A 136,411-nucleotide genomic window follows, 5' to 3' on the forward strand; every position below is an offset into this window, starting at 1 on the left:
AATGATAGTTGCTAATGTTTTTGGTACAGGGCATTTCTCACACTGATGAAATCATTGGCTCAGACTGCTTTCCATCCTCACCTCACTCCACTCCCCAAAAAAGATCCCTTAGTCAAAACAATGCCTGATACACAATAGGCCCTTAAAAATGTTTGTGGAATTGATCAAAGAATGAGAACTGAACTGGGTCAGCAACTTGCCTCTACCACTCATCAGTTGTATGACCTTGAGGAGGTAACAATTTCTCCAAGTCTGTTCATTCTTTTGTAAAACAGGAATGATAAGACTTGTCCTATTTATCTTGTAGCCTACTAGGCACATAATCATATATGTGAAGGCACTTTGTACCCTGTCCAGTACTATACAAATGCAAGGTATTATCAGAAAGAAGTTAGTGATATATTCAAATAAAGCTCTTAATTAGGAAAAAGCAGTCTAGACACCTTATCTCTGGGAGCTGCCTTAATAGCAACCCTAGCTGAAGGGGCAAGTTAACCTTTTGTGAAAGCAAGGGCTTCCAAGCCCCAATAATTTTGTGACTGGAAGTCTAAAATGGGTCAGAGCTGTGTGCAGCTTGGAAGCCGGCCAGAAGATAGTGCTGTGGGACAGAGTAGAGAATGGAAAGCTATATGAAAGATGATTAGCTTCAACATTAAATGGGAATTCCATTCTCTAAATTACAATAATCTCTTTCTCTTTCCTACCTGGATGCTTAAGTATTAAAGAGCTGGACTCTATGGTTTTGTGGGTCATTTGGAAATAAGAGCAGGGTTTCCCTGGCTTAAACTTTCGTTGCAACCTAAAGTATTGCTAAATCTGGATGTATGCATTAATTTATTCCCAGGGATGTTTGCTTAATGCAATTCTAGCTAAACCAAATGTGAGGAAGAAGGATTCAAGGCTGGCCTGACAGTGCCAAAGCAAACATACACTAGTATCCGAGAACATTTAACATTCTTTAAAAAAAACATTTAACATTCTAATAAGCCAAATAACAGCCAAATGAGTTTATTTATGTCAATCAACATTTATTGAACACCATAAAAAGTCACATATCTTAAGACAAATAGTTAAGTGGCATTATGGAAAGAGCCTAGAACTGGAAATTATCAGATTATCTTCAGGATAACTTCTAGGTCTAAAATTACTTATTCTACTACTGTAAATACATTCCTTATTCCCAATAGAGCTTATGATCTAATTTGGGCAGTAAGGTTATAACACAAATAGCAACAGAAATTAACTGATAAAATGCAACTCATTTATTTCCAATACTTAGGTTGAGGGTCCTATGTTTTAGGGTTAAGTCTCTTAATATTTTCCAAGGGGACACTAAATAGGCTAATGTAAAAAAAAAAAAGAGTTGTTTTCAACTGTGTTTTTGAACCCTGTACCTCTCAGGCCATTTGCAAGTTAGCATTTTACTTTTTTCACTTTACCTCCACAAATGTACACTAGATGCCTATAAAACAACGATCAAAAGTCATTAGGGGGGCAGCTAGGTGGTGCAGTGGATAGAGCACCGGCCCTGGAATCAGGAGTACCTGAGTTCAAATCTGACCTCAGACACTTAACACTTACTAGCTGTGTGACCCTGGGCAAGTCACTTAAGCCCAATTGCCTCACCAAAAAAAAAAAAGTCATTAGGAAGGCACAGAAAATAATGCTTTCAGCAATTTTCCAGTAATGTATCAAAAGAAGTTATGCATTTGGAGTCAGAAGACCAGATTTCAATCAGTGATCTGCTATTAGTTTTGACCTTGGGTAAATCATTTAACCACCCAATCTCAAGTATCCTCTTCTGTAAAATGATACTATCATAAATCTTGAAGAGCCTTAGAAATCTAGTCCAGCACTTTGGGGGAGGGGGGCAATGAGGGTTAAGTGACTTGCCCAGGGTCACACAGCCAGTAAGTGTCAAGTGTCTGAGACCGGATTTGAACTCAGGTCCTCCTGAATCCAGAGCCAGTGCTTTATCCACTTTGCCACCTAGTTGCACCTAGTGTAGCACTTTTACAAATGTGAGGAAACTAGAGCCTGTGGGAGGTCATGGGTAGCAGAGCTAGGATAGAAACCCTAGCTGACAACAAAATCGGTTGTCTTTTCACCACATCTCTAGGATTAAATGAAATTCTAAGGTCTGTTCCAACTCTCAACCTGTATGACTTACTCATATATGGAATAATATATGTGTAATGGTGTAATGGAAAAAGCATGAATCTATTTCACCAACTGTGTGAACCCGGACAAGTCACTTCATTTTTCCTGGACAGTTTCCTAACCTGCTGGACTAAATGATCTGAGAGTTCCTCCTCTTCCAGCTCTAAATCCTATGATTTCATTCTACAGAAACCAATCATTGAAAGCAGAAATCACTATTGATCTTTCCAGAGAATCCAAGTGATGGCCAGTCACACTATTGTTACTAGGGAGGAAGCACAGATCTAGAGCAGGAAGGGACCTTAAAACCCATCCCTAATTTTACAGTTCAAGGAAAACTGAGGCCCAGCGGGGCTAAGTGAGTTGCCCAAAGTCACAAAGCTAAGTGTCATAGGCAGGATTTGAACCCAAGTCCTCTGACCCCAGGGCTAGGACTTTTTCCACAACATGGTTAAACCTGGAAGGAACCTTAAAAGCCATTTAGTTCAATAGTTTAATTTTACAGGTAGAGAAACTGAGGCCCAGAGAGACTAATTGACTTGCCTACGGTTTTCTACCCTCCCCGTGCAAGGTTCTTTCCAGTCTGTCCTCAAAGGTCGACAGCGACTTCGTTCCTGCCACTCATTTACCCTGAGGTCCCCGTCCCCTACAATTTATTTCAGGGGCTTTCACTTTTCTCAGCCATAGCTGACCCCACTCCCGCCCACCACCGGGGCCACAGGAGCAGAGTCCAGCAGTGCGCTCGCTAGCGAGCGCGCTGAGGAAGCCCCGTACTTCCCGTGCCTGAGTGACGGCTGGCGGGGCGGAAGTGCACCACCAGAGGTCGGGCGGGGCTCGGGGCGGGGCCGCGAGAGATCTTTCCGCTCTTCTCACTGTTCCCCGCTACCCCTCCACACGCTCTATCCCAGCCTGTTAGCCTCAAACTGGAGCCGTTCGAGGGGAGGGGGTGGAGGGAGAGGCTACAGCGGATCGAACTCAACCAAGGCGTGGAGGAGAAGAAGCGACTTTTTCGGCGGATGGCGACAGGGAGGGCGGAGCTCCGAGGAAGACTGCGCGGGCTCCTCTCGCTATTTAGTCCCCCCGCCTCCCCTGGCGCGTCAGACGCGTCAAGCCCCGCCTCCTTGGCCCTAATTTGCCGCGGTTGAAACAGTTACCCGTCTAGTAAACAACCGCTGCGCGCGCATCCCACATCAGCTGGGCTCCTGTGATCTCAGCACCTGATAGAAAGATCCTCCTCTTGTTCCTCTTCCTCCTCCCCCTCCTCTGCCTCCTCCTCCTCCTCCTCTTCGCCCTTTCCTCCATCCTTGCCTCTCGGAATCGGGGGACAACCTGCGTTGTCATCTCTTCCTCTGCCCGAGACCCGAAGGGACACGCAGCGACCGTGTCTGCTGGAGGAAGGCCGGCGAGGGGCTGAGCTGTGCCAGGGCCCTGGTAGGGGGAGGAAGTCTCCTGGGAGAGGAAGGGGGGCCCTGTCCTATCACCAGCGGGAGAAACCCAGTGAGTGACCAGTCGGCGGGCTCGACTGATGACTGGGGACGATCTACCTGCCACATCCTTGAGCCGCAGCCTGGGCTGGGTCTGTCCGCTAGCTTTTCTCTACCAGACCCCAGTGTGACCTCGCTGCCTGGAGAACAACGGGCAAGCTGCCCCCGCACGCCCCCCTGCAGCTGGGCACCTCTGGAATCCTCTTTGCTCCTTGGCCCCCTCTTCCTCATCCTTTCCTCCTCCTCTGCCACTCTCATCCATCTCCTTCACCTCCTCCATCAAAGTGGTGTGGGATATTTTTCCCGTTATGCATGCGCACCTTTTTCACCAGACCCAAGTGGATTATCTGCCTCAAAAACGTCGGGTGTCGGTGCACACGCCTCCTCCCTGCCAGACCTGTGGGGTATTCACCTGATACACAACAGGTGGCTGGGTGCACACCTTTTGGTAACCAGATCCATGCCTTGTTCACCTGATAACGGTGGTCCTGCACGTTTCTTCCGCAACTAGAACCCTGGGATACTCACCTGATAAACGACTACCTCAGCCAGAGCCTGGGGGAGAGCGAGGGGCGGGGGGGAGAAGGGTAGTGTCACTTACCTAACCAGAGACTATGGCTGTGAACCTTCAACATAGGGCCAAGGGAGCTCTCTAGATATTTACTCATTTTGAAGGAACGAAGTTCCACACAATTGGCGTTTTTTCCCTCTAGTGATTTTTGTATTTGGCTAGTGCTCTGGGACAGTTTTCTGATTAGCAATATTCTTATTTTGGTTGATTTGTATTTGATTCGAGGATTGAGTTTATTATTATCAACGTCAGGATTAAAAGTAATCTGCATAGGAGGAAGGATTTTTTGTTTTGTTTTGTTTTGCTATTTTCTTGTTCTTTAAAAAAAAAAATGCATCCTCCAGAAACCACCACCAAGATGGCTTCAGTTCGGTTTATGGTGACACCAACAAAGATCGATGACATTCCAGGTTTGTCAGACACCAGCCCGGACCTCAGCTCTCGTTCCAGTTCCCGTGTTCGGTTTAGCTCCCGGGAAAGTGTGCCTGAAACGAGCCGTAGTGAGCCGATGAGTGAAATGTCAGGGGCCACCACCTCACTGGCAACTATAGCTGTGGATCCAGCCAGTGACCGGACCTCCAATCCCCGAGATGTTACAGAAGGTAAGTGAAGGGACAACTGAGAAGAATACATCTGAAGCTACCCTACCTATTCAATCAGGATGCTTATCAACTGCCAAGAAATATTCCATTAAGTAGTATTTAGTTGAGATTGATATTCTTTTATTTAACAGAACCATAGGAAGTCTTCGTTGTGAAGGAAGTATTGAGACTATTGGCCTTGTGGGCCTAAGTATCTAACTAGAAAGAATAATGCCGTTCATGTAGCAAACTATTTTGAGTTCCTTATTTTTCTCAACAGTAAATGAAATGATGTTTCTGTTTTATGCTTAAGATAGCTATTAGCTAAATTTTTTTTTAATCCTAAAGAATACTTGGTTGGGAAATGCAGGAGGTTGTAGTTGGCTTTAGCACCAGTTAAGCAGTGATCATATTTTGGATTTGTAAGGTGCCTTTCCTCCAGAGGATTCAAAATTTTATTCTATAGTATAATATCGCTTATCTTCCAGTATACTTTCTAAGTAGTTCTCATTTTCTAGAAAGGCTGAAATGCAAAGTGCTTACACAAGCTCATGTAGGGTTACGGATGATAGAGGTTATTGCTCAATTCTAGACCAGTGTTTCTCAAAGCACAGAGTTCTAAAGGGATTGTAGAAACTTATTTCCAAATAAACTCTTCCCCTTTAAATACCAGATGAGCCGTATTGACTTTCCTCCCTTCTCACAGTAGTACACAAGCCATATATAGCTTGTACTTGATAGATCTTCTTTTCTTCTTCCTAACATAGTATTATGGGTCATACTGCCTTGTTTTTTCTTATTTGTTATAAGGAAAAGGAGTGAAGAAGGAAGTGAAAATGACATGAGGTTACAGTAGTGCTAAAAAAAAAAGTTATAGAGTAGAAAAGTTTGAGAACCATGATGCTGTGCAGCTCTGGGTTTCCATTGTTTGTTGTATATTAGATTGGAGCTTTCTGGTGAAGTTTTTCTAAGTTTCTTACAGTAGCTAAGTTGTTGTTTTTTAAAGATAGTTCTTATTTTTAAAATATTTTACTGTAATTTGAGTTATAAGCACCAGCCATCCAGTTGAATTGTGTAAACTTCTGAAAGGGGGCCATTTTATCTTTTTTTGTTGTTTCCAGAGGTGTTAGTCTGAAGAAAAGATGGGGGAGATCAGAATGACTTTAGTTCTTAATTTTGTTGTTTGGTTTTTTTTCCTCTTCTCTAAACAAGAGAAGGTTGGTTTATTTCAATCACACAATTTGCTTATCCTTGATTAACTCAGCTTCTATGGGGATGTTACAGTTAGGACTTGATAATGTTGAACTATAACATGTAAGATTTAGACACTAATAAAGTGTTTGAAATCAGCTAATGGAGTTCACATTATTAGCTTTTGAAAATGTATTTTGTATTATTTTTTTGTCTTTATCCATCATGCTATATTTAGGTGTGTAATTCTAAATAAGGGACCTTGTGGGCTTACAAATTAATGATGCTCAACAAAATTTGAATGTATTTTATTGTAATTGAAGTAAAGCTTATGTACTGTGTAGCTGAGTGTTGAATTACATTCCATATTTTTATCAGTTGCATTATAAAATATAATTCACCTTAACTGGATATTTTTTCAGTTTATCATTCTTGCAGAACTAGATCTTTTTCAGGCTGCTGTTGTTACCACAGCTTTGAATGTTCTTTAACAAGCTATAATACATGTGATTGGTTTCATATTATGGATGCTGAATTAGAAAAATGACACTCAAATCACACTCCAGTGTGAGTATGGAATTTATAGTATAACTCTCTTTGACTGTATTCCATTGTAATGTCAATCATCCTAGTCTACTCAGATATAAGAGGAATTACCCTTCTCTTTGTTTTTGAAATGTTTTAAAAATCTAATGATTAGATTTTTATTTTCTCCTTTTTCCTGAACACTAGCTTTCTATTTTCTCCAACAATTTTTTTTTCCATTCTTGGGCATCTTTACTGTGACAATCACCCAGTACAAATTTTTCTACTTATTTTTGAATATCCTATGTGTATTCTTCAATGTGACAGTAGAGTAAACAAGTTTTAAAAAAAATCTAACACCATCCTAGGGTCTGTAGCTAGACAAAACTTGGTATAAAAGTCACCAAACTTTTTTTTTTTTTAAACAGGGCAATGAGGGTTAAGTGACTTGCCCAGGGTCACACAGCTAGTGTCAAGCGTCTGAGGCCAGATTTGAACTCAGATACTCCTGAATCCAAGGCCAGTACTTTATCCACTGAGCCACCTAGCTGCCCCGTCACCAAACTTTTAATACTTGCCTGGTGTATGTAGAGCATTGTCCTTAGTGCACAGGGGAAATACAGAGTTTTCAGAAACCATGTTACTTTCCTCATGGAGCTTATAGTCTGGTAGGGGACTATGACATCTACAATGTCAAGGATACAAAGTAATACATGATAGACAACATGGGGTGGAGAAGAGAGCTGTCTTTACAGTCAGAAATAAGTGGTCTCAAGTCCCAATTCTGACATATACTAGCTTTGGAAATTGGGACAAGTTATTTAACCAATCAGTATCTCAGGCAATTCTTTAAAATTATAAATTGAATGACATTTGCAAGTTTTCATTAGTAAAAGAAATAGTTCCTGTACCTATAAAACCACACATTAGAACCCAAACTGCAGCATGTGAGAAATGCGTAAAAAAGGTATAAATGAAGGACTATTTGAAGTCCTTGAGGAAGGAAAAGTCATTAATAACTGGGGTGTTCAGATGTAATGGGCTTTAATCAAAGAGAGCAGAACAGAAGTAAGATATTCCAGATTCAGGGAATGGTGTAAACAAAGTCAAGGAGGCATAAACATACAAGGGATGGCAAGTAGTCTAGTTTGGCTAGAGTTTAGAATATATGTGGAGGAGCAATATGAGAAAAGGCAAGGAAGATAGGGATACCAACCATACTTTGAATGGTCTTAGGCGTCAGACAGTAGAATCATTGCCACATTTCTATCACCTATTAGCTGTATGTGACCTCAAGCAAGGCTCTTGGCACACCTAAATTTTACTTTCTTTGGCTATAAAATAGGGATAATTACACTTATGTCAACTATCTTAGGTGTTAGTTTTGAGGATCAAATGAGAGAATATATGTGTGCTGCATGGTAAACTTTTAAAATTGTTTTTTCAATTAATAACATTCTATCTTCTACCCCTCAGACCTACCCCCAACCCCAACAACAACAACAACAAAACTCCCCCATGGTCTGTGTTCAAAAAAATATCTCATTCTGTACCCCAAGTCTATCAATTTTTCTGTCAGGAGATGAGTAGCATGCTTCATGGTTCTCTAGAATCATGGTTGGTTACCACATTGATCAGAATTTTTAAGTCTTTCAAAGGTTTTTGTCTTTACAGTGTTCTTGATAAACTTTAAAGCACTATATAAATATAAGCTGCTGTTTTCATTATTAACTTCAAAAACCTCTTAACTCCCTCCATATCAACTAAAATCTATTTAAAATTTAGATTCTTTAAAAAACATTTGTGGATTTTTTTTCTACCTTTTTTACTTCCTTAATTCTTCCATTCCTCTGTCATTGGTAGGATTCTATACCTTTCCCATAAATTTCATGCTTTACCAAAAATAGATAGAACTTTCCTGTCCACAATTCCAATTACTGGGAAGAATAACTTATTTATACTTGCCTTATATACCCATTTTTTAGTTGTACGTTAAAAATTTTAACATTCATTCCTTTATCTTAATTTTTTATCTTGCTCTTACTCTTCTGAGTAGATATTTCAACATCTTTATGTTTTAATATAGGTACTTCTATAACATTCCTATTTTAATTCAGTTGTATAAATATTTATTAAGTGTACAGGGCACTGGGGACTAAATGGAAATAGTCCCTGTCCTCAAGGAGCTTATATTTTGTTGGGAATGCATCACATATGCAAATGAGAAAATACAAGGTCATTTGAGGTTAAAGAGAAGACTAACAACTGGGGAGATCAGGAGTAGAAGCTTTGAAGCAGTTCAAATATTCTGAGAGGTAGGGATGAGTCCATTCCAGACATGGGGATGACTGTTGTGAGTGCCCAAAAGCAGGATATAGAATAACAAGGTCCAGGAATGACTATTAGTTCAGTTTAGCTGCATATGTCATTTGTGGAAGGGGCCTAGTGTGAAGTATAGCTAGTAACACAGACTGGATAAAATCAGTTTCTGGAAGACTTTAAATGTCAGGCTAAGGAGTATGTATTTTACTGAGTAGAAGAGTGATATGATCACCTATATGTTAGGAAGATTGGGGGGAGGGGAGGTGGCAGTACAATACAACTGTATTGCATATGAATTGGAGAGGACACAAAATGAAAGGAGGGCAACTGGAAACATATTAAAGTAGTTCAGTCAAGACATGATGAGAACTGAAACTAAGTGGTGGCTGTGTGACAAAGGGAAGTGATACAAAAAATGTTGATAAAGTAGAATTGACAAAATGTGGTATGTGATTGGATATGAAGGAGAAGAAAGAATTGAGCTGATTCCAGGATTATGAACCTAAATGACTGGGAGGATGAGGAGAAAAAGCAATATCTGGAGGAAAGGCAGATTTAGGGCAGAAGATAATTTTATTTCCCACATGCTAAGTTTATGGTGCCCAAGGGATGACCAGGAGATTATGCAGTTGATTATGCATGAGTGAATTCCAGTAAAAGATAAGGATTGAATTTTAGAGATTTTTCAGTTTTCTGCATAGAGATGATCTTTGAACCCACAGGAGCTAATGAGATCTCCAAGGAGGAAACAGAAAAGACAGAAGACAAGAGAGTCCAGAACAAACCCCTGGGAAACACTAAAAGGAGAAAAGGAGATGGTTATGAACTAGCAAAAAAGCCTGAGGAAAAGTACCCAGAGTTAGAAGGATAGAGAGTTCTGTCACAGAAACCAAAGGAGGAAGGAGTGACTATTGTGAACATTTCTTTCTTGAAGTTTAGGAACAAAAGAATGAAGAGATAGGAGTGATAGATTATGGGGATGTTGGTGTCAATTAAGGATTTTTTCACATTTGTGTTAGAGGGGGTAGAGACTAAAGATGATCAAGAATTGTTGTTGTTTGCCCTTAATTCTTTTTTTTTTTTGTGAGGCAATGAGGGTGAAGTGACTTGCCCAGAGGCAAGTGTCAAGTGTCTGAGGCTGCATTTGAACTCAGGTCCTCCTGAATCCAGGGCTAGTGCTTTATCCACTGTGCCACCTAGATGCCCTGTTTGCCCTTCATTCTTTTTTTTTTCCTGGGCAGTGGGGGTTAAGTGACTTTCCCAGGGTCACACAGCTAGTAAGTGTCAAGTGTCTGAGACCAGATTTGAACTCAGGTCTTCCTGAATCCAAGGCCGGTGCTTTATCCACTGCGCCACCTAGCTGCCCCTTGCCCTTCATTCTTGAAGAAGACCATGACATTGGGGTGATGTCATGACTTGTACTGAAATGGATTTAAGTGAGGGAGGGCTATGCAAGGTCACCAACCTCACTCTCTCCTTCAGAGCCATCTGGTTCCAGTGGCAAGACATATATCGATAGGACTGGAGATGGCCCTGGATGTTTATAGCAACTGGGGACAAGTGACTTGCCCAGGGTCACACAGATAGTAAGTGTCTGAGGTGAGATTTTAACTCAGGTCCTCCTAACTTCAGGGCCAGTGCTCTATACATTGTACCACCTAGCTGCCTCAAGGAAGAAGAGAAAACTCAACCTTGGATCTCCTATTTTCTCAGTAAAGTAAGAAGAGAGGACATCTTTCATTTATTTCTCAGCTCCTTGCAATATGACTTCTCACCTCACCTAGTAGTAAAGTAAAGTTAATATTGATCTCTTAACATTGTAATGTTTTGTTTTCTGAGTTTTTATTCTTCTTGATCTCTCTGTAGCATGACATTGTCTACTACTCTCCTCTCCTGAATACATTCTCTCCTCTCTGGATTTTCACAACATTGTTCTCTCTTCATTCTCCTCCATCTGTCTAGGTACTACTTCGAAATGTGCATTACTTCATTATCATCCATATGCCATCCCCTAATTTTGGAGGTTCCCAGGGCTCTCACATTCATAAACTATAACTTGTTAAAACATTCCCCAACTGATGGGCACCCTCTCAGTTTTCATTTCTTTGCTACCACAAAAAAAGAGTTGCAGGTAATATTTTTGTGCATCCTTTGTTTTAATTAGGACTAATCTCTCCTTTATTCTGCCCTCTCTCATTCTAATCCCCTTCCCTCACTTTTTCCTCTCTCTCCTCTTTCCTTATTGAGCAAAATGTATTTTATACTCAATTGTATATGTATTCTTTCCTCCTTTGTCCACTTCAGATTAGTGTCACCCATTTCCCTTACTCTTTCCTCATTGTTTGTATTGACTTATACTTTTATACTCTTGATTATGTGAGATAATTTTTCATAACCTTCCTTTCTTCTCTTAGTATATCCCTTTTTCTCTCCTTTTCCATTCTTTTAAGATCATCAAAGCATAACGGAACCATTCCCACATTCTCTAATTAGATCCCTATGACCCTTTATGATGATATAGGGTGCTGAGGGGACACATATTTCCTTATTAGAGTATACACAGTTTATCTTTGCTTCATCCATTTTGATTGTTTGCTCTTGATACTTTTTTATGTTTCTCTTGAATCCTGTGTTCTTTAAAGTTTCTATGAAGCTCTGCTCTTTACATCATTAATATGTAGAGTCCTCTGTTTGATTAAAGGTTCATTTCCCCACATATAGAATTATTCTTTCTTTCTGGCTACTTGCAGTGTTTTTTCTCTGACCTGGAAGCTCCAAATTTGGCTATAATCTTTTTGGGAGTTTTCATCTTAGGGTTTCCTTCCTGAGGTGACCAGTTGGTTTTATTTCTACATTGCCCTCTGGTTCTAAAAGATCTGGGCAGTTTTCATTTATGATTTCTTTAAGTGTAATTTCTAGGTTCTTTTGGGAGGGCATGACTTTCAGATAGTCCATTTATTCTTTTTTTTCTTTAGTCCATTTATTCTTAAATTATCTCTCCTCAATCTGTTTTCCAGGTCAGTTGTTAGAAAATATCTTACATTTTCTTCACTTTCAGTCTTTTGACTTTGTTTTAATATTTCTTGTTGTCTTATGGCATCATTATCTTTTGTTTGGTCCATTCTAATTTTCATGGAGTCTCTTGGCTATGGTTTTATATCATGATAAGCATTTAATTCCCTTTCCTATTCTTCTCTGCCTCCTACTTCTTTCCAATTCTTTTTTTACCTCTAGAATTCTCATTTATAAAAACATTTTAAACTCCTTATTTCTTTTAGGAATTCGAATTTATTATTAATTAATGTATTTAGAATTCTCCCCAAGTTACATGTATAAACAAATTTTCACATCGATTTTTAAAACTTTGTGTTCCAAATTCTTCTCCTCTCTTTCTGCCCACTTCCCCTTAAGAACTCAAGCAATTCAATATAACTTATACAGGAATTTAACTTGTGCCAAAACTATATTTTTCTTTTTCTTTTTTCTTTTTTGTGGGGCAATGGGGGTTAAGTGACCCTTGCCCAGGGTCACACAGCTAGTAAGTGTCAAGTGTCTGAGGTCAGATTTGAACTCAGGTCCTCCTGAATCCAGGGCTGGTGCTTTATCCACTGTGCCACCTAGCTGCCCCCCAAACTATATTTTTCTTTGAGGCTTTACCTGTAGATGTTTTGGAATTCTCTTTTTCTGGGTTCCTGTCTTAAGTGACCCTGTCACTATAATAGCTTTTTATGGTAAAATTATTTTTGTTTGCTCATTCTTCCAGCCTACTTCTTGACTTTGGACTTTATGTTAGCTTCTAGCTCTGCATATTTCTAGGAATGTCTAGGCTGACCTTTTGTCCTCTAAGTTTTTATTGCTACTTTCTTGAGATACTGAGTATTGTGTTATTCCAGGAGCTCTAGGAAAGTACAAGCTGGGGAAATACAAGTTTTCAGGGTTTCCAAAGTGGCCTGATTCAGGATCAAGTCTGATCACTGCCCTGATGCTCTGAGCTTTACAAGTCCCTAACCTGTGTTTGGGTCTGAGCAATAGACCTGTCAACCTGTGCTAATTGGGTTTGAGGTTACAGTAAATTGCCATTGGACTCAGTTACTCTCATCCAGGTAGAAAGCTTTGCAGGTTCAGGGTTAAGGAACTCTGATCTTCTTTGGTCTAGGATTCCTGCCCTGGCCATTCCACTGTAGGCTTCAGAGTGGGCTAGAAGCTAGAACTAAGACCACTCTCTGCCCCTAGAGGTCAGAGCCACACAGCTGCTGCTAGATTTTGTACTTGTTCCTTGCTCAGTAAATAGCCTGGGGCTTACAACCACTTATTCCCAAATGCTACCTACTATGTGCAGATTTCCTTCCTTAGTCCACTCTGTATCTATGACTTAGAATTGAGTCTCAGTTTCCTTATCTGTTAAATGGAGACAATGCCAGTACCAGTTTTTGTGAGGATTAAATGAGATAATTCATTAAAAATAGTTTTATAAAACTTGAAGTGCTAGGTAAATGTCAACTGTCATTCTTATTATAAGCTATCTCATCTCTTTTACATTTAATGTTCTTCAGATTACTGTACTGGTGAATAGGGAAAAGACTCTGTTTTTATCTTTAAGTGAATAACAGTATTAAGATATAAGCTCATGGGGGGGGGGAGGTGGCTAGATAGCACAGTGGATAAAGCACCGGCCCTGGATTCAGGAGTACCTGAGTTCAAATCCGACCTCGGACACTTGACACTTAGTAGCTGTGTGACCCTGGGCAAGTCACTTAACCCCCGTTGCCCCGCCAAAAAAAAAAAAAAAGACATAAGCTCATCATCTTTAGATTCATTGAAAATATTTCAGTAGGAGCAGACAGGATGGCATCTAATATGTCCTGTTCCCATGTGTTTTGTTTTGTTTTGTTTTAAGTGAGGCAGTTGGGGTTAAGTGACTTGCCCAGGGTCACACAGCTAGTAAGTGTTAAGTGTCTGAGGCCGGATTTGAACTCAGGTACTCCTGACTCCTGGGCCGGTGCTCTGTCCACTGCTCCATCTAGCTGCCCTCCCATGTGGTTTTAATTTCTTCCAGTAGGTCTCTATATTTTAAAAACTTTTTATTCTATCTAGTTTGTTGAGTATGTATACTCTGTATGACAACTATTGAAAACATTGTTCTTAAATTTTTATGGGTCAATGTTTTGACGGTTTGAGGCAAGAATTATGTCTTTATTAATGGTCCAGTTCCAATACAGCTTATTTTCTTAAGTTCACATGAATGTTTTAGGATCCATATTCATAGCAAAGGTATTTGTTATTATTTTATTGTCATTATTTATAAATTTGTCAAAATCTGTGACTTTGGGGGGCACTAGGTAGTACAGTAGATAAAGCACCAGCCCTGGATCCAGGAGGACCTGAGTTCAAATCTGGCCTCAGACACTTGTGTGACCCTGGGTAAGTCACTTAACTCTCATTGCCCCGCAAAGGTGGGGAAAAAAAACCTATGATTTTGTTACTATGAGAAACTCCTTCTACTAACATAGGAGATCAACAGCATTCTGGAACTTATAGTTGTAGAGGTTAAATAATTTGCCCAGAGTCACAAAGATGGTATGTGGAAGAAAGAAGATTTGAACCCAGGATTTTTGTTGTTGTTGTTGTTGTTGTTTGTCCATTTGTTTTTGCAGGGCAATGAGGGTTAAGTGACTTGCCCAAGGTCACACAGCTAGTAGGTGTCAAATGATCTAAGGCTGCATTTGAACTCAGGTCCTCCTGAATCCAGGGCTGGTGCTGTGCCACCTAGCTGCCCCCGAACCCAGGTTTTTTCTAACTCTGGGGCCAATTCATTATATAATACCCAGTGCCTCTCATTAATTTATATATGGCAAAACTGATGCCTACATAGGTTAGATGATTTGCCCCAAATCTTACAACTAGTTAATCCCAGAACAAGAACTAGATATCCTATTACTTGAAATATCTTATATGCCATATATTGTTGCTAAATAACTTCTATGTTTTGCTGCAGATGCTGCTACCCTTTAATACCAAGTCACACCTCTAGAGGGGGGCAGTTATATGAGTATTTTTTAAAAACTGATCTGATACCTTCTCTTTGTGTTTATAATCTTTATAGTTAATTTTAGGTGCAAACTGACTTTGCACCAGGTTTTTTTCAGTAGGTTTTGTTTTAATGGCTGCTAGAACCCTTTGGTTTCTGACATCATATGGAATGACAACCAGATTATTGGATTTTGTGGTAGAGATTTTTCTAATTCATATATGGGGGGGAAATCTAGTACTTTCATCTTTTCTAGTAACATCTGAAACTTAGGAAACTTTAGGAAGCTAATGTCTCATATACCACTTCAGCTAAATTACTTAACAATGATGGCTCTAACCCTCTTCTTTCTCTGTTAAATATATACCCTTTCAATTTTATTACTTACATTTAACTGAGCCATTTACCATTCCTTTCCACCTCAATTTATAATTCCTCTATTCTCAGCAACAATGACTAAGAATAGGTTTATTGTCTCTTATTAAACTTATCTTTGAGGGTACCAGCACAGCAATGAAGTTAGAGAAAGAGAAGAGGCCTCACTGAAGGGCAGGTGAAAGATTTATCTTTCCAGCTAAACACTTCCTAAAAGGAGGGAGTTCCTAACACCAATAGCAAGGCAGCTTGTAGCATATCAGAATTAGGATGCTGCTGCAAAAGTTTGGATCTTGGGTTTTAAATAAGACAGAGTATATGCTTCAACAAATCTCACTCTGCGATCTAGGTCTGGATTGGAAATAGTGTAAATGCTTTAATATTCACCTAGAACTACTCCTTCCCCCATTCTGTTCATCTCACATCACTCAGATACCTTCAGCTACTGTCTCCTCCTCTTCCCCTGTTTCATATAAAAAAGTAGGCTTTCTTTCCAAGGAAAACCCCTCTACATGCACAACTAACTCCATAACATTCCATCTTCTCCAGCGGATCTGTCATTCCCACTCTCTCACTTATCTTCAAACTCTCCTCATCTACTGGCAGCTTTCCCTTGACTTACAAATATGCCCATGTCTCCCATGTCCTCAAAAACCCCTCATTTGGTAAGTCCTTTCTCTGCCCACTATACTATCTCTTTCCTCCTTTTTGTGGCTATATTTTTAAAGAAGCTATCTAAGGATTGGGTATTTCCACTTCTTTTCCTCTTTCTTCTTAACTCTCCGTAGAGTGGCATCCAGCCTCATCATTCAACTGGGAACTGTTCTATCCAAAGTTATCAAAGTTATCTTAATTGCCCAATTTAATTGCATTTTCTCAATACTCACCCTGGAACTTTCTGCAGTCTTTGAAATGTTGATCACCCTCTTCTTCTTGATACTCTTTTATCTCTAGATTTTCTTGACAGCTCTCTCTTCTGGTTCTCTTCCTATGTCTTAGTCAACCCCTTCTCAATTTCCTTTGCTGGCTCTTCAGGTCACACCCAATAACTATGAGTATCCCCCAAGGCTCTTTTCTTTTCTTTTCCCTTTATACTGTTTCACTTAACTCATCAGTTATATCAGCATCCTCATCATCCTCCTCATCAATCATTCCTATTACTTCAATTACCATCTCTAGACATATGATTCTCACATCTACTTATCCAGTCCTAATTTCTCTGCTCACTTCTAGGCTTGTGTCTCCAACTTTCTCCTGGACATCTTGAGCTAGATGTCCTATAGATATCTTATATTGAGCATATCCAAAAGTGAACTTTTTATCTTTCCCTCCAAATCTTCTCTTCCTAATTTCCCTATTACAGTTGAGGATGCCACCACTCTCTCTTTGCTGTCACTTGGGTGTCATCCTCAACTCCCCATTGAGGAAACTGAGAAATTAGGACATCAAGTGGTTAGTGTGGGAACTGAGTAAACCACAAAGACTCCATCTTGTGACTCAGTTTTGGAGCTAGCTCCATTTCCTTTCTATTCAATTATGGGTCTAGTCCAAATTCTGTCTTGTAAGAAAACTTTATTCAATTGTGGAAATTGGGAGAAAATCTTATGATATTATTTAAACCTAGTCCGGTGTGGCTGAAAAGCTGGACCACCTCTATCTACTACTTACAGACCCTTAGGTTTCTACCTAAGTTATGCTAACCAGAAATCCAGTCAGATCTGAAGACTGTTGAAAGGAGTTTTCTCACAATTGTACATATCAAGTAACCCATATTTCTTATCTGAAAACTGGCCCCATACTGACCGATCTGTTATTGCTTTCATGTTCCTTTGATTATTCGCAGATATCTGGGGAGAGTAGGGCACCTCTTTTTCTCAATTCAGGGAATTATACCTGTTTGCTCTCTCTCTCAATTTGGAAAGTCCTTAATCTTTCCTCCAATTAGAAGTCAGATTACCTAATGTTATTTTATTTAATTTTTTTTGCGGGGCAATGGGGGTTAAGTGACTTGCCCAGGGTCACACAGCTAGTAAGTGTCAAGTGTCTGAGGCTGGATTTGAACTCAGGTACTCCTGAATCCAGGGCCGGTGCTTTATCCACTGCGCCACCTAGCCGCCCCAAATGTTATATTTTTTAACTAATTGGCCTCATATGATTGTTTTGAGCGTATAAAAATCTGTCTCCCCCTGTCTGAGAAGGTCTGCCCCCAACTTGTTGGGCAATTAGCATGCATTGTTGAATACAATCCATATGCTCTGATAATTGAACTTTTGTTTCCTCAGTCATTTTCATCTTTCATCTACCACACCACTTTCACCTCCCACCTCCAATAAATTGTCAAGTCTTGTCATTTCTACTTTCATAACACCCCCAGCCCCCATTCCCTCTTCTCTGACACTGTCACCACCCTGATGCAAACCCTCATCAGTTCACACCTAGACAATTGCATTAGTCTGCCCATTGATCTCCTTTTCTCAAGTCTATCTCTACTCCAGTCTGTAGTCCATTTGGCTGTCAAATTGATCTTCCTAAAATGAATGTCTGACTATATTCCCCTCTATTAAAGAATCTCCAGTGACTCCCAGAATCAAATATAAAATCCCCCATAACTTGGCCTCTTCCTAACTTTCCAGTCTTCTTAAACTTCCCTCCCTCCAAATATTTCTGTGATCCAGCCACACTGACCTCCTCTCTGCTCCTTGTACATGACATTCTATTTCCCATCTCCACGCATTTTCACTGGCTGTCCTCCCCATGTCTGGAACTCTCCTCTTCTCCCTTTTCTTCTGGTTCCCCAGGCTTCTTTCAAGTCTCAGCTAAAATCCTACCTTCTTCAAGAAGCTTTCCCCAGTCATCCTTAATCTTAGTGCCTTTTCTCAGAGACTATCCTCAATTTAGCCTGTCTATATCTTCTTTGTAACCTAGTCATTGGCATGTTGTCTCCTGAATTAGACTGTGAGCTCCCTGAAATCAGGGACTTCATTTTGACTTTCTTTGTATCCTCAGCATTTAGCACAATGCCTGGCATATAGTAGGTGTTTAATAAATGCTTAATGACTATTTGCTGAAGAAGTAAATAGCATGATTGGCTGAGTAAGCCAGCTAGCCATACTTGTGGTTGTTTTAAGAAGCTGCAGGAATTTCAGGAGGTCTAGTGTATAAAAGTCCAGGCTGGGCAGCATGCAGGAGACTTTTTTTTTTTTAAAAATAATCATTTTGGTGGAGTTACTGGACCATTAGGCAATACTTTCTCTCTGGAAGTAGTGACACCTACCTAGGGACAGACATGGATACAAGAGAGACCGTTGCCTAAGGAAGGAAACAGCTTCAATAATCTCAAACCCTTACAGCAAAGAAAGGTTCCATTTATGAACTGAAGAAAAGAGCAGACCCTGGAAGCCCAGCTGAGCAGCCCATCGAGCAGAGAAGGGAGCTTTTTGAGGACTCTACAAAAAGAGAACTTCCAGAACATATAGTTGAGTTACCCTTTGCCACATGTGTATCTCACTACCGTTATACTCTAAATTCTATCCTATGTGTCTTATGGATGCTATATGTATGTGGGAGTCCTAAGCTTTTGTGGGGGGGAATGTTTTGTACCAACTCTTCTTATTATACCATTGGTTCCCTGTTGCCCTCCAGAAGAAGGAGATAGTAAAGTCATACTCTGTTAATTGACATTGAGAGTCTTCCACATCATGGTGCTACCTTACGTTTTCTTTATTTCATATTGTTGTTATACAGTTGGGTGCACAATTTAGGGCTTTCTTGGCAAAGATACCGGAGTGGTTTACCATTTCCTTTTACAGCTCAGTTTACAGATGAGATAACTGAGGCAAACAGGCTTAAGTGACTTGCCCAGGGTCACACAGCTAGTGTCTGAGGCCAGATTGGAACTCAGGAAGATGAGTCTTCCTGACTTGAGGCCCAGCACTCTATCCACTGTGTCCACCTCACTTCCCCCATTTTATCTTACTGCCAGTCAAATCTGACTACTGTTTGTCTCCTGAACACATCTGCACTTTCCTGTTTCTATGCCTTTTGTTCATGCTTGCTATACTTGGAATGTTCTCTTTTCCTATTTTTGGCAGTTGAACCTCTGCCCATTTTTAATGGGTACCCACATTTACACTCATCTTTCCCTGTATCCCATCTCTTACAAAACTCCTCTAGTTTACTTATATATTATTTAGAATTATGAATGTGTCATAACCCTCTACCCAAAAACGATCTCCATAAAGTCAAGGTCCTTCTTTCTTCTAAAATTTTTATCTCCCAGGCATTTCTCATTGGGAAGATAACTAAGCAACATAAACCTAAAAGGGCAAAATGAGTCCTCTCCCCTAAATGTTACATAAATAAGTTCAAAGGTTACTGGGATATGGTAACTATTTTTTTTTTTAATGTATGAGGTATTTTATTTTTTCCATTACATGTAAAGATAGTTCTCAACTTTTGTTTATACATGCTTTACAATTTCAGATTTTTCTCCCTCCCACCCCTCCCTCCCCCCTGGTAACTATTTAAAAAATAAATTTCAAAGTATTTATTGAAAAAGAATAGGGCAATCAGTCATTGGATGATATTTACTGTCCTCAACTTTCTGAGTCTGTTTCCTTATCTTTAAAATGAGGGGAGTGGACTAGATAGAAAGAAAGGTTCTTTCCTACTCTCAGTCTATTAACCTATGACCCTCTATTATTTGGGGGATTTTTTGTTTGATTTAGTTTTTTACATTTATCCTAATTTTATTCACGCTTGCTTGGGGATGAGGAATAGATTGTTCAATAAAATATGTCTTACCATATGTAACAGTAATGATATACCTTAATTGCATCCATGCACACAAGTCTAACATTACAATAAAAAAAAGCAACCACTTCTAGGAGCATTTTATACTAAAGTAATTCCCAGTGTTCCTTTTTGTATAGATCATGCACATCCTAAATACAAATTCTTATATAAAATGAGCACTTTACTTAAAATGAAAAATTTGAGTACATGAACAGAACATGCTGACATTATAATATTCAGCTAGGTAGACAACAAGCCTTAATGCCAAATGGAAAAAACTTTATCTGCAAATAATTTTCAAAAACCTAGTTAACTTTCTATAATTAAATGCAGAAAATATACTGATATACAAAAATAAGATGTGATATATTATTAACACTTCACTATAAAGAATGTATACCAGAACACCTATAAACAGCGAATGATTCTTACTAAGAAGTTATTATAACAACTCTGGCTAAATATAAGTTCATATTGTGAAGTACTTTGGATAGTACATGTTTTGCCACATACTTCTGTCACCTTGAGGTAAGATAACATATCTATACCAATTTCAGCATTCATTTTCAGTTGCTGCTGGTATAATGTGTTTTAAGAAATGTGTACAGTATGAAAAACTTAAATACTCATGAATGAAAAATGTTTTAGAAAAAATATACATTTTCATGCAATTATGTACAATCTCAGAGTGTAAATTTCAAGGCAAGATTTTCCCCCTATAAAACAGAATATTTTTACTTGGCTTTGTGCATTTCTTTTGTTTCCTCCTGCATTGAATTATTTTACTCTAGTCTTAAATGAATACAATTTCATGTGTAGAAAGTAATTCTGGATTTTAAAAGCCAAGAATTAATGAAATCCATACTAAAATGACACCATCTGATTCAAGTAAAAATGACTTATACTAGTAATAAAAAAGACAAAACACATTTCACGAATACAAAAAGAACTGGCTGCTGAGTGTTCTATTTCAGGTGTTTCAGAATGCTACTGTATGTTTTATGGGGAATCTGGGGGAATGATTTCATAGCAGAAAGGGTTAATGTGGCCTGTATTGATTTAAATGGTGAACCAATATGATGAACAGGATACTATCAGAAAAACTTGGAAAGACCTACATGAACTGAAGCAGAGTGAAATGTACTGTATACAAAATAACAGCAATAGTGTAAGATGATCTGCTGGGAAGTATGTGGTTATTTTCAGCAAGGCAATGGTCCAATATAACCCTGAAGGACTTATGAAAATGGCAACCCATCTATAGAGAAAGAAGTGATAGTATCTGAAAATAGATGGAAACAAATTTTTTTCTTTTCTTTTCTTTTCTTTTTTTTTTGGGGGGGGTGAGGCAGTTGGGGTTGGGTGGCTTGCCCAGGGTCACTCGGCTAGTGGGTGTTGGGTGTCTGGGGCCGGATTTGGGCTCGGGTGCTCCTGGTTCCAGGGCCGGTGCTCTGTCCGCTGCGCCACCTAGCTGCCCCTGGAAACACATTTTTAAAAAAATTTTTTTTCTCTTTGACAATTCCTCAGTCTGAAGTTTTGGGAGTTTTTTTGACTGTTTTCTCTCACAACCTAGCTAATGTGGGAATGTTTTCCATGACTACTCATCTATAACTTATTTTGAAATGCTTGAGTTCTAGTGGGTGGGGGGTGGGAATGGAGGAGGAAGAAGTTGGAACACAATTTTTTTTTTAAATTGATGTTAAAATTTGTTTTTACATATATTTTGGAAAATAAAATTCTATTCAATTAAAAAAAAATAAATGGTGAACCAAGTAGACTATGAGACTGTGGGATATCTATAGATCGAAGCAGCTTTGTTAAAGAGGAACTCTCCACTATTGCTAAGAAAACTCCCTTCCCTTCCTCTTTCCCCAAACTTGCCATCCTCTACTGGCTCAGTTTCTACATTTCATCATCTTTCTTCCTGCTAAAGAACTTGGCCAAGTAACTGATATTAAGTGTTTTCCTTCTCAATTTGTTCATTCTTTTTTACTTCACAACAAAACTGATCCATGAGAAAACATTCCTTCCTACCACTTACAAACTGGCTACCCAAAGATTGGTACAAAACCACTAATTGAGCCAAATCTGCCATTCCTTTTTCCAATTTTTCCCAGCTTAATGACTTTGATATCAAACTTTACAATTCTAGTTGGGACACTGGTCTATTTGTCATTTAATTTATTAACAACATCAGTAGACTCATGTTATGCACTGATTTGAATCATCCTTGCAATAAAGGAATTAAAGACAAATCCTTAATTCTTCTCCCTTTCTTTTTCAACCAGTGGCTGTGATGCTTTCTCAAGAGCTATCTGAGCTTTAACCAATCCATTCCTTTAACATTATGACCAAACTTCCTTATCAGATTTCTCTTTCCTTTGTTCTTTCTAACCAGATCCATAAGTTTGTGGGGCAGCTGGGTGGCACAGTGGATAAAAGTGCCAGGCCTGGAATCAGGAAGACCTGGATTCAAATTTGGTCCCCAGACACTTACTAGTCATGTGATCCTGAGCAAGTCACTTAATCCTGTTTACCTTAGTTTACTCATCTGTAAAATGAGCTGGAGAAGGAAATAGCAAACCACTCCAATATCTTTGCCAAGAAAACCCCAAACTGGGTCACAAAGAGTCAGACACAACTGAAACAAAAAGACAAGAACAAATAATAAGTTTGTAATAAACTGGTAACAGTTTACTTCACTCTCTCAACAAACTAAGTCATCTAGATATGATGACAACCTCATTTTGTAGTTACTGTGTTCTATTATACATTGCATAATCTCTACAGTGCCTACTACATTGTGGTTGCTGAATTAATGTTAAATCATTATTTAGCTACTTTTATTCTAAAATTAATGTTCATAAAAAATAAAAAGTAATGTTCATGTATTATATGCAAACTCACTAGCTATAAGGAGAGGTACCTTATAAAATGTTTTTGTTTTCTAGGTATAGGTTAGGCAAATAGGAGAAGAAATCGAGTTTTAGATTCTCTCTACTTTGTATTTTATTTTCAAGGAAATATGTCCGTAGTTTTGACAGTGTTGTGTAATATAGTAGCTTATTACCATAAACTACTTGCTGTGTTTGCTAGCTTCCTGTTTTTGGTGCACAAATATTTTAGAAAAGGAGTCTCAAATGTCATGCTTCAGTACACAAACTGATTGTTTGCAGCATCTGAAAGGAATTTTAGCCTCAGTGTTAGTTTTGTGCTACTCTTCAGTGTCAATAGGGGACAAGTTTAGGGATCATCCTGCTTTTACAGAAAAATCTGAATAACAATGACTTATTAGCTCAGCTCAACTGTCAGAGTTTAGCTGCTAATGCCACTTCATTGCCTTAAAGCAGTGCCCTGGTTCTCATGAACAATTATATACACAACAGTATTCCCTCCACCAATGCAGATGGAAAATTTTTCATGCTTTGGTGTATCTATACACTATATGTGCATATATACTTGTATGCATATTTATTTGTATTTATATATATATATATATACATTTATGTGTATCTATACAGAGAGAGAGTATGTATTAGTCTGATTTGCTGTTAAAAATAATTATCTGGTGGGGGGCAGCTAGGGGGCGCAGTAGATAAGGCACTGGCCTTGGATTCAGGAGGACCTGAGTTCAAATTTGGCCTCAGACACTTGACACTTACTAGCTGTGTGACCCTGGGCAAGTCATTTAACCCCCATTGCCCTGCAAAAACAAAACAAAATTATCTGGTAGCCAACTTTCTGAGGATAAGTTAGGCTGCCATTTTGCAACTAGACCTGTACTCAAGGCTTTTTCAGCTTCCCAGAGCTTATGTTCTACTGGCATGGCCTTTAAGAACCTCAGGGTCACACCCATGGCACAATGAAATGCTTACCAGAATGGCATGGAATGAAGTAGAAAATAACTATCTCACTCAGCTGTCAAATTGTTCTTCCTAAAGTACAGGTCTGACCATGTCACACCCCTATTCAACTGACTTTAGTGCCTACCCATCACTTCTGAGATCAAATGTACAGTTCTCTGTATAACCTGGCCCCTTCTTACCTTACTAGTCTTTTACACCTTACTCCCCTCCATTTATTCTGTGATCCAATGACACTGACCTCCTTGCTGTTACTGGTACAGGACATTCCATCACCTGACTCCAGGCATTTTCACTGGCTATCCCCCATATCTAAAACTCTCTCCCTCTTTATTTCTTCCACCTGGCTTCCCTGGCTTCTTCAAGTCTTGGCTAAAGTCCCATCTTCTGCAAGAAACCTTTCTCAGTTCTCCTTAATCTTAGTACCTTCCCTCTGAGATGATTTCAAATTTATCCCATATATATCTTGATTGTATTTAGTTGTTTGCATATTTTCTTCCCTATTAAGAGTGTGAGCTTCTTGAGATTTGGGACTGTTTACCCCTCCAACCTCTTTTTGTATCCTCAGTACTTGGCACAATACCTGGCACAAAGTAGGCACTTAATATATGCTTGTTGACTTAAGTTGGGGCCTTCTCCCTTCCAAGCATTTCTATCCCACCATGGTCTCTTCCTTTTCTTTATTAGAGGATTTGAAATATAGGCATTCAGCTTATGTTCTTCATAGAAAAACTAGGGGAGCACTGGGTTTTTACCATTACTAGGGTAGGAACAATTGCAAAAAGATTTCCTGTGAATTGTGTATATAAGGAAAATTCTTAGCAGAAATAAATATGTTCTTTTTTATATCATATAAATTATATCAAATTATGATTGTTGACATTCACTATGGTTTTGGGTGGTAATTGTAGTTTGTCTTGTTTCTGGATTGAGGCCAACAGCACTTTTTTTTGGTGAATAGTATTTCATTTTTCCAATTACATGTAAAGATAGTTTTCAACATTCATTTTTATAAGATTTTGACTTTTGAATTTTTTTCTCCTTCCCTCCCAACCCCCTCCCCCAAAATGGCAAGCAGTATGATATATGTTTACATGTGCAGTCATGTAAACATATTTCCACATTAGTCATGTTGTGAATGAAGAAACAGAACAAAAGCAAAAAGCCACCAACAAAAAAAAGTGAAAATAGTATGCTTTGATTTGTATTCAGACTTCATACTTCTTTCTCTGGATGTGGATAGCATTTTCCATCATGAGTCTTTTGGAATTGTCTTGGATCATTGTATTACTGTGAAGAGGTAAATTGATCATTGTTGATCATTATACAATGTTCTCCTGGCTCTGTTCACTGTATATCAATTTATGTGAGTATTCCCAGGCTTTTCTGAAATCAGCCTGCTCATCATTTCTTATGGCATTCTTATTACATTACATTCATATACCACAACTTGTTATCCATAATTTCCAACTCTTTGCCACCACAGAAAGAACTGCTATAAATATTTTTGTACATGTAGGTCCTTTTCCCTTTTTCATAATCTCTTTGGGATACAGACCTAGTAGTGGCATTGCTGGATGAAAGGGTATATGCAGTTTGATTGCCCTTTGGGCATAGTTCCAAATTGCTCTCCAGAATTCTTGGGTCAGTTCACAACTCCACCAATGGTGGATTAGCATGCCAGTTTTCCCACATCCCCTCCAATATTTATCATTTTCCTTTTTTGCCATTGTTGCCACTCTGATAGGTGTGAGGTGGTACCTCAGAGTTGTTTTAACTTGCATTTCTCTGATCAGTAGTAATTTAGAGCATTTTTTTCTTATGACTACAGATAGCTCTGATTTCTTTGCCTGAAAACTGCCTGTTCATATCGTTTGATCATTTATCACTAATTTTTCTTATCATTCAATAGTACTCTCCAGTACTAGAAACTTTGGTGTTATCTTTGACTCTTTTCTCTTCCTTAGCTTTCATATTCCAATCAGCTACCAAGACTGTTCTCACAATTTCTCATGTATTTGTCACCTCCATTCTCTTCCCACTACTATTCCAGTAGAAAGCTTTCATTTCCACCTGCCAGGGATATTCTATCAAATCATTCCTCCTTTAATCCCTGACTACCTTTGTTTTCCTGCTCTTTGACACTGTCATATAACTAACAAGATTGAAGCAATTATCACAGTGGAACACACACACACACACACACACACACTGCTACAAGACTTAGCTCCTACTACTCCTATGCTTAAAATTCTTTACTAGCTCTTTATTGTTTGCCAACTCAAATTCTGACTGCTTATCCTGGCATTCAAGGCCTTCAAGGTCTGGTTTCTCACCCTACATTTTTAGCCTTGTTTCTGGTAGTTAAACATTAATATGAGGGGCAGCTAGGTGATGCAGTAGATAAAGCACTGGCCCTGGATTCAGGAGGACCTGAGTTCAAATCCTGCCTCAGACACTTGACACTTACTAGCTGTGTGATCCTGGGCAAGTCACTTAAGCCTCATTGCCTCCCCCCCCCCTCCCCAAATAAAATTAAAGTAAATTTTTTTTTTTTGGCGGGGCAATGGGGGTTAAGTGACTTGCCCACGGTCACACAGCTAGTAAGTATCAAGTGTCTGAGGCCAAATTTGAACTCAGGTCCTCCTGAATCCAGGGCCAGTGCTTTATCCAATGCGCCACCTAGTGGCCCCCTAAAGTAAATTTTTTAAAAAAGTTAATATGATGATGGAGAGATTTTGAATGGGAATTTACATTAAAACTCTAAGAAAGAAAAGCTTGCTAAGCAAATTAAATGTAACCAAATAAAATGTACAAATTTAAATAAATAAAATTAATAAATAAAATTAAAAAGTACAAATAAAATGTACTTTAAGATTGCATACCAACAAGTGTCAAATAGTACTTTCAAGAGCTATTTTAAGTTAATGAGTGGGCTAATTACAAATCTATGTTAAAGCATTTATACCTAAGATGTATGGCTTAGCTCTCCATTCTTCTATTAGATAATTCAGTTAAATATAATGAAATTTCATCTCTTTAAAAATATTCCACGGGCAGCTAGGTGGCGCAGTGGATAGAGCACCGGCCCTGGAATCAGGAGTACCTGAGTTCAAATTCGGCCTCAGACACTTAACACTTACTAGCTGTGTGACCTTGGGCAAGTCACTTAACCCCAATTGCCTCACTAAAAAAAAAATTAAAAAATTAAAAAAAATATTCCAAAATTCTCATGTTAGCCTAATAAAGTAGTAATCTCTATAATTAAAATGAATTTAGTTTATTATAATTATGGAATTTAAGGAAAAGGACAAAACACTGTTTCACTGTTGTATCTTGAAGTCCCTTAAAGATACTTTTTGTTTAAGGCCCAAGGAAAACAAGGAATATGTTATCTAGCTATCTTTCTTCCTCTTAATTTAATCCAGTTTAGGATTCCTAAACAGGAAAGACTGTGAGCTACTTGTATCCTCAGTGCCTAACACATATTGACTTGAGGATGCTGCTTTATAAATTGTTATTGTTTAGTCATTTTTCAGCCCTGTGCAACTATTTTGTGACCCTTTTTGGGGGTTTTCTTGGCAAAGATACTGGAGTGGTTTCCTTCTTCAGCTCATTTTACAAGATGAGGAAACTGAGACAAACAGGGTTAAGTGACTTGCCTGTGGTCACACAGCTAGTAAGTGTCTGAGGTCAGAATTTAACTCAGGTCTTCCTGACTCCAGGCCTAGTGCTCAATCTACTGTGCCAACTAGCTGCCCATTATAAACTATAAAGTGTCATAAATAAATAAATGTGACTTGTTATCTACTATGATAGATCTTGAAGTATTAAGCCATTAACAACTTGGTGTGCTCTATGGGAAACTAGCCTATGTGTCTGGTGTTGTAATATCTCCTAATAAAAGGTTCACTCTCTCAAATCCATAGAATTGCCTACAGCTAATGTTCTAAATGGTGTGGTTGGCATAACCAAACAAGATTTTTCAGTCATTTAAGTAATTTCAGTTACTTCCAAGATTGCCTAATTACAAAATGTTTGTGTGTTTTAATGGAGTTAATCCTGTGTTTTATGATGTAGGTTTATAATGTGAGAACTGGGTGGGGTTGAATTGGGAGTTTCCAGACCAATTTGGTGAGCTTACCAGGAGGTAAGCTTTAGAATCTTTGATTGTCTGTACCTCTCCCTGGATAGGGTGTGAACATGCATGTGGGCAAAAGAGAACTTCTTATTGTTTCAGTGATTGGGGTTATCCTAAAATGAATCATTGATTGGCAACCACCCTTTAAACAAAAGGTACCTTTAAGGGACTTGCAACCGGTTTTGTGCTTTTCCTTCCATTCCATAAATGTTGATTTAGATTATTGGGAGCACTTGGAGCCACCCTTTTCTGCTGGCCTTTAAATGAAGTCATCAAGAATTAGGCTGTTTTTTGCCTTTTCCTTTCATCTTTCTTCTGGCTAGATTTCTGGAGACAGAGCAAAACAGTGTTATAGACTGTTGATTACAGCTAAGGGAGGGGAAGATTCCTTTACCAACCCTCAACCCCAGTTGTTAATGGTCACAGAAGCACATGTGAGCTATTTGTGGGCTGCATGTCCATGAAGCCTGAGAGTTCTTGCCTACCTTTTACCTTCTCTCTTTCTTAGTACAGGTCAGCAGAGAGATTGGATAAAGATAGGTTTTTTAAATGCTTGGGGAACTGCCCTAAGCTGTTCCATGAAAGAGAGGTGGCTTTTTCTCCCTACAGTCTATTTCTTCTGGGCTTGTGATTTCATTCACAGAAGGAACATAAATGAGTCTAGGCTTCTATATTTGGTCTGAGGTACTTTTGTAGCCTTGCAGAATATAACAAATTTTTTGTCCCTTCGAATGCGTGTGTGTGTGTGTGTGTGTGTGTGTGTGTGTGTGTGTCTGGATGTCTCTAGCCCTCATGTGAGTTCTATTGAACAAATAAATTTCTTTTGCCTTTGAAATGGGAACTCCTTTTTCTAATACTCGCACATAGTAATCAACTCAAATCAGCATTAATGACCATTAGGATTTATATGTGCATTTTAGATAACAGCCACTATAAAAATAAAACAATTAGAGAAATCACAACCCTTTCCCTGTGATGGCTTCAGCTCCTCTCACTTCTTTTGGACAAGGGAAGTACTGGTGGCAAGAGAATTGACTTCTCCCTGGAGCAGGAGTTCTTAACCTGGGGTCCAAGAACTTTTTTAAAAGATAATTTGATAACTGTTTCAATATATTTTGTTTCTTTTGGAATTCTGTGTATTTTTAGCATTTAGTCATTTAAGAACCCTGACCTGGAGGAGAGAAAGCAAAGTGAAAAGAGTCAGCACCTTGTGTTCTTCTGCCAGCTCAGGTGGGAGTCAGCTGCAGTTTATCACCTTTCTCACCTTATCACCTTTCCAACATACACTTGCCTATGTACCTCCCTATGTATTTTACCTACCTTTTCTCCCAGCTGATGGTATCCTCCATAACATCAGTGTGTTCTATGGATTAATAGTTTTAAAATTTCTAAGAATAGTAAATAATATTGACTCACATAAACAAAAGTTGTTTCAGGTCCTCAATCATTTTTAAGAGTGGAAAGGAGTGCTGAGGTCAAAAGGTTTCAGAGCCACTGCTGCACAGCAGCTATATGTCGCTCCTGGCATTCTTCTCCTTCTTCCCACAAGCATGTTCAACCTCAGGGTCTTGGGCAAAACCCTGAAACTTGAGGAATGCTACCCAGCTAGCAGACCTATTCCCGTCCTCTACAAAACTTCCAAGTGAATTGTCTCAATGGCCTGGGCAAAAAGATGGATAACACCAGTGTAGACTCTAGGTTGGAATGGAAGTAGGGTTATACTTGGAATAAATCTCTCACTACAAACCATGAATTGTCTTTTTGTTTTTCTTTCTAAAAACTCTTGAACTCATTAATATCGGTATAGCTAGCTGGTCTGAAGGATAAGACTCTGGAAATATTGTATTCAAAACTTCCTATCAAAACTTTGCCTATAAATTTTTATGCCAGTTGTCATAAATTGATCAAAACATTTGGCTTAATCTTAGTACAGCAGTTACAGAAGGTATAAATAGGAAGATTACCAAGGGTACATTTGATTCCAGACTCTAAAGTTTAGTCCAAAGGTAAAACAGTTTAGTAACAAACACAAGTTGATAATAAACTTTTCTATTTTCGATACAAGTATACCCATGAAAGGTCTAAAATTTTAAACCATATGCATTTTGAACCAATATGAAACCGTATGACTGCTGGCTACCATAAACTTGCAATTAAAGTGTAAATCAGCAATTATTCCTTTTGTAATTCATTATAGCATAGAAAGATATTGGCTTTTTGAAGCTGGAGGGCTTCTTCTTACATGTTTTTCAGATAAAATATATTCCCAAATGTAAAGAATGCCTACTAATTATATCCTCAAAATGAACGTGAACTCTAAGCTCAATTTATTGAGCATACCAGTCAAGGTGCAAAGAGCTGGTGCTGGGCGATAAAGAAATCTCATAAACTAAAGATATGAACGTATAAATCCCACATAGTTTACTGAACACATAGGTCAAGGATCAGCACCAATTATTTCTCTAGATGCTGAAGCAAATTATGTAGCTCTTTTTTTTTTTTTTAGTGAGGCAATTGGGGTTAAGTGACTTGCCCAGGGTCACACAGCTAGTAAGTGTTAAAAATTATGTAGCTCTTAATGAAGAAAATGTCCTTCTAACTGAAAGCATGAGAAATTTAAACTCTTTGACAGTACAAAACTGATCTTTGTACTTGTACTTTGAGAAAATACTTTTCATTCTGGATATACTGATCAAATTTCTTAGTTTATGGAAGGTAAGAACTGTATCTTAAATTTTTGTAAAACCTAATCCCTTCCTCCCCACCCCTCAAATTCTAACTCAACAACTTTATTCAACTCAATAAATATTTTTTGAGTGAATGAATTAATGATCTTAGTGTAGTAGAGAGAGCTGGACTAAATATCAGGACAGTTGGGTTTAGATTTTGCCTCTTGACAGTTTACTAGCTTGTGACCTCTGGCTAGTTACTTTACCTGTGAAACTTAGTTTCCTAATCTACAAAACGAGGGTGATGGTACTTTATCGATTTAAGAGTGTTGTTTTGAGAGAAACACTTTGTAAACCCTGAAATGCTTTAATGTGAGCTGTTAATCATGATGCTGACTAAATGAAAAATTCTGACAAATCCTCCCTAAAATTTCCGTTCTGGGGCAGCTAGGTGGCGCAGTGGATAGAGCACCAGCCCTGGAGTCAGGAGTACCTGAGTTCAAATCCGACCTCAGACACTTAACACTTACTAGCTGTGTGACCCTGGGCAAGTCGCTTAACCCCAATTGCCTCACTTTAAAAAAAAAACTTTTTTTTAATTAAAAAAAAATTCCGTTCTGAGGGATATTAATAGGTTTACCTTAAAAACTAGGACCTATCTGGTCAATGGACAATATATTCTCTGAAAAGTAGACAGAAGGCATAAAGTAAAATACCTCTTCATTTTCCCATCCTGGAAGTTTTGTGATCAAAATCATGACCCAAATGGTGCAAACAGCACCAAATCAGTTGTTGGAGTGACAAGAGTTTCACTAACCTGGCCCTGTCACCTGTTATAAGGTAGCCCAGGGAAAGCAGCCGGCTAGATCTTTTCAGTTCTTCTGCTTACAATAAGAGGCGGAGTGCTTAATCCTTTTAAGTGAAAGATAAACACGGCAGAAGGCGTGTCCTCTCATCTCCCCTCCGCCCCTCTGGGGTTGTAGGTCACATGAGCCGGGAGGACTTCCCCATTCCCTGTCCCAATCTCTAGCTGGGATTGTGCGAAGTCCTAAAACCGGACTAGCACAGATAAGTGGCACTGGAAGAAGCGCAACAAAAAACCCAAAGCATCCAAAAATTCGAATTCGAAAAATGCCCCAGTTTACAGTGACTAAGGTAGAGGACACAGAGGAGGGGGGAGCAGTTTGTGTCACTCCAGAAGAGCCCAGCCTGGTAGAGGCAAAACTCCGGATTCAGGATCCCTGTGAACCAGGTAAGCCAGCGAGGAGGGAGTGAGGGAGCACACCTTTTTCGGGCTGGAGATCGAGGGTGGAGAGTTCCCGGGCTGCTCATAACATTGGGTGCAGGTGTAGCTAAAATGACAGTGGGAACTAAGATCCTTCTATTGTTGCATCCTCATTAGAGGCACATAGAAGCTGTTGTCCTGTTTTTTATGCTCCTTACCTGTTGACTTCTCCAGATTTTTTTTCTTGTTTTCTTTTTCATCACAAGATGTGTCCCACCTCCTTTTAGAATTTGGAACCAGTCATTAGCACCAGATTGCGTGATTTTTGCACACACACACAAAATGAAAAGAACAGCCTGAGTGTTAATGTTGCATTTAGTGTTGAAAATTTGCCCATAGACATTATAGTTATCTAGTAACAACTTTAACCAAACTACATGAGGGCATTAAAACTTAACAGCTTATTAAAATATCACAGATCATGGTTCAGTAGTTTACTACCTTGGACTTTGAAGCTGTCTCTGACTTTAAAAGTTATTTATATCTTTCCGGGCTCAGTTTACCAATTGCTAAGTATTGGAGGGAACAGCTAGTTAGTGAGGCAGTTTAAAAATTATTTGATGAAAGGACAGAAATGTAACAAATGCCTATTGTGGTGGCTGTACTTTATATAACAAAAGAACTTAGTAAATATTTGATGAAGGTGGTTGCCTTTGTTATTAATTTTTACTACAAATAGCAACTCTTAACAATTGCTACAAAAACAATTACTTCCTGACAGCCCTGTCAGATTTTAACTGTTGCTTGACTGTACTTTGGTATTGAATATTCCCATTTAGAAGCATCCTTAAAAGCTTGTGACTTTCCTAAAATATCACAATAGTGACTTCTCTAAGGCAATGTGACAGAAGATATAAATGACTTTTCTAGGTTTCTTCCCATTCTGTGATGACAGGATTCTGATGTTTCATCTTTTAGCAAGCTCCATGGACAATAATTGGATAAAATAGACAAGCATGAATAGGTTGTGACCTGCAGAGCAGGATACACATATCAAATCAAAAATTCATTGGTATATTGGCTCAGCTGCCATAGAGTGTAATTGTTCACCTAGTTCTTACAGATTCTTGAAGATTCTGATAAAGAGTAATTGTTCTGTTGTGTCTGACTTTTAGCATGCCATTCTGTCATATCTTTTAGCATTTTAGTATGGTCCAAGAGGTTTTCTTAGCAAAGATACTGGAATGGTTTCCCATTTCTTTCTCCAATGGATCACTTTTTGTCAGGGTTCTCCTGTCTGCTATGACCTATCCACCTTGGGTAACCCTGTAAAACAGCTTATGGTTTCATTGAACTACACAAGCCCCTCCACCACAAGGAAGTGATCTCATAGACAATATGGCTTAATCTTTTTCCGTTAGGAGAAAGACTAATGATAATTCAGGTCAGTCATTGTTGGAAATATGATGGAAGACATTAGGATCATTGGTCCAAGAAGTTATTCTCATTCCGTTTAACACAGAATTCACTGAATAACCTGACAGAATGATAAGAAACTTCAGGGCAGCTTTCATCTACTTTGAAATTGAACCTGGTACTCTACTATTTCAGCTAAAAGAAGCTGTCTTTTCATGCTTATGTCTGAGCCTGCACCTGATAAATGTGTTCTACTTTTAGATATTAACCCTTTGATGCAACATTGTCCATTGTTTTACTGCTGTCTTTATTATACAAAATGGAAAGAAGTGGATCCTTTCACATTCATCTCATTTTCTCTATTAATGCTCTTTCCATGATCTTAGTTTTTCCAGAGGAAGGTTCCTAGCTTAGGAATGTTTGTAGGAAACTAAGATTAGAAAAGTTTTAGTTAGTGAAAGAGAAGATTATTACCCAGGTGTGGTGTGTTGTCTCTTTGTCTCACCCAGTTAAGATTCTACTGCTAGGAAATCTGCTAAGGGCTGCATTTCACCTCTAATATATGTAATTACCAAAGACAAAATCAGTTGAGAAGCTGAGGAAAGACAGAAAAGGAACATCTCAGCTCCCCAGAAGAATTCCATACATATACATAATTTGTTAAAGGTTTACAAAGTTTCCTTACAGTATTCTGAAGTAGATAGTAAAGGTATTATTATCTTCATTTTACATACAAGGAAACCGAGGCTTGGGATAAATAACTTCCCTAAAGTTATAGAGTTAATAAAAATTGGTAAAGACAGGACTTGAAACTAGATCGTGGTACCTAGCTCTATGATAATCTTCACTTGGTTGGTTTTATTGTTCTTCGGAAGCATGTTGTTTAAGAGAATTGCAGATAAGGGTAGCCATGATTATGTACATACATGATCAATACTAAATGTATTCTTGAGCCCCTCCTATGCACAGGGCACTGTGCTAGGCCCTAGAGAGGGATACATAGAATATGCAGGATACAAAGAGATAAGATATATGATTTTTGCCCTCATGGAGCTTAAAGTCTAGTTGGGAAGAGAGAAAGAAAAAAAATGTAACATGTTTTCTTGTATTATAATTTGATAATTGATTATAGAATAAAATGTTTAACTCAGGTTCTCCTCAATCCAGGGCCAGTGCCCTATCCACTGCGCCACCTAGCTGCCCCTTGAGGCTGGATTTGAATTTGGGTATCCCTGACTCCAGGCTTCAGCACTTCATCTACTGCACTTCCAATCTGTCTCTGATCTTTGAGAAAAGCATATATTTTCTCTGATATTCTCTTATCTCTTGTTTGGTCATGAACTCCTATCCAAGGATCCAAAAGGGAATTTCTTCTTTGTTCTTCAAATTTATTTATTTATTTTTGCGGGGCAATGAGGGTTAAGTGACTTGCCCAGGGTCACTTGGGTCACACAGCTAGTAAGTGTCAAGTGTCTGAGGCAGCATTTGAACTCAGGTCCTCCTGAATCCAGGGCTGGTGCTTTGTTCACTGCACCACCTAGCTGTCCCCTATAATTTATTTTTGATATAGGAAATAGTTGTTACAATGAATTTGTTTTTCTTTTTCTTTTCAACAGGGATAGAGAAGATGGGAGGAAAAGAAAATAAGTGCTTGTTAATTTAAAACCTTTTTTAAAAAGCATATATTGTTAAGAATACTACCCAAGAAAAAAATCTTAGTTTTTCTTGCAAAAAATATCCCAAAACAAACCAAAATAATGAAAAGGTTCTTAATTTCCCAGGGTTCCCACAAAGTTTTCTAGTAAGTAATTTACATTTCTCTTGCTTTTTAATGTTTGCAAAGGATTTTCCTCCCAGCCACACTGTTTGTAACTTGTGGCTTTCTAATTCAATAACAAAACCACTTCATTTTATGGAGTGCCTGTTTTACCTAGAGAACAGAGCTTGTCTGTGGATTATGAAGTTTACATATGACCTTTCCCTGTTCTCTTAAAGCTTACTGTTTAGTAGGGGTATAAGTTGTCATCACATTTAATAAAATATAATTCAATAAACATTTTTTTAAAACTGTCCCTTCCCTCAAGAGTTTATATTCTTTCTACTAGATGGCTATAATAATTCAATCCAAGAGTTACTCTAGTGTTCATCCTTCAATGAATACTTATTTGTTACTGTGCTAGGTTCTGATGATAAAAAAACTACACACCCCTAAGGTTTAAAGCAACCTCAGGATTCTGTGAATGAAGGTAAGAAGAGAGTGAATTCCAAGCATGGGGTGGAGGGGGGGAGGGGGGGAGGCAACCATTGAGTAGGCCCTGAGATAGGAGACAGCATGTTCAGGGAGCAGCCACCAGGTCACTTTAGCTGGAACATGGAGTGTGTAAAGGAAAATGATGTGGAATAAATATAGAAAGTTAGGCTGGAATTTGGAACTATGCCCAAAGGACTATAGAACTGTGCATACCCTGTGATCCAGCAATACCACTGCTAGGCTTATATCCCAAAGACATCCCCCAAAAGAGAAAAAAACCTATTTGTACAAAAATATTTCTAGCAGCTCTTTTTGTGGTGGCTAAGAATTGGAAATCAAAGGAATGCCCATCAATTGGGGAATGCCTAAACAAGCTGTGGTATATGATGGTGATGGAATATTATTGTGCTATGAGAAATAACAAGCAGGATGATTTCAGAGAGACCTGGAAAGACTTGTATGAACTGATGTATACCAAGAGAACATTGTGCATAGTATCAGCAATATTGTTTGATGAAGAACTGTGAATGACTTAGTTATTCTCAGCAATACAAGGATTCAATACAAGACATTCCCAAAGGACTCATGATGAAGCAGACTATCCACCTCCAAAGAAAAAATTGATAATGATTGAACACAGACTAAAGCATGCTATTTTTAAAAAAAAATTTTTTAGTGAGGCAATTGGGGTTAAGTGACTTGCCCAGGGTCACACAGCTAGTAAGTGTTAAGTGTCTAAGGCTGGATTTGAACTCAGGTACTCCTGACTCCAAGGCCAGTGCTCTGTCCACAAGCATGCTATTTTTCATTTTCATCTTTTTTCTTTTATTAAAGTTTTCTTATACAGAATGGCTAATATGGTAATGTTTTACATGACTGCACATATATAACCTATATCTTATTGCTTGCCACCTCAGAAGGAGGGAGGGGAGCCAGGGAAAGAGTGATAGATTTTGGAACTCAAAACTTTAAATAAAAATGTTTATTTTTTTTTTAAGCTAGGCTAGAGCCAGAATGTGACAGGTTTTAAAAGTTAAGCTGAGGAATTTGTATCTTTTCCTAGAGATGTGTTTTGTTTTCACATTATAAACATTTAGATTACCGTTACTCTGTGAGAGGTCTTCTTGTAACAATGTAAAAAAAAAAAATTAAGCAAGACTAAAAGTATGGTGGCCTCATCTGAAAAGTGCATGCAACATCCCACATTTGTTGTACCCTGTTAAACCTCTCAATTTTCTATTTTTTTAAATTGCCAGAAATCTCTCCTTTCTACTATCCCGCTCCAGAGAAAAGAAAAACAAATTTTCTGTAACATATGCATTGGCAAGCAAAACAAATTCCTTAATTAACTGTATGCCAAAAAAAAAAAAGTCTCTTTACCCAAAATCTGTCACCTCTCTGTCAAGAAATGGATAATATGTTTCATCATTACTCCTTTGGAATCTTGAATGATTATTGTATTGAGCACAGGTCCTACAACTTTTAAAATTGTCTTTACAGTATTATATAAATTATTCATCTGAGGTTCTTGTTCATTTAATTCTTTTTCAGTTTATAAACATCTCATTGTATGGCTCTCACTGTACATGGGTAACTTGGAGCATTTCCACGTTTGTAGCATACTTTAGAAACTCTTTTATAACAGGGTTAACTGAGTATATCCACTTTAGTTCAAATACAATGATAAAAGTGTCATGGGTAGATCTTAGAATGTTGTGGTTCTGCCTGTGATGATGGTTAAATAGTTAAAATGCTTCTGAGTACCTCTGGTGAGGAGGGGTTGACAGCTTTGGGCTGCTGGTGCAAACAAATGCTTTGACATTTGAGTTAAGTTACTTGAAAAAAATATTCTTTCAGAGATTGACCTACACCAGAGTGAAGGAACATCTATTGGAGAGTAATTAGCTCCACTAAGCACACCCTTGCAAGGATTCCATAGTATAAGAAGGATGGAATAAAAGGAATACCATAAACATTTGTGCTTTGTATTTTAAATTTTATTAAACCCCTTCCATATGCTAGCCTTTCACCCAAATACACAGAGTATCTAGTTGTGTTTGATCCTTCTAGGAGCTTATGTTCTTAAATAAATGTTAAAAGTACTTTTTTCTTTTTTTTGTTTTGTTTTGTTTTGTGAATAGTACTCTTTTTCATATGGACTATCCAAAAAGAGGCTAAAATATCTGACATTTAAAATCTAATGTGTGATCACCTTGTTTCTACCCCCAGTGTTGGGGGAGAATTAGCTAAGGTTTACTTATAAGCTAGAAACATCAACACCAGTTTTTGGCATTAAGCATTTATTAAATACATTATAGGTTAGTAAAGACAGAACACGTAGAGTTCAGAAAAAGAAGCCTATCTTCCCTAGCATTCATACTTGACTCCTTCTCTCTCAGCCACCAACCTGAGGTTCCAGAATGAAAAAGGCCAGAGCTGGGGAGCCAGCCTTACTTCCTACTTCCTGTCTCCCACCCTGGAAGGGGCCGTCCTTTAAGCTGATTGGTTGAGGGTGGTCTGGTGTTGATGTTGTAGTCCACAGCCTCTAAGAACAACACCCCACTCAGGGCCAACCAGGTGTGGTCTCGATTTAATCAACCTTAAGTAACTTCTCAGTCAGTCTCACCCAATTCAATCAATTCCAAATCAATCTTTAGGTGGGGCCCCTGGGTGTCTGCCAAATCCCATTATTTTCTTACAAATAGAAATGGGGAACTTATGAGAACCAGAGCTGTAACTAGCGCTTTGTCCCCAATGTGTTGATAAGGTAGTGAGACATTTTACCTCATGGTCCTCCCCATCGTAATGTCAAGGTTGACCACTCTCCTTAAAAGTGGCCCTGGGCTAGGTGGCGCAGTGGATAAAGCACCAGCCCTGGATTCAGGAGTACCTGAGTTCAAATCCAGCTGCAGACACTTGACATTTACTAGCTGTGTGACCCTGGGCAAGTCACTTAACCCCCATTGCCCTGCAAAAAAAAAAAAAAAAGTGGTCCTGGGCCACCACCCCCAGGATTCCTTTGTCATTATGTACCCCTCTCCTAATGTCTTCCCTTATCCAACACCTCTTCCTCTTCCCCTTTCACCTCCTGATGTTCAAGGATCATGGGTTTTGCCTTGGGGTCTACCTCCTGGTGCCAGCATGGCTATACTGCTGCTAGATCTGAGGATCTATGAGGACCATGGCTTTCACAGATGACACTTGGGATTAGCCATGATCTTGGTGTCAGCCTTCAGAGGTAGGATCCTGAGACCTTCCCATAACCCAAATGATTGCCCTATTCCTAATGAATTAACCACAGAATTCCTTGTTAGGGCTTTGATGAGAAATTTTGTATGAATAATATAAAATCCTAAATGTTCTTTACACTAGTTAATCAAATATTTTTACTTGTATAACTGGCAGTGCCATTTAAGAGTGCTAGAAGTGTTGAAATCCTTTGCCTAAAAATCCCTGACTCCATTTAGGGCCATTAAGAAAAGTATGGTTCTCTGCCCTATTCCAACCTTGGCACATAGCTATAAGAACACCTCCTTAAGAAATTTAACCAATTAGTCAATAGAAGTATAAAGTCCAAAGCTGAGAGAGAACTCAGAGTGCACCTAGTCTAACCCATACCTGAGCAAGGATGCCCTCTCTGGCATGTCTAACAAGCCATCATACCTCTGCTTTTTTTTTATAATAAACATTTTTATTTAAAGTTTTGAGTATCAAATTCGAGCCTTCCTTCCCTCCCTTCCCTCCTCCCTCCCTGAGGCAGTAAACAGATATAGGCTATACATGTGCAATTATGTAAACATTACCATATTAGTCATTTTGTACAAGAAAACTCCAATAAAAGAAAAAAGATGAAAGAAATAAAGTGAAAAATAGCATGCTTCAGTCTGTGTTCAATCAATATCAATTCTTTCTTTGGAGGTGAATAGCATGCTTCATCATTAGTCCTTTGGGATTGTCTTGGATCATTGTATTGCTGAGAATAGCTAAGTCATTCGCAGTTCTTCATCAAACAATATTGATGTCATTGTGCACAATGTTCTCTTGGTATACATCAGTTCATACAAGTCTTTTAGCCCTATCTGAAATCATCCTGCTTGTCATTTCTCATAGCACAATAATATTCCATCAACATTATATACCACAGATTGTTTAGGTATTCCCCAATTGATGGGCATTCCTTTGATTTCTAATTTTTAGCTGCCACAAAAAGAGCTACTAGAAATATTTTTGTACAAATAGGTCTCTTTTTGGGGATGTCTTTGGGATATAAACCTAGCAGTGGTATTGCTGGATCAAAGAGTATGCACAATTCTATAGTCCTTTGGGTATAGTTCCAAATTACTCTCCAGAATGGTTGGATCAGTTCACAACTCCGCCAGCAGTGGATTAGTATCCCAGTTTTCCCATATCGCCTCCAACATCTATCGTTTTCCTTTTTCGTTACATTTGCCACTCTTATAGGTGTGAGGTAGTACATCAAAGTTGTTTTAATTTGCATTTCTCTGATCAATAGTGATTTAGAGCATCTTTTCATATGACTATAGATAGTTTTAATTTCTTTATTGGAAAACTGCCTCTTCATATCCTTTGACCATTTATCATTTGAGGAATGACTTGTATTTTTATAAATTTGACTCAGTTCTCTATATATTTGATACCTCTGCTTTCGTTGTAATGGAGAGAGCACTAGATCTGGAGTCAAAGGACCTTGATTCAAATCTTGGCTATATTTACCATTCACATAACTGTTTACAAGTCACTTAGAGCCTCAGTTTCTACATGTGTAAAATGAAGAAATTGGGTTTTTTTCTTTATAAGTCAAGACACTTTATGCTCCCTAAAGTGCTTTTCAGTTCTAAATCAAATGATCTTTATTGTGAAAGGTTTTGTGTCTGATAAGATCCAAAATATATACTTTTTTTCATTTGTGGTCTTCATTTGCAGTTTAAAAACATAAAAATACATTATTAAAGTTTGGCATGTTAAATTTTAAAGTAGGGGAAGCTAGGTGGTGCAGTGGATAGAGCACTGGCCCTGAATTCAGGAGGACCTGAGTTCAAATCCAGCCTCAGACATTTGACACTTACTTGGTATGTGACCCTGGGCAAGTTACTTAACCCCAATTGCCTCACCAAAAAACAAGAAACAAAAATTTAAAGTATGATTGAACTAACCAATTACTGCAAAAAAAACAAAACCAAAAAAACCCTAACCAGTTAGTAAGCTTTAAAGGTATTTTAAGTCCAAAAAGAACCTTAGAGATCCTAACCCTCTCATTCACAGACAACACCAAGACCCAGGGAGGTTAAGTGACTTTCTTAAATATTTAACATTTTTGTACAAATGGAACTAATAGCTGCCTCCATTTTAAAGATTGTTTTATTGGTGATTTTTTATTTTTTCATCATATTTTTTCTGGATATAGTCTTCCTTCCCACGTAATACAAACAGTTCAACAAAATCAAAACATCAGCTAACATTATGCAATATTCCACACCTTTAATTTCCCTACCTTTACAATGAAGGAAGGTGAATTTTCTTCTCTCTCCCTTTTCTTTCTTTCTGTCTGTTTCTCTTTTGCTCTTTCTTACCCTCCTCTCTTTCCTCTTTTCCTTCCTTCCTTCTTTGCTTTCTTTCCTCTCCCTCCCTCCTTTCCTTCTTCTCTTTACTCTTTCCTCTCCCTCCCTCCTTTCCTTCTTCTCTTTACTCTTTCCTCTCCCTCCCTCCCTCCCTCCCTCCCTTCCTTCCTTCCTTCCTCCCTTTATCTCTCCCTCTCCCCCTCCTTCCCCCTCCTTCCCTCTCCTTAGGTAGCCTGGTGCAACACTCCTCTGCCCCCTTCAAGAGCTACAGCTCAAAAATCCTGAACTTAAATAATCCACTGGCCCCAGCTTTTTCTGCAGTAGGGATTACTGGCCCACTATTTCCACAGGAGATAGTTTCTCAACTCTTCTCCAAATCTAGCATGTTAGGTTTCTTTGTTTTAGTGGGGCACAGGGGAAGGAGTCAGTAACTTGAACAGAAAAATCAACAAGCATTTTTAAAGTAGGTACTATGTGCCAGGCATTGTGCTGAGCTCTGGGAATACCAAAAGAAAAGTGAAACAGAAAATGAACCCAAGGAAATTTACAATAAAACAGGTTTTCTGGGCTAAGTATATCCATAACTTGAGCTAATCAATCTCATTCTAAGATAATACTTACTGGTGGTTCATTTTTTTTTATCCTTTTCATGAAGTTCTGAAAATTAAAGGATTATCTAGATTAAAAAGAAGTGCCTTGTTTTGGTATTAGAATAATAGTAATAAGAGCATTTATATAGTGCTTTAAAGTTCACAAACCACTTTACATATGTTATCTCATTTAATCCTCACGACATGAGGTAAGTGCTATTATTCCATTTGAATGATGAATAAATTTAGTTGAGAGGGTAAGTGATTTGCCTAGGGTTACACAGCTAGGAAAGTTTCTGAGGCAAGATTTGAACTCAGGTCTTCCTGACTCCAAGTCTAACATCACATAGACTTAATTTCTTTTACATGTTGCTGAAGAAATTTGAAACAAAGAGACTCAGACTATGTTGTTCAAAAGCTTTGTCACTGTGCTGCAGTTAGGATTTACTTTCAGAACCCCAAATTGTATTTCCGGACCAAATAACTCAAAATATAGTCTGTAAATGAATGGGGCTTAGGATGACCAGACAACAGGACAGACACATGGAGGAATTAAGGGACTATTAAAGTTTAAATTGGTCAATTAAATATCAGGATGTACACACTTAAGAAGAAAGGTGAGTTTCCATCTACAGAGAAAGAACTGATAGTATCTGAATACAGATAGAAGTATATTTTGTTGTTAAGCATAATGCCTGTTTTATAATCTGATTTTAGTTACAGTGCTGTTATTACATTTCTGAATATAAATCCTTTGTTCTAAGAGATTTGTAACAATCTGAATCTAATGATCAAAAAACATTATCCTATTTTAATAAGACCTTTTACTTGACTTTATTTGTACTTGTAAGTAGAAATGCACTTAGTTTTTCAAATTTTGTTTGGATCATCTGGGAAGAAATATTTTACAATATGATATATGATTCATATGCAGTGATGGCTATATATATAATTTTATATTAAAATCTTCAGTGATATTTTAAAGGAATAAAGGCTGCTTAACAATATGAATGCAATTTTTAAAATGACATTTTAAAAGTCCATATTTTCCATTTGGTGAAGGATAATGTTTGGAAAAATTCAAAGGATGGGTAGAGTTTTAAAACTACATTTTTCTAGGTTGTTTTCCCCTGAGCCTTCATATTCTGCTTGACTCAGGAGTTCATTTGTTCAACTTACAATTTTGCCTTGCCACAGCCAGACTTTGCTACTTATCCTCTGTCATTAACTTCTTGGCTTCTACCCCACATCTACTATTCGCAACTTTCTCTTTTTTCAAGCCTCACTGATCTTTCTTCTCCTCCTCCTCTTTTTTTTTTTTTTTTTTTTTGGTGGGGCAGTGAGGGTTAAGTGACTTGCCCAGAGTCACCCAGCTAGTAAGTGTCAAGTGTCTGAGGCCGGATTTGAACTCAGGTCCTCCTGAATCCAGGGCCGGTGCTTTATCCACTGCTCCACCTAGCTGCTCCCATTCACTCTTTTAAAAAGCCATCTCTTCTCTAAACCTTATGTGGATAACTCTTGCATCTCCCTATCATCATCATTCCAATTGTTTACAGGATATTTCCACTTGGATCAATCAGTCAATGAGCATTCATGTGCTTTGCACTGTGCTAAGTACTGGGGATACACAGAAGAAGCAAAAGCAGTCCCTACTTTCATTGAAGATGATATTAGTCTACGTTCTAATGGAGTTGGTAACATATTCACGAATCAGTCCTTATAAGATACATACAGAGTAGATAGAAGTTATTAGCTGTGGAGGGGAAGGCACTAGTAGCTGGGTAACTGGGAGGCGGTGCTTTAGCTGAGACTTAAAGGAAACTAGGAATCCTGGGAGGCAGAGATTGAAGAATCAGGAACAGCCAATGCAGAGGCACAGAGATGGGAGATGTAAAGTCATATTTGTGGAACAGCAAGTGAGCCATTATGTGTCACTGGTCTGTAGAGTATATATAAAGGGGAGTAATGTATTAAAACAGGAAAAATAGGAAGAGGCCAGCTTGCGACGAGCTTGAAATGTCAAAGTTTGTTTGATCCTAGAGGTAGTAGGAAACCATTAAATAGAGAAGTGACATGGTCAGGCATAAAATTTAGGAAAATTACTTTAACAACTGTAGTGCATAAAGTAGTACAAATAACTTAATTTTACAGGTTAGAAAAAGAAAACTCAGCAAACTTAAGAAACTTGTCTATGGTAACATAGCCTAGTTAATAAAATGACCTAGCACTGCATGAACTTAAAATGTTGAAAACTGTATGCAGTGTCTTCCCTTGAATGGGCTTCCTTTGCATCTTCCCATTTCTTGGAAGAATAGCATCATCACCTTCTACCCTCCATCTTGCTTTCTAGGAATTATTTTGTACATATTTTTCCTTGTCTATGATTCCTAGACTGCTGCAACAGACTGGTCTTGCCATCATCCTTTCCCTCCATGTCCAGGCCTCTTTCTCCTATATTACCTTACTTCTCACAGTAAGAGAGCATCTGTATAGTTCTTTAGGACATTTTTTTGTGTGTGTGAGGCAACTGGGGTTAAGTGACTTGCCTAGGGTCACACAGCTAGTAAGTGTAAATTGTCTGAGGCCAGATTTGAGCTCAGCTCCTCCTGATTCTAGGGCCAGTGCTCTCTATCCACTGTGCCACCTAGCTGCCCCAGGACATCTTTTTAATATCTTGCCATTTAGGTCATTTTGAAATGTTCCATAACAAGCTTCTAGGTGATGATTGAAATATAAACCTAAAAGTCAAGCAACTTTTAAAAGTTTGCTGGTCATCAACATTACTATGTGAAAAAGAATATTTTGTGGTTCCGTATATGTTCATTCAGTGTGCTTCAGATTTATAATTGAAAATATTGTTCCTAAGTGGCAAATGTGTTCAGAACTTTGAAATTTTACATATCTATCAATATCTTCCAGTTTCTCAATCTCCACATTTAAAACCAAAAATACAACTGTAATCTCCCTACTTGAAAGAGCATCACCTGAAATAAATGTCCTGTAACTGAAATAATACTGCTGATTTTAAATGAGATGGAATTCAAGATAGAATCCAGCTTTGTTGTTCTTTTATTTTTTTAGGTATGCTATTTGAAGAGTAACCATGGTCATTTCAGTAATAAACAGATGTTAGTTGAAGACAAGCAGGGAACAATCACACTAAAGATAAAATGTCTTTTAGTATTACTTTTCTGTCTGAGAGTTTAAAACTCCAGTGGGTTGATACCTATCTTGATTCTGTCTAAATAGTATGCTTATTGCTCCTATGAAATTGATCTTTTTGCTGGCTGGTAGGAATTTTGAAAAGGAAAGATCAGTTACATCCTAATGCAACCCAGTAAATATGATTTAACTGTGAAAGAGCTTCTGACTTGATACTTTAGCCTCCCTTGTTTTCTTTTTGGAAAGTAGCCATCTTCTGCTCATCTGTCTATTGCTGTTAGGTTGGAAAGATTTATTAATCCATGTGGGGCTATGCTTTGGCCAGGTATTATTATCAACATTAAGCAAGGAGATAAGAAAGGGGGGAAGGGTTGGGGGAGAGAGGTGAGAATAATAAGAAATGTGAAGTTTATTAAGGAAAGCAAAATCCTCTTGAAATTTGAACTCAATTTAGGGGGGGGAGTCTTAACATTCCCTAATTATGACTTTTCAGGGTAGTTTCCCATATTTTACAGTAAGAATGCAATGTGGTATGATTTGCTGTGTTAGGGAGTCAGAGTGGCACATGGGAAAGGCTACATATACCTTCTAGCTCTAAATCTAAGATCCTAACTGATCTCCCATCAAAAACTTTTCTTGAAGCACTATCATTTTCTACAACTTCAGCTTTATGACAAAATACAGTATATTGGCTGCTGGTGATCATTTCTTTTAGGACTCTGTCTCATGTAAAATTCACATAACTTTTAAACCTCATAACTGAATTTACTCTTGTCTGAAATCTGAAATTTAAAAATTTATAGTGTAGGAACTCTGTTTTATAGAATGGAATTACAAGTATTGAATTAGTATTTTCCAGGATTTAGTAGCTAATACTATATTTTTCAAAAGAGCTTTAAGATCCATGTCTACAGCTAACTCAGGTGCAGGGTCACATCTTAAAGCACACAATCTGATTATTGGATCTTCCCTGCTTTACTGGCATTCACAAATGAAATGATCAGTCAGTTACTATTCACTTTACAAGGTGCTTCAGAAGAAAGGGTACTAGCTCGGGAGTCAGAGAACCTGGGTTCAAATCCTGCTTCTAATGCTTATTCCCTGTATGATTTTGGGCAAATCACTTAACCTCTCTTGGCCTCAGTTTCCATCTCTGTAAAACGAAGGGGTTGAACTTGACTTTTGACTTTTGAGGCTCCTTATAGCTCTAGATCTATGATCCTAAGTACAAATTAGTAGTTATTACAGATACAGAATTAGAGCACCTGCCTTTTTCCCACTTCAGCATCCTATGGCACCTTTATTTTTTAAAATAAATGTTTATTTACATCTTTCATTTTTATATCACTTATATTTCTCAGTGTATTCCTCTTTCCTTAGAGCTTGCTTTTATTTAAAAAGAAAGAAAGAAAGAAAATTTAAAAGGGAAAAAACCAGTCCAGCAAAACGAACCAATGTATTGAAAAACTCTTGACATTATAGTTATCTGCCTTCTTATTGCCCAGCTTGGTCATTATGACTTAGGAAGTCATAGAAATTAGGAGTAGAGTCATCATCAAGTATTTCTTTTCCAGTACTATTGGCAATATTGAATTGATTGCAATTTTTAGAGGAGGAAGTTGGATTGGGATATAAGTTGTTGGATAGAACAGAAAAGAAGGCCAGGGTAGAACATGAAGCATGCCTAGGGCCAACTAGATTTAGTGGGCCATCTTATCTGGTGAGTTGGCACTCATACTCTCTAGTCAGGACAGCTTGGGCCCTAGGGCAGGGGTTCCTAAGCTCAGTTCATTAAGTCCCCAACGGCATGGTCTCTGGAGGCCAGATATAGTCCAACCACTACCACAACAGGCTCTCATGACAATGGCTGATGTAGAAAGTGACACTTGACTGGGGCAGGCTAAATATAGTAGATCACATCATGTAATTGTACAACAACTAATTTGAGGAATTGCCAGATTGAATTGCATGTTTTATTATTGCCCAATGAACTGTCTTAATGGCAACTAAAAAGCATAATTGATTTTTTAAAAATTTCCAATTTTCAGTTGTCCTGAAGCTAACACAAGGAAAGCCCAAGTAATTCAATCTGAGAATCCCAATGCCGGACCTGAAACAAACTAGTAAATAAATCCCAGTCTCCAGTTAAAAAAGTGCTGAGTTGCCATCTCTAGATATTTCCCTAGCAACTTCACACTCCATTAAATGTAGAGTGGGAGGTAGCTTAAAAGCTGTATTTAAATCCTTGGTTATAAAATGTGTTCATTTAATAATGTAGTATGAAGTAGCTTAAAACACTTTCTTCTCATTATCACTTCATTAACTAGGGCTTTGATAATGAAGTAAAACTGTCTAACCGCTTTTTAGGTGTGGCTGATCCTGTGACACTGAACTCATGTGGGTGGGGTTTTTTTTTCCTTTAAAATTGATTTACCCAAGTATCAACTTGGTTCTTAGAGATTGAATTAAGCATATGAAATCTGTTCTAGATTTTTTATCCATTGCCACGTTATTTGCAGACACCGACAAAGTTTTTATATTGCCTGCATTTTTATTGTTGACCTTTTAGACCTTGAAGTGTCATGGCTAACACTGTTTATTATAAACCAATCTAGGTCCATCATCATAGACTTTCTTTTTAAAAACAAAATTCTTATTTATTTATTTATCTATCCATTCATTCATTCATTTAACAAGAATTTTTCAGTAAGGTAGAGGGAGAATGGAAGAATAACAGCTTGTGGTCAGATAGAAATTTCAGAGTTCTTGGTCATGGAAGTAGCACTATTATGAATAGTGATGAGATAAACAGTATGACCTTCATGTGTATGGCTGAAGTAGAGTAAAGGTGCCAATAACAGGAATTGAGAAGACTGAGGTACTGTAAGGCCAAAATGTCTGAGTGGATACCAACATATGTATTGAAGTTCCCAAGTATAAAGTCAGGTGATGAGGTAGAGAGTAAGATTGGGCCAGGTACTAAACTCCTTGAAGGAAGAGGAAGAATGGCTGACCTATAAACCAGTAGATAAAAGCAACCAGGATCTGGAGAGGGTAATAGAGGTTTACACAGAGAAGCTAAAAGGAAAAAAGGTAGCTGAGGTGGATCCAGGAGGTAGAGAGGGGAGGCAGGGTCTTGGATTAGTGGGGAGGTGGAGGTGGGGGTAGGGGAGAAAAAGATTTCTAGGAGTCTGAAGAAGAGGTCTAATGTCAAAGCGCAATTTGTTAACAATAGAATGGGGTTCCAGAGGGCAGAGCAGAATAAGTGCCTGGGTTCAAGTAGGTCGGGTGGTTTGCCCCAGGGTCACACAGCTAGTAAGCATCTGAGACTGGATTTGAACTCGCATTGTCCTGACTCTGGACCCAGCCCTTTATCCACTGCAATACCTAAAAAATTGAGGGGCTTTTTTTGCCGGACTACCCAGCGATGTATTGTGAGTTTTGTTTTGTTTTAACTTTGATGAAAGGAGGGTCAGATTAATTTTGGAAATACTTGTTACTTGGAAAATAAAAATTAATCTCATTTCCCATTCTTAAAAAAAATAAAAACAAAAATAAGTGCCTGAGTTGCTGGTGGTGGTGCTAGAAATAGAGATTTTAAGTAAGAGGAAGACTAATTCCATTTTGGACATTTTGAATTTGTAATCCTGATAGGAATTATATTTCCTATCTTTTAGTATAACCTAGAAAGATTTCATGCTCTCTAGTTGAAAGTAGATGTTAAGTTGAGCTTTGAAAGAGCAACAGAGAACAAGACCATCCTGTACAGTGGGCTCTCAGAAAACCTCACGACTCTTCTTTTTATTTGGTTCATATACTTGTTGAGCAGCCATTAACAGCGAGATTTCAGTTGTAGACAAACGACTCATTATAGAAGGAAAGGTTTTCAAGTGCCATTTACAACAGTTTTAACAGTACACTGTGAACATAGCTCAAAATAGTTCCAAACATAACTTATATAGAATAGCTCTTGGAGGAAGCTGATTTAAAAAAAAATCAAACAGCCTCAAGATTAAACAAAATTAAGGTGAGAGGGTCTTTATTATGCTTAGAACTACAGGATCCTATGTTTTTAGCCTTATAAAATTAATGGATATCAGAATGACATAGGATTGACCATTCATGTGATAATAGATTTAGAGCTGGGAAGGATCTCAAATCATCTAATTCAACCCCACCTCATTTATAGTTGAGGAAAAGGTACCTCCTGAGAGATGGAGTGACTTGCGTCGGGGTCATACAGGTAACAAGCTGGGATTTCAACCCAAATCCTTTGACCACACTGCGAGATCTCATTCTTGCTTATATCATTTTCTTTAGCTATTAACCTAAAATAACGGTAGATAATGAACTCATAAGTATATTTTATTCTTTTTTTTCCTTCAAGCTAAATAAAATTTTGTAAGAATGTAATGATTTTGACTTCGGTATAAAGAAACACTGCATTTGAAGGCAGAAAGCCCAGGTTCACATCCCAGCTCTGATAATTACCAATTGTATGTATGACCTTTGGCAACAATCGATCAACTTTTCATTGAATCTATTTACTTATCTTTAAAATAGATAATAAATATATTGCTTGTCTCACAGAGTTATTCAAAAATTTCATAAATTGTAAATCATATAATATCGACCATATCCTGAAACAATCAATAATGATGGAGCTATGAAAATTAGTGTCATTATCATCTTCCTCTTTTTTACTTATGAAAGGCTGTCTCACAATCTCACGCAATTTTTTTTAAAGTCTTTTTACTACATTATGTCTGACCTGAGGAAATAATTTGCAAAGTGTCCTTTTCCTCCATGTTCCTGGGGCTGTGTAAACAATCACCTTCATTCCTCCCTGACTTTTTAGAAAGTAAGAGAATTTGAAGCCACCACAACTTTTGCCAGGCTTACTCAGTTACAAGCATTGTCAGGGGGATAGAGAGGCATTCTGAAGAAACATAAGGGGAATAATGGTTTATTTCTGCAGAGTTTTAATATAATTAGATTTGTGATAAGGAATATAAAAAGCACTCTGGTTATCATGTTTCTAGAGTATACATGTGATAGGTTGGGCAAAGTATGGACAAATACTTTAAAGTGAACAGTTTTGTATGAGATAAGGTAGCCTTATGTTTCCTTAGCTACCATTTTCTTGAGTCAAGTCACAGGGCCAGAGGGAAGATTGCCCAGATAAATTCCTTTGAGTCATCTTTCTTACATGTGTGGGCAATATCCCTTGCTAATTCAGGCACTCCTCTTTTCACTCTCAATCCCCTTTTCTTCCTCACCTGGCTTATGGAAACAACTTTGTGATAGCAATGCTACACTGTGCAGTGTTCTCCTTAAATCCTTAATGTAAGTATGGTAAAAACAAATTATTTCCATTTTTCTATTAATCATATTGTGTCGGAGGCTTCCATCAGTTATCTATAAATCATCTTGATAAGTTGTTTAATTTGTTACAATTCAAAAATATTTGGTTTGGATGGTGTGACATGAATGGAGGACTCTGTGAGACGTTTGGAGGGTCTGTTGGTTTTTTTGGGTTTTTTTGTGAGGCAGTTGGGGTTAAGTGACTTGCCCAGGGTCACACAGCTAGTAAGTGTTAAGTGTCTGAGGTCAGATTTGAACTCAGGTACTCCTGACTCCAGGGCCGGTGCTCTATGCACTGCCACCTAGCTGCCCTCGAGGGTCTGTTTTTTTATAGATGTGAATACATGAAAACAATTAGCCGTCAACTAATTTTTCCAGTTCAAGAACAAGTTGCTTTCTCTCCTGTCATGTAAAAGTGAGTTTTCTTGAGATTGGGATGTTTTGATCTAGAAATGTATCCAAGACTTTGGGAAAGTAGATTAAAAGTGCAGAAAAAGGGGCAGCTAGGTGGCACAGTGGATAAGGCACCAGCCCTGGATTCAGGAGAACCTGAGTTCAAATCTGACCTCAGACACTTAACACTTACTAGCTGTGTGACCCTAAGCAAGTCACTTAACCCCAATTACCTCACCAAAAAAAAAAGTTCAGAAAAAAAAAATTATATTTTGGCAAAAGACTCTAAATTTTGGAAGTTGAGAAGGAATGGGTAACTCCCCAAAACAAAATTCTAATATTCTAGTTAGAAATTATTCCCAGAGAGATGTAGTTGCACAGGAAAAGACAGAATCTATAAAATGTAGATCATTGTGCTTGATCCTTAGCCAACTTATAGAATAAAAGGATAATTTAGCAAATGGTTTGTGAGCGCCTAGAAAAGGATATGGTGAACACAGAGACAGCTTATTGAGATCTGCCAAACTAACTTAATTTCACTTTTTGGCAATGTTACTTGCCTGGTTATGAGAGCTAGGTGGCATAGTGGATGGAGCACTGGCTCTGGAGTCAAGAGATCAGGAAAACACTGTAGATATACTATATCTTTGATTTTACCAAAGTATTTGGCCCCTCTTGTCATACTAGCTTTGTGGAAAAGGTGCAGATTGTCTGTCTAATAATGAATTTAGGTGAATTTACAGATAACTAAGTGACCTTGCCTAAACACTGTTGATTAATGGGTCAATATTAATATAGAGGAATATCTCTAGTGATTTGCCACAGAATTCAATCTTTAGCTTTCTTCGAGAAGTTAAGTATTTTATTTTATTTTTACCATTAACTTAGATGAGTATTTTAAAAGGTGTACTTGTCAAGAATATGGTTTCCCAACACAGAGTTACCCCTTCCCAACTCTGTGTTGGGAAACCATATTCTTGACAAGTTGCCAAAATCACAAGTTCAAACCCACTGCCCCACACTCACAAACACTCTTGTTTGTGTCTCTATATCTGTCTTTTTCTCTCTTAGTCTGGGGACTTCATTTAGTGTTTAATCTGTTGGAATAGCGATGCATAATAGTGGGAAATCTGTTGCAAAATGATGGTTGCTGCATTGCTAATTGTATGTGATGTTTAAATGCTGGTAGGGTTCATGCAGGTATGAACTCATAATAAGTAGACAAATGGTCGGTGTTTCCTTGAAGAAGTAAATGAAAAAGTGTTTAATATTAAAGAAATAGAGAACAAAATATGATGAATTGGGTGTGTAGTTAAGAGCTATAGTTCAGTTACTCTTAATATCTCAAAGTTAGTGATAAGTTTATATTGTTTTCCCTTCTTGAGGAGCATCACATTATTCTACTGCCAATAGTATTCACTAGGAAATCCTTGCAATTCTATTCAGGAGCTAAGAAGCATTATAGAGGTCTCCCAGTCTTTTCTTCTGCCTTGTACACTTCACCCACAGAATGGAGCAGAGGAGGAAAAAAGGAAAGAAGGAAACCAAGTGAAATAGGTAGTGAGGTGGAAGAATTAACTTAGTTTTTCTTATATTTTCTCATCGGGATTCATTCAGCTTGTGTTGATTGACTTGATTCATTTGAGTGAACTCTTCCCTCAAATACAGTATCAATTGCCAGCTGCCTACGATACATGTCTACCTTGGTATACCACCGACACCTCAAATTCAGTGTTTCTGAAACTGAGCTCATCTTGTAAAAGTGACCTTCTCAATTTCTCTTTTTGTTGATAGTACCATCATTCTCCCACTCACATAGTTCAAAAACTATAATTTTTCAGTAGCTCAGGCACAGCTTGGAAGGTGATAGAGTGTCATGTGGATATCTCTACTTGATTCTGTACTTTTGATATCTAATAGTGATAAAAGTCATCTTATATGGGGCAGCTAGGTGGCACAGTGGATAGAGCACCGGCCCTGGATTCAGGAATACCTGGGTTCAAATCCGGCCTCAGACATTTGATACTTACTAGCTGTGTGACCCTGGGCAAGTCACTTAACCCCAATTGCCTCACTAAAAAAAAAAAAAACCTCCCTCCTAAGAATTGAAGCCTCTGAGGTGGGGGGTGGGGTGAGGGATAATCTAAAAACTGGGTCCCTGGGTCCCCAAGAAATTTGCTATTAATAATTATTTTCTCATATCATCTAGAGAAGATCTGGGAGTTGATACAGTAGCCAAAAAACCCCCAAAAAACTAATTCGATTTTAGGCTGCAATAAGAATGGCATTGTGTCCAGAACTAGCAAGATGATAGTCCCACTGTGCCCTCTTCTGATTAGACTACATTTGGACTATTGTGTTTGGTTTGGGGCACCACATTTTAGGAAGGAAATTGATAGCCTGGAGTCAGTGAAGGGGAGGGTAACCAAGGAGATCAAGGATCTTGACATTATGCCTTATGAGTATTGTTTGAAGAAACTGGTGATGTTTAGCCTAGAGAAGAAAGAATTTGAGGCTTAAGAACAAGGGGCAGGTATATGGTTGCTGCCTTTGGATGCACATAATTTTCTAGATTTTTATTAGTATCTTTTATTTTTATATAACCTTTATTTCCAAATATAGCCCTACCTCACCCCCTTCTCCTAACCAGCAAGTGTTAGGTAGGGTTAGAAAAATTAACCATGTTTCAAGTATTTATAGGGTTGAAATATGGAAAATATGTCTGTTGGTCACCAGAGGACAGGACTATGAATAATGAACAGGTAAAGAGACAGATTATTCATGATATAAAGAAAAATTTCCTAATAATTATCCTTCTTCTGAAAAGGAATGAACTACTTTGGGGTAGTAGGTTCAACCCCACTGGGAGTCTTCAAGCAAAGAATAGATGGTTGCTTGTAGGGAATGCTTGTATTTATTGAAATGGCTTCATTCAACAGACACTACATGCATACTATGTATATTTCATTGGTTGGGAGGGGGGAAATGGGATGGCACAGGTGGGAAAGACAGACAATACTACAAATATATAATTAAGAAATTTCTTGACGTAAAATTGTATGCCATTATTTCACTTCTGAATACCATGTAGTCTACTCAGGATCTAGGTCTGAAAAGTAACAAGGTGCCTTTCTTCCCCCCCCCCCCCCCAAATGTAAAAAAATTTTAACAATTGCTCTTTAAAATTTTGAGTTCTAGATTCTTTCTCTTCCTCCCTGCCATCCCTTTCCCTGTCCTCCCCTCTTCCCTTATTGAGAAGGTAAGCTATTTGATATAGATTATACATGTGCAGTCATGTAAAACATATTTCCATATTATTCGTGTTACGAAAGAAAACACAGACTCCCCTCCCCCCCAAAAAAAGTTTTTAAAAGTGCTTAAATCTGCATTCAGGCTCAATCAGTTATTTCTCTGGAGGTAGATAGCATTTCTCATCATGAGTCCTTCAGAATTGTCTTAGATCATTGTATTGCTGAGAATAGCTAAGTAATTCACAGTTGATCATCATACAATATTGCTAATAACAAGGTCTTAAAAACCTTCCTTAAAAGAAGAAGACCAAAAAAGAAGGTGGAAGAAAATATCATTAGTAGCATCTTGAGTATATAGAAAGAAGGTGGCTAGAATAGTTATAGGGTAGAATGTTATGTAATATTCTTCCTGGGAACAAACTCTCCATTTTTCTAAGCTATAATATTTCATTACTGTGGGTTATTGTTTCCAATGACCACAAATTAATTTGGTAGATTTAGTGACCTAGAGTGAACGTTTGTTTAGGATTTGCTCTGTGCGAATATATTGGTAGTCATCTATAGGTTATTTTTTGAGGGATAGTAGAAGAATGCCTAAATAGCACTTTCTGGCCTACTATGTCTTTCTTTTCTTTTCTTTTCTTTCTTTTTTTTTTTTTTTGGAGAAGTATCAAAAGGTCTTTATTTACATTCTCAGGGCAGCTAGATGGCGCAATGGATAAAGCACCGGCCCTGGAGTCTGGAGGACCTGAGTTCAAATCTGGCCTCGGACACTTAACACTTACTAGCTGTGTGACCCTGGGCAAGTCACTTAACCCCAATTGTCTCACTTAAAATTAAAAAAATTAATGAAAAAATAAAAAAGAAATGGAGATAGATTCTTTTGTCTAGATCAGTGATTAAACCATACCTAGATAATGGACTTTGATTTAAACAACTTGAGTGAGGGTCTTTTGCATTCTTTTCCCTGATGTCATCTCTAGAGTTCATTTTAATGTAGACTACCTTCAAATCATGTCCAACAATGGAATTGAATGATGCTAATCAATTAGCTTTGATCAATGTACAATGACTTGCCTCTATCAAAAGAGGATAAAAACCCTTGGAAGAGGCCAGTAAGGTCTTTTAGGACAGCATGCATCTTCTTGAAGTCTTCTAGGCCTTTGGGGTCTCCCTGCTCTCTACCATGCGACCTGAGACCATGAGCAGTTAGGGAGACACGTGGTTAATCTTTTACTGATATTATATTAATAAAATAATATGCGTGCCCAAAACTTATGTCTATAACTATACCAATAGCAATTAATTAAAAAAAAACAACAACACAGAATTACTGCTATGTGTTCAGGGCATGTATGAGTCACCCCAATATGAGAATTTGTCCATTTAGAGAAAAAAGAGAAATCTGTTTAATGTGTATTTTTCTGCAGCTTATTTCACTTTATAATCCTTTTGTACCTGGTATTTGGCCAATATAGGCCCATTGGAGCTTTATGTCCTCATGTTTCTGCTTCTTTGAGTTTTGAGGAGGTGGAAATGGCTCAGTGCAAGAAGCTAGAGATCAGGTGTCTAGGATTGGTTTTTTTAAATGTACCCAAAGAGGTATGAGGATAAATAAACTTTCAGATCTATGATGATCATTGATGTTCTTAATCTCATACTTTATCTAAAGAATGCAGACTGGTTGGTAACTCCTGCTGTATGTAAATTTCAAAGACACTGAATAGTGAGATGACTATAATCACATTTCACCAAATACATTTGTACAGTTAGTAACTAGTGGATACTGCTGGTCTTGACTGGCCCTGTTTTCTCCAGCAAAGTATTTAAGTCTAGTGAAAACTAAAGGAACCGGAAAAGGCCATTCCTATATGGAAATTAAGTGTTGAGCTCTTTATGGAGGAATGCTGTCCTAGATTTGGTTGGATTTGAGTCCCAACTCCAGACAGACATACTAGCTTTGTGACTCTGGTCTAGTTATTTAATTTCTCAGTGCCCCAGGCTACTCCCAAAGCCTGAACTGAAGATCAGCTTTGAATCAAGCCCTTTGAAAAGGTTTTCTTATGTAACTCTCTTGCAAATAGTCCACAGACATCTTGCTTGACCCTCTAGGCATATAGGGAATTAGATAAAATTTATATTCCTTATTAGTCACCTTGGATGAGTTATTCTGAGCATTCAAGGGTGTTGCATGTTTATTATATATTTTAGGTTTTATGTTTCAGAATGAGCTTGCCTGGTAATAGAAAAAAAATAGAAATGATGTCCTCAGAGTTACCCATTCGGTTCTATGTTATGCTTTCCTGGTTTTCATTTGCAACCACAGTATGAGTTGTGACTAATAGTGTCTATTATAACCAAAACCAGCTTGATTTATGAAGGGTATAGAAGAACAGGAATGTTATAATCACTGAGGATTATGTGGCTTTAAATATGAGGTAATAAATGAGAAAGAATTTAGTGTCATTTTGACTAATATTATCCACTCCCAAGGTTGGGCAAACCTGGTTATATCTGGGAGTGAACCAAGCAGGAAAGATCAAGACAAGCTAATTCAGATAACACAGTAGAAAGGTACTTCTTTATATATCCAAACAGGGCTGTTATATTGCAAAATTTGGCATGTAGTATGTATACATATTAACACCCATTCCACCTAAACCCAGTGTCCAAATCAGAATTTTCCTAGTCATGTCCAGTTTCAGGGTATAGTCACACCAGAAAGAATGAACTTCCAGATTTGCCCTTGTTTTCAGCTCATAATATTAATGATAATCAAATATTGGCAGATGGATATCTATATACCAGTAATTACTGGGTAGGTGTTTGCCTGCCATTGCCTAACATGATACCTTTTTTTCCATTGAAAAGATTATTGATAACACACAGGGCAGGAATCACATGGTACCTACCACCTGGCATACCACCTGGCCATGTAGTGCTGTTCTCAGAGCTGAAGTGAGAGGGAAGCCAAGGTGTCAGCATTCCTCCAACCTTCCTCCTTTAAGAAGAAAGGAAATTTAAGTCAGATACTATAGAACCCTAAATTTTACCACCAGTATTATTATTCAGAACTTAATATGTCCACCTTTTGCTATTGTATAGAAACGAGGAATTAAAAAGAAACTTAATTATCACATGGATATAAAGAACATTTACTGCTCAATTCAATTATTTGTTATTTATCTTTGTCTTCTGTATTAAATAATAATGCCATTTTGCTTTTTTTATTCATATATCCTTTGTATAATCTGGCATAGAAATGACATTGATAGATGCTCAAGACAAGATTTGAATAATTGATAATCCAAAATGGCAAATGAACTTAGGAAGTAGCAAAGGGTCCTAGAGTCCTGTGGAGACTTTTGGTGAGCATTATTATGGTCTTACACACTTCTGGATTTAAAATTTACACCATTTAGTATAAGAGCATGTATAAAATACCTCAGATAACTCTTTCTGCTGATAGTTTATGATTAAGTATGTTGTTTCTTTTACCCACTCTCCTTTTTGAGTGTTGATTTTAATTTATGATAATCCTAGTACCAATAAAAAGGATTGTTGAGGTTTCTCAAGAAAATAATATAGGATTTAGCCCTCAGGTGTATCTGGGTAGCTAGTGCCCTGCCCCAGTTGGTACCTCAATAGTTGTTATCTTTCAGAAAGTGCAAGTCTGACTGGTTAGCTTTAATATTATAACTTTAAATTAATTAAGACCGCCAAAGAGGTGACTGGTGAATTACATTGATTGTGATTTTTAATATCTGTTGCATTAGGGCCTTGGTTTAGTGCCATCACTATATTACATTCAAAGGCAGCATGGTGTGGTATGGTTTGAAAAGTACAAGACTTGGCGTCTATAAGCCTGGGCTGGAATCTTAGCTCACACATTAACTGGCTGTGTGCCCATGGATGAATCAGTCAACCTCGTTGAGCTTCAGTTCTCTCATCTGTAAAATGGGAACAATCCTTGGATTGCCTGCCTCACAGACTTATAAGGAAAGTGCCTTGTAAGCTTTCAAGTGAAATATAAATGACAGTTATTAGATATTGTCATCACCAATTATCTAATTGTCATTTTATTTTATTTTTTAATAGTTTTTCTATCTTTTGTTTTTACGTCACATAGATTTCCCCCATATTTCTTCCCCTCTTCTCTCCCCAAAGCCTTCTCTTAAAACTAAGAATATTTTAAAAGAAAAAATTATTTAAACCTGATGAAGACCTTCAAAAAAAATTGACCATTTCAATCATTGTTCCATACTTGTAAATCTGATCTCTGCAAAGGAGCAGAAGGAGGTATCTTCTCATATGAATGTAATTGAACGCCACAAGCAAAGACAAATAAAAAGAATTCAGAAAAGCATGGAAAGACATTTGGAATGAATTATATAGAACCAAGAAAACAACCTACACTTTAACTACAGCACTGTAAATGGAAAGAACAAAAAAGGCAAAATTGAGTGCTGTGTAATTATAATCATCATCCAGGTTTGGCTCTGGAAAAGAGCTAAGAAAATTTATCCTTCTCACTTCTTTGTAGAGGTGAGGAACAAAGATGTCAAACACTTCATGTACTGGTAGATAAAAGCAAGAACTTGATCAGTTTTGCTGAAATTATTTTTGTCTCTTTTTTACCTTTTTTTTTTTTTTTTTTTGCAAAGAGTGGTTCCCTAATTAGAAGGGATATACTTGGAAATGAAAGTGATATGTCATGCAGATAAAATTGCCTTTTTAAAAAACCTTAAAAATAAGTCAGATTTTGTTTTCCTATTAGTGATCTTTTCATTTATATTGTTGTAGTTATTCTTTGTGTTCTTTGGATACTGCTTAGTTCACTATGCAATAGTTCATACAAGTCTTCCCATGTTTCTCTGAACTCCTTCCTATTTGTCACTTCTTATAGAACAGTAACTTTTCACTGGTACATTCACATGCCATAGATTTTTCTGCACTGTCTATTTGAGCTCACTTTATTTCTAATTCTTTGCCACTATAGAGAGTGCTACTATGAATATGCTGGTACATATTGAAATTTTGTTTCTACCTTTAACTCACTAGAGGTGAATGCCCAATAGTGAGATTTGGAGGGATGGGTCATAGTGTACAGACAATTTAGTCACTCCTCTTGCATGATTCCAAATAGATTAGTGTGCCCCTCCAACACTGTTCCCAATTGCTACAGATGTATAAGCAAAAGATATTCCTTAATAGATCAAAGGAGTTCTTGAGAAAAGAAATGCAAGATATCAACAGGTATATGAAAAATGTTCCAAATTACTAATGGCAATGGAAATGCAAATTAAAATGATTCTGAGGTTGTGCTTCACACTCATCAGATTGCCAAAGATGACTAAAAGAGGAATGGCAATTATTAGAGTGCCAGTGAGAGTGAAGGCACACTAATACACTATTGGTGTAACTGTAAATGTTTGGGTAAGCCATTCTGGAAAACCACTTGGAACTGTATACAAAAAGCCATTAATCTGTGTATTCCCTTTAACTCAGTAACCAACTAGTGGACATATGCTCCAAAGAGATGAAAGACAGAAGGAAAGGACCAATATGTAAAAAAATATTTATAGCAGGTTTTTGTGGTGTTAAAAAAATCAAAACAAAGTGGGTGCCCATCTATTAGTGGATGTCTGAACAAACTGTGATGCATTAATAGAGTATTATTTCACTTCAAGAATGACCAAAGGCTAGGATTTAGAGAAACCTGGGAAGAGTTATAAATAGATACAGGGTGAAGCAAACAAAATCAGGAGAACAATTTGTACAGTGTCCAGTCATGACTTCAGAAGACATGATGATGAAGCAAGCATCCCCTCTCTGGGCAGAAAGTTAATGGATTATAGGTATAGATTGAGACATAACTTTTCAACATATAACCAGTATGTAAATTTGTCTTGTTTGAATATATTTGTTACAAAGTAAGGCTTTTATTTTGGAGGGGAAGAATTGGGGGAGTAGGAGGTTAGTGATAGATTTTTGGTTTTGGGGGGCAATGAGGGATAAGTGACTTGTCCAGGGTCACACAGCTAGTAAGTGTCAAGTGTCTGAGGCTGGATTTGAACTCAGGTCCTCCTGAATCCAGGGCTGGTGCTTTATCTACTGCCCCACCTAGATTTTTAATAAACAATAGAGATTCATGTTTTCATATTCAACCCTCTTTCTGTTCTTTGTGTGTGGAAATGTTCATGTTTGTTGATGTTTGTTAATTTAATAAAAATTGGGAATAAAACATTGAAAGTTGCTGGATTTTGCCATCTTTGCCATTTTGCAAGATGTGAAATTGAAACAATGGATTTTTAAATATGCATTTTTGAAGCGTGTTTTCATATGTTCATTTGTAGCTTGAAATTCTTCTTGGGAAAGATATTTTTTCATATCCTCCGTAGTGATTTATTTTTAATTGTAACTCATTTTTTGTTTCTTTTTTAACTGAGAGACAGTAGTTACATTCAGATTTTTTCATGATTTTGCTTTACTTTTATTTTGTTAATGTATTTTGGGGGAGGTTTTTAACATTTGCTCATTTCCTTGTTTTCTTTTTGTCATTCATTTTTCCTTTTCTTTTTGATTGTTTGTTTTTCAGACCCGAGTCAGAACTCCATCACAGGAGAACACAGCCAGCTGCTAGGTACAGTATTGCTGAGGGGGACCAGCTTTTCTCTATGGTCCTCCCTGCCTGTACTAACCTGGACATTTGAGACCTTCTGAATTGAGTTCCCTCACTAAATCTTTTTTCTTTCTTTTTTTCCTTTCTCACCATTTCCATCTTTCTTCCACCTTCCATAGCCATAATTTAGGAAGGGCTTTTGGAGATCATCCTGCACCTTGGTTAAGGCTCAGTTTGTCTATATTTAGAAAACCCGTTTAGTGATCTTTTTCCAGAGTCTATAGTTAGAGAGAAAATTGTGGGAGTCAGAATTGCTTTGTTTTAATATAATCCTAAAAGGAGTCTATTGTTCGTTGTACTAAATAGAATAGGGAGAAGACAGGTACTGCATTATATCCTGAACTTTGCAACTAACTGCCTTAGCCTGTGACTATATTGGTGAGTATATTGTTGTTGTTTTGGATACTTTCATTTTAATATTTCAAAGTATTTTATAAATAACATCATCTTAAGCAACCCATAGCTATTTATGCTTCCAAGCATGATGTGGTGGTGAATTAATTTTCTCATCATCCCATTGTATTTAAAGAAAGTATCTGAAATTGGGGAATATTTGTGGGATCCCAGAACTGGTACCTTTTTGGAGATTCACAGAGAAAGGTTGGGTTAGGTACGTTAAAAAAGTGTCAAAGTAGAGGACATAGCTGATATAGTCTTTACTTCTATTTAAAAAGCTTCAGAAATTGATGTAAAAACTAAGATACTAGTGCCTTATTTTCTTTTCATTCAGGAAACACATTCCTGAGTGTAAATGCCATACAAATTGATTTAAACATATCTCTGGACTTTAAAAATTTGGCACCATCTCCCTTCCTAGCACTGAATTAAGAGTCAGAAGACTTGAGTTTCAATCCTGGTTCTACTGTTTATTAGTCATTTAACTTTAGTGTCTTCTCCCCTCAGAGCCTTAGGCTATCTGTCTTTAAGATGGGGACAATACTATTTTGCCCTGCCTACTCCACAGGATATTTCTAAGGATCCAATAAGATAATAGATTCTAAGTATTTTGAAAATTGTAAAACTCTACATATAAGTATGGTGGTATCTCTAGGGCAATATCTCTCAAATGGTATTCTTTTTCAAAATTTTAATTTTGGAAATAATTTCAATTTTTAAAAATCTTTTCTCTCCTCTCACCCCTGCCCCAATCATTTGGGAAAAAAAGAAAAGAAAAACCCAAACCCTTGTTTTATAGTCAAGCAACACAAAAATGGCATGTCCAAAAAATGTGTCTCCTTTTGCATTTTGAGTCCATCACCTTTCTTTCAGGAAATGAGTAGCTAAATACATTGTTATCCCGCCCTCCCCAAATTGTAGTGGGTCACTGTATTGCATTTATTGTATAAATTGTTCTAGTTCTGCTCACTTCTCTGTCAATTTATACAAGTCTTCCCAGATTTTCCTGAAACTATCCCTTTTCTTCATTTTTTATGATGTGATAGTATTCCATTACATTTATATATCATAATTTGTTCAGCCATTCCCCAATTGTTGAGAGCCCCCTTAGTTTGCAGTTCTTTGCCAGTAATGAAAAAGCTGCCATAAATATTTTTGTAAGCATGAGTCCTTTTCCCATTTCTTTGATCTCTTTAGGCTATTGCCTGGTAGTGGATATCTGGGTCAAAGAGTATGTACAGTTTAGTAACTTTTAAATTATAGTTCCAAATTGCTTTCCAGAATAACCAGACCAATTCAGAGGAGCACAGTGTATTAATGTGGCTTTTTCCCACAAACCCTCTAACTTTTGTCATTTTCTTTTTTTCATCAACTTTGCCAGTCTGCTATGTAGAACATCAGAGTTTGCTTTAATTTGCATTTCTCTAATTATTATTTGGAGTATTTTTTCCACATGGTTATTGATAGCTTGGATTTCTTCCTTTAAAAACTATAAGTTAGGGGCAGCTAGATGGCGCAGTGGATAGAGCACTGGCCCTGGAGTCAGGAGTACCTGAGTTCAAATCCGGCCTCAGACACTTACTAGCTATGTGACCCTGGGCAAGTCACTTAGCCCTAATTGCCCTGCCAAAACAAAACAAAACAAAACAAAAAACTATAAGTTAAATCCATTGCCCCTTTATCTACTGGGAAGTGATTTATAATACTTTCCATATATCCATTTGGAACTTAGTTAGTACATAGCATAAGCTTTCCTTCTAAACCTGGTATCTGCCAAACTGCTTTCCGGTTTTTCAAGCAGTTTTTGTCAGATAATGAGTCCTTAACCCAGTAGTATGAGTTTATTAAACACTAGCTTTGTTTTCTTCTGTATGTTGTATATTTAATACATTCCACTGGTGACCTCTCACATTTTTTTACCTGTATCAAATCATTCTGATTATTTCTGAATTATTTTAAGTATTGTAAGAGATCCAGTATTGATAAACCTCCTTTCTTCCTGATTTTTTTCATTATGTCCCTTGAGATTCTTACTCTGCAGCAATTCCCAAATGATGGTATTTAGAAATCTAATGTTCCATATGACAGGGCAGGGGTTCTATGAGAAAAGGTTAATGTTTACAATATTTTTCCTCTAAAAAACTAAGTATCAGTCAACAGGTACTTATGTGTCAAGAACCACATGTGTGTGTATATATATACACATACATGTGTGTGTATATATATACATATATATATACATATATATCACAATACTTGCAGGTTTTAATTTTTCAATATAAGAATGGTTCTTTTTTTTCTATTTTATCCTAAGGTTTCTCCATATTTACAAACTAGCCTTCATATTGCCTCTATCTCTGGAACATAAAACCATTAAAGTCTTTTCAAGGAATAGCTTAAATTAGTTTCATAGTAAATATAAAATGAAGGCACACTGAAGGGGGGAAACAGGACTTTACTACTGCTAACCCAGTAGACGGGAATAGGCACAATGGCTTATACACCACTGGTGCGTGATATTAGGAAAACTGCAGACAAACCTGTGCATGTGTGTGTGCGTGTGTGTGTGTGTGTGTGTGTGTGTGTGTGTGTGTGTGTGTTAGGAGCATTTTCTGTTTCCTTAGTGCTGGCTAAATGTGCAGGTGATACTGCCTTTCCTATGAAAGAGTAACCCCAGACATTAATTACTTTTGGTTAGTAACAATTGCATAAAACTCCTAACCATTTTGAGCATTTTAATCAGTTTTCTGGCCAGTTCCCAGGTAATTCCATCCCACCACTCTGAATAACTCACCTGTGTTTGCTGGGGTAGACTATCCTCTTCCCTGTAATGACTCTGAGAGTGGGGCTAATGTGGTGTGATTACTGTATTCTTTCCCCTTACTCTTTGCCTTGGGAAGAATTGTTTCAGCTTTAGGATCTTAATCCCTAAGAGAATAATTTTTTAAAGAACTATGAAATCAGCAGTAACAGTTGCTAGAGAAAAATTAATGGTAATTATTGTTATGCTTTTCATTTATCCTAGTGTTTTCTCCCTAAAGGGGCCCTAGTAATTGGCAATATAACTCTTAGTAGCTGTCTGTGATGTTACTATTTGGAGGTAATTTAGTCCTGTTAGATAAAGAACCAGTTCACTTGTTAAACATCACATATTGAATTATATTTATAATAGTCCCTTTCATTCCTTCTTTTTTTTTTTTTTTAAAAAAAACAAGGTACAGTCTTTTCCCTGTAACTATTGCACCATTGGTGTTTGAGGCACTGTACCTATTCCTTGTCTATTGGGTTAGCAGTAGTAAGGTCCTGTTTCCCCTCTTCGGTGACTCACCGGGCCTCTTCTACAAGTCCTAGGGATGGGCTGAGGGAAAACTCAAAAGATGAAAGAGTAAAGCTACCAGTATTATCACATACAGAAATATGTAGCAAGCAGAGTGAAGTTTCAAAAGGAAGAAGTTATAGTTTAGGCTGATTTTGGTTAAGATCATTTTAAGAAGCATTTCCTAGCCAACAAGGTCTATACCAAGACAGCTAAAAGTACAAGTTAAGTGATTCTGAGCCAAGACGATTGCTGAGGATTAGGGAGTGGGGCTTTAAGGAACGTTTCTAAAATTGTTACATTAGACAATGGACTCAATAGTTTTCCTATTTAATTTAATATATAATCATGTCTTTTTAAACAGCCCAAATACTAGCTGGGTAAGGAAGGAAGATAAAACGATAAAATGGAATTGCCATATGTTTCTAGAGGTACAGACTATTTTTGACCACTTCCTACTATCTTTCTATACCTAAGATACATATTTTTGAAAGGGGCTGCCATTCAAATTCTAGTATTCTAGAGCTAGAAGGGGCTCCAGACCCCATCCAGCCCAACTCTCTCATTTTACTGATGATGAACTGAGGCTCAGAGAAATTGCTTAAGATCATACAGTAAGCAAGCTTTTAACCTAGGTCCTTTGACGTCAAATCCAGTGCTCTTTCTACTCCACTATGCTGCTTTTGTTGAACTCTTTGTCCCTCAGTGATTGATCGGGACTTAAAAAAAAATTATAGACCTCTTTTCATTTCACAAAGGCCATTTTCTGTTTTTCTTTAGAGACATGGTAGAAAATAATGTTTGGGTTCATTTGAAATCAGCCACATGCTCATCGTTGCTCTAAAATTGCCTTAATGGGAACATGTTTTGTTGTTGTTGTTGTTGTTGTTGTTGTTGTTGTTGTTGGAGAGGGTGAAAGGAATGGTGACCTTACAACAATGTAAAATTGCTTACAATGAAACAAGAAGCCTTTGAAAAATTATATCAAAGACATAGCAATACTTCTATTTAAATTATGCATAATAAGTGACAAAATTGAAAATGGGAAGTATGATGATTGCTTAGGCAGGCAAAGGGCAGGTGCTACTTCAAGATGTAGGAGAAAAAAGACAGGACATTTTTATAGAACCCTTAGATATCTCTCTCTCTAACTCTATCTAATCTATATTATATCTATATTTATATGTCAATATAAATCTCTATATCTGTAGAGAGATATCTATATATCAATCTATCTTTATAGAGAGATCTAAACAATAGAGAGATATCTAGACATAGCTATCTATAGAAATAGCTATATAGACTGATAGACAGACAGAGATATCCACACACATAGGCATATCTTGGAAATAGTGTAGGTTTGGTTCTAGACCACTGCAGTAAAGCGAATATTGTAGTAAAGTGAACGATGTGAATTTTTTGGTGTCCCAGTGCATATAAAAGCTATGTTTATACTATGTTGTAGTCTATTAAGTGTGCAATCGTATTATGTTTAAAAATTTATATAACTTAATTTTAAAATATTTTATTGCTAAAACAAATGCTAATCATCATCTGGGCCTTCAACGAATCAATCTTTTTGCTAGTGGAGGGTCTTACCCCAGTGCTGATGACTATTGACTGATCAGGGTAGTAGTTGCTGAAGGCAATTTCTTAAAATAAGACAGTAATGAAGTTTACCTTAGTTGACTTTTCCTTTTACTTGAACACTTTGAGGAAATTGTAGGGTTATTAATTGGCCTAATTTCAATATTGTTGTGTCTAAGGAAGGCTTGAGGAGAAGGAGAGGGACAGGAGAATGACCTATCAGCAGAATAGTCAAGACACACACAATATTTGTCAATTAAGTTCACCATCTTATATGTATGCAATTGGTGGCACCCCAAAACAATTAACAAGAGTAATATCAAAGATCACTGATCACAGATCACTATAATAAATATAATAATGATGACAATGTTTGAAATATGAGAATTACGAAAATGTGACAGAGACACAATGTGAACACATGTTTTGGGAAAATAGCACTGGTAGACTTACACAATGCAGGATTGCCACAAACCTTCAATTTGTAAAAGATGCAGTATCTTTGAAGCACAATAAAACGAGGTATGACTGTATATCTACAGATAGATATAAATAGAAGAATAGATGGATGATATAATGATGCTCAGGTTCTGTTACCAGTAGATAAATAGGGTAGGGGAGAAGATAACTTTCTGTCTACAATAATTTCAGTAAAATGCTACTGCCCCCCACCTTCTTCTGTGGCTGGTCTTAGACATTAAACAAGGCTCTTAAACACTTCTTCTGCTACTTCACTTTTCTAGCTTTAAAATGGAAAGAAAATATTTCTAAAACCTTTGAAAATGACCATATGACCAACCTGACCAGATCAGCTCTGCCATATCTACCTACAGTGAGAAATATTTATATTTTTAATTTCTTTTTTTTTAAATTTTCAACATTTGTTTTGGTTTTGGGGGTTTGGGGTTTTTTTTGGGTTTTTTGCGGGGCAATGGGGGTTAAGTGACTTGCCCAGGGTCACACAGCTAGTAAGTGTCAAGTGTCTGAGGCCAAATTTGAACTCAGGTACTCCTGAATCCAGGGCCAGTGCTTTATCCACTGCGCCAACTAGCCTCCCCAAGAAATATTTATATTTTTAAAATAATATAAACTCTAACAGAATAATTACAGCATTTTTTACTGTCCTTTTTCTGTTTTTGTACTCAAGTTTTGTTGTTCATCTGATCTGTCGGTACACTGTGTCATGTTCTTTTATTCCTGCTTTCTTTGCTCTCTATCATTTCATATCTGTCTTTCCATTTTTCTTTATATTCTTCATATTTGTCATTTTTAATGGTCTAATGATATTCCATGGGAATGATATACACTTCAGAGGGGTTTTTTTCTAAAGGGATTCCTATCCTACCTCATATTGTATTCACTGTATTTGACCTTAGAGGAGTACTGTGGTCCCATAGAAAGGAACAGGATTTGGAATCAGAAGACCTTGGTTCAAATCCTGGTTCTGCTGTGTGAACTTGGGCAACTGGTTTCATCTCTCTGAACCTCTGTTTCTTCATGTGTAAAGTGCAGGGGAATGGACTTCAAAGTCCCTTCTAGTCCATAATCTAATGATATGCTTGTTTCTAGATAGAAAAAAAAAAGTGGAAAAGAAAATAGATGAGACACAAAATACCAGAAGAGTGAAAAGAGATGTAGAATGAAATAGTCTCCAGATTTCACTCATTCCAGTTTATTTTAACATATACCTTTAAATTTTTCATAAGAGTGAGATACGTCCTCCTGTGGTAGAAAAGTCAAGTCAGCAAGCGTTTATTAAAAGGCAAAAGATGGTCTCTGCTCTTAAGGAGCTCACAGTCTCATAAAGGAGACAACATGCAAACAACTATGTACAAAAAAAGATACATGCAGGATATAAATTGGGGATAATCAACAAAGGGAAGACACTAGCATTACAGGGGATCAAGAAAAGCTTCCTGTACAGGTGGGATTTTGTTTTATTGTTTGCCCTTCATTCTCAAAGAGGATCATGACATTGAGAGGTGATGTCATGACTTGCAGTGAATTGGATTTAAGTGAGTAAAGGCTGTGCAGAGTCACCAGCCTCACTGTCTCCAACAGAGCCATCTGGGTCCAGTGGCAAGATATAGATCAGGACAACTGGAGATGGCCCCAGATGTTTGAGGTAAACCGGATTCAGTGACTTGCCAAGGGTCACACAGCTAGTAAGTGTCAAGTGTCTGAGACCAAATTTGAATGCAGCTCTTCCTGACTCCAGGGCCAGTGCTCTATCCACTGTACCACCTCACTGCCCAGATGTGATTTTAGCTAGGTTTTGAAGGAAGCCAGGGAATCCAGGAGGTGAAGATGAGAAAGGAAAGAGTTCCAAGGATGGGGGCATAGTCAATGGAAATGCCCAGAGTTGGAAGATGGAAGGTTTTGTTCAAGGAACAGCGAGAGGGCCAGTGTCACTTCATCACAGAGTATTTGTAGGGGAAGAAGGTCTGGAAAGATAAGAGGGCCCAGCTTATGAAGGCCTTTGGAAGCCAAACAGAGGATTTCATATTGATCTCAGAGGTGATAGGGAGCCACTGGAGTTTACTGAATTGGCAACTGACATGGCCACACCTAGGAAAGTTGGAATCTGCTCTGCAAAACTTATTGCCTGATGCTATTCTTCATCTGTAAAATGTAAATAATATTTTCACTTCCTACCTCATAGGATAGTTGTGAGGAAATAAATTGTAAACTATAAAAAATAATTATAATTTACATTTATTATAGGATCATAGATTTAGAGCTTCAAGAGACTTCAGAATCCAATGCCTTTGCTTAACAGAGGAGGAATTCGGTCGAGATAGAACAGGAGTACAAGTGTTATGACATCCCTAGTTTACAGATGAGGAAACTGGAGGTGAGAAGTGCCTTGCCCATAGTCACAATATCAAAACTGCCATTTGCCCTCAGGTCTTCTTTAAGTCAGAACTCTTTCTATTTCATATATTTATGCAAATAGATAAATTTCTATGAATATATATTTCATTTATGCACATATGTCCATATTATTTTAGTATGCATATTGTACTACAGATATGTAGGCTGTGAGGGAGGGAGTCTGATTCTAAGAGTCACATTTTTATGAAGCTTATAATATGTGGCTATTCATTTATATTAACTCACATTCATATGTACATAGTATACACATATGTGCAAGTATATAAGTATATAAATAGCACTGGTTGTAGATACCATCTCCATACTTGCTTTTTAGAGTCAGAGGTTGGGAATATCCTCCTGATTCCACTTGGAAACATATCCCTGAATACCTCCCCTACTGCTTGCTACTCCATGCCTGCTTTACTTGCTTATCCTTTTGTCTAACCTAGGCAAATCAGAGCAGAGATGTGCTGGTAAATGTTTAACAACCAGCTCTCCAAAAAGAGGAAGGAAAAACCTGTAGACATGACACTCTTTTAACTTTAATCCCCATCATTAATATTTTTCCCACCGTCAGGCATTTTCTCTGGCTATAATCCAAGCCTGGAACGCTCTCCCTCCTCATCTCTGCCTACTATGTACCAGGCACTGTGCTCCCTGGGCATACAAAGAAAGGCAAATGGCAGTCCCTGCCCTCAGGGATTTTACATTCTAATGGAGAAGAGAACAAACAAACAATTATTTACATATGAGATTATGGGATAAATGGGGGGGGGGGGGTGAGGAATAACAGAGGGAAGGCACTAGAATTAAGAGAAATTAGGAAATGCTTCCTGTAAAACGTGGGATTTTAGTTGGGATTTGAAGGAAGCCAGAGAAGCCAGGATGGGGAGATGAGGAGGAAGAACATTCCAGGCATGGGGGACAGCCAGAGAAAATGCCCAGAGGCAAGAGATGGAGTGTCTTGTTCATGGAATAACTAGGCCAGTTTCACTGGTTCAAAGAGTATTGAGGGGAATGGCATAAAGTGTAAAAGACTAGAAAGGTAGTGGTGGGGGCTAGGTTATAAAGAGCTTTGAATGCCAAACAAAGCATTTTGTTTGTGATCCTGGAGGCAATAGGGAACCAATTGAGTTTATTGAGTAGGGACCAGACTTGTACTTTAGGAAAATCATTTTAGTGGCTAAATAGAAGATAGACTGGAATAGGGAGAGAGGCAGGCTGACCTATTGGCAGGCTATTGCACTAGTCCAGGCATGAGTTGATCCGGGCTAGCACTAGGGTGGTGGCAATGTAAGAGAAAAGAAGGGGGCATATACAAGAGATATTGCAAAGGTAAAATTGACAGGTCTTGGCAATAGCTTGGATATGGAGGGTGAGAGATAATGAAGTGTCCAGGATGACTCCTAGGTCACCTAGGAGCCTAGGGCACTGGGAGGATGGTGGTGCTCTTCAAAGTAATAGGAGGTTTGGAAGAGAGAGAGGGTTTAGGGGGAAAGATAATGAGTTCTTCTTTGGACATGTTGAGTTTAAGATGTCTCCTGGAATCCAGTTTGAGGTGTCTGAAAGGCATTTGGAGTTGTGAAACTGGAGAATAGGGCTAGATAGGTAGATTTGAGAATCATCAGCAGAGATGATAATTAAGTCCATGGGAGCTGATGAAGTAGTATAAAGGAAGAAAAGAAGAGAGCCCAGGATAGAACCCTGTGGATTATGAACTGGATGAGAAATCAACAAAGAGACTGAGAAGGAGAGCTCAGAAAGGGACTAAGAGAACCAGGAGAGTGATTTCTTTAAAACCTGGAGAGAAGAAAGTATCAAAGAAAATAGAGGGTGATTGACCTGGTCAAAGGCTTCAGAAAGTTTAAGGAGAATGAGGGCTGAGAAAAGGCCACTGGATTTGGCACTTAGTAGATCACTGGGTAACTTTGGAGAGAACAGTTTTGGTGGAATGGTGAGATCAGAAGCCAGACTTAAAGGGTTTAAGGAGAGTGAGAGGAGAGGAAGTGGATTCATCAGTTGTAGATGTCCTTTTCAAGTTTTGCTACGAAGAGAAGAGTTAGAGCATGATAGGGATGGAAGCATCAAGGGAGGGATTTTTTTGAAGATATCGGAGACATGGGTATGTTTGTAGGCAGTAGGGAAGCAGCAATAGACAGAAAGAGATTGAAGTTAAGTGAGCATGGTGATTTAAAAGGGGACAATCTGTTGGAGGAAATAGGATAGAATAGGAGAATGAGACATATACTGATGGAAGTAAAAGATTAAAGGGGAAGTTGGTTTAGGTGAGAAAATACAGTGTATAAAGATTAAAGAATGGCAAAATTGAGGTGTTTGAACTTTATCCTGCAGGCAAACATTTTAGAAAGTTGTTGAACACTAGGGACTGGTAACATGAGTAACCTTGAACAGAGCTGTTAGCCTAATACTAGGGCTGATTTTCTTCCATAGCTCAGTGGCAAAATGTACATAATATCTTATTAACTAAAGATGTAGCAGTTTGGCCAAAGTCATTGGTACAGAAGTATAAACAGACTGGCATTTAAGCTGGCTGTGTGAGAAAATCTTCCATTTCAGCATGGAATAAAAAAGAATATGGGAAGAACCTCAAAACAAGTAAAAAGAGCCTGCACTTGGTATCAGTGTTACTGTGGGCAGATCCCTTTAAGGCTCAGTAGCATCCTCTGCAAAATTAGGGGAAATACCTGATGGTACCACCCAGGGCTATTTTAAAGGATCAAAGGAGATGAGCATATAGTGGGTGCTATATAAAATACTTATTCCTTTCCTTCACCTTCCCTTCAAGAATGGGGATAATACTTGAACTAACAAACTGATAGGACTATTGTGAAGAAAGCACTTTGTAATGTGGGGTGGTGGTTGTTATTACTCGTACAGGTGACTAGATGATGTCTGAGATTTCATCATCTGAGGGTCTTCCGAACAGCAGATGCCTGAAGAATCATTGGAATTATTTATGTTCAGTACTGCTCAGATTCTTATGTACTACCAGTATTCAAGGGAAAATCTTGTTCTTTGATCTTCAGCATCCTTAAATAAAAACTTGCTCACCACTGTTTCTTACTAGGAAATACATGTTATATGTCACAGCAAGTACACTAACTGGCCAGCGTATGCCCATGGAACTTGAATCCCACTAAGAAATTCATTGTTTTCTTCACCTTTTTTTTTTTCCCCTTTAAAACAGATGATGGGCATAAGAAAGCTCGAAATGCTTATCTCAACAACTCCAATTTTGAAGAGGGGGATGAATATTTTGACAGAAACCTGGCACTTTTTGAGGTAATAGTTGAGAGAAAACTAGAGATGGAAATTGTTGTGCAGTCAGTTATGGGTCTTCTATGAGAATACTGGCAAGAATTCTCTAGTATTTTCTATCCCATTAATTGTCAATAAATAATGATAGCTGCATAATTTAGTGATATTATTTAATAAAATAGTGGTTGATTAATGTTTTAAGACATCATTATAGTTAATAATTTTATACACCATATAGTCTAACTTAAATGAGTAGTTGATTTAGCCAACTTTCTACTCGAAGAGTTAAAAAAAATCCTGAAATCTCAAGTATGAATGTTATGATAATGATCAGTTAGTACCAAAATGGTTGATCTGGGACTCTCTCAATAGTACTTTTTGTGGGGTTGGGGTCAATAACTTTCATCGGTATATAGATTTCATTAATATATGGAACTCACAGGATGAAAATTTCTTTCACCTGATTTCATAAATCAGCAGTTTATCTTTAATTGTTAGTCTTTAGGGGACTCCCTGAGTCCCCTAAAGTGACTTGCCTATGGTTATGTATGTAACCAGTACAGGACATGGACACAGGTCTTCCTCACTTAGAAGTCAGCCCTCTATACTGTGCCATCTCTCCTCCTCCTGTGTATAAAACAACACAATTTGTGTCAGTTTGAAAGCCTGTTTCAGGAACATAAGAAAAAGATCATTATAGAAAGTAGACTTATGCTTCTAATTCTAATCTAGTCATCTATCTATTTCCCAGAGAAGACAACAAAGTTAATTCTGAAAGGCTCTGTAGAGCTCTGTCCTAGATACAAGCCAACAGTGCACTTGGCTGACTGAGCAATTTGACAACTGCTGTCTCAATGCTGCTTTCTGTAAAGGACCATCTCCTCTCAACCACTGTCAGGAGACAGAGTGAGGTTTTAAGAAAAGCAAAATCAGCCAAAAACCCTTTTCACAGACCTACTCTTTCAAAGTGATGGCTAGGTCTAGTCTGCTTGCCAAGAGCATTAGCAACCAGTCATGTTTTTAATATTCTTACTAGGCCATAATCTGTCATAGATATCTAACATGATTTTTTTCCAGGCTATAGGCTAAGGAGAAAGGCCATCATAAAATAAATTTGATTTAGTCTTCCTTTAAAAATATGCTACTTACATTCATGTTATCTGATTTGAATTTGTGGTATTCTGTCTGTTGAACAAGGGAAAAGGTAAACTTTTTGGAATAATCTATGAAGTATTTTCTTAATCTATAGTTTTCTATGCCTTGTGTTACTCTGCTATTCACTTAGATGCTTATCACTATTCCTAATTACTTATTTCTTCCTTTTTCCTGACATGGTAGGAAGAAATGGACACTAGGCCAAAAGTGTCTTCACTGCTTAACCGAATGGCTAATTATACTAATTTGACACAAGGAGCAAAGGAGCACGAAGAAGCAGAGAACATTACAGAAGGGAAAAAGAAGCCCACCAAGGTGAGGCCCCAGGATGTAACAAGTGTGTAAAAGACTATAGGAAAGGGAAAAAATATCAGGACAGCACAAGAGAAGAGATCTTATAACTTCTGGTTTGTTAGATTACATCATCTGTCTCTGACTTTAAAAAAAAAAAACCACCGATCAGTTTCACTTAAGATAAAAATATGGAAAAACACATAACTTAACTTATATTGTTGTTCAACTCTCTGAAGACAGGAAGTGCCTCCAAACCTTCATGTTATTGGCTGCTTTTGAGGATTTCTTGCCAAATACTAATGGAGATTAAGTAGTGCTAAGGCAAAGAGCCCTTCTACCTGAGTCATTATTCCATTATCACATGGAGATGATCTCTGTTTGGAGAGGAACTGCATAGCTCTGAGAAGCAGGCGATGTGAAATTATAGAGGACCCATCGATAAAACTTATAGATTTTTATTTGGGACCAAGTACCTATGTGTAATAAAAGGTAGGGTACCTTTCATCTGTAAGGTATGGGTTTCACATATATATGGTTATGTATATTCTTCCCAGGGAACTCTTTATCCTATTATTTATGCTGTTGGAATTAAGATGGTGGGTAAGGACCACATATCTTGGGCGTTAAAGGAGGAAGAGCACCTTTCCCCCTGAATAGACATTTAACTTCTCTACATCTTTCTTTCTAGAGCCCCCAAATGGGTACTTTCATGGGTGTGTACCTCCCGTGTCTACAGAATATTTTTGGGGTGATCCTCTTTCTGCGCCTCACATGGGTGGTGGGCACAGCTGGAGTTCTCCAGGCCTTTGCCATTGTCCTCATCTGCTGCTGCTGTGTAAGTCTCAAATGGATTTCTAGGACTCTTTGGGAATCTTGTGCTTCTGAAAGTCTGTGTATATCAACTATTAGACTTAAGATTCAATATTTGATTAATTGAATTGAACTAAATTTTGAGCAATTTTTTATTTTATCCCCCAAATAATATTAAAGCAAAAAATAATGATTCTATCCTTAAGGAAACATTGTTACTAAAATGAAGTGCAATGTTAAATGATATTTATTCAATGCCTACTGTATGACACAGGGACAGCTAGGTGGCACAGTGGATAGAACACTGGCCCTGAAGTTGGGAGGATCTGAGTTCAAATCTCACCTCAGACATTTACTAGCTGTGTGACCCTGAGCAAATCACTTAACCCCAATTGCCCCAAACATTTGGAGCCATCTCCAGCTGTACTGATGTACATCTTGCCATCTGACCCAGATGGTTCTGGAGGAGAGAGTGAGGCTGGTGACTTTGCACAGCCCTCCCTCACTTAAAATCTAATTCAGTGCAATTCATGACATCACCCTGATGTCATGGTTCTCTTGGAGAACAAAAGACAAACAACAAGAACAACAACATATGATACACTATTCTAGGAATTTCAAAGGGAAAAATTTGCAGGAAAATAAAGAGTGTCCTTCATGAGGACAGAAATGCAGTCTTATTCATTTTCATATTCCTTGGCACCTAGCTCAAGACTTTGAATGCAATATACATTCAGTAAATATTTGTAAAATTTATTTAAGGTGAATGTGGACCCCATTCCTAAAGATCTTGAAGTCAAAAGAATTAGGGCTTTTTGTTCCTTAAAAGATCTAACGTAGCATCAGGAAATACAGGGTTTTTTTGGGTTTTTTTGTTTTTTAATTTTTTTTTTTTAGTGAGGCAATTGGGGTTAAGTGACTTGCCCAGGGTCACACAGCTAGTAAGTGTTAAGTGTCTGAGGCTGGATTTGAACTCAGGTACTCCCGACTCCAAGGTCAGTGCTCTATCCACTGCGCTACCTAGCTGCCCTGGAAATACAGGTTTTTTATATAGAAATTTGCTAAGGGACCCACTTTTATTTAAACTAGTATCAGCCCTAGATTCTAAGGATCATAAAACAGCTGAGAGTATAGTCTAAGTGAGGCACTTCAGTGGGGGAAAATGTTCTTATGTATTAGAGATCCAGGGATAGTTAGATCTTCGCTGTGCCAAGCAAATTCTAATGTAGACAGATAATTTTATTTTGCTCCTTAAGTCTGTTTTGTTTTTGTTTTGTTTTTTGGTGAGGCAATTGGGGTTAAGTGACTTGCCCAGGGTCACACAGCTAGTAAGTGTCAAGTGTCTAAGGTCGGATTTGAACTCAGGTACTCCTGACTCCAGGGCCGGTGCTCTATCCACTGTGCCACCTAGCTGCCCCTATTCTTTTAAATTAAAAGATATTTTCAAGAAAATGTGTGCCCAGGAAAGGAAGTGGACCAGTTATAGCAAGAGTGTAAGCAGCACTCTTATACTTAGAGGTCTGGAGTACATGCCTTGTCTCTACTGCTTTCTACCTGGATGACTGAATCATGTCACTTTGAACCTAATCTGCTTCTTCATCTATAAAATGAGTGATTGGACGAGTTGATCTCCAAAGTAATTTTGAACTCTAAGTCGTTTGATAGTAAATAAATGATTATTGCTCAGATATGCAATGAATCATAGAAGAAACAGAGGAAAGTTTCCCATGAGCAATCTTCTGCCACACCCTACCCCCTTCAGTCATGTCAAGCCCTGCGGATTTTATCTCTGAAATGTGTCCTGAATCAATTCTCTCCTTTTTCTTCCCATAGCCTTGACCTTACCCTGTTTAGACCCTCAATACTTCTTGGCCAGACTATTTTAATAGTCTCTAATTGGTCTACTTACCTCTAAATTTCTCTTCTAATACATCCTGCATAATACTTCCAAAATAAGGTTTCTTATAGCACAGTACCAAGTATTATTTCTATCACACACAAACACACACTCACACTCCTCAGTGGCTTCTCATTCCCTAAGAAAGTATAAACTCCTTAACTCTCCACAGGCTGGTTCCAGTTATACAGTATACTGGTATGAGCATGAGCCTAGGAACCAGGAAAACTGAGTTCTAGCCCTGGTTTTTCCACTGTATCTCTGTGGGCAGCAGATTACTTACTTTATTACTTCAAATATTTGGGCCTTAGTTTTCTCATCTTTAAATTGATGTTTCTTATCTTAAAATTGCTGTTGGATTAGGTAACAGAGAGTCTCTAGGGTCCCTTTTAGCCTTAAAATCTATAATCTTATAATTTCAAAAGTCTTTTTTTTTTTTGCAGGGCAATGAGGGTTAAATGACTTGCCCAGGGTCACACAGCTAGTAAGTGTCAAGTGTTTGAGGCCAGATATAAAGTCATTTTCACCTCTAACAGTCTGTGTGACCAACCATCACAGCTTTATTTACCATTACTATTCTGTATATAACATCTTTCAGCTAAATAAGCTCCCTACTTTCCCTCCTCTCTACTGTTCGTTAGTGTTGTTCCCTCCTCCTGGAATGCCTGTCCCCTCATTTTATCTTGTTAAATTTTTTTTCATCCTGCAGGTCCCACCCACCTCAAATTTCACCATACCATTGCCTTCCCTGAGCCAGAAGTTTGGTAGTTTTTTTCTTTGAATCCCTTCCTCTGAACACAAGGCACTTCTTACCTCCCTTACATGCATTTATCGCATTATTATCATTATTTAAATTTATTATCATAGGTATTTAAATATCTATCATCTTTCCTATTAGAGTATAAAGTCATAGAGGGCAGGTACCATGCTTTATTCTTTGTCTCCTCCACAGCACCTAGTTTAGTGCCTTGTAATCAATCAACATTTATTATGCATTACCCTTGTGCTAAGAAGCACTGTGACTGAGCTAAGTCCTTGCGCATAATAAACTTCTCATTGAGTGAATATAGACAAAAATGATGTGACCAAACACATAATGACATTGTAGGCTAATAACTACAAATGCAAAAGTTTAGTGAGGTTTTTGTCTTTTGTATCATAAGACAAAGTTTTCTCACTGGGAGCTCCCTATATCAATAAAATCACAGCTTCAGTTTTGTTTTGTCTTAATCACCTCATGTATGTGTTATAGGATAGTGATTATGCTGTGAGGAAGGAAGAATAAATCAAAGAGACAGGCTTTGGGCTAACTCCAGGGAGTAGGTTATGAGGCCATGATCACGGCTCCAGATTTTGAGACAAGACTTCTCCTTTAATGGTCCTAGTACCTAGATTATATGGGGCTCTACAATTCGGGGGGGGGGGGGGGGAGGAACTAGAATAACTTAGTTAACCTGATGTGATTTGGAGTTGAAGCATAAGAGTTATGTTTTTTATAGCATATAAGCTATAATTGAACAGAGTGGGGTGCTTCTGGAGAGCAGGTTGAGGAATCCCCAGCCCCTAGGAATGTAACATACCTAGGAATAGTATCATCCTCTTATCTTTTTTTTTCTTTCTTTTTTTTTTTTTTTGTTGAGACAATTGGGATTAAGTGACTTGCCCAGGGTCACACAGCTAGTAAGTGTCAAGTGTCTAAGGCTGGATTTGAACTCCTCCTGAATCCAGGGCTGGTGCTCTATCCATTGTACCACCTAGCTGCCCCCTCATCCTCTTATCTTTACCTTCAGGGGGAAGAAGCCAGCTTCCTACCCAATGGAATGCATAGTTAAGTACTACTAGGGAAATTATTTGCTAAAACTTATCTAAGTGCTTTGGAAATGCATTAAAAAAGGTAATAATAACAGCATTTACATAGCTCTTTGTTTGCAAAGTGTTTTACTTATGTTTATGTTATCTCATTGGATAAGGTAATACAAAAGTATCGTGTTTATTTAGTATTAATCTCTTTCTTTTGCTTAGACAATGCTCACTGCTATCTCCATGAGTGCCATTGCCACCAATGGTGTGGTGCCAGGTAAGTTTTCAGTTTGCCTTCTTGTAGTAGTGAAGTAGGGTTGTAATCTTCTGTCATTACTATGTACTTATAAATCCTGGAATTCAGCAACTAGTTATTCTGAGAAAGTAGAGAGTTTTATGTCATTTAACATATACTCTGCCTTCTTAGACATAGAATGTTGGTCTGTATTCTGTGGAAGGCATTTCATTATGTTATAGAGATCTGTCAGATAAAGATAGGCATGTAAATATTTCTCTTTCAGAATAATTTACATGTCCATTTTTTTTTTTGGTACCTGAAATGACCACCATCTGATTTTTCTGAGACAGTCTAATGAATTTGGTTGCTTCATGTGGAATAAATGAAATTTTTATTCAATGGAGGCTGAATGATGCCGACCTTCCAGTGGGAAATTTGCTCCCTGTACAATCCAAGATACTTGAGAATTTTAGTTATATTAACCTTTATTTTGTATTTTTATTTTCACTGGTAAATATTCCTTTTTAAAAATTCTCATTTTACCTTTCTAGCTGGGGGCTCATACTTCATGATTTCTCGAGCATTAGGCCCAGAGTTTGGTGGAGCTGTGGGCCTCTGCTTCTACCTTGGTACCACTTTTGCAGCAGCCATGTATATCCTTGGTGCCATCGAGATATTCCTGGTGAGTTAATGTCTTGGCTGTGTTCTGGGCTAGGTCCTATGGAGCACAAAGATGAACTTGGTGAAAAACAAAATGCCTTTTCTCAAGATTCTTCCAAATGCTGACTAGAAGAACTGACCAAGTGGTTGATTTTCAGCATGTCCTGGAACTCTTCATTGTGAATTTTATAGAATGGATATAGCTATGACAATGTAGATTTTCACCTCCCCCTTTATTATATTTCTGTGTCGTTTTGAGACTGAGAAAGGAATTTGTTTTTCCTATCAGAGAAAAATGTCGTCGAGTAAAGCAAAATTAATTTCTATTGTCATTCTTACCCCCTTGAATCATTTTTATCCTGACAATGGGAACATTTAAGAGCACACAGTAATCAATATAATCCTTTTATTCAATCTTTTGAATGCAAGTAACAATTCATTCTTGTTGTTCTGCTGGGATAGTTAGCCAGAACAGTGTGTGTTGGGGGGGGGGGGGGAGGGAGAGTGCAAGAAAACCCTTGATAGACTATTTTCCCAGGCATTTCAGGTATTTTAATTTGAAAATAGACTGGAAAAGAAAAACCTAAAAGGGTTCAATTACATTCAATTACATCAAGTCGAATCATCCAAAATTTATTAAGTGCCAGACATCGTGCTAAGCTCTGGGGATACAAAGAAGGGCAAAAAACAGTCTCTGCCCTCAAGAAGCCAACAGTTTAATGGGGGAGAGAACATGCAAACAGCTATGTATAAACGAGATCTATAGGATAAATTGGAGATAATCTTAGAGGGTTGGCACTAGCGTTAGGAGTGTTTTGGATTATTTCTATATATTTTTGCCTTGCTATGTGAACATTGTTGTAGTTCGCTGTAGCACAGATATTTGGTTCCATGAGAATGACCTCATTTTCTCTTTCTTTGCCTTCCTGCTAGATCTACATTTTTCCCCGAGCTGCCATCTTCCGAAGTGATGATGCCCTTAAGGAATCAGCAGCCATGCTAAATAACATGCGTGTCTATGGCACAGCCTTCTTGGTCCTTATGGTGCTGGTAGTGTTTGTTGGCGTACGCTACGTGAACAAGTTTGCCTCACTCTTCTTGGCCTGCGTCATTGTATCTATCTTGGCCATTTATGCTGGAGCCATCAAATCTTCCTTTGCCCCTCCGAATTTCCCGTATGTTGGCACATCTCATCTACTTGAAGGAGGAGGGGGAGGGGGAAGGGGAATAAGAGAATGAGGGCAGGAACCGTATCCTGGAAAATTACTAGAAAGGTCTTGTGGCATGCTAACTGCAGGGCTTTGATGCTAGCCATGCCTCTGAGAGCTTCCTCTAATATAGGCTTGGTCAACATCTAGGCAGAAATCTTCTGAATAAAACTCATTATTTTAGTGATATGACATTGAACCTCAGCACAAAATGGGTAGCTCACTCCATCTCCAGATGACAGATATAAGAAGCCTTTTTATCTTGTGGTGATGTAATGATTATATAGTGTTCTTGGAACAGTTTGTATTTGCAGCAGCACATTATTTATCCATTTGTCTGTTATTTTTAATAGTTCTGTGAGGTAGGTAAATTTACTATCCCATTTTTAGAAATTAGAAAACTGGGGGAAGGGAGAGTGGCAGCAGCCAAGAGGTTTGCTAGCCTGTACTAGAAGCTTCAGTTATGTAGTTTTTAGTGCAGGGCCCTGTGCTTTATGGTCCCAGAATACAGGGTAATCTGTGATGATGGGTAGGTGGTGTCTTTTGAATACACAGATGCTTTTTATCCATCAGTAAGATGGATATTTTAAGCTACTTTCAAGTAGCATAATGGGTATTTGATCCATGCTGTTTTCTAACCCTACCTCCCTGGGATAACCAGTGGTATTCATCTGACAAAAGACTGTTGAGGGTTAAAGGTGGTTATATGCTTGCAATAGAGCTTTTCTTTGAAAAACTGACTGAATCATTTATGGATTAAATCATTATTTCTCCCCCCCCTTAAATTAATTAATTCAATAAACATATATTAAAAACCTACTATGTGCCAGGCACTGTGCTAAGTTCTGGGGATACAAAAAGACAATCCCTGCTCTCAAGGAGTTTACAATCTAATGGGCAAGACAACATGTAAAACAAATATATACAAAGCAAGCTATATACAGGATAAAAAGGAAACAAGGAAAACACTGGAATGAAGAGGGATTAGGGAATGCTTCCTGTAGAAGGTAAGCTTTTTAGTAGAAATTTAAAGGAAGCCAGGGAGCCAATTGAACTACTCAGGCTATCAAGTCAAAGAATTTTAGAACTGGAACAGACCTTAGGATCCAGTTCAGTCCTCTCATTTCATAGATGAAAAGAACTAAGGTCTAAAGAGTTTTTGACTTGTCCAAGGTTATGTAGTTAATTGTTGTCAAAGTCAGGACTAGAATTCTATTTTTCTAACTTCTAGTCCAATTTCCTTTCCTCTGTTTTATCATGCTTTGTGACAATAATAATGAATTTATTCCATAATTCTAGGTTTGCTTCTTTATGTATGGACCTAAATGATCAACTCTATTCTGTCCATAGCTCAATATGGAAAATTCCATCCTGTCTTTGTTCTCCTTTTCTGCTGGTCCTCAGGTGTTGTATTGTTAGTGTAAATAGTAGTCATGTTCAATTTCAGAGGCATTTTAAGGGTGAGTTATTCTTGTGTTAGTATTGATATCTCTAGTTTAAGGGAAGAGCAAAAACCTTTTTAAAAAATAACCATTTTGGGGGCAGCTAGATGGCGCAGTGGATAGAGCACCGGCCCTGGAGTCAGGAGTACCTGAGTTCAAATCCGGCCTCAGACACTTAACACTTACTAGCTGTGTGACCTTGGGCAAGTCACTTAACCCCAATTGCCTCACTAAAAAAAAAAAAATAACCATTTGGGGCGGCTAGGTGGTGCAGTGGATAAAGCACCAGCCCTGGATCCAGGAGTACCTGAGTTCAAATCTGGCTTCAGACACTTGACACTTACCAGCTGTGTGACCCTGGGCAAGTCACTTAACCCCCATTGCCCTGCCCCCCCAAAAAAAAAAAAGAAGCTTGGCCTAAGCCTGGCCTTTTTAAAAAAAATAACCATTTGAGTTCTTTATTTCTGCTTTTAGCATTTGAAGGGCTACCAGGTGGGAAAACTAGTAGACTCCTGCTTAGAGGGTGCAAAACTTGGAAAAATAGGTGGAAGTTGTAGAGGGGAGGCAGTTTTAAGCTTGATATAAGGAAGAATTTCCCAATAAGAACTAACCATAAATGAAATGAATTACCTAGGAAGACTGTTTACCATCTCACCAGGAATCTTTTTGAAAAAGTTTAAATGTAATAATACTTTTCATAAGCAAAATGATTCAAGTTGAAAGGCAGCATAGTAGAGTGAGGAAAGTGCTAAATGTGGAGCTTTGATTCCTTGCTCTGTCACTTGGTTACCTCTGTGGTCTCAGGTGCTCATCTGTAAAATGACTGAGTTGAACTAGACGATCTTTAAGATCCCTTTCAGCTCTAAATCTTTGATCTTATACTTATAATAAAAAGGAATGTTACAAAAAAGACAAGTTCTGGAATTAACCAAGTTGGAACTTCTAAGTCAAAATCTGATGATTTAGAACAGGAGGAGACTTTAGAAATCATCTAACCCAATTCCCTTATTTTACAGTTGTGGGTGTTGAGGCCCAGAGGAGCAACATAGCATAATAAAGAGAGTGCTGGGCCTGGAGTCAGGGAGACCCGAGTTCAATCCCATCTCATATACCCACTGGCAATGTAAACACCAACAGGTCACTTAATTTCTTCTCAGATTTTTTTTTTTTGGTGAGACAATTGGGGCTAAGTGACTTGTCTAGGGTCACACAGCTAGTAAGTGTCAAGTGTCTGAATTCGGATTTGAGCGCAGGACCTCCTGAATCCAGGGCTGATGTTCTATCCACTGCGCAACCTAGCTACCCTACTTCTCAGATTATTTTTTTTTCAGTGAGGCAATTGGGGTTAAGTGACTTGCCCAGGGTCACACAGCTAGTAAGTGTTAAGTGTCTGAGGCTGAATTTGAACTCAGGTACTCCTGACTCCAGGGCTGGTGTTCTATCCACCGCGCCACCTAGCTGCCCCACTTCTCAGATTTTTAAAGTGCTATATGAATGTCTCAGAAATCTTCACACAAAAGCTGGATGGCTATTTGTTGGGAATGATATAAAGGGTATTGATGTTAAGACAAGTATTGAATTACATGGATTCTGAGATCCCTTCCAAAACTGATAGTCTATGATTCACTACATCAAGGTTTGGGTTTAAGGAATAAGTTTTTCTCCATTCATGGAGGTTGTGATTTTCATTCTAGCTAGGTAACTTTCTTTAGGAAGTATTAGCTGGGAATATTTACTCTTTGTCATAAATCTCTGACATTTCTAAGAGAAAAAATAGGGATGAATAATTTTTAATAACAATGAAAGCTTTTTTGTTAATGATTTCCTTTCAATATCCAACCAAATCTTCTCGTTTTAAAAATCTGGTTTTCACACTCCACAGTTCCTCCCCCTCTTCTCTGGATTTGGAGAGCCCCCTACCACCACGAGTCCCCTGGAACTCTCCTGCACCAGGGCACTTGTGGTGGTGGGGGGCTCTCCAAATCCAGAGAAGAGAAGAGGGGGAGGAACTGTGGGGTGTGGATGCTGATTGGACTGTGCTATTTCTTTTGTTTTTGGTGCTGTTGTTTTTCTTTTTTGAGATTTTTCCTTTTTGCTCTGGTTCTTCTCTTGTGGCATGGCTAATGCAGAAGTGTGTTTGGTGTTATTGTATATATATATGTGTGTGTGTGTGTGTGTGTGTATACACACACACACATATAAAATGAGACACCACAGCTTGTCTTCTTTTGAGCTCTTCCCCACTCATGATAATATGTTCTTATTGACTAGACAAAAAGCATTAATCCACAATTTTCTACTATAGTCCTACCATTGATATCCAAATGGACCTATGTAAAGGATACAAACAAAAGAGGTGGTCGGGATGGCAAGGAGTGTGGCAGGAGACACACATATATGTGTGTGTGTGTGTATGTGTGTGTGTGTGTGTGTGTGTGTGTGTGTGTGTGTGTGGCCTGTGTTGGATTGCCTGCTGTCTGGGGTGGGGAGAGGAGGGAGGGAGAAGGGTTTGAGATTGGAAGTCTTATGTAGGCAGATGTTGAGGGCTATCTCTATGTGTGGCTGGGGGATAGTGAAATACTTTTATTTTTTTTTTTTAATCTGCTTTTCTCTTGTGCCTTATCTTGCTAATTTCCTATTCTCATTTTTCCACCTGTTTTCCCTTTAGAGTTTGCATGTTGGGCAACCGAACTCTTTCTTCAAGACACATTGACATTTGCTCAAAGACCAAGGAAATGAACAACATGACTGTCCCTTCAAAACTGTGGGGCTTCTTCTGCAACTCTAGCCACTATTTCAATGTCACCTGTGATGATTACTTTGAGCACAACAACGTCACATCAATCCAGGGCATCCCTGGTTTGGCTAGTGGAATCATTGTTGGTGAGTAGGGCACAAAACAGGGCTTTTTAATATCCTTCATGTGGAAGTAATACTGGCAGCTTTAGTCTTTTAGATCTTTTTGTTGCCATTGGGAACCATCTGCCAGGATGTCTCCCTCTTTTTTAAACTCAGCACACAACTCTTAATTCCAGCATATTCCTGCTTTGACCACAAGAAACATAATTTCTTGGCAGATCTGATCTATTGCTAATCTACAAATCATTTGTGGGATCAAAGGAAAGAGGATCATATTTTCAGTTTTCTTTCTGAAATTGACAATGTTCTTCCTGCAGTTCCCAGGGGCAGGGCTAAATGATGAGCAAACTGGACCGGAACCACTGTAATGTCACCACATGTTTTTCCAACTCATTTAAATCTATGAAACCTCTTTCCTAAGTGACTTAGTGGTTTGGATGACAACTTTTTTTTTGGCACGTAAGCAAGTTTGATCTCACTGAGGTGTGTAGAGCAGTATTGATCACTAATAGGGGCTCAAAGGCAGTTAGCTTCAGTTTGCTTTCCTTAACTCACTTCTAACCAGCTTTTCCAGGTCTGACTTAATTGCATGTGGATATACCAGAGCAGTTAGCCAAACTACATTTGAAACTATTTTAGAAAGTACATAAGATGTTTGTTTTGGTGGGTGTGGTCTTTGTGTTTGTTTGTTTTTTTTCATTTGCTGGTTTGGTGTTTTTGCTCTCATAGAAGCAAAATGTATATTTAGAAACTGAATAAGAAAACTGAGTGTTGTTAAAGCAGATTTTCTTATAGCCTTCTGGCCATATTAACTTTCTATTCTTTCCTTTACTGCAGAGAATCTTTGGAGTAACTATCTAACAAAGGGAGAGCTCATTGAGAAGCCATCAGCCAAATCTTCTGATTTCTTAGGCAACTTGAATCATGAATATGTGCTTGTTGACATTACCACCTCTTTCACTCTCCTGGTTGGAATCTTCTTTCCTTCTGTCACAGGTAAACAGATAGGTTTCTGTTTGCTTAATTATAGAAACCGTTGGTTAGTCCCTAAAGATTATTTAGTGTTACAAAAATTGATGTTACAATTTGTTTTTACATGTAAGGTGGTGGAAATTTCTAATTAATTAATTAATTAATTTTTTAAAAGATTATTTAGTTAGATGATTAAGTTTTGTTCTTAGAATTTCTTGAATTTCTCAGCCTTTTGAATTCTTGAATTTCCCAACCTTTGGAATCATTGGCATGAAGCTAAGCAAATTTTCTGTGTAATAGCTGGAAGGGCTGACTTGCTGGATCTTTTCTCTAGGTATCATGGCTGGATCAAACCGGTCTGGAGATTTGAAGGATGCTCAGAAATCCATTCCCATTGGTACCATCCTTGCCATCCTGACCACCTCTTTTGTTTGTATCCTTTACATAGGTCCATTTGGATATCAATGGTAGGACTATGGTAGAAAGTTGTGGATTAATGCTTTTTGTCTAGCCAATAAGAATATATCATGAGTGTGGAAGAGCTCAAAAGAAGACAAGCTGTAGTGTCTCATTTTATCTCCTTTTAATCCATCTCCCCCCTACCTCCCCTTCTCCCCCTTTCCCCTTTAAAAAAAAAAAACAGAAAGAGGCATTAAAAAGGTACATTATAGGCATTAGGATACCTAGGTCCTCACCAACATTTTAGGTCATGTTTGACAATGAAGAATGACAGGGGGCAGCTAGGTGGTGCAGTGGATAGAGCACTGGCCCTGGATTCAGGAGGACCTGAGTTCAAATCTGGCCTCAGACACTTGACACTTACCAGCTGTGTGACCCTGGGCAAGTCACTTAACCCTCATTGCCCCACCAACCCCATCCCCTCCTCCCCCCAAAAAAGACAATGAAGAATGACAGCTTCCTTGACTTCTGTTGTAGATTTAAGCAGTGTTGTCCTCTTTGGGGCTTGCATTGAAGGGGTTGTTCTCCGGGATAAGTAAGTATTATGTTCTTCTGTTATGATTGTTCTACCAGCATGGAACCTGGTACATAGGAAGCTCTTAAACAATTGTTGTTGCTTCCTTATATCTGCTGTGACATCTATCACATGTATTTCTTAAGACACAGGAACCCGGGCAGCTAGATGGCGCAGTGGATAGAGCACTGGCCCTGGAGTCAGGAGTACCTGAGTTCAAATCCAGCCTCAGACACTTAATACTTACTAGCTGTGTGACCCTGGGCAAGTCACTTAACCCCAATTGCCTCACTAAAAAAAAAAAAAAGACACAGGTACCAAAAAAGGTTAACCTGAGTTGAAATAAAGGTTGACTGTCGACTTTACTCAGATTTAAAAGGTTTGTATGTTTGTGTAAATGTATGGAGGAATTAACAGTCCTCTTCAGTAAAGCAGACAATGGTTTTGAAAAACCAGGTTTCCTGCATATTCACACCTATTAGGAAGCCACAGAAAGGGAAGTCTCTGATCTCACAGGAAGGTAAGAAAGAAGAAACATTCAAGTATCTCAGGCCTTTCCCTCATGAGGGCTTATTTGTCGTAGAAGCCTTAACAGAATTACCAACTCATTCTGCTATTAGTGATTAGTTTATTGTTATTCGTGTTATTAGTTTTATTATCAGGTTAGAATTTATTCATATTTAGTTGGATATGATGTGATAGCTCAGCATATTTTAAAGTATATTTATTTTGTAAGGATGGAGGTGGAATTATTGAATGAAAATGACAGAAATTAGAGTTGAAAGAGGACCTCAGAGGTCACCTAGTTGAACCTACATCTGAGCATGAATTATTTCTACAGCATATATGACAAATGATCATCCATCCTTTGCCTCCAGTTGGGGGAGGAAGGAGTGATTTAGAGATCATTGTTGGGGCAGCTACGTGACGCAATGGATAAAGCACCAGCCCTGGATTCAGGAGAACCTGAGTTCAAATCCGGCCTCAGACACTTAACACTTACTAGCTGTGTGACCCTGGGCAAGTCACTTAAGCCCAATTGCCTCACTAAAAAAAAAAAAAGAAAGAAAGAAAAAAGAATCATTGTTAACTTTGGGAAAAGTAGTTTCAGCTGGTGAGAAGCAAGACTCAAAGGCTTTGAAAGGTAAATGAAAGGAAAGGGTAAAAGTTAAAGTTTTGTAAGAATGCAGGAGACCTGGGCACATTGGTGAGTAGTGGGAGAAATGTCAATAAAATGAGATATATGAGAGAGAGACAGAGACAGAGAGATATCAAGGGTATAAGTAGAGCGATTGGCCTTTGAGACCATCAGAGACTGTTAGAGAATGGAATGAATAAGGTGAAAATGAGTGATGATGTCAAGTGGTTTTGAGATTTATAGATAAGGGAGAAGAGAGAGCCCATGGTAAATGGCCAATAAAAGCACAGAAAATTGGTGTGAACTTATAGATTAACAGAATCATAGAGCTGGATGGAACTTTACAGATAGAGTTCAACCTCATTTTACAAGTGTAGAAACTGAAACCCAAAGAGAGGCTAAGTGACTTAGCCAGGATGAACTCACTGTTTTTAAAACGAATTTTTTATTCATATTTTTTGTTTTTATTTCACCTTCATTTCCCATTATACCTACCCTCCAAGTCATCTTTTATTACAAAAAAGAAAAAAAGAAAAGAAAAAGCAGTTCAACAAAACTAACACATTGTTCAAATCCAAAAGTATTCAATGTTATATATTCTTAGTCCTCTACCTTTCTGCAAAGAAGGGAGAGAGATACATTCTCATCTCTCTTTGGGTTCAAGCTGGGTAATTAGAATGACACAGCATTCAGTTTCAATCTTTTATTGTCCTTTCCATTCATACTGTTATCATTATTCCTTGACTACTTAATGACAAATCCAGAACACTTTCCTTTTCATCATTTAATCTTGCAATGTCCTACAAGTTAAATTGTAACCTCCCTTTAACTTTTCTCTTAGGTTTGGAGATGCAGTAAAAGGAAATTTGGTAGTAGGTACTTTATCTTGGCCATCCCCATGGGTCATTGTTATTGGTTCCTTTTTCTCAACCTGTGGGGCTGGACTGCAGAGTCTCACTGGTGCCCCAAGGTTGCTACAGGCTATTGCCAAGGACAACATCATACCATTCCTTCGGGTAAGAGACTCGTATATTCCCTTTTCTACATACTTTCCCATTCCCCATACTGTAACTATATTTCTCATAGTAGCATGGCTTTAAAAAAATGTCTCAACAATGGATTTTAGGATTTGCTAGGTAAAATAACATTGGACAATTCAATGCTCAGAACAAAAGACCTACCCCTTTTTTACTCTTCTAATTTACACCCCTTTTACAAAAGGTTGTTGTAATAATTTTCTCACACTCTGTTTGCCTCAGTTTCCTCAACTGTAAAGTAGGGATAATAATAGTACCTACCTCTCAGGGTTGTTTGAGGTCAAATGAGATCCTATTTGTGAAGCTCTTAGCACAGTGTGTGGCACATAGGTGCTATATAAATGCTTATTCCTTTCCCTTCCCTTTGTTTTCACACCATCACACTTCTTTATTGGAGATTATAAGAAACCATACCCTTCAAATTTCATCATCCTCTTTAATTTCATATTGTTACATGAATCTTCAGTATCACAATAACTAAATTAGGAGAGTACAGTGAGTGATAAAGCTGCCAAAGGTAATTTTTATAGTTTTACTCCATTCTAGTAAGACCTCATTTCTTAAGTTTGCCATCTGTTTTCTTATTGTAGGTGTTTGGACACAGCAAAGCCAATGGGGAGCCTACCTGGGCCTTACTCCTTACTGCTGTCATTGCAGAACTAGGGATCCTCATTGCTTCCCTGGATCTCGTGGCCCCAATCCTTTCCATGTAATAGTCAATATGTGCTCTATAGTTTATTTTTTAATAAATCGTCTAAGTGTTCTCAATTACTTACCTGTGGACAGACACTAATCTACTGCAAATTCTTATTGATCCACAAAAAATTTTTCTGGAAAAGGTAGAAAAATTATTTTTTAAAACTTATAAACTTAAATTGATTCTTAGCAGACAAGCCAAATTACACCTGACTCAGAGCGAAAGGTGAGGTACTAACTCAGTTTTTTGTATGAAAGATTAAAGTGACTTACACCCTTGGATGGAAGGAATTTCTCTTGTCTGTGTATACAATGTGGGCCTCATGTCTATTTCGGTTAGTCACCAGCCAACAAACTCTAGAATATGTTCTTTTTTCATGGCATTACTCATTCAGTTATTTTAGTTATTATACTCTTTAGCTTAAAGATTTGTTATTTAATGTATTCTTTTGCTCAGCATAAATCCTAGGAAAATAGAAAGTTTAAAGTGTTTGAGAGTGGGAGTGGGACACGAAGCATGTCAATTGGGTTTTGTTCATAAGAATAACAGTGAACCTCATACTTGATGTTTGCCTAAGTTTCACAATAAAAATGAAGTAGGACTCGATTGTCCACCTCAGGAAAAAGAAGGTGAGGTTCAGATTTCTCTTCCCTCAGCTCTTAGTCATCTTGTTATTAATCTGAAAATAAACACTGAAATGCATTAAGGGTGTTCTGTTACTTTTAGTAAACTTGGGTAAAAGTCATAAGTACTCTTCATTCCTCCAGGTTCTTCTTGATGTGTTACCTCTTCGTGAACCTGGCATGTGCCTTGCAGACTCTGCTTCGAACACCCAATTGGAGACCCCGGTTCCGCTACTATCACTGGTAAATTTATTTTTCTCGTTTTATAACTTGGAGAGGAAAAATTGGTCAAATTACATACCTGGAAGCTAAATACTATGACACAAGTTATTTTCAGATTTTCAGTTCTTACCTAAAGTTCTTTCACTGATAGCCCCCCGCCCCTTTTTTTGTTTGTTTGTTTGCAGGGCAATGAGGGTTAAGTGACTTGCCCATGGTCACACAGCTAATAAGTGTCAAGTGTCTGAGGCTAGATTTGAACTCAGGTCCTCCTGAATCCAGGGCAAGTGCTTTATCCACTGCGCCACCTAGCTGCCCCTCCTGATAGCTCTTTCTGAGAATTAATCACTGTCAATTTAGGTGTCATCAAACAAAAATTCTAACTACCTTTGTGGGTTACTAAAGCTCTCCTAACCATATTCTTTCCTTTCCCAAAGACTGTAGAAGAGATGTACTATAGAATGATTCCTCCCTTGTGTCATCTTCTTGGCTTTCACCATCTACTTTCTGCCACATTACATACTATCCCTTTCTTAAACCTTATCAGTTTTCCTCCTCTTTTTATATAAGTAACTCCAGGCTTCCCCAGTTTTAAAGAAGCTATTGCTTGATTTCACTGCCCTTCATACTACCATCCTCCCTCTTTTGCCTTTCATAGCTAAATTCTTGGATGCTGTAGTATTCTGCAATCAGTAATTTGGTTTATTTTATGGGGGGAAAGAAGCATTTTGTGCTGTTTGTTACAGTTAATGGCAACCTCCCCCTGGATGTTGGGGTGTTGACAGAGCATCTAGAAATCAACAGAAGAAATGTTTTTGGGGAGAGGGGATATGGATCTGTGATTTCAGTATAGGGAACTCCTGGTGTGAAAGTTACCTCTACTGAGCTGTTGATTTAAAACTCTTCTGCTGATTTTATAACTCTTATTCCTGTGTTGTCGATAAAGATTTCAGTGATCACATAGACTTTTTAACTTATTTTACTATTTACATATTTTGACAACAGTGAGATCAGTCCTCATTATCATGTTCCTGTTTTTGATCTGCTAAAGATATTTTTGGTTTTTATTCTGTAGGGCACTCTCCTTCATGGGCATGAGCATTTGTGTGGCCCTGATGTTCATTTCATCCTGGTATTATGCCATTGTGGCCATGGTGATAGCTGGTATGATCTACAAGTACATTGAGTACCAAGGGTGAGTCATTATAGCAGCAATGACAGTCTGTGAGTTTGGACTTCGACACTCATAAATGTTAAAATATATGAGTATTTAGCAAAGTCAATTAAAGCAGTATTTTAGTGAAGCCGGGCTTTTTAGGTTCAATTAACTTAACCTTGTTCAGGGACCACAAATTGCATCCCTAATTCTGTCAGAAATCTTGCAGATGCTTTTGGATCACAAGAAGAAGGAACAAACCTGAATGGGTATATCAGTGTCGATTAGCTGGGGAAAAAAGCAACTGAAAGAATATTTCTGATTGATGGTATATCAGAAGTATTCAAAAGACAAATATATACATAGATTTGTTCTACATTCCATAATACTACAGGTTATATCTTAAATGAAAGAGAGTATGTTCCTGACTCCAAGATCATCTAAAATTTTAGCAGACACTTCTTCCTCCAGTGTTTTGTGGTTTGGGGTTTTTTTTTTTTTGGCGGAGCAATGAGGGTTAAGTGACTTGCCCAGGGTCACACAGCTAGTAAGTGTCAAATGTCTGAGGTCAGATTTGAACTCAGGTCCTCCTGAATCCAGGGCTAGTGCTTTATCCACTGCACCACCTAGCTGCCCCCTAGTTTTGTTTTTTTATGTCAGAATTACTTCCTAATATGCCTTCCTCTTCTCTTCCCATTGAATCTTCCCTAATAAAAAAGTGGGAGAAAATGAGGAAAAACTCAGCCAACAAGATGACTAAATATGATAGTATATGTAATATTCCACACTTATAATCCCCTCACTTCTCTATTGAGAGGAGGAAAATGTGTTTCTCCTTCCTCTGCAAGCAAGATTGGTCATGCTAATTAATCTGAATTTGGTAGTATTTTAATCATGTATGCATTTGCATTGTTGTAGTCACTAAACATATTGTTCGCTTGGTTTTAGTCTCTTTAGTCTTCTTCAGTTTGTGAAAGTCTTACAATATTTTTCTAAATGTCTTATATTCTTCATTACTTACACTACAGTAGTATTCCATTAAATTCATATGCTACAATATGTTCATCTTCCCCAATCAATGGGCACCCAGTTTCTTTCCAATTTTTTTTTTGTTACCATAATGATTGCTAGTAAATACCCTAATTTAGGGATCCTATTCGATTATATTTTCTCCTACACTGTCAATTCAAACTCTTGATTTATTTTAATTTCATTATTCCAATCCATGCTATTTTCTGGTTGCAAAGCAGCTATGATATAATATGGAAGAAATAAGTGAATGACCCATTTGTCCATGTTTATGCATTGTCCATTTTCACAGTGCATCCTGATTACTGGTAAAGAATGTTGTTATCAATTAATAGAGAAGGCAAAATGTTGGTGAAGTGTGCACTATGTCCATTCTTAACTGAATATTTAATTTGGAAATTGGATTTTACCTGTTTTATGTCAAATCTCTTTTCCTTTTTCTTTACCACAGGGCTGAGAAAGAGTGGGGTGATGGGATCCGGGGACTGTCCCTAAGTGCAGCCCGTTTTGCCCTGCTACGGCTAGAGGAAGGACCACCACACACAAAGAATTGGAGGTAAAGTGGATGCACAGCTTCAAACAATGTTGTGACACATAATATGTACTCAATAAATGATTGTGATATAAGAAAGATATGACATGGGAAATTAGGATAATAGAACTGCCATGAACCATTCTAAATCTGTTCCCTTTCATTTAGTTGATCTTTAACAGTCTTTTTTTTCTATTATTTATTCTTCCTTTCCCCATTTTGCATAGGCCTCAGTTGCTGGTGATGCTGAAACTAGATGAAGACTTACATGTTAAGCATCCTCGCCTCCTAACTTTCGCCTCACAGCTCAAAGCTGGCAAAGGTCTCACCATTGTGGGCTCTGTTCTTGTGGGAAACTTCCTAGAGAACTATGGTGAGGCATTAGCTGCTGAGCAGGTAAGAAGGGAATTTACAGCTATGCTAAATTATGTAGCTGGCTCTCAAGCTTATAAATTAATCCTAGGGCATTTAAGAAGTTGTCTTCTCAGATTAGTGCTCTGACTCTAAACAGATACTATTTTACTCCTGGTTTCTCCCATATGATTGAGATAAGGCAGGTCATCAGCCTTCTTCTTACATTTAAAATATTGGCAGGTATATAAGTTATATCACTGTAAAAAGAACAAATCATAATCACAAAGATGTGTTTCAAATAAATTCCTCATTACTGTTTTTTGTGTGTTTTGAGGGAAATTATGTAAATGAAATTTGTTCCTTCAAAATAACTTTGGAATGAGGAATTCAAAGCAGTTGTTCAACTTTCTTACTAGTAAACAGTGATATAGACAGGCTAATTCTGCTGTTTCTTCCTAGGTGTAACTATGTGATAAACCTATAACCTAAATTTGTTTCTCGTTAGCACTCAAAGTAAACACCATCCCTGAAAGTGACATGAGAAAAATTTCTATATGCATTTTAATAATTCCATCAGATTCCATTTTAAATAATCTGCAAAATGCTATGGAATCCTAGAGACTGAACATGATCATGAAATGTCTGTTCAGATTGGTAATTCCGCTTGAAGAAGAAACTATAAGCCCTTTAAAAATAGCATTGTATATTGTAATTTCTTGGAGTCTATGAGTGTCTCATGTAAAATTTTTTCGCAAGTTAAATATAAAAAATTCTTTTGTGATCATTTTTAATAGTTTCATATTGATGAAATAAGGTAAGCATTTTTATAAATGCTAGGAAAACAAGCCTAAAAGGTAGTTATAAAATTACAAAAAGTAAATATTTTTATTTTCTCTTAAAAAAAATTAGTGAGCCCTCATGATGATCCCTCTGGCTGGGTATTCAAGCTACCTAGCTTCTAATCCTGATTTACCATTGACTTGTTCTATGGCTTTGGGTAGATCATGCCCACTTTGTATACCAGTGTTCCCAGGGATTATAAGGACCAAAGAGATAAAGGAGTTTTGAAAATTTTAAACTGCACAGAAAAACATTTCAATAAATGTTATAAGTAAATGTCATTATTTGAAGGTAGGGAAATGAAAGAAAGAGGACCCCAGAATAAAGATTGGGATAGAATTGTATTAGTAATCTGAGTTAGGATATGACTGGGTATGAGAAAAAGAGCATTCCCACTAGTTTATTCACCCTATTTAGCCAACACAGACTATTGAACGCTTACAGTGCCAAGCCATGGAGCAAGCTTCAGGAAAGTAGAAGTACTACATCTTCAAGGAATTGGTGGTTAATGGAAGAAAGGGAGACAGAGAAACATATAAACCAGAATACAACCAATTTTGGATGTAGAGATGTGCATAGAACTGCTAAATATTTGAGGAGATAGAAGGGACAAAGAATAGTAGGAGTTACTTGAATAATTTTAGGTAAATTAGGCCTATATCAAGGTCTTGTGGAAGAAATGGATCTTGTACAGAGACTGGAAATACAAAGCAAAGAGCCATAACATGGGGTGGACAAGACAGTATTTTAGATGGGAGCAATGGCACAAGCACCCCAGGGTTTCAGATAGATCAGTTCAGTGTTCCTGTTTCTTTCAGACCATCAAACACCTGATGGAGGCAGAGAAAGTGAAGGGCTTCTGCCAGCTGGTGGTGGCAGCCAAACTGAGGGAGGGCATCTCCCATCTCATCCAGTCCTGTGGGCTTGGGGGCATGAAACACAACACTGTGGTGATGGGTTGGCCCAATGGCTGGCGCCAAAGTGAAGACGCTCGTGCCTGGAAGACTTTCATTGGTAAAGAGCACCCCCATATCTTTTCCCAAGCCCTTAAGCAAGAGATGCAATTATGCTATATCCCTCTCTCTGTCCTCTGAAAGGGAGGTCATTGTATTGCTGAGACTGAGACATATATCACAGTGCTTGAATAATAAAGACCATATATGCTGACACAACACCTCCCACCCTTTGCCCCTTTATCTTATTTTGCTTGTGAAATGCTTACCTTGGCTGAGTTTACAAAATGCTTCCACTAAGAATATATTTTTTCCTCATCTTTGACTCTTATATTTCCAAGTTTTTAATTGTGAATTTCTATCTTAATTTTTCTGTACAGTGGGCTTCTCCTTCACCACCAGCAGCCTCTCACATTTACTTATTGGTTTCTAGGTCTCTGAAAATACAATAACATTGTGATTCTCTATGTGAGATTTACTTATAGCTAGCCAGTAATGGATTTTTCTGAGCATTTCATCATCTCATTAAGACCACTCATTAACATGGTGGTTAATTTTTTTTTTTTAGTCCTTCTCTAATGGTGATCCCTTAAGAAGAAGGGGAAATATAAAAATGCCTTTACTTATCAGTTCTGGGTCTTTTTTTCTTTTCTTTCTCCAGGTACAGTTCGAGTGACAACAGCTGCCCACCTTGCTCTACTGGTAGCCAAAAATGTCTCCTTCTTTCCCAGTAATGTGGAACCATTTGCTGAAGGCAACATTGATGTGTGGTGGATTGTACATGATGGGGGGATGCTCATGCTCTTACCATTCCTCCTTAAACAGCATAAGGTATGCCATTTAGGCCATTCTGTTTGCTTTTCTTCCCTGCCTAGCATCTGTCCAGTCTCTTCAGATACATCCTTTCTCTTTGGCTCAGGTAAAACTTTTAAGACTTAAAGTCAAAATCAGTGTATGTTACCCCCAATTCAGGGAGTTAACCTTTTAATTCAGTTCCCCCACTTCTGAAAAAAGTGATATTTTAATATTTAGTATCTCTCTGTCTCTCAGGGGAATAAAGAGGACTAGTGAAAAAATGCTGCTAAAGTTCTGTTATCAGACTTCTTAGGAGAAAAAGTTACAAGAACATAGGAAAACTGAAATTATTTACATAAAACAAGACCCTGAATACCAGAATATTCAAGTATATTGCTTATCTTTTTGATAAAATGAGGTAAATTGAGATTTTTCAAAAATTAAATTTTATGTAATGATCTAAATAATTATTATATTAAATTATACAAAACTGCCTTTTCTCCTGTTGCATTTTTTCACAGATCAGCTTTCCCATTTTTGCCAGCATTTTTCTTAAATAGTGAAATAAATTTTTTTTTTTAATCAAGGGCCTACTTAAATTGGGTTGATATATCAGATTACCTGCTGTCTAGGGGAGGGGGGAGGGAGGGGAGGGAGGGAGAAAAATCTGAAATTGTAAAGCTTGTATAAACAAAAGTTGAGAACTATCTTTACATGTAACAGGAAAAAAAAATACCTTATATGTAAATTGGGTTGAGTTGTCTTCTTAATACCCTGAGGCTTGGGGCAGCTAGGTGGCACAGTGGATAGAGCACCGGCCCTGGAGTCAGGAGGACCTGAGTTCAAATACGGCCTCAGACACGTAATACTTACTAGCTGTGTGACCCTAGACAAGTCACTTAACCCCAATTGCCTCACCAAAAAAAAAAAAAAATACCCTGAGGCCAGAAGTAGGACATCAAGAAATGGCAAAGCTATTTCTATAGCCTCAGCCCTATTCCTGTGTAGAAGTTACTGTGTTCATTTCTCAAGATTAATTCTGTGTGTCTATCCTCCCAGGTGTGGCGTAAGTGTGCCATCCGTATCTTCACAGTAGCCCAGTTAGAAGACAATAGTATCCAGATGAAAAAGGACCTGGCTACCTTTCTGTATCACCTCCGAATTGAGGCAGAGGTAGAAGTGGTAGAGATGGTAAGATATTAGAGTCTGAGGAAGAGCATGAAAACAGTCTCCATCCCTAACCCTTTGTATTTCTAGGTTCAGGAGTATCCCTATGTTATGGACCTATTCACTATGATTCCAGTGACCTGGAATTGTGGATTAATCTTCTAGCTACAGCAAAACTTTAATGTACTAAGAAGAATGTCCCCTTTCCTCCCTTTTTTGGCAGCTCTTTGTTTTTGCTAGCTCTTTACTTGATGGATTTATTTTATCTTAATTCATAGAACCCTCTTTTAAATTAACACATCTCATTTTAGCCAGGCAATTAAAAGGGTATTGACTAGACACACTGTGTTTCTGTCAAAGAGATATGAGCAGTGGTTAGGGTAGATTTAACAAAAGTATGAATGAGTGTTATCCCTAGATTGAATGTGCATGGTATTTCCCTGGCAGCATGACAGTGATATATCAGCCTATACCTATGAGCGCACTCTGATGATGGAGCAAAGATCTCAGATGCTACGGCACATGCGACTCTCCAAAACAGAGCGAGACCGAGAGGTAAGAACCCTGTTTCATCAATTCCCTTATCCTAACCACAGGAAAATTAAGCCACTGAGCAGATGTAATATATTTTTTTTATTCTCAAAAGGTGGCAAATTCAGAAGTTAACAGTCACTCCTACTGCCCACCATGGTGTCAGTTATTTGGACTACTCCACTAGTGTTTGGGATAACCATTAGGTGAAGGAGGGATCTTTTATTGACCTCTCAAATTTGTGCAGATTTAAGATGTGGGGGAAAATTGAACAGAGTTGTGTTTGTGTTGAACCTCCCACAGGCACAGTTGGTTAAAGATCGGAACTCAATGCTACGTCTTACAAGCATTGGCTCTGATGAAGATGAGGAAACAGAGACCTATCAGGAAAAAGTGCACATGACTTGGACAAAAGACAAGTACATGGCATCTCGGGGACATAAACCCAAGACATTAGAAGGATTCCAGGACCTGCTTAACATGCGACCGTAAGTGTCTCATTGGGATTAATGTAACTACAAGCTAATTACAGAGCAATATATCTATCCTTCTTCAGTGTTCTAGGCTCTTAGTGTAACTCATATATCTAGGCTTTTAGTATAGCTCACACCTTACTTTACAGATCACATACAACTTCTCATTGCTTAGAACTATTTCTAAAATCTGTCTAGAATCTCAACAAAAAGTGAAATTAACAGAAAAGGTTTAAACATCCTGCAACTAGACCCCTGGAATAGGCCCCACAGACAGTCATGTCTAATAACATGCTCTTAAGTGGAAATGTACCCCTTTAATTTATTAGCATCCCCAGTTCATTACAGTTCACAGTAGTGGGAACAGAACTGGCACAATTGGAACCCAGTGATAATGCCAACTATTTATCCACTAATTTGCAAACCCCCAAAATCTTTCACCAAAACTTTTAAGTTTTATTTGGAATTTCACTTTCTGGTTGAGGTGCTATTGAACTGTGGGGAAAAAAAATAGACCAGTATTTATCAACCTTTTTTTTTTTAAGTGAGGCAATTGGGGTTAAGTGACTTGCCCAGGGTCACACAGCTAGTAAGTTTTAAGAGTCTGAGGCCAGATTTGAACTCAGGTCCTCCTGACTCCAGGGCCAGTGCTCTATCCGCTGCACTACCTAGCTGCCCATTTATCAACCTTTTTCAATCTGACACCTATTAATTTGTATGGGTACATTGGATCACTGGATAGTCCTCTCCCTGTATGGGATTCAGCCATTTGTAGGCTCTGCATCAATCTAAACATGTAAAATACTTAATGGACGGAAAAATGCATTACAGAATCATCATTTTAGAGCTTAAAGGGATATTAGATGGCCATCTACTCCAACTGTTTCACTTTGCAAATGAAGGAACTGAGACCCAGAGAGTTTAAGTAACATGCTGAAGGTAAAAGAGGTTGCAGGCAACAGAGACAGAATCTGTATCCAGATTGTCTCCTCTCCACTGTACCTCAGTTGCTCTCTGAGTTTTGGTGCTCTGAGAGATTTCTAATGGTGTGTCAATAGCAGTAGAAACAAAAGAAAGGCTATTGAAGATAGACACAGGCACCTACTAGGCTTCCTCTTTTCCAAAAAGCTGTCACCACCATACCCCCAATAAAAAATTAACAAATGGGGATGAAAGAATTCAGGGCACTTGACATAACTTAAAATGCCCTCAAAGGCAACCTTAGGGAGAAACATCTAGGTAATCCATAAACTGAGCAACTGGCCCTTGAATAATATGGCAGTTAAATTGAAATGTATTCTATTTCCCAGCTTTGGAATTTATGGTGATATTAAAAGACATAAGGATAGGGATATAAAATGGCCATCCTGCCTTTTCCCTTCATCTTTAGCAAAGGTGGACAGCATCAAATGTGGTGGGAAGAATCTAAAGTTCTGTGTTAGTTCTGCTTTTACTTATGGGATGACTTGAAACATACTTTTTCACCTCTTGTCATCCTGGCCTATAAAAGTAGCTGAAGGAGATTTATTACTTGACCTGAGGACTGCTTGGAAAAACTAAAGAAAATGAGTGGTTGAAATCTTTCTCCAGTAAAGTTGGACCTGATTACACGGAGGAAAGACAATGCTATTTTGCCCAAAATATAAAGAAAAGTAAAAAAGTGAGAGAAGTACAAACTGGTGGTATGATATCAGCCCCAATTTAGTTTAGTTTTTTTTTCTTTTTCGGGACAATGAGGGTGAAGTGACTTGCCCAGGGTCACACAGCAGCCTCAATTTGGCTTTATTCCTACTTACTATGTTACCATTCTTCACACTCAGGCCAGACAAGTTATTTACCTCAGCTTTAGGCTAATTTCTCTCTCCCCTGGGCTATCTCTACTTATAATTTGTTCACTTCCTAGGGATCAGTCTAATGTGAGGCGGATGCATACTGCAGTAAAGCTGAATGAGGTGATTGTCAACAAGTCCCATGAAGCAAAGCTGGTATTGTTGAACATGCCCGGGCCACCCCGAAACCCTGAAGGTGATGAGAATTGTATCCTTTCCAAGTGCTGTGTTCTTCCCTTCTTTTATGACTCTTTCCGTTGGATATAGATAGATATATGATGGCTGTGACTATAAAACATGATTTAATTTGCCCCAAATTTCCCTCTCTGTACAAGGTAATCAGAAGTATTTTGAAATTCACAGAAGTGAAGCCAGATATACTTAATGACTTTTTTTTTTTTTTTGCGGGGCAATGGGGGTTAAGTGACTTGCCCAGGGTCACACAGCCAGTAAGTGTCAAGTGTCTGAGGCCAGATTTGAACTCAGGAACTCCTGAATCCAGGGCCGGTGTTTCATCCACTGCACCACCTAGCCACCCCTTACTTCATGACTTTTTAAATTGTTAAACAAGGACTTTTGTAAGATGGAGATTTTCTGGAATAGATTTCATTTTTTTCACGTGGACCCCTATACCATCTAGCTACTCTCAAACAGTTCCTTTTCCAGTAATCTTTTTTGGGGGGGTCGGGGAGCAATGAAGGTTAAGTGACTAGCCCAAGGTCACCCAGCTAGTAAGTGTCAAGTATCTGTGGCCAGATTTGAACTCAGGTCTTCCTGAATCAGAGGCTGGTGCTTTATCCACTGCACCACCCAGCTGCCTCCTCTGGTAATCTTTCTTATTGATAAAGCTTTCTATATATGAAGTAAAAAGGTTCTTTTCCCCATTTACAAATAAGGGCCAGTTTGGAGTGGATACCCTGTCAGGTTGCAAACATGCATTGATCCCTTTATCAGATCAGTTCATTGGGAGGAGGAAACAGAAGCTGTTGGTGGGGAAGGGGAAGTGATAGACATCATATCAATCAGTTGACCTTGCAAACCCTTGTAGAAATATTGGAGGGTTCATGTTTCAGAAGACTTCTGGTTCTTACCATTGCTGCTTGAGGGTGAATATAAAAGCACAACATGGGTTAAGTCACAATTACTGAGATTTCCAAAACATATCTTTTATGTAAAGTGGGAAGGATGTCCAGTATGGGATATAAGGTGACTACTAGGTTTCTGAATTGTTCTTACATAGGAACAAATTGGATCCAATCAGTTCCTTTCTCTAATCCTACCTGCTAAGTCCTGTCTTGATTCTTGTTTTTCAATTCTGTGAAGACAAAAAGCCTTTGGCTACTAGGTTGCAAAGTTGAATGTGCTAGTGTTCTGGCTCCGAGTGACTCCTTGACACATTTGTATAGATATGGAGTTCCTGGAGGTGCTTACAGAAGGGCTAGAGCGTGTCCTCCTTGTCCGAGGAGGCGGCAGTGAAGTGATCACCATCTACTCCTAACTGCACTCGATCTGTTCTGCTTGACCTAACCTTCTTCACAGGTTTCAATTCTCCACAAAAATCTCAGATGATCTGGCACTTTATTTGCTGCCATCTCCACTGGACTAGAGGGCTGTTTTCTGTATATGTGATGCTGAACTTTTGCGGAGCTGAGCCTCAAGACCTCCTCTGTCCCTGTGCTTTAGTGCAAAGGGAGTTGGAGTTGCCCTTTCCACTTGACCCCTCATCCTTCCTCTAAAGAAGCAAGTCAAATGAGATGTGTGTAAAATGCTTTGTGACTAGAAAGCAGTACATAAATGTTACTTCCTCATCGTCATTGGACCCTAAAAATTTTGTCATTGCCCAGTTTCGTGTACATCATAATCAGAAAGGTAAGAGAAGAGGCAGAAAGGAGCCAGGATTAAAGAGTAAACTTAAATAGGACAGAAGGCATAGTAATTTTGCTTTGGGCAAAACTGAAGCTGCAAGATGGATCTCAGAAACCTTTACTCAACTCCTGCAGAAACTTTGAACTCCAGGATGTTTATTCCAAGGACGATGCTCAGAGAAGCATAACAATATTCCAACCAAAAAACCCACAGCCACAAACGTATGGCAACTCAGTCTCTCTGTAACAAGCCCATATGGAAAACTTTTTCTCAGCTCATCTTCAGTGCGCTTGCCTTCCAAGTACCTCATTCTATATTATGGTACTACAAAAAATGAAACAAACCTATATACAAAGTCCTTTCTGCAAGAACTTAGAAACCTATCCCCAATAGATGCTGCTCTTTAGTCTGATCCCAGGTTAAAGCATGTGTGTACATTGTATGTACATCGAATGTTTCAAGTTTCCCAAATTCGGCCCACTCTGTGGGCAATATTACACTGGAAATTACTTTTTTTTAAAGGGAGTGTTGTCTAGGTGATTTGAATCATTGATGCAAACCTCAGACTGACACAACTATAGTCCATGGATACTTATAAGTGAGTGACTTGGGCAAAATAAACAAACTGGATAGAAATAATGAGAAATTTACTGGGCTTATTATCTCATCTTTCCTCCTACCCTTTCTGTTTAGTAGACACAGTACAGAGCCTCAAGAGCAGACAGGAAGACTGGCTGATCTGCCCTAAGGATAAGTAGATCACTTAAAATAAGATAGACCTATATTTTAAAGGTGAATTCAGCAATGGATTCTGAAGTTCTGGTGCCATACCTTAATTCACAGTGCCAAAATTGCTGAATTGCTAAATTCCCTCCATACCTCCTCAAGTGACTCAGAATATGAATTGGCATTGGCCTTGCTTAAGAAATTCTAGGTTCTGTCATTGTGTAGCCTGGTTTTTGGAGTTGAGGTAAAGTGGAGAAGTTGATAGCACTGTGCAGACAATTTAAGAATTTAAGGTTTTTGTTTGTTTTTGTTTAAGGGTGGGAGGTGGGGATGGTCATTGCCCTTTCCCTCAATTTCCTACTTTACTCTGATTGTAAAGATCTGGCTTTGGACTCAGAGATCATTTAAAAGCCTTATGATTGCCAATTTCCTTTGCATTCTCAGAATGCTGTGAAGGACTGAACTGAGGGGGTAATTTACATTTTTTTTGCCAATTACCAAGACATTGCTTCCAGGCATAGGAAATCTTCGCCTTATGTGGCTGTGGCAATAATTCCAGACACCCGAAGTTAGCCTGAAATCTTTCTTTCTGTTACAGAGATTTATTTATATATAGGAATCACTCCGCCTTGCCGAGGCACTTCATGGACTCAGCTGTTACTTGACTAAACTGAAAATAGTTATAATCTCTCCCTTCTTCACTCAGTGGCATTGGAAATGAGCCCTTTCAGATTCAGAATGTACAAAAGATGATTCAGCTAGCTCCGTGATCAGAGAAGGCAACCGTTCAGTATAACTGAAGAAAATAATTAGGCACACACAAATTAGAATAGTGAAAAACGAGTCAACTTTAACTTCTGTCTTCCTTGGACAGAACAAAGTATTTAACCAGTCTTAGTTGCAGTTTCTTCCTCCAAGGTGTCAGGGAGGGAGTGATAGTGAATGTTGGTAGCTTGTGTAACACCTTCTATTCCTTGTCTCCCTTTATCAATTTCCTTTTTATGGTGTGAACTGGAGTTCAATACCAGAAGAAATTTCCCTCCCTTGCTCTGCCTAAGAGCCTAGACCCTGCAACCTGATACTCCAAGATATCATTTTATCTCCTGATGGGCTTTTTAGTTTCTCTGAGCAGCAGCCCATCTCCCCTCCCCCCCATCCCAAAAGGGTGATGTTTTTAGAGGGCAGGTAGATAAAGTTAAACATAATCTAGACAGAAAAATGAAAGGTTTTAAAGGGAATTCTCCCATAAGTTTGTAGTAAGAATATTTTAAAGGGATGAGGGAACTGGAGGTTACTTGTATAGTCCCTCTGCCTCCATCTATTTAATTTTTTTTAATCATTGTTAAATGGCAGAGTATTGTCCCTTGCCCAGATTCTCACTCCCATTTCTGTGTGGGTCATTTGTACATGTGTGTATTTTGTCTCGTGTCAACAAAGTGTCTCTCAATCATTGCAAAGTAGAGCAATACTGAAAACTCAATAAGAGAATGCACCTTAGGGAAGAGGGCTGTCTGCTTTCACAGAGGTAAGGGAGGGGAAGAACCTTCTACCTTTGGGACAAGATCAAATTTGGAGATTTAGCCATAATATTCCCAGGGAGTGTAGTGTCAAACATCCTCTTGCTATTGGTCTATGCCTTCACTAGCTGGATTAAAAATCATATTGAGGCCAGTCTTTTAGCAGGGGAGAGATCACTACTTCATATTCATATATGCCTCACAGCTTCCTGAGGCAGCTGGGGACTGCCTCTCCCTAAGGAACCCATTCCCTACCCTGTGATAGATTAAGCACAGTCACCTTCCTCTGTCCCCAAGTTAAATCAAATAACATGACAGGTAGAAAATGCCCAGGTTCAGTCTGGTATTAATATAATTTTTTTTTCCATTTTTTTCTTATCATCATGTATAATCGAAGGCTAGCATTAGTTTCTCAAATCTGCCACAAGTGTCTCCAGCAGAATTTGTCCCCTTTAATATCATTTAGAGGTAGAACCTTTATTTTAGGGAAAATGGATTTAAGGGAACTCATGCAACTTTGTTTTCTTTTCCAAGAGACGTTCTGAGCAATTTAATTTATTGAGAGGAGAGGCTGAAGCAGCCACTCTTTTGTTTACACGGAATTATGGTTTTGATTGTTGTTTTTGCTCTGTATTGGAAACATAAATAAAGTTTTTTACATTATTTTCAGCCAGGAGCATCTCTGTAGTTTTTCTTCATTGGTACTCTGACCATATAAGCTTTGTTCTTTTTTACCTTTGAGAAAAAGTTTTTTGCATCTTTTCAGCACAGGAGACCTTTGCAACGCAGAACAGACTGAAGTGCTACTGGGAAGCAGCAAGTGACAAAAGTCTAATGGGATCCAAGTATGATAGGGGTGCCAATTCATGATTTCCCCTGATCATAAGAGTAGCCCACCACCACTGAACTCCATTCTCTGAAAAGAAAAAAGGAAGAAAATGATAAAGGCCATAGTGTAGCCTCATAGTGAGTCCCTTTAATCTTTCATCCCAAGCTCTCCTGCTTTCCACTTACTCAAACATTTTCTGAAGCTCCTTACTTGCCTTACCTCCTAAGTTTGGTTTTCTAACACCAACCCCACCTTCTGACAAATGAGGTAGATCACCCAGTTGTCTGCTGATTACATCTCAAACTAGGCAAGTTTAAATTTCTACTTTTTGCCTTACCTCAGGGGGTTCAATGAAAGCCAACCAATCTGATGCATGTGTGGGCAGCAGCCCCATGGACTGGCACTTATAGACAGCTAAAGCCAACCCCATGAGGTTCCCAATGAGATAGACCAAGCCCTGCAGGAACTTCTGGCTCGAACTCTCCAACATCTTGAAAGCTGAAATGGCAATGAGAGGTATGGTATCAAGATGGATCCAAGGCAACCACAGACTAAAATACATACAAAGTCTTACAAAGACTGGGGAGCTTACTGAGGAACTAATGATTATAGAAAAAAGAGAAACTCAAACCTAAGCAATTTAGCCTCACTTCTCACCAACAGAGGTCTTTGGTTTTTAAAAAATAATAATAAACATTTTTATTTAAAGTTCTGAGTTCCAAATTCTATCCTTCCTTCCCTCCCTGAGGCAGGAATAAAGGGCTTTAATTCAAGCTACTTCAATGGGGATATCCCCTAATGAATTGGCTTTTGGTCCCCAAAGACTCTGAGGAATACATGTGCCTCCCACATTCTGGGGAAGACAGACTGTGGTTCCCTCAGTGGTAAAGCTGTGTGAAAAGATGATGCATACCCTACTACCACCAAGAATACTTACTGGCTGAAATGGCCATAAGTGCCTGAATGGGCCGCCAGGCCATCATACACACCATCATGGTAGGGAAGATGGAGATAGTGTTGCCTGCCATGTACATGATGAAAAGGTTCATGGGGATCTGTTTGAGGGGACCCAGGGCAATGTCCCAGCAACGCTAGAAGAAACAGATGGTTATTTCACTTCTATCACTATTAACACCCCCATATCAATTATGGCTGGTCACCTTTACCAAGGTTTGTCAACAGAATGTCTTTTCAATTTTGTTTTCTGCTGCCATGTGAGGATCTCTCATCCAAATATTAGAAAATAGCAGTGAGAGGCCTGCTTATTAAAATTTTGAGGGGGCAGCTTAGGTGGCGCAGTGGATAAAACACTGGCCCTGGATTTAGGAGTATCTGAGTTCAAATCTGGGCTCAAATACTTGACACTAGCTGTGTGACCCTGGGCAAGTCACTTAATCCTCATTGCCCCACCAAAACAAAGCAAAAGCAAAAAAAAACTTTTGAGGTTATCTTCCAAGGGGTTATTCAGGGACCATTTGCTCCAGCTTCTACTGGTGGAGGAAGGAGATGGATTTTGTTCTGTTCTTCCTATCCCTGCCCCCTTCTGTCCCAATGGGATGGAAAGGCCCATGGTTTTATTTTATAGGTCCTTTGTCTTTAAAGATCAGATATTCCTCTCACTGAAGAAAGGTAGAGCTCAAAGGTTTCCAAGGCACTGACCACGTATTTATATCTCTGTACCTTTTCTACCAGGATCCGGTCTGTTTCCTGCACGCTGGTATCTGGTACTTGCTTGTCCAGGTAACCCACTGGATACATGGAATCTCCCTGGCCACCGCCCCGGTCACTTCGGCCCCTAAAGAACCATTCCCAGAAGCAAAGGCTAAGGGTTTTCCCAACCTCATGTCCCATGCAATCTCCTGACACCTGCCCCGCCCACCCCCCAAATCCCCCCACCCCTGCCCTTTTCTCTAACTTCTTCCTGGGTTAGCATTACCATCTTCCCAATCACCCATACTCATAATTTAGAATCATCAGTAAAAGGAAGGATTAAAGACTAGATGTCATTTGAGTCCTAATCTATGCAACTGAGTCTTCAGGTATTAACTGTCTTCTATGTGCCAGACCCTGTGTTAGATGCTGGACAGAAAAGTACAAAGAATAAAACAATCCCAGCTTACAAGGATTAACAAGTACACATAAAAACATACATAACAAAGACATATACAGAGTGGTTAAGTACAAGGTAGTTTGAGAGGGAGGGCACTAGCTGATGGGGAGATAAGGAAAGGTTAAATACAGAAGATGATTCTTGAGCTGCATCTTAAAGAAAAAGAGCGACCCAGAGGAGGTAAGGAGTGAATTCCAGGTATGTGAAATTTAGTGCAAAAGCACTAAGACTAAGATGTACTAATGGTACATCCTGTGTGAACAGAGAAAAGTTAAGTTTGGCTGAATTGCATAGTGTAGGAGGAGTAATGCCCACTGAAGCTGGGAAAAATCAGGTAAGACTGTGTAGAGCTTAAGGGTTTATATCTTATCCCAGAGGTAACAGGAAGACCCTGAACCTGATTAAGTGGGGAATACACATGGTCAGATCTATGTTTAAAGAAATCAATCTGGCATCAGTGTGTAGGATGGACTGCAGTTGGAAAGACAAGACTATGCAAGAGGTGAGTGTGGTCTGAACTAAGGTGGTATAATCCTGTTGGTTGTACATCAAAATCTCCTATTTGTACCCTACACTCCACTGACACTGTAAGCCACCAATTTATCCCCTCTCAGGTTCATCCTTATCATCAATGGAATATGTAGCAATCTTCCTAATCTACAACTCTGATTCCATCACTGTTCTGCCCAAAATACCTTAGTGGTTCTCTACTACCGACCTAATAAAGTTTAAACTCCTTCTGATTCATTTCCCTGGCCTCTGGTCTCTTCCATACTCCATTCTGTCCTCCAGGGGCCAAAGGGATTTCCCTAAAGCATGAGTCTGATCACATCAATCCCTTAACTCAATAAACTCCAGTGACTCCCTATTACCCCCAGGATAAAATGCTCTGTTTGATATTTAATTCGGCATTTCACAGCCCAGTCCTTTCCTATCTTTCTGATCTTCTTACACTTTGCTCCCCTCCACATACTCTTATAAGATCCAGGGACATGGGCTGACTTCCTCACAGGTGACACTCCATCTCCTGACTCCATGCCTTTTCAGTGGCTGACCCTTGGGCCTAGAATGCTCTCTGCCTCTCTGTCTCCGCCTCTTATAGCTTCTGTGGCTTCCCTAAAGGCTTAGCTCAAACCCTCCTGCAAGAAACCTTTCCTCTGTCTGTAGATTATGGTTTGTATGTTCTCTCTCACATCAGAACTTGAGGATAGAAGCTGTGTTTTTTGCCTTTCTTTGTATTCCTAGTGCTTAAAGTATCTACCCTGTGGTACACTCATAATAAATGATTGTAGACTGACTAGCAATCAAGTTCTACCATCTGACTCCCTGCCAGTTGTTTTATTTATTTCATTTCTGTTTCACCTGAACTTGACTACGGTTTCCTGTTCTTATCCTGTCCCCATGCCTAGAATGATCTCGTGCCTGGCACACTGTAGGCTCTTAATAAATGTTTATTGATTTCATGGATCAATCTTGTCCCATTCAATCTCCAGGTGTTGAAATCCCTTCTTTTCTTCAAGGCCCGTGAGATGCCACTTCCCTGATGCCTTCAAGCCAGGACATTTAGGGGCTCCTCCCTCCACCAATGTCTCAGACCATCTGTCTGGATGTCCCTCTTTCCTGTCATACTAGGGTGCTGTGCGTTCGCGTAGGCATCTCACTCCTAATTAGTAAAGCTCCTAGCAAGCAAAGACTGTGGGGTATCTGTCCTCCCGCGTCATATGTACACAGCAGGAGCTTAATAACGTGTGCTGAATGAGGTCTCTGGCCCCATTCCCCTTTTCTGGGGGCTGCCTTGGCTAACAGAGAACTGCCCTTTCCCGTCCTCCCCTTGTCCTCCGTTCAATTCACGCCTCACCTGCTGCCTCCTCCGGGGCCACTCAGCTCAATGGCCCATTTGAAACGCCGGCCTCGGTTCGCCACCAAACTTGCCTGGGTCGTCATGGCAACGGCTGCCTCCTAACGCCGCGGAGAAGGAAGCAGGTCCGGACCGCGCAGCTTCCCGGAATGCACCGGGGACCCCGACCGCCCTCCAGCGGAGACAGCCCCAAACACCGAGAGCGCGACCCCACAACGACCGGGCCTCGATTCCCAAACAGCACTTCCGGGTCATCCGGATGACGTCACTTCTGGTCCTGATCAGGCCAAGAGAAAGCCCTGAGAGTCGGACTGAGCATGTGTGGGAGGGGGCGGAAAGAGGGCGGGATCTGGAGCTTATTAAAGGGATGATCCTTTCTCCCTTGTTCGGTACGATCCTCCTCTTTCTTTCACCCTTGCTGTTCCCGCCCAACCTGCACCCCCATCCCCTTCTGCAACCCCTACTTCACCGCAACCTCTTTCCTCTCTATCTCCCCTTCTCTTCTTATTCTCTCCTCTCCCACCTCGACCTCACCCCCAGTCCACATCCCTTTCCCCACTTTCTCCCCAGGCTGCCTGCTTTGTGCCCTGTACTTATGCAAGTTCCGGCTGCTCTGCCTTTAGCTCCCCTACCTGCTGCAGAGTTCAGAGTTAGGCGTCAACAAGTTATTTCTTGTCGCTTGCAGGCGTAGGGGTAGAGAATGGAGGACTCTGCTTAGAAATCTGCTAAGAGATCTACGTGTGTGTAAGAAAATACAGAGTGGTCGCCTTACATATGCTATGAAGCTAGTAAATAAATATTAATTGACCAACTGGTTCCTTCCAAGTGCCCTTTCAGCACCTGTCAGTCAGTCAATAAGCGTTAAGCCCCACCCAAGTGCTATGAGCTGCGAATACTATTAGGAAAAAGAAAGACGGTACCTACCCTGGAGAAGCTTATAGTCTAATGGGGGAAGACAACATACTGAAGCTGGGGTGGCTACCCAACGCAGGGGCATTATGAAAAAATCCAAAGTAGTGCAACCAGGTGGGAAACAAAAAGATGAATGATCTGGGGCCCTCCTTAAATAGAGATTTGGAGAGGAGCTCTTTGGTCCTCATGCCATTCAAAGGTGCCATCATAGAAGGTACTAAAGAGGTGTGAGTACCAAGGCTGAGCATCAGGAGCAAGGGAGAAACCTGAGGGGACCCCACTGCTCACACACACACACACACACACACACACACACACACACACTATAGCTGGTCAACTCCTTTCCCTTCAGCCGCCATCCCTAAGGTTAAATTTGTAATGGAACTAATCAATATTGTTTCACGATTTTCTCTAGATCCATTCTGCAGGAAGTGAATTAGGAGAAAAGGAGTAAGATGCTGGAAGCAATCCAGGGTTACTAAATTTGGTAAGACAGCATAAGTAATAGGACAAGAAGGAAAGAAAATTGAGTGTAGAGAATAGTAGAGTATAGGGTTGAGCTGATTCCCAAAGGGATTGAGATAAGGAAAGGAGGAGAGTATAGGGAAAGAATTGAGGGGTGAAGAGATTAGAGGTCACAATGAGGACAAAGGATAGTGTTAGAGGCGCTAAGGAAGAAGAAAAGATGGAATAATAAATTTTATAATTATGATCAGATGAAAGAAATTTCAGAGTTCATGAACATGGAAGTGGAATACTGGCAAGATCAAGGGTACAACTATCTGTGGGCTGCTGAGGAGCAGGTCATGGGCAAATAAATAGATTGAGGAATTGGGAAGTTTGGGTACTTGAAGGAGCATCAATATGTGTGGTATGAGGGCAAGAATTGAGAAATTCATTTCCTTAATTCTTTTTTTTCCATTTCCTTAATTCTTTTTTTCATTTCCTTAATTCTTTTTTGTTTGTTTGCGGGGCAGTGAGGGTTAAGTGACTTGCCCAGGGTCACACAACTAGTAAGTGTCAAGTGTCTGAGGCTAGATTTGAACTCAGGTCCTCCAGAATCCAGGGATGGTGCTTTAACCACTGTACCACCTAGCTGCCCCAATTTCCTTAATTCTTACAGACAGGTAGGGCACACTAGGTGTGAAGCATTGCAGATACTGTCAGAATAGGTTGATGTGCTGGTCAGTTTTGCTGAACCACTTTTCTTTTTTGTTCTCTGTTACAAGGGATGCCTCACTGAGTAGGAGGAGAGGTTATTATTTGTCCTTCTCCAAGAGTACCATGACATCAGGAAGTTATGTCCTGACTTGCAGTGAATTGGATTTAAGTGAGGGAGGGCTGTACAAAGTCACCAGCCTCAATCTCTCCTCCAGAGCTATTTGGGTGCAGTGGAAACACTGGAGATGGCCCCTGACACAATGGGGACACCTTGGCCTTTTTAAGCTAAGGTCTTTTCCAGGACTCAGTTTGCCTGAGACAATGACCATTCAGTGGTTAAGGCTAAGCAAGAAATGAGACATATAACTAGGTCAAAGGGTATAGACAGTTTCATAACCTTCTGGGCATGGTTCCAAATTGTTTTCCAGAATGGCTGGACCAATTCACAGTTCCACCAACAGTGCACCAGTGTACCTATTTTCCTATAGCCACTCCAATATTTGTCATTTACCTCTTCTCAGAAATGAAAGTTTTATAAAAACAAAAGATACTAAGGCATTTTAAAAACTTTTTTGAACTGCTGAATCCTGAGAATTGATTCTCTTCTTAGGTGTCCTTAGCCCACAAGTATCTGTCCTGCCCATACTTATAACAAAGACTAGGGCACTCCTCTTGGTGGGCTTTTTTGACACAGTTCCAATGGATTATTTCCTTAATCACTGAGCTTGCCTATTTTTGTCCTACTCTTGGATTGTAGTTACAAATTGATATGAAGATCCTTAGCATCTTAGATACTCAAGCATTTATAAACTGTTAACAGACTGATTTTCCATTTTTAACATATGCAACATATACAATACAGACCCTCTGTTCCATACGTATAGTTTTCTGTGGCAACTACTTATTATTCTTGTAGCATCTCAGTGACAAATGCCAGCCAGTATTCAAATTTCTCCTCTTCTCAGACAACAGTATCTCCTGAGAATAATAGCCAATTTCCTATAGGGGACCCATTCATACCATAAGATTTATGAATACTGTTGATGTTTTTGGTCATGTCCAACCAACTCTTTGTGACCCCATTTGGGGTTTTCTTGGCAAAGCTATTCATGTGGTTTGCCATTTCCTTCTGCTTATTTTACAGATGAGGAAACTGAGGCAAACATGGTTAAGTGATTGGCATAGCTACTAAAGCGCTTGAGGCCAGATTTGAACTCAGGAAGATATCTTTCTGACTTCAAGCCCAACACTCTATCCCCTATACCACCTAGCTACCCTAATATGCATATGAATTATGAATACTAGGCTAGAGATATTTACTGAAAGATACATAATATCCAGTGGAAATCAGCAACTTTTTGGTCAGCTATCTCTGAAGTGCCACTTCACTAAGCATTGCCAGCCCTGAACTTAGCCTCCTGTATTCTAGGTGTTCTTGGCACCTTTGATGTCAGATATGCTATGGTGCTCAGCAGGACACTACCTCTAGAGCATACAGTGTTTTATAACTAAATATAAGGTTGGATGGGAAAATACTGGCAGTGTTCTAGTAACATCTGGTTCATAGCAACATAAATTTAGAACTGGAAGGGACATCAGAGCCCATTTACTTCCTCATTTTACAGATGAGGAAAACGAGGCTCAAAGAGATGAAATGATTTGCCAAGAGTCACATAGGTGGTAGTTAGCATATCTTGGATTAGGACCCAGGTCCCCACTTTCCAAATCCACTGTAGCACACGTTGCCTCTCTATTAGTGAAAGTAGAATCAACACATTTGTGAACTTGAACATCACAGCATTGATGTGTTGCATGGGGAGTAAAAGTTGCACTCTTTACATCTTCTAGAACTCACTGAGACATGGCTCCCTCCTGATGACATAGTATCCCTAGCCACCCTTTCCAGCATTGGTTGTAGTTTCACTCACACCCCATCCCACTACATCACTAGTCATAGTGCAGTACTCTTTGTTCTCCACTGATTCTTCCAAACTCTCTAACTCTACCACCACTCTTCAGTAACCTTTCTTCTTTTTTTTCTTATTTATTTATTTATCTATCTATCGATCGATTGATAGATAAGGCAATTGGGGTTAAGTGACTTCCCCAGGGTCACACAGCTATCAAGTGTTAAGTGTCTGAGGTCAGATTTGAACTCAGGTCCTCCTGACTCCAGGGACAGTGCTCTATTCACTGTGCCACCTAGCTGCCCCAACCTCTCTTCTTTGATGTTTCCTCAGTCCATACTTATCACCCAATCAAGATTCTGGTGATTGTTATCTACCATCTTCCAGGATATTTTCCTTCCTTCCTCAAGGAGTTGAGTGCCAGGTTAAAAGTCTCTCTCTCCTCCCTAACTTCTGCTGTCATATTAGGGGATTTTGACATATTGATAACTCCCTTAAAAAACACCCTAACTTCCCAGTTCCTCAATTTAACTCATTTTCCATGACTGACTACTCCACCCCATCTCAGCTATACAAAGAGACAGTCATATCTTTGCCATCTCTGGCAAGTGTTGGTCTTCAAAATTCATGAATTCTGAAATTCCTTTGTCTGACCCTAATCTTTTGTCATTCCACCTTTCCCTCTGCCTTACAACTCCTAACTTTGTTTTTCATCTCCCTTCTGACCTTCTACTCCAAATGATCCTTCTACTGCACCCCTCAGTTCTTTCCCAGATCATCACCCTGGCATTGGTTACACTTTCCTCTCCCTTACCTTGACACCTTTATGAACCACTTCAACTCTACATTGTCCTCTTCTCTGCAGTTCTTTGTCCATTATCCTATCATTAAACTTGCCCTTTTAAGCCCCAGCCTTGAAATACCCCCACCATCTGCTTCTTGCACTCCTATTCATGTGCTGCTAAATGAAGCTGGAGAAAAAATAATGAAACCATGCTGACTGGGTCCACAATAAATTTCAGTTACATAATCTTTACTTTGCCCTCACTGGAGCAACATAATGTTTTTACATCTCCCTATTCAATTCACTATCCCATCACCACAGCAGCTTTTCCAAACGTTTTCACATAATTCTATTTTCCACCCTCTCAGTTGAGAATCCTGTCTCATATTTCTTTCTTTCTTTTTTTTTTTTTTGGCCAGGCAATTGGGGTTAAGTGACTTGCCCAGGGTCACACAGTTAGTAAGTGTTAAGTGTTTGAGGCAGGATTTGAACTCAGGTCCTCCTGACTCCAGGGCCGGTGCTCTATCCACTGTGCCACCTAGCTGCCCCTCTGTCTCATATTTTACTGGAAAAAAAAAACCCCTCCAAGATCTCCCTCTTCTCCCCTTCTTTTTCTTCCTTTTTTTGTTTTTTTTTTTTTTGGTGAGGCAAGTGGGTTAAGTGACTTGCCCAGGGTCACACAGCTAGTAAGTGTTAAGTGTCTGAGGCAGGATTTGAACTCAGGTCCTCCTGATTCCAGAGCCAGTGCTCTATCCGTTGCGCTACTTAGCTGTCCCTTCTCCCCTTCTTTTTATCCTACATACAGATATCTTCTATAAATACCTCTTCCTTTACCCCTGATTCCCATGAAGAGGTTGTCCTTTTCCCTGTCAAGGCAAACTCCTCTACCTGCACAAGTGATCCCATTCCATCTCATCCTTTCCAACAGATTGCTCCCTCAATTTTCCCCACTCTCTCACTCATTTTCAGTTTTATTTGTCTGTTGGCTACTTCCCTTGCTACCTACAAATGTGTCAATGTCTTCTCATCTTTAAAAAAAAACCCTCGGGGGCAGCTAGGTGGCACAGTGGATAAAGCACCGGCCCTGTAGTCAGGAGGACCTGAGTTCAAATCTGACCTCAGACACTTGACACTTACTAGCTGTGTGACCCTGGGCAAGTCACTTAACCCTCATTGCCCCCTCCCCACCCCCCCGCAAAAAAATCCCTCACTGGATCCATCCATCCCTGTTAGCTTTATGCTATATTTCTCCTCCAGTTTAGTTAAACTCCTTGAGAAGTCAATCTACAATGAAGAATTCTACCTACATTTATAAAAGGAAGTCTTCAATTCTTTTTCTCTTACTCTCTTCTTAACTTTCTTCAGTCTGGCTTCCAACTTAATCATTCAAATAAAACATTGTTGTAGTTTAGTCATTTCAGTCGTGTCCAACTCTTCACAACCCCATTTGGGATTTTCTTTTTTTTTTCTTTCTTTCTTTTTAAATGAGGCAATTGGGGTTAAGTGACTTGTCCAGGGTCACACAGCTAGTAAGTGTTAAGTGTCTAAGGCCGGATTTGAACTCAGGTACTCCTGACTCCAGGGCCGGTGCTCTATTCACTGTGCCACCTAGCTGCCCCATTTCGGATTTTCTTGGCAAAGATACTGGAGTGGTTTGCCATTTCCTTCTCCAGCTCATTTGACAGATGAGGAAACTGAGTTCAACAGTGTTAAGTGACTTGCTCAAGGTCACATAGCTAGGTCTTAGGCCAGATTTGAACTCAGGAAGATGAGTTTTTCTGACTCCAAGCCAGGAACTTTATCTACTGTGCCACCTCACTCCTCAAATTCAAGTGAAATAGTTCTTTCCAAAATTACCAGTGATCTATTAATTGCCAAGTCTAATGGTCTTTTCTCAAACCTCATCCTTCTTGATCTCTCAGCAGCCTTTGATGCTATTGATCACACTCTTTTCCTTGATATCATTAATTCCAGTATTTTCTCTCTTTTTAATTAGTTTCCATTTATCACGTACATAGTTTACTTTGTATATACTTGTTTGCATGTTGTCTCCCCCATTAAGTTGTAAATTCCTTAAGGGCAGGGACTGCCTTTTGCCTCTTTTTGTATCCTCACCATTTAGCACAGTGCCTGGTATATGTAGGTATTTAATAGATGTTGATTGAATAATACTCCCTTCTTTCTAGATTTTCTTGACACTGTACTCTCCTGGTTCTCCTCCTACCTGCCTGACAGCACCTTCATAGTCTCTTTTACTGGGCCTTCATCTAGGTGATGCTGAATAAATGTTGCTATTCCTTCAAGGCTCTTACCTATGTGCTCTTCTCTTTTCCTTCTATGCTATTCACTTGGAGAGCTGATCAGCTTCCATGCATTCAATTATAATTTCTCTGCAGATGATCTCAGATCCATTTATCAAGCCCTAACCTCTCTTCTGACCTCTAATCTTACATCTCCAACTGCCTATTGAACATCTCAAACTGGATGTCTTATGGACATCTTAAACTCAACATATCCAAAGCTGAACTAATTATCTTTCCCTGAAAAGATACCATCCCCCAAAAGATATTGTTCCCCTCTTCCTAACTTTCTTATTACTGTCCAAGGAACCACCATTTTCTAATCATCTGAGTTCTCAAATTAGAGATCATCCTCAATTCCTCACTCTCTCTCACCACTCCCCGTCATATCCAATCTATTGTCAAGTCCTGTCAGTTCTACCTTCATAGCACCTCTCATCTTAGCCCTCTTTTCTCTCTTCTTATGCAACTACTACCCTGGTGCAGGCCCTTATTACCTTATGCATGAACATTTACAATAAAAGTTGTACCTTATGTATGAACAGTTGCAATTGCCTTCTGGTTGATATCTGAGCCTGTCCCTGGCTACATGATTTTTAATAACTATACATTTACAGGAATGTACAGGAAAATGAGTATAAGGGGATTTAGAGTTATTGATAAGCTTATGCTGATAGTTATAGGTTTAGATACATATTTTTACAAGTGGGTTTGAATATAATGCTACCAGGTTTTTGTTATATAATCTCTATCTCTTGCCCTCATTCCTTAGGCCCTCTTTCTTTCATATTCTCTAGTCTTTGTCCCATCAAAATCTATTTTCCAGAAAGTGACTTACACAATTATTCATGTTAAGATGTAATGTGGGGGCAGCTAGATGGCGAAGTGGTTAAAGCACTGGCCCTAGATTCAGGAGTACCTGAGTTCAAATCCGGCCTCAGACACTTGACACTTACTAGCTGTGTGACCCTGGGCAAGTCACTTAACCCCCATTGCCTGCAAAAAAAAAAAAAAGATGTAATGTGAGACACTTAACACTTACTAGCTGTGAGACCCTAGGCAAGTCACTTAACCCCCATTGCCTCACTAAAAAACAACAACAAAAACAAAAACAAACAAACAAAAAGATGTAATGTGAAGTCAAAGAGTTACCTCTACCAGTGGAGAACTTCTATATACAAAGGCCAGCAAAAGTTCCAACCAATAAGATGAATCTCTTTTTTTTTTTCTTTTTGGTGAGGCAATTGGGGTTAAGTAACTTGCCCAGGGTCACACAGCCAGTAAGTGTTAAGTGTCTGAGGCTGGATTTGAACTCAGGTCCTCTTGAATCCAGGGCCGGTGCTTTATCCACTGCGCCACCTAGCATGAATCTCTTAATGATGGAATTTCAGGTATTACATCATACAGAGGGACCCAATCTACACTTCTAAAAATGACACCACAAAAACTAATATCTATATCACCTATGCCTAAAATTCTCAGTTATACAGGTGAGGTGAACTACTCCTGATTCCTGTGTAAAGAGACTCTGGCACAAGGACAGAATCCATTAGCTTGCTCAGATGGGTTCTGTACATGAAGGATAGATACTCAGTAACTGCTCCCAGGAAAATCATGATATCAAATAAGGGAAGTGCTTTAGAGAGATTGTGGAGTATATGTGAACATACTGTAACTGGTTTCAGTTGGCTCACCACAAACTAAGGAAGAGATTTTTTTTCAAATGGTCACATATCTAAAACTATCAGCATCTTCAGAAGTATCTGAGTAAATACTGACCACTTCACCTTATTGTCTTCAGATGAGTTCTGTTGGTGTGATGATGAGATATGATGGTGGTGAGAAGCCATGCCATAAGGGGAGAGACCTCAGGGCCTTCTTCCCCTATGAAGTCATATGGCCCCCAAGAAAAGGGATCTACTTTAGCCTATTTGTTCATTCTAGTACAGGGAGTGGAATTTATAGTCAAGTTTGGAAGTCCAACCAAAAAGAATCTAGGAGTCAGAATCCAATCTAGGTGTTAGAGCTAGCCTAGAATCAATCTCCCCCAGTACCAAGGAGCAACTTTGAGAGCGACTTTTGGGACCCCTACCTTTGGGAGCCTATCAGAAAGGCTCATCTAGCATTGATGTTGCCTTTGGGGCAGCTTTTGGGTAGAACCAATGCTATGTAGGAAGACAAAGTTTTTAGTCTAATATCTATCCCTCCTTTCCTGAAGGAGGTATAGGGGGTATTATGCCTTCAATGTGTGGAGAGAAATGTTCATACGTTTGTTCTTGATTTGTGTTCTTGATATGTTCACAAATATCTTAAGTAAATAGTCCTTTGTAAAAGCTACCTAATAAGTAGCCTCTTCTTCAGATGTTCTCCAAGGCTGGAAGTTCTATGTAGTCATTGCTATCATCATGGTCCTCAGTGATGCCTATCTCCAAAAGCAGATCAAACACATGATGGTATCCATTAACAAATGATAAGGCAGAAAAAATAAATGTGAAAGCAGAAGAATTCAATGTTGAAAAAGTCCATCCTGTGCAAATATAGAAACTGAAGATAATGGAAAATTGTGAGGAAAAGAAACAAATTGAGCAACAGAAGAAAATCCAGATGTCTAACTTGATGAATCAGACAAGATAGAAAGCCCTCAGAGCCAGATATATCTTATCCGAGACTTACTGATTGAAGCAAAGCATAGACTCTTCAAGGTGGTAAAAACTACAACCAGTTACTTTTAGATGCTCTAATCCTTCAGGGTTTATACCAAGTGCTACATCCCTGAAAGATTGCCGCTTCAAGAAACAGGATCTCCTCTTTTATAAAGACAATCCCTATGTACAAAATTGTGACCAAAACAAGATGTTGATCAAGAGGCATACCTGTCACAGGAAACAACTGGAAGTGTTGAGATCTATAATGGGGATCATAAAATAAAAATTCATAATACCCTAGAAAGGAGACTAGATTTTATAGCCCAACTGAAGATGCTAGAAGTCTACTGGGTGTTGCTTGGTACTAATGCTAACAGGAAATCTTTGCACCTCTGATAAGGATAGGATCTATTTTAACTGCTACTTTCTTGAAGAGCTGTGACATTATTTAAAATTTGAAAAAGTGACTATCTATGTTCCTCCTCTTTAATTCTCTGATATTGTCCTATGTTCTTCAGTGGACTAGCCTTTGTGTAGAATACCTTCAGCCTAGATGTTAACTTGGACAGGTAGTTGACACAGTGGATTATGACAGTGGCCCTGGAGGCAAGAGAACCTGAATTCAAATCCAGCCTCATGCAAGCTGTATGACCCTGGGCAAGTCATTGAACTCTGTTTGCCTCTGTTTCCTCATTTGTAAAATGAGCTGGAGAGGAAATGGCAAACCACCCCGATCTCTTTGCCAACAAATGTTAACTCTGGGAAATGATTTATGGACTTAAACTGTCCAGAAATAATCTCTAATTCATCTAGAAGTGACTAAATTCTGGTCTTCTCTACATTACAAGGAAAGGGGGTATGTATCAGTTGCATGATTTTCAAATGAGAATCCTATTTCTATTAGGAATGTGAGGTACATTATAGCCTATAATATCTATATATTACTTTAATATATATAAGAGCATGCATTAATTCTAGCATTAATAGCATAGGTTCTGTTAACTATTTGGGCCTAAAGGCTTTCCTCAGTTATATCTATGATTCGAAAACCCAAGCTATGAATATGCTTTATTTATTAAAATTAAAAATAAGTGGATGCATTTTTTTCTCAAAAGATATTAAATGTTAAGTGGAAAAATGGAACAGTGATGGTCACTGACCTCCTAACAGTGGAGGGAACACAGCCAGTGGGGACTCAAACCAATAGATGGCAATAGGGAAGAGACACTCACAAACCCCTCAGGGCACTTGAGAAGCCTGAGGGAGAAATAAGAGTAGGTTTAAGGGGAGGCTAGGTGGCGCAGTGGATAAAGCACTGGCCCTGGAGTCAGGAGTACCTGAGTTCAAATCTGACCTCAGACGCTTAACACTTACTAGCTATGTGACCCTGGGCAAGTCACTTAACCCCCATTGCCTCACTAAAAAACAAAAAAAGAGTAGGTTTAAAGCGCCTACATTACACCTATTTCAATTAGTATCAATATATCAGAATCACCAGAAAAACCCTAAAGTATCAAATTATGTTAATTTACAAAAAACCACATCCTTCTATCCCTCACAAGATGAACTGTCCGTCATAGCCAAATATTGGCCACAAGAGGGTGCTCAAGATCAGTTTTTGTCTCTACAGGTCTAATTCCCCATGAGAGACTTGAGCAGTAAGCATCCATAAAGCTCTGAGTTTCTTTCCTATTGGAAATAGTAAATAATAGTACTCAAGTAACAAGAAGCAAGAGATGTTCTATAAACTGAAAACTTCACCAAGAACATGAGAAAATACAGGGTGTCTGAAAAGTCTTAGTGCAATATTAGTCCACTTGGGTGGGACACCCTGTACATGGTCTCATTTCCCTCAAGTTCATATGATTACAACTTTACACTGAAACTGAACTTCTAGGAGTTTCCAATTGTCACCTAAAGTAATCCCAGCTGTTGATTCACGTGGAACCTAGATGCATTCCTGTGAGAGCCTGACCCTTAAGGTTGGACTTGGGAGTTTTTTCCCTCTCTGCATCATTTTACTCATATCCCAGAAATCCAGGGAAAATCTCTTAAAACAAAGCTAGGTGCCATGAATATCTGGCTTTTCTCCCTAAAGGGATTGATAGGGTCCCTTCTAAGAGTCTACTCAATATACAAAGTAGTTGATATCAGGTAGAAGGACTAGATGGGAGCTTTTATTGGTACAGTGAACTCCTGAATGAGAACTCTATCCACCAATGTAGATTGGCACCTTCTCTTGGCAAAATATAGTCTTAGAGAGTTGCCTAGAGTGCTAAGAGACAAAGTCATTTGTCTAGAGTCTCACAACCATTATGTGTACAGGTAGGACTTGAACTCAGGTCTTCTTGGCACCAAGGTCAGTTCTCTATTCACTACACCATGCTGCCTCAGGTACAGGGTAGTTATTTATTTCCTCAACCATAGAAGAAATGCATAGAACAAAGAAGACACAAAAACATTACTTCTTTCTCTTTTAAAAATTTTTCTTTTTTTATTCTAAATTTAACAAACTCCAAGTAAAGATAAGCATTTTCATACACAAAGCAGATCAGAAAGAGTATTGCACATGCAGACACAAATCTGCACCACATTCAGCTTGCTTCTCCCTCCAAGTATACAACAAATTCAACATGTTATTTTTGAGGATATCCTGCTTTTCTCTTTCCTTTTGATCTTTCTTCTGTTCTCATTTATGCATTTAAAAATACTTCAGTGACTCTTTTTTTCTTTTCTTTTCTTTTTCATTTTAACTGTTGCTATCCTCCCTGTCTCCTTTCCCCAATTATTCCCCCAAAGCCAAAAGGAAACAAAAGGCTTGTAACAAATATGCATAGTCAAGCAAAAAAAAAATCCCCACATTTGCTATGTCTGAAAATATTTCTCTCATTTTGTACCTCATTTTTAGGAGGTGGGTAACATAGAGATGCTTCATCACTGGTCCTCTGGAATCATAGGTGGTCCTTGCATTAGAGAAACCTTAAGTCTTTCTTAGTTGTTTTTCTCTATATATTTGCTATTATTATATAAATTGTTTTTCTAGTTCTGTCCTCCATCAGTTCCCACAAGTCTTCCTAGGTTTGTCTGAAGCTATCCTTATCATTTCTTAATATATCCTTTTTTTTTTTTGGCAGGGCAATGAGGGTTAAGTGACTTGCCCAGAGTCACACAGCTAGTAAGTGTCAAGTGTTTGAGGCTGGATTTGAACTCAGGTCCTCCTGAATCCAAGGCCAGTGCTTTATCCACTGCGCCACTTAGCCGCCCCCTTTATCATTTCTTATGACACAATATTCCATTGCATGCAGCTAGCATTTGTTCAGCCATTCTTGAATTTATGGACACTCCTTTAGTTTCCAGCTCTTTGCCACTACAGAAAGAGCTGTTATTAATATTTTATATATATATATATATATGAGTTCTTTTCCACTTTCTCTGATATCTTTTGGGTATAGGTCTAGTAGTGTTGTTAACATGTAAAAGGGTATACACGGGTTAGAGACTTTTTTGGCCTACTTCCAAATTACTTTCCAAAATGATTGGACAAATTCAGAGCTCCATCAATATTTTATTAATGTGCACGGTGTCCTATAACCCCTCCAATAATTGTCATTTTTTTTTGTTATTTTTGCCAAACTAATGGGGACAAGGTAGAGCCTCAGAATTGTTTTAATTTGCATTTTTCTCGTTATTAGTGAATGGAGTGACTTTTTATATGACTGTTGATTTTAACATTTAAACCATAGATTATAACTTATCACCTCTATTATACTTTCCTGAGAGGAAGGAAAGACCCCTGGAAGACTTGTGGGATTGCTGGAAGGTATTTGACTTTTAACTCTGACTTATTTACAACTCATAAATACAATCTTTTGGCAACATAGATCTTTTGGGCTTTAATCCTTTGGCTACATAATCTAACTGGTGATTTCTCCTTGCAGTGGTGCATCTTCTCTTCTGAGAAACACTTCAGTTGCAAGTATTACTTCTCACTGTCATTTAGTATCTGGGATCTCTTGACTTTTCTAGGTCACCAGGTTACCACTAGCACTAGAAATGTCCATCTCTAGGGATCACTGTTCTATTTTGTTATGGATGCTCAAGGAAAGCAGAAGAGACAGAGATCCAGGGACTTAAGGTCTGTTCTCAGGTCTACCCAGACAAGCACATGTTATCTTCGTTGTAGGTTCATGGTCTCCATAGTTGCTGCTAGGGATAGAGTTGTAGTGGGGAGGGGTGGTGTGTAAGGGGGTGGTGAAAAAGAAAAGTCTAAGGAGAGCTGGCTATGGCTGTGTCCCAACAAAGAGGCTTTCTTTAAAAAAAAAACCCATAAACTCTCTCCTTGCTCCTTATAGCCCATAAAAATGGGAAGCTCTTCCCATTACTCTCACCAATACTTTTTTTGGACACAGCCCTTCATTTTCTCTACCCTGTGATAGGGACCAAGAGACCAACCAGGAGCTTTTGCCCGTCCATGTCTTTTAGCAAGGACCCAAAGTGATCATGCCCAGATCCATGCAAAGGACCCCAATACAATCCCTGCCATACAATGATTAAATGCTAGTGATGATTGATATTCATTGATGTTGTTTGCTTCTTTCAGTCATATCTGAGTCTTTGTGACCCCATTTGGGGTTTTCTTAGCAAAGATACTAAAGTGGTTTGCCATTTACTTCACTAACATTTTTTTTTCTCATTTAGAATGTTATTTTCCCCAAATCACATGTAAATACAAATTTTGACATCAATTAAAAAAAAAACACCTTTGTGTTCCAAGTTCTCTTCCTCCCCCTTCCCCAAGAACTCAAGCAATTCAAAAACAGGTCTGACCATGTTAATTCCTTACTCAGAACTGTTTGTCCTTAGGAGAAAATATAAAATCATTAGCCTGGCATTTGGAGCTCTTCACAACCTGACTCATACTTGCCTTTTCAGTCATATTTCGTGCTGTTTGCCTTCATGCACCCAACATTTCATCTCCCATTTCCATGCTTTTGCATACATAGGTTGTCCCTCATGTCTGGAGAGACAGCCTCTTAGATTCCTTCCAAGTGGGATTCTGCAACCACCTTAGACAGGACGCCTTCTCCTTCCCCCTCCCCTTCCACGTTGTTAGTGCTTTCTACGTCTTGGAATTACTTGGTACTGTTTGGTATTATATGTGGACAGGCCTGTCCCCCCTTCCCACTTCTCCCCTCTCTACGCTCCTTGAGGCAAGAACAGTTTAATTTTTGTCTTAGTACCCCCCAGTGTCTGACAGACACGTCATGAATGGAATTGAATTTTCTTCTCACCTCAGTAGAGTGTGAAGTTTGGGAACTAATGTTCACTTGGGTATTAGGGAGTAAAAAGGGGAAATTACAGAATTAGGTAGTGATAAAGACCTTTTTTCCCCTTTGATGTGTCTGCTTATAGCACTATCCTTGTCATTTTAATTAGAACTGCCTGTGATGTTGGTGGAGAGAGCACTGCGCTTGGGAGTTAGGAGAGACTTGGGTTTGAATCCCAATCAATCAAACACATTTGTTTTATTTCGGGCTTGAAAAAATTCTGAATTGAACAAACATCAAATAAAAAAGGAGCATTTCCACATACACAATAAGAGAAAAAGCATTGCATCTGAAACTGCAGATCTCTTATGTACAGCTTGCTTTTTTCCTTTTAAGTACATAATAAAATTCCGATTCATGTAAAAAAAAAAAAAAAAGAACTCAAGCAATTCAATATAAGCTATACATAAGTAGTCATGCAAAACATTTCCACATTAGCCAGGTTGTGAAAGAAAACAGAAAAAACCAAAACTTCAGATAAAGAAAGGAACTAACTGCTGTGAATGACTTGGTTATTTTCAGCTATGCAATGATCCAAGACAATCTGAAGGTCTTATGAAAAATGCAGTCCATCTACAGAGAGAGAACTGATGATGTCTGAATACAGATTGAAGTATAATTTTTTTTTTTGCCAACTTATTTTACAGATGAGGAAACTAAGGCAAAGAGAGTTAAGCAACTTATCCAGGGTCACACAGCTAGTTAGTGTATTAGGTCAGATTTGAACTCATCATCCTGACTCCAGGACTTCAGTGCCTGGTAGGTTGACTGGCTGGCTGGCTGGCTGCAGTACCCTGCCTATAGTTCCAGCTCTAAGGTTATCATGGCTCAAGCTCCTAGTCACATAGGAAGCACCTACAGCACCTGAAACTGAGGATAAACAACACAAAACAGAAATATCATCAGACTCATTTCTCAGAGCTGAGGTAAAAGAGAGGTAAGCAGGAGAAGGACTGTCCTGACCATCTCACAAGTTCAGTTCATAGTCTCCATGCTGGGAACAGCAGATAGGCATCACCAAAAAGAGCACAGTGGAAGAGAGATCACATGGCTCAGTTTCACCACTTTTTTGTTTGTTTGTTTTTTTTTAATGAGGGAATTGGGGTTAAGTGACTGCGGAGGGTCACACAGCTAGTAAGTGTTAAGTGTCTGAGGTCAGATTTGAACTCAGGTACTCCTGACTCCAGGGCCAGTGCTCTTTCCACTGCACCACCTAGCTGCCCCAGTTTCACCACTTTTAAAGATAAAGGCAGCCAATCAAAGTAGGCTACCTCATTCACGTGGTGAGGGATGCAGAGGCTCCCTGTTAGACAAACAGGGCGTAATCAAAGGCCCCTCAAGGCCAGCTCCACCTTAAAACTGGGCATACTCATAGAAGTCTTAGTTATAACAGTTAATTAATTTCAATGGATAAAATATCATAATGTTTCTTTTTTTTCTTCTTGTGCCTATTACTATCCTCTAACGTATTTTCCCCTTTCTAGCAAATGCACCTCTATATAAGAAATAATAGTCAGGTAAAACAAATTGACAGATTGGCCATGTCTAGAAATGCCTACCTAACTCAGCTGTTCTAGTCCAGGGTGTCAACAAACTACAGCCTGAGAGCTAAATCTGGCTGCCACTTGTTTTTATATGATCTGCTAGCTAAGAATTGTTTTTACATTTTTTAATGCAATAAAACTTTATTTTAAAATGTATAAAACCATTCTTAGTTCAGAGACCATAAAAATAGGCTGTGAACAGGATTTAGCTGATAGTTTGCAGACATCTGCTCTATTTCATCACCTCTCAACCAAAGGGTAGAAAGTATGTTTCATCTTCAGTCTTTTGTAGTCTTGATTCTTTGATTCTTTGGTCCGAGATTTGAGCTCTTTCTGGGTTGGCTCTCCTCACATTATTGTTATATTTGTGGAACATTCTTCTGGTTGTGCTAACTTTATTGTGTGTTCATAAAAATCTCTCCATCATATTCCTGATTTTTTTATGGAAGCTAGATGGTGCAATGGCTAGAGTATTAGGCTGTTAAGGGCTAAAATTCTAGCTAAACTGTCTAAACTATTTAATGAGTGGTCGCCAATAAATTATAAGCTTTAGCAAGAATTAGACTTTTAAGCATTTATTAAGGAGAATAAGAATTTGATAAAGAGAGAAGAAAGGCCTAGATTCCTATCTATTAAAGGGAGAGCACATTTCTAGCTCCGCTCTCCACCAGAGTCCTCAGGAAAGAGAGCGAGACTGAGCGCCAGTCTCTTCTTTCCTCCTCCCACTAGCCCGCGTCACTTCCTGACGCCAAAGAAAAGACTCCTGGTCTTGCCCTCAAAGACCTTCGCTTCATGGGCAGAACTCTTCTACAGTAAGTCTCCAGCAGGTGGCGTCATTCCAATCGTTACAGGATAATAACAATATCTACATCTCAGCACTGTTGTGAGAATCAAATGAAATAATATGTGTAAACTGGCACAGTGCTTAAAATGTAGTGGATGCTATATAAATGCTTATTCCCTTTCTACTTTCCCCTATGACACCATAAAATTCCTTTACATGCATATACCACAATTTGTTCTGCCATTCCCCAATTGATGGATATTTGTTTTGTTTCCAATTCTTTAATACAACTAAAAATGCATCTATAAATATTCTTGTACATATAGGTGCATTTATACTCTCTGTCCTTTACCTTTTTAGGGTATACATCTAATAGTAATATCAATGAGAAAAGGGTATGTATACTTTAGTGACTCTTGGGATTTGGTTGCACATTATTTCCAGAACGATTGAACCAATTTACAGCTCCATCAACAATATAACAATTTATTTATTCTCCAACAATCTCTATTTTCCTTTTTAATCTTCATTGTCAAATTCATAGGTATAATGTGGAACATCAAAGTTGTTTTAATTTGGTTTTCTCTTTTTATTAGTGACTTGTAGCATTTTTTTTTCATATGATTGTTGACAGCTTGCATTTGCTCACTTAAGGATTTGCATAATAATTTGTATTTTTTAAAACTGGAGAAAAATTTCAAGAAACGTGGAAATAAGTCTAGGGCATTTCATTATTTTAAGAGGTCGGCAAGAAAGTTACTTAAGCATAAATTAATCCAATAAAGAAAGAAACACACGTAAATTATTTATCTATTTTAGGCCTAGTGTAAACTGTGTTGGAAAATGAAGATAATACAGAATTATGAGTTAAGGATGAAGGTTACTTCTCCCATTTTGTTCTTGCCCTTACACAGAAAAATACCAGCCCAAATATAGTACTCACTTCTAATTTCATCAGTGTGGAAAATTCTGTAATCATGCAACAACAAGTTAACAAGTATTTATTAAATGTTTGCTATGTGCTGGGCACTATGCTAAGTTCTGAGGATATAAATACAAGCAAAAGGAAAGACAATCTCTGCCATTAAGGTGCTTATTTTTTTTTTTTAGTGAGGCAATTGTGGTTAAGTGACTTGCCCAGGGTCACACAGCTAGTAAGTGTTAAGGTCTGAGGCCGGATTTGAACTCAGGTCCTCCTGACTCCAGGGCCAGTGCTCTATCCACTGCACCACCTAGCTGCCCCAAGGTGCTTATGTTCTAATGGGAGAAGGCAACATGTAAAAGGAAGCTGAATTGGCATCATCATCATCATCATCATCATCATCATCACCATCATCATCAATTAATTCCTGACCCTCTAGCCTTTTTCTTTTTTTTTTCTTTTTTTTTTTTTTAGTGAGGCAATTGGGGTTAAGTGACTTGCCCAGGGTCACACAGCTAGTAAGTGTTAAGTGTCTGAGGTCGGATTTGAACTCAGGTACTCCTGACTCCAGGGCCGGTGCTCTTTCCACTGTGCCACCTAGCTGCCCCCTCTAGCCTTTTTCTAATGAGCCCAAGATGGGTACCTTAATCTTTTTCCACCCCCTAAGCTTTTCAGCTTCCTTTTATTGTCTTCCCTTATTAGAATGTAAGTTTCTGGGGGCAGCTAGGTGGCACAGACATGACTGAAGAACAACTGAAAAACAACAAATTTGTATCCCTACTTCTTAGCACAGTGCATTGCATGTAGTAGGTACTTAATAAATACTTTTCGATTTGACATGATATAAGAAGTCGGCTGGAGGGGGGGGGCGGATACCTGGAGAGAGAGTCAGGAGCAAAGCCTAGAGAGTAATGAAGACATGGCCTTGGACACTTTCCTTAGAATAGAAGTTCTGGGAGGAATTCACCATTCAAGGAAATGGTCAGAGATCAGAAATTCATTTGCAACTTATAATTTAAGAGGGTTCTCTTGGGCACTGAGATGTTTAGTGACTGTTAATGGTCACGCAGCTAGAATGAATCAAAGCCTAGATCCTCCTAGATTCCAAGGATAGCACTCTATCCACTATGCCATGCTTCTCCACTAAATGTGTTGTTTTAAGGAAATGCATAAATAAACAAATGAACAGATAATTTTAAGATTGCAAGGTATTGCTACAAAATATTTCTCACTTAGTTCATACCCTCTCATTCCACTAGTTGAGTTTTTATATCTTGCTTGGCTTAGGAAAGGCTATGAAATAATTTCTAATACATTATTTTAGGGACAGCTAGGTGAAGTAGAGGATAAAGCACAGGCCCTGGATTCAGGAGGACATGAGTTCAAATACGGTCTCCAACACTTGACACTTACTAGCTGTGTGACCTTGGGCAAGTCACTTAACACTCATTGCCCCACAAAAATTTTTAAAATTTAATACATTATTTTATAGCCTCTGAACTGATACTTTTGGATAAAAATACAAACCAATAAAATAGCCATTCAAACAAAAATTGCTTTTGGTATAAAGAAATGGAAAAATTACATAGGCAGGCACTTTCTAGGAAAAGTATTTGCAGAAATAACCATTTTTTTTTAGTCAATGCCATCCAAAATGTTCCTATATTGTTACTATTTGGCTACCATCCCTAATCAAACAAGTTCTACCACTATGTTCTAAAGTCTCATGTAACTTTTTGCTGCTTCAATTAAGTGGGTTTCCATTGCAAATCTTCCAGTTTATATGTTATCTTTGTACATGGTATCATTCGTGTTCTTTTGTTAACCTGGTTTAATTATACTGTTCTGTCCATGTCTCTGGTATGCAGCCTGGTACACAGATTTGGTAGATAGGGTCTAAACAAGGAAAGATGGTCTCTTTGCTCCCATTTCAGCTGAGTTTTCATTTCCCTCCCCTTTTCATTTCAAGAAAAAGGTCTCCATTTATTGGCTTTCTGACTTATTTCCATGTTGATTTGGGATTTACTCAATTCTGGTTCATGGGCTGCCATGATATTATGCTTCCCCCCTAGCCAGCAGTGACTTGGGCTGGAGGTATGTTCCCTGGAGAAGATGTTGGTGGCATGACCTACAAGTGGTTAGTAACACCATTCCACCCTGACAATTATCTTTTGTCATTAAGGCTGAGCTGCTGTGTAATTATTTCACTGGTTCACATGATCTATGATCCCATTATGTTGCTTCCCTCAAGCATTTGCTTGGCAGAATGAAGGGAGGAGGGCATTCATTCCCACAGATCAAATCAAAGGATAAGAACAACAACTATATGGTGAGTCATAAAGACAGCCACATAACTACATAAGAATAGCTCCCTCCTTGGGCTGGGTCCAGTCTCGGAAAAAAAATAATTCAACTAATATTTATTAAGAACCTACTATGTGGAAATCTGTATGAGGCACTGGGTTGATAAAAAGATAAAGACCCAGGCCCTGCCCTGGTGGGATACAACAGAACCATCGTATTAAATAGGTCATAGGGTCCAGAATTGGAAGAGATGTTAGAGGTCATCTACTACAACCTCATATTTTTATCGGTGACAAAAAGAGGCCCTTGAGAGGCTCAGCAGGGATGCCATTCTCTGTGACTAGCCTAGCAGTGGAGTAATCATTGACTTGATATCTCATCTTGAAATTTGTGAGTACTCTCTGACAAGATAAAGGATATTAAGGCTCTGAAGTTCCAGTCAAGACCTGCTTGGGACACAAGTGTTCCCTAAAAGTGTACTTTGTTACCATTGTACCTAAAGTTTGTGCCTATTTTTCCTCTTCCCTCCTCTCCTCTCTCCCCCTCAACTATAGTTATGAGAGAGTGCTTTGGGCTATGCTTGACTCAAGCCATTCTCCTGTTGGAACAAAATGAGACAAATGTAGGTCATTCAACAGTCAACAAAAGGAGATTTACTTTTTCATAGTAGGAGGATATTTAACAAGGGTCATCCTAAGTTGATTCTGCTGAGTGAAACTCTCCTGCCTCTGATCCTGCCAGGCAGAGACCACTTGGAGTTCCTCCTGACTGCTTTGCATTCAGGAGACCAGGAAGTGATAGCAATAACCTGAGATTTTTGTCCTCTGTGCCAATCACATTTCAAGGTTTAAAAAATTTTTAAATTTATTTTTAACATTCATTTAAAAAAATTTTTGAGCTCCAGATTCCTTCCCTCTTTCCTGCTCCTCCCTTGCCCATTGAGAAGACAAACAATTTGATTATATGTGTGTGTTTGTGAAGTCATACAAAGAAAAAATAATTAAAAGAAACATAAAGCAAGTGAAAAAAAGTATGCTTCAATCTGCACTCAGAGATCATCAGATCTCTCTGGAGGTAGATAGTATTTTTCATGATGGATCCTTTGGAATTGTCTTAGATCATTGTATTGATCAGAGTAGCTAAATCTTTCACAAACATTACAATATTGCTATTACTCTATGTACAATGTTTTCCTGGTTCTGCTCACTTCAGTTTGCATTGGTTCATATAAGTCATCCTGGGATTTTCTGAAATCATCCTGATCATCATTTCTTATATCACAGTAGTTTTCCATCACAGGGCAGCTAGGTGGTACAGTGGATAGAGTGCCAGACATGGAGTCAAAAAGCCCTGAGTAAAAATCTAGCCTCAGGCACTTAGTAGCTGAGTGACCCTGGACAATTCACTTAACCCTGTTTGCTTCAGTTTTTTCATCTGTAAAATGATCTGGAGAAGAAAATGGCAAACCACTCCAGTATCTTTGCCAAGAAAACTCCAATGAGATCACAAAGAGTCTGACAACTGAAAACCACTGAGCAACAAAACTAAATTTACATAGTGGAGGGGATTAAGCTCATGCCATAGGACACCCCAGGGTTTGGAGGAAATGTTATATAACTATTGCTAATGCTATGCATTTGAGTAAATGCCTTGGCTAAGAAGTAATTGCATCAATGCAGGTTTTGAATGGGTAATATATTATTGAAAGATCATGAGCTAAAGTATTAGGAGTAGAGAGAGCTACTCAGGGTTGCCTGGAAAATGTGAGGTGTCAGTTACCCTTCTGGGGATCCAACTTGTCAGTGGTAATGCAAGTTTAGGGGAATACCTCCAGAGTGGGGGCTATACATGGAAATAAGATGTTCCCATTTGCCCTTCTCCACCATTTTCTTCTGAGGTCTGGATCTTACGGATGTTGAAGGGTTGTTTTGCCTTTCCTATACCTCAAAGTGGCTCCTATAGGCTCTTATAATGACTCAAAGTGGTTATTTATTCTCACTTTCTTAATATTCTGGGCAGGAGCAGGAAATAAAAATAGGATCCTCCATGATGGCAGGATGATATAATGGAAAGAATGTAAGACTTGGAATCACAATGGGTTTATGGGTTTAAATCCTACTCCAACACTTCTTAACTGTACAACTATAGGCAAATTACTTAAAATCTCTTAGCCCCAGTTACCTCATCTATAAAATAAGGAGAATAATACCTGTAGAATAAGAGGGAGGAAGGACTAAGCATTTATATAGCACCTAATATGTGCCAGGCACTGTGCTTAATGTTTTACAAATATTACATTTGATATGACAATACTTCAAGGTAGGTTATTCTTCCTATTTTACATTTGAAGAAACTGAGGAAAACAGAGATTAAGTGATTTGTCAGGGTCACACAGCTAGTAATTGTCTGAGGCTGGATTTGACCTCCAGTCTTCCTGACTCCAGCACTCAGCACTCTATCCATTGCACCACCTAGCTGCCTCCACAAAGTTATGGTAAGTATTAAATGAGATAAAATATGCATATACTCCACCAATACATATAGTAGCAGATTTAGTAGATATTAGGGAAGTGTGTAAATCAAATAAAGGTTAAGTAACTTGCCAACATACCAATATCTTAAAAAGTCAAGGATTCCATATCCTCTTTTTATTGTTTTCTGTCTCTTCCTGTGTTGCTTGGTCAAGTGTATTAGACACACAGAGGAGTGACTATTCAATTCAATCTAATTCAATTCAAGTAAACTAGCATCCTTTGGCCTCTCAGAATATAAATTCCTGGAGTGGAGGAACTGTTTACATTTCATCCCATCCCACCCTGTTTATCCTCTCTCTCAGTAGAATCTTCAACTTCTTCCTATCAACTAGTTCCTTCCCTACTGCCTTCAAATATGCACAAATCTCTTCCATTCTTAAAAAACAAAAACAAAAACTTAACTAGATGCTACCTTCTCCTCAAGTTATCATCCTATAACTCTTTCATCCTTTCCTTCATTCTTTCTTTCATAGGGCAATGAGGGTTAAATGACTTGCCCAGGTTCACACAGCTAGTAAGTGTAAAGTGTCTGAGGCCAGATTTGAACTCAGGTCCTCCTGAATCTAGGGCCAGTGCTTTATCCACTGCACCCCTCTCATCTTTTTCTTAACCAAGAATCTATCTACTCTTACTGCCTCTACTTTTTCTCCTCTCATTCACTCCTTAATCTCTTTCAATTTGGCTTCTGACCTTACCTCTCAACTGAAACTGCTCCCTCCAAAGTTAACAGTGAGATCTGAAATGCCAAGTCTTTTGGCTTTTGGAATACCATATTCTAATCTTTCTAATCTTTCCAATCTTACACTGTAGTAGCTGCTAGATCTTGTGTGATTCTGACTATGCCACCTCAGTACCCAAATTCTTTCTTTCTGGTTGGTTACTTACAGTATTTCATTTTGCCCTGGGAAGTTTTGCATTTGTGGTAACTTTCTTGGAAGCATTCATTTTGGAGTCTCTTTCAGGATGTGAATAATGAATTCTTTCTATTTTTTACTTTTCACAATAAAAAAAAATGACATTCAGGTTCTGCTCTGTTCTGTTTATGTGTTTATTTTTTCGTTATGCTTTCAGATAGTCCAATGATTCTAAAATTAATTTCCTTGATCTGTTTTCTAGGTCAGTTGTTTTTTGTATGACATTTTATAATTTCTTCTCTTTTTTTCAGTCTTTTGACAACAAGAAATATTAAAAGAAACTCAAAAATGCCCCAAACTAAAAGAGATTGATTGGGAAATTTTCCTGGGCAGGTTGTCCAAAACTTATACTCAGACTTTAATAATTACTTTGATGTTATAGCTAATTCCTTCTAAGGAATCAGGGTTTGTTTTTGTTTGTTTCATTGTTGTTTGTTGTTTGTTGGTTTTTTCGAGTAGTCTGGGCTATCCAGTACTTTATAATTGAGGTAGCAGATGGTAAGATAGCTGAATGTTGGTCTAAGAAAGATTTTCATGTCTGACTTTTAAAACTTGATAAAATATAAATATCTCTGGTGGCCTGACTTACAATACATAGCACCTAGAACACTGTCAGGATGAAATCATGTTTTTTTTTAATAATGGTAACAGACTTTCTCCTTAACTTCCTTCATTCTGGCTTCCAACCTGACCACTCTAAAGAAACTGTTCTTTCAAAGGTCACCCACTTACCAAATTAAATAACTCATTTCTTTCTTTATTCTCCTTGACCTTGATGCAGGATTCTATGGTTATTTACTATGCCTCCTTCCTTACTTTTCTGACTCTCCTTTTTCTCTAGTTAATCCTTCTCAGTTACTGTTGCTTGTCCCTTTTCATTTTTTTGTCCTCTTAAGTGTGGGTATTCCCCTTGTTTCTGGTCCTTAGTGCCTTTCTCTCTGCATTTTCTCCTTTACCCACTCTCATTTCTTTATTGTTTACCATTTTAGGACATGACTCCTGAACATAATCTCTATGCCTGATAGCCCTTTCAAGATCAAAAACCTACATTTTCACCTGTCTTTTGTGAATGTATATGTTATTATATCATGTTCAAACTCAATATGTCATATATAGTTTTGTTCTGTAGGCTTCTCAAACTCTTATCTAAAACAGAACTTTTCTTTCCTCTCCTATCATTCATCCCCTTCTTTTCTGAATTACCCTATTTCTGTGAAGGGTGCCTAGACCCATAACTTCTGTGTCATCACCAACTCTTTCTTCCTCATCTAACATGCCAAAATGTCATGTCTTATGGGCTATCTTCACAGCATTTCTCATACATGACATCTCTACTCACATGGTTACCACCATAATGCTAACTCACAACACCTCTTGCCTGGACTATGTCCCAATTGGTTCCTTCTCTCTCTCTCTCTCTCTCTCTCTCTCTCTCTCTCTCTCTCTCTCTCTCTCTCTCTCTCTCTCTCTCTCTCTTTCTCTCTCTCTCTCTCTCTCTCTCTCTCTCTCTCTCTCTCTCTCTCTCTCTCTCTCTCTCTCTCTCTCTCTCTCTCTCTCTCTCTCTCCTCCCTTCTCCTCTCCTCCTCCTCCTCTTCCAATGTATTATCCTTCATACAGTTGGCAAAGTACCTTTACTAAAGTACTGGTCCTTCCTACTCAATAAACTCTAGTGGCTCCCTCTTGCCTTTAGGATCAAATACAGACTCTTCTGCTTATCATTTAAAGCTGCTCATAAACTGGTCCCAATCTTATCTTCACATATTCTACAGCCCAGCCAAAATGGTCTTCTTGCTTTTCCTTACATGGAGTATTTTATTTCCCATGTACAAACTGCTGCCTATGCCTGGAATGTACTTTCTCCTCTGCCTTTTAAAATCTCTCATTTTCTTCCAACCTCAGCTCAAACACTACCTTCAACATAAGGACCTACTTGATTCCCCCAGTTGCTGGTACTTCTCCCCTACAATTATCTTGTATTTATTTTTACATATGTTTATATGTATAGAGGTTGCCTGTCTTCCCAAAAGAAAATAAACTCCATAAGGGCAGAAATTGTTTCATTTTATCTATCATATATTAAGTGCTTAATAGATACTTTTTGATTAACTGGTGTCCAAAACCAAACTTATAATCTTCCCCTTCCATCTATCTAATCCTCCCAATTTCAGTTTAATTTGATTCAATTAAAGAAGCATTTTATTAAGATCCAACTTACTGGGCTAGGGGATATAGAGAAATTTAAAAGTCTGTCCCTACTATGAGTTAGTGCAGGTTTTATGTCTTTTTTTGGGGGGGGGGGAGAAGTTGCATTCTCATTTGAGGTCATTTTCTTATATTGAGATCCCTGAGGTACACTGGGAATGAATTTTCAGAAGTCACCCAGTTGGTGAGGACAGGAGCTATTAACCCAATCTAGATCTCTATACTCTCCATTCATCTGTTTCCCACTGAGATTACCTATTCTATGAAGTAAAGGTGGTCCTAGTTGTAGGCTGAATGGTTAACTGGTTTGATTTGAAGTACTGTAGAAAAGTTCATATTACCTCCCAAAATTTCTCCTGATAGTTCGTTACTATTTTCTGGGACTTAAGCAAGTCACTTTATCTTATTGGACCTCAATTCCCTCAGTTATAAGATGAAGTTGATGGACCAGATGATCTCCCAGCTCCCATCTAGCACTGAAATATTGTTAATTTTTTTGACGAGTATTCTATGTTTGAGGAACATCAAGGAGAATTTCTGTTTACTGCAGGATCTTGTTTAGGGTCACTTCCACTCAAGGGTCATCACCTTAAAGATGGACTTCCTTGAGTTCAAACCCCACCTCTTACACTTATCTGTGTAATCCTGGACAAATCACTGAACCTCTCTCTCAGCCTCCATTTTCTTATCTGTAAGATGAGGTATTTGGACTAGAGAGATTTTAAGGTCTCTTCCAGCTCTAAATTGAATATCCTACAATCTTTGAGGAAGACATTCCCACAAATGGAGCATAGGGAAGATAACTCATGTGCATGAACAGAACAAAAGTTCTATTCAGATGCATTATCATCATCATGTGTAGAGATCAGAAAGTTGCAACAGGGAATTTAGGGGTGGGAGTCCATATGATTGTAAGTTCCTGAGAGAGTTGTTGTTTGTCTTTTCTGAACGAGGACCATAACATTGGGAGGTAATGTCATGGCACTGAATTGGATTTAAGTGAGGGAGGGCTGTGCAAGGTCACCATCCTCACTCTCCTCCAGAACCATCTAAGGTTCAGTGGTTAGATATACCTGGATGTTTAATGCAACTGGAGTTAAGTGACTTACCCAGGGTCACCCAGCTAGTAAGTGTCTGAGGTGAGACTTGAACTCTGATCCTCCCAACTTCAGGGCCAGTACTCTATCCATTCATTGCACCACCTCAGACACTAGCTGTGTGACCTTGGGCAAGTCACTAAACTCCAATTGCATTAAACATCGGGAGCTATCTCCAGTATTCCTGGTGCATATCTCACCACTGGACCCAGATTTCCCTGGAGGAGAGTGAGGATGGTGACCTTGCACAGCCCTCCCTCATTTATATCCAATTCAGTGCAAGTCATGGCATCACACCAATGTCATGGTCTTCTTCAAGAACAAAGGACAAACAACAAGCTCCTGAGCGCAGGGTCTGTCTTTTGCCTATTTCTATGCCAGCGCTTAGTACATTGTCTGGTACAAAGTAGGAGCT

General features: G+C 38.6%; 2 protein-coding genes and 1 pseudogene across 3 annotated transcripts; 2 read left to right on the forward strand and 1 right to left on the reverse strand.

Annotated features, from left to right (window-relative positions):
- Window positions 1-4,534: 4,534 nt before the first annotated feature.
- SLC12A6 (solute carrier family 12 member 6) lies at window positions 4,535-104,242 on the forward strand. 2 transcript variants are annotated; one of them, XM_043980777.1, is made up of 25 exons: window positions 4,535-4,817; window positions 60,534-60,578; window positions 72,002-72,096; window positions 73,411-73,542; window positions 74,210-74,356; window positions 78,251-78,305; window positions 78,818-78,948; window positions 79,860-80,101; window positions 84,245-84,459; window positions 85,273-85,431; window positions 85,742-85,840; window positions 86,344-86,401; window positions 88,360-88,534; window positions 89,146-89,264; window positions 90,020-90,118; window positions 91,170-91,289; window positions 92,731-92,835; window positions 93,039-93,207; window positions 94,824-95,019; window positions 95,620-95,789; window positions 96,813-96,944; window positions 97,368-97,475; window positions 97,755-97,939; window positions 99,828-99,961; window positions 101,160-104,242. In XM_043980777.1, exons 1-25 carry the CDS (start codon window positions 4,547-4,549, stop codon window positions 101,249-101,251), a joined length of 3,453 nt encoding a protein of 1,150 aa, XP_043836712.1. In that variant the 5' UTR covers window positions 4,535-4,546; the 3' UTR covers window positions 101,252-104,242. The 2 variants fall into 2 exon arrangements, with proteins under 2 accessions (XP_043836712.1, XP_043836713.1); XM_043980778.1 differs by lacking the exon at window positions 60,534-60,578.
- A 140-nt stretch (window positions 104,243-104,382) lies between these two features.
- On the reverse strand, window positions 104,383-108,929 carry EMC4 (ER membrane protein complex subunit 4). Its single transcript, XM_043980779.1, has 5 exons — window positions 108,660-108,929; window positions 106,372-106,486; window positions 105,629-105,782; window positions 105,029-105,189; window positions 104,383-104,778 (listed from the first exon to the last, which is right to left on the reverse strand). The coding sequence occupies exons 1-5, from the start codon at window positions 108,743-108,745 to the stop codon at window positions 104,743-104,745; spliced, it is 552 nt and encodes a 183-aa protein (XP_043836714.1). The 5' UTR covers window positions 108,746-108,929; the 3' UTR covers window positions 104,383-104,742.
- Window positions 108,930-118,128: 9,199 nt separating this feature from the next.
- On the forward strand, window positions 118,129-118,764 carry LOC122738530 (annotated as a pseudogene).
- Window positions 118,765-136,411: the final 17,647 nt, after the last annotated feature.

Source organism: Dromiciops gliroides, chromosome 2 (assembly GCF_019393635.1).
Source record: "Dromiciops gliroides isolate mDroGli1 chromosome 2, mDroGli1.pri, whole genome shotgun sequence".
Lineage (NCBI taxonomy): Eukaryota > Metazoa > Chordata > Mammalia > Microbiotheria > Microbiotheriidae > Dromiciops > Dromiciops gliroides.

Bases quoted from the DNA above. Each gene is read 5' to 3' on its own strand.
- SLC12A6 (XM_043980777.1), top strand. From the start codon at position 4,547: ATGCATCCTCCAGAAACCACCACCAAGATGGCTTCAGTTCGGTTTATG. The intron at 74,357-78,250 runs GTAAGTCTCAAA...TCTTTTGCTTAG, and splicing joins TCCTCATCTGCTGCTGCTGT to ACAATGCTCACTGCTATCTC. The intron at 96,945-97,367 runs GTAAGATATTAG...TTTCCCTGGCAG, and splicing joins AGGTAGAAGTGGTAGAGATG to CATGACAGTGATATATCAGC.
- EMC4 (XM_043980779.1), bottom strand. From the start codon at position 108,745: ATGACGACCCAGGCAAGTTTGGTGGCGAACCGAGGCCGGCGTTTCAAA. The intron at 105,190-105,628 runs GTAAGTATTCTT...TTGCCATTTCAG, and splicing joins ACTTATGGCCATTTCAGCCA to CTTTCAAGATGTTGGAGAGT. The intron at 104,779-105,028 runs GTAAGGCAAAAA...TTTTCTTTTCAG, and splicing joins CTTTCATTGAACCCCCTGAG to AGAATGGAGTTCAGTGGTGG.